The sequence below is a fragment of the Microcaecilia unicolor genome, chromosome 4 (genome assembly GCF_901765095.1).
Source record: "Microcaecilia unicolor chromosome 4, aMicUni1.1, whole genome shotgun sequence".
In the NCBI taxonomy this organism is placed as follows: Eukaryota; Metazoa; Chordata; class Amphibia; order Gymnophiona; family Siphonopidae; genus Microcaecilia; species Microcaecilia unicolor.
In genome coordinates, this window is record NC_044034.1 from 343,742,605 (window position 1) to 343,886,783 (window position 144,179).

At 46.6% G+C, this 144,179-nt stretch overlaps 2 protein-coding genes across 2 annotated transcripts; both read left to right on the forward strand.

The window, feature by feature from the left end:
* Nucleotides 1-35,358: 35,358 nt before the first annotated feature.
* Nucleotides 35,359-107,018, forward strand: MRPS6 (mitochondrial ribosomal protein S6). The gene is made up of 3 exons (XM_030202173.1): nt 35,359-35,526; nt 85,501-85,640; nt 105,811-107,018. Exons 1-3 carry the CDS (start codon nt 35,482-35,484, stop codon nt 105,992-105,994), a joined length of 369 nt encoding a protein of 122 aa, XP_030058033.1. The 5' UTR covers nt 35,359-35,481; the 3' UTR covers nt 105,995-107,018.
* SLC5A3 (solute carrier family 5 member 3) lies at nt 54,541-57,400 on the forward strand. The gene has a single exon (XM_030202172.1). The coding sequence runs from the start codon at nt 54,796-54,798 to the stop codon at nt 56,944-56,946; it is 2,151 nt and encodes a 716-aa protein (XP_030058032.1). The 5' UTR covers nt 54,541-54,795; the 3' UTR covers nt 56,947-57,400.
* Nucleotides 107,019-144,179: the final 37,161 nt, after the last annotated feature.

Sequence of the window (144,179 nt, forward strand, 5' to 3'; positions counted from 1 at the left end):
CCTGGCCCTCAATATCCTAGCTCGACAGAACACTAAGCTCATTACCGCCGTCTACCAAAATCGCTTGGCTCTTGACTACCTCTTAGCCCAGGAGGGCGGGGTGTGTGGCAAGTTTAACCTCAGTAATTGCTGCTTACAGATTGATGACCAGAGCCATGTCATCAGGGAGATAACTGACCGGATGGTCAAACTAGCCCACGTCCCCGTCCAGACCTGGAACAGTGCGTGGGATTGGACTTCCTCCCTCACCAGCTGGCTCCCAACCTCCGGGAGCCTGCAAGGCCTCCTCGTCATGGGTGGCCTGTTCTTGCTGTCTTGCCTAATAATACCTTTGTCTCTCCCCTTACGTTTTCAGGTGTCTCCGCTCCACCATGGAAAGCATCGCTGACCGTCGTGCTGCTGCCCAACTTATGGCTCTCCAGATGTACTCCCCCATTCCCCAGTCTGATGAAGCTGACGATGAAGCACCTTGTGGCTGATGTGCACTTTGAACCCCTGATTCACTCAATGGGCCATCACCCTTGTGCCAGCAAAAGACCGGCTACAAAGGGGGGGGGATTCCACTAGGGGCCCTCCGTCTCAACCCCGGCGAAGCAACCACCGGCTGCGCAAGGGCTTAGGGCTCGCTTGCTGCCTCCCTCGCTAACTATCCTTGTCCTTTCTTTCCTTTTCAGGGTTCATGGAGGTGATACTCTCCACCAGAATGGATGTTCAAGTATGAAAAGGGGGGAATGAAGGAGTGGAACGCCGGTACTACCTGAATACTACTGCGCAACAGGACAACCTCATGTTTTGTGCCTACTGATGGACTTTTACTTATGTATTCTACCTCTGCTTTTGGCTGTTTGGCCACACCTTATTACTGCACTGGACATTTGTGCCTTATCCAGTTTTACTGTTTACTAACAAGACAAGTTTGCTGTTTACTAATGTACAGACAGAATGCAGGGCTATTAGATATAGCTTGTAACAGTAGTTTGCAAGGCCTATACAAGACCAGCTTGCACGTAGCAACGCCATCTGAATAGGCGACCTTGGAGGGTGCTGACACCCCCCTGCATTCCTGAGCCGCACCTTATCTCCTGTGCTAGAAAGGAGCATTGTGTGTGTACAGAATAAGCTGCTAAGTTTCGTTTTTCTTGCCAGTATCATTTCAGTGTTATGACGTGTGTACGTACTGGGACTACAATTTTGTACTGTAAGAACTACAAATGTTTACTGCGCATGACAGGTATGACGTGTAAGGGGCCAAATGCGCAGGCCCAGTAGGGAAGTATAAATGTAAGCGTCAGATGATTTATGACACACAGTGTCCCGAGGCTACTCGGTGCTGTTCACTTGCTAGCAATAAAGTTGCCTTGTTTGGAACCAAAATTTGCCTTTCGTCTCCTGATTTCCCACCTGTTTCACCCGTGCCCGGCCCTCAGCGACTCGGCGGCCATGCCTCACACCGAACCTGCATCACAGAGGGGTTGCGGGACAGCTGCCTCGCTGACGGTACGTCGATGCTGAAAACCCCATCTCCCCATGCCCCAAAACCTTGCTAGCGCCCATTTCATCTCTCCAAGAAACGGGCGTTTTTTACTAGTGTCTGAATAATGCTCATTGTGCATATCCTGAAAACCCAGCCTTGGCTGCAGCTTTCACTTAGAACCCCTGTTTGAACACAAAGGGAAAAAAAAATTTCCTAAGCCAGTGCTTTTTCTGACAAGCGAACGGAGCCTGCAGGATCCAGTCACATCCCTGCAATTCAATTTTCTTTGTGTGAAGTGAAGTAAGAAACAGGAGAATAAAATATAATGGAAAATTCCACATGCTGATCTCAGCTGAGTGGGAAACATGATTCCAGTTTAAGCTTGCTCGCTGTGCTATTCAGTCATACAGGATGAAGGAGCAGACCCAGAATTCCTAAGCAGAGTAAGCAGCTACCTAAAGGTGCCATGGTGGCTCTCCATCCCAAGCACCGCCAGAGCAGTCATTCCATCAGACTGCCCCCCCCCCTCTTTAAATATGCATGGGTTCATGGATAAAATCTGTGCTAGCCACCCATGGGCATATAAGGAAGTGGATGTGATGAGATAGAAACATAACAGTAGATAAGGGCCAAATGGCCCATCCAGTCTACCCATCCTCAGTAACCACTAACTCCTCCCTTTCCTAAGGGATTCCACGTGCCTGTCCCATGCTTTCTTAAATTCTGACACAGTCCCCATCAGATGGTTTATTGTTTTATTAGATACTAGTAAATAAGGCCCGTTTCTGACACAAATGAAACGGGCGCTAGCAAGGTTTTCCTGGGAGTGTGTATGTTTGAGAGAGTGTGTGTGAGAGTGACTGTGTGAGAGAGCGAGTGAATGTGCGAGTGTGTGTGTGTGACAGAGAGAGAGAGTGAGTCGGTGCGAGTGTGTGTGTGAGACAGAGAGTGTGTGTGTGAGACAGAGAGTGTGTGCGAGTGCGTATGTGAGAAACAGTGACTGTGTGAGAGAGTGTGTTTCACACAGATACACTGTGTGTGAGAGAGAGTGTGAGATAGTAAGTGTGCAATACACAGACTGTGAGTCCGAAAGAGTGTATGAGAGCGAGTGTGTGAGAGAGAGAAAGACACTGACCGTGAGAGAGTGTGTGTGACAGAGAAAGTGTGTGTGTGACAGAGATACCTCCCCCTCCCTCTGTGGTCTCAGGACCCCCTCCCCCCTCTCAGGTCTGAGGACCCCCTCCTGTGGTCTCAGGACTCCCTGCCTCTCCCCCCCTCTGCGTGGTTGCAAGCACCGTGCGAGTGTGTGTGACTGAGAGTGAGACTGTGTGCGAGTGTGTGTGCATGAGAGAGAGAGTGTGTGTGATTGTCCTCTCTCCCCTGCCCCCCCTCCAGCCACCCAGCGATTCTCCTCTCTCCCCTGGCCCCCCTCCAGCCAGTGATTCTCATCTCCCCTGCCCCCCTCCAGCAACCCAGCTATTCCCCTGCCTCCCCTCCAGCCACCCAGCGATTCTGCTGTCTCCCCTGCCTCCCCTCCAGCCACCCAGCGATTGTCCTGTTTCCCCTGCCCTCCCTCCAGCCATCCTGCGATTCTCCTGTATCCCCTGCCCCCCTCGAGTCATGCAGCGATTCTCCTCTCTCCCCTGCCCCCTCCATCCTTCCAGCGATTCTGCTCTCTCCCCTGCCCCCTTCCAGCCACCCAGCGATTCTGCTCTCTCCCCTGCCCCTCCTTCAGCCACCCAGTGATTCTGCTCTCTCCCCCTGCCCACCCCTGCAGCCACCCAGCGATTCTGCTGTCTCCCCTGCCCCCCTGCAGCCACCCAGCAAATCTGCTCTCTTCCCTGCCCCCCCCTGAAGCTACCCAGCGATTCTGCTCTGCCCCCTGCCCCCCCTGCAGCCACCCAGTGATTCTGCTCTCTCCCCTGCCCCTCCTGTAGCCACCCAGCTTTAAGCACCTCCTCCTCTCGCCTCTCACGTTGCTGCGCTCCTCCGGGGTCTTACTCCAGGGGCAGTGACGTGGAGGCGAGATGAGGAGCGGCTGCAGAGCCGACAGCCAATGCCTGATGGCTGTCTACGGTGCCGCGTTTCAGGTTTGAAAACATTTATGGCTTTTTTCTTTTTGTAGCGGCCGCTGCTGCTCAACAGCAGAAGCAGCAGCGGCTGGACAGTGTTACCAGTGGCAGCTGTGGGTGGCAAGGGGGTTTGATGCGCAGGGTGGAGGGGAGGGTCGCTGGACATGGGTGGCTGCAGGGGGGGCAGGGGGAGAGGAGGGTCACTGGACATGGATGGCTGGAGGGGGGCAGGGGAGAGGGAGGTGGGGAGGGGGTCCTGAGACCAGAGAAGTGGGGGTGGGGAGGGGGCCCTGCGAGAGGGGGGGCACACACTCCCTGTCACATACACTCTCTCTGACACACTCTCTGTCTATCACACTCTATCTCTCTGTCACACACACATAGTCTCACACACAGAGACACTCTGTCTCTCACACACTCTCTCACACAAACACACACACACACACTCCATCTCTCACACACACTCTCTCTCTCAAACATACACACTCCGAGGAAAACCTTGCTAGCGCCTGTTTCATTTCTGTGAGAAACAGGCCTTTTTTTACTAGTAAATAAATAATAAAGGGCCCTTTTACTAAAGCTTAGCGCACACTAATGGAATTAGCAAGTGCTAAAGACTAAGAAGCTCATTTAGGATTCTGAGTTCACTAGGGACAGAGAAAGTATCTGCATATCCTATATAATAATTTGCACCTCCAACGTTCCATGTCTGGCTGCCTGGGTTCGTAACATCTCCTGATGTCAGCCAGCCTCCAGCGTTCCATTCCCCCTCACTGTCCTGCCCTCGCGTCAAGACGTAATGACGTCAGAGGGCGGAACAGTGAGAGGGAAGGGAACGCTGGAGGCGAGCTGACGTCAGGAGGGATGTTACAAACGGAATGGAAGCCAACGCCAGCCAACCAGAGAACGTTCAGGTACAAATCGAGGGGAGGAGAGAATCGCGGGACATCAAGGGGAGGAAGGGAGGAAGGGAAGGGGAGAGGAGGGGAGGACAGAGGAGAATTGATGGACATGGATGGGATGGGAGGACAGTAGAGGAGAGAATCGCGGGACACGGATGGGAGGGCAGGGAAGAGGAGAATCGCTGGACATGGAGGGGAGGTGAGGGAAGAATTGCTGGACATGGAGGGGAGGGCAGGGGAGAGAGAGAAAAAAAAAAAGCTTACATGACAGCCTTCCTAGGGCCTGTTTCATTGTTGAGGAAACGGACATGGTTTCACTAGTAATAAATATAACTGCTTTGATTGTACTACAGAAAGATGGTATATCAAATCCATTTAACTATTTTATACCTATGGGCTTCCTAGCATTCAGGGCTAGATTCTGTATATCACTCCTCGATTTCCGCATGAAAATCAAAGCATATTCTATAAAGTACACTTTAATTTAGGCATATGTTATAGAACACGCTGAGTGCTGCTCTGCGCAACTAAATTTAGCCACTGACAATTATGCGAACTAAAACCTGGTGTAAATTCCAACATGTAAATTAGGTGCAGAGCGGGTGTATTCTACAGCAACGCACATAGATTTTAGAAACGCCCACAACCTGCCCATTTCACTCCATAATCACTTTTCGACTATGCGGTTTAGAATTTACACACACCACGTTACCAGGGCCACCAAGAGGGGGGGCAGGGGGGACAAATTTCCCTGGCGCCGCAGTCCCTAGTCTCACCCACCCACCCTCGGCTCCGTCGACAGCCCCTCTCCATCCGCGACCGGGCCCCCTGCATTCAAATCGGCAGCGCCTCACCTCCGTGTGAAAGCGCAGTGGCAGATCGCCTCCCTTCGGGCCTTCCCACCCTGTGTCCCACCCTCATCCAGAGGCGTATCTGAAATGCGGCAGTAGGGGGCCCAAGGCCAGGGTGAGGGGGCACATTATAGCCCCCCCCACCATCGCCGTCATCCCCCCCGTTGTCATCGTCGTCGCCGCCGTCACCTACCTTTGCTGGCGGGGGACCCAAACCCCCGCCAGCCGAGGTCTGCTTCCTCTTGCCACTGCCTTTAAAAATATTCCTTCGGCTGGCGGGGGACCCCAACCCCCGCCAGCCAAGCCGAGGTCTTTTAAAGTTCTTTTTCGTCCTCCGGAGTCCAAAGCTGCTCCTTTCGGAGTCTGACGTCGCTGCACATTGTACGTGCAGGATGTCTCCTGCATGTACAACGTGCAGCGACATCAGACTCCGAAAGGAGCAGCTTTGAACAGCACAGACTCCGGAGGATGAAAAAGACCTTTAAAAGACCTCGGCTCAGCTGGTGGGGGTTGGGGGGGTTGGGATCCCCCGCCAGCCGAAGGAATATTTTTAAAGGCAGTGGCAGGAGGAAGCGGACCTCAGCTGGCGGGGGTTGGGGTCCCCCGCCAGCAAAGGTAGGTGACGGCGGCAGGGGGGTCCAGGGCAAAATCTGCGGGGGCCCAGGCCCCCGTGGCCCCACGCAGATACGTCCCTGCCCTCATCTGATGTGGCTTCCTGTTTCCGCAAGGGCGGGACACAGGGAGGGAAGGCTCGAAGGGAGGAGATCTGCTGCTGTGCTTTCACACGGAGGTGAGGCACCGCCGATTTAAATGCAGGGGGCCCGGTGGGGACAGAGGGGGGCTGTCGACAGGGCTGGGGGTGGGCGGGTGGAGACTGGGGACTGCGGTGCTGGCGGCCTAAGTAGCGATTAGGGGGGGCCCAGGGGTGGCCTTGCCCCGGGCCCGGCTCAGTCTCTCTGCGACCCTGCACGTTACAGAATACGCTTAGTGGATTGTGCGTGTAAAATTTTAATGCCAATTAGTGCTGATAATCGCTTGTTAAAATCCAATTAACAGCATTGATTAGCTAGCTAATCAATTAAGTCAGTGGTGTTCCTAGGGTAGCTGACACCTGGGGTGGATCGCCGATGCGCCCCCCCCCCACCGGCGAAATGACAGACACCCCCCCAGGTGCATCTTTACCTGCTGGGGGGGTGCCACGCGTCTGTCGGCAACACTCGTTCCCTGCTCCCTCTGCCCCGGAACGGGTTACTTCCTGTTCCGGGGCGGAGGGAGCAGGGAACGAGCGTTGCCGACAGACGCGCGGCACTGCCCCCCAGTGGAAAAACGATGGACACCTCCCCCCGGCGAAATGAGCCCCCCCCGGGTGCATCTTTACCTGCTGGGGGGGTGCCGCACGCCTGTCGGCTTCGCTCGTTCCCTGCTCCCTCTGCCCCGGAACAGGAAGTAACCCGTTCCGGGGCAGAGGGAGCAGGGAATGAGCGTTGCCGACAGACGCGCGGCACCCCCCCAGCGGCGTGCACCCGGGGCAGACTGCCCCCACCGCCCCCCTTGGTACGCCACTGAATTAAGTTGCACACATTGTATAGAATACATTTCGATTTCCACGCAGAAATTAAGGTTCCATATATAGAATCCCAGGGTTAGCACATGCTAATTCCGTTAGCGTTCACTGAGCTCTGGTAAAAAAAAAGTGTAGTAAGTTCTATTCAGAGCTTAGCATTGGGTTTGGTGCACATTTTTCTGTATAGAGTCTACTCATGATGCAGGAAGTGGTTTTGTGCAGAAAAATGTTGTGTGTAAAAAATCTGTGTCTGCGTTAATCCACAGTAAATGAAATGGTCTGCAACGTTTACTAAAGCTAGCACACGGTTCATTTAAATCCTCCGTTATGGAAGGTATTAGCTATTACCCATCAATGTAGGGAAGTGTGCACAATCCTTGAGAACTTAACACACAGGGGTAAGTTTACTAAGGCGCGGTAGCGTTTCTAACGCGCCTTTAAAGTTAAGGCATGTTAAACTCTAATGCACCTATACATTTCTATTGGCGCATTAGCGTTTTACGCTTGTAAACCATTTACGAGCGTTAAAAACGCTAACGCGCCTATAGCGCACCTTTAGTAAACATAGACGATCATTTTTTGAACACTGGAAATGTAACTCCCGGTTTCAGACGGAATAAAGTGCTAGATTAACGTACCAGCTTCGTGCGTCAGCACGATTTCCCTGTCATTCTTCCTGCTCACTCACGTCTCCTGCATGAGGTAGGTGAGCAAGATGGACCCCTCCCAACCCCAAATATATAAAAAAAAGTATATAGTGGTTGAATGGAGACCTCCCAACCTCCAATACCTGAAAAAAATGTAGCGGGCTACATGACCCCACCCTTCCAACTCCCCCCCTCCCCCCCCCCCCCCCCCCCCCCCGATATTAAATGAAGTGCCTGCCAAGCCCAACAGGAGGAGGGGAGGGTGGAAGCTGATTAATAAGTGACCCTTATAGCCAGAGCTCTTTTCTGTTGGAACTGGATTTAGAGAAGGGTCTAAGGGTGGTTGTTTGACAAGGCTTTTGGGGTGGGAGGGAATTGTGGATTACCGTGATGGTTTAGATGTAAAGTGGACGTGGCTGCTGTATTCTATGTACTGGGTTTTGTTGTATTGTATCTCACTTCAAACTTTTGGTGAGTAATCAAATGGAATAAATAAATATGGCTATTCTGAAAATCAGACCTGTGTGATTAGACCTCTGCTGTGCAGGGCAGCAGTGTAGTCCCTGTGCTGCCAATATCCACAGGCACCTGTTCCCCTTCCACAGAGGTGCACAGTGTCCTGCTAGGCTTTGGATGTTGACATTTGAATAGCATGACTTCAGCAAGCGGCGGGTGAAGTTCCAGCCCACAGTGCACCTTGCTTTCATGAGTTAATAACTTGCTCGTAGTCAGATGAAAGAAAGAGATGACCCAGTTCCACACCTCTTCTGAGTCACTGGGAACAAGTAGTCATTGCTCGCATCATTACTTAACGCCACGTCTTCAGTGGGGTTTATTATTATTTATTTTTAGCTGATTCCCGGAAGCAGAAGGAGAAAACAAAATGATTTGCTAAAAACCACACAGGATGTAATATTTACAACTCATATCCCAAGACCTTCTGAACCATAGTCCAGTACTCCAGGCATGTGGCTGCTGGCCGCTCCCTCCTCTGCTACTGCTGACTGTTTCCCGTTTAATATACAGTGAAACCTTGTGCATCCTTGGCCCCTGGCACTCACCTCTGATGATAAAATGACATTAGCTGATGGATACAAAGTACAGTTCATCACAATTAGCGAAAATCTCACTAATAAAATTGTTGTACTGTCAGCCATAAATGTTTCATGGACCCATGGATAGTCCTGGTTGCATGCTCAGGGAAGTTTCTTGGACAGCAATGACTGCTATACACAACATACATAGAGAGGGTAATTTTACATAAGTACATAAGTAATGCCACACTGGGAAAAGACCAAGGGTCCATCGAGCCCAGCATCCTGTCCACAACAGCGGCCAATCCAGGCCAAGGGCACCTGGCAAGCTTCCCAAACGTACAAACATAAGTACAAAACTATTTATCTGGGGAAACTGGAGTGTCAAGTTTTAAAGCTTCCATGGGGTACGTGCTTTCAGTCAGATAGTGAAGAGGAATTCTCAGGGATAATTCTAGGCTGTTGGAGTAAAACCATGCACATACATTTGAGTTTCAAAAGCATGGGTGTGGGTTGGTTGGGTGACAAGTGCTGTGCATTGCCATGTGGTCCATGGTTTGGTCCCCAAATCGACTCTCAGATCAGCTGCAGGAGAGGAAGTGAGGGCTCAGCTGTAGGTGGCCCCTACCATTGGCCGACCCTGGGCATTTTGCCTGGCTCACTCAATGGTAGCTATGCTCCTGACCCTGGTTCAGGATTGTTGCTGATGGGTAGAAGTACAGTGGAGAACAGAAGGCAGCTACAAACAGGCCCATGCGAGGAAAGGTCCTGCAGCTGCTGATAGTGTCATGATACATTTCAAAACAGTTAGGATATTCAGAGGGAGGGAGAGAGGGGAAGGAGAACTATGCCAGCAGGGCAGAATAGATATGAGGAAGCAATACACTTTTCTCCCCTGCCGACATGCCATATATTTAAGCCAGTTCGGCCCAGTGCCGGACTGGCTGAGTGTGAAGCAGTACTTCTGAGTATCCTGTGGAGAGCAGCCTCCCTACGCCTCACACAGTTTTTTGTGTCACTCACAGCCAGGAGCAGAGCAAAGCTGAATGTCACAGCATGCTCAGAAGTGCTGCTTCCCATGTCTGCAGCCCTTCCAACCCTGTGACGTCCAGATACGGGTTTTAAGTGTATTTATTTATTTATTTGTTACATTTCTATCCCACATTTTCCCACCTATTTGCAGGCTCAATGTGGCTTACATAATACCTTAGAGGCAATCGCCATTTTCAGTAGTGAAACAAATACAGAGAGTTGTAGTAGACGAATAAGGTTCATGTGTTATAGGCACATTGGGGAATCGTAGAGGGGAAGAGTTGCGTAGAGTCTGTTACGAGCTTTGGTTTCATTGTGTTGCGAGGTTTAGGCACTTAGGTTGGGTCGGATGGGTATGCCTTTTTGAACAGATTGGTTTTTAGTGCTTTCCAGAAGTTCAGGTGGTCGTACATGGTTTTCACGGCTTTTGGTAATGCATTCCACATTTGTATGCTTATGTAGGAGAAGCTGGATGCGTAGGTTGATTTGTATTTGAGTCCTTTGCAGCTTGGGTAGTGGAGGTTGAGGTATGTTCATGTTGATCTGATTGTGTTTCTTATTGGTAGGTCTATGAGGTCTGTCATGTATCCCGGGGCTGCGCCGCAGATGATTTTGTGGACCAAGGTGCAGATTTTGAAAAGCGATACGTTCTTTGATTGGTAGCCAGTGTAGTTTTTCTCTGAGTGGTTTGGTGCTTTCGAATCGTGCTTTGCCAAATATAAGCTTGGCTGCTGTATTTTGAGTGGTCTGAAGTTTTTCTTCTTTGCATCCCGCGTAGATTCCATTGCAGTAATCTGCATGGCTTAGTACCATTGATTGTATCATGCTGCGAAATGTTTCCTTCAGGAAGAAAGGTTTCACGCGTTTGAGTTTCCACATTGCATTGAACATTTTCTTAGTTGTAGATTTAACTTGGCTCTCAAGTGTAAGGTTTCGGTCGATAGTGACGCCAAGCATTTTCAGGCTGTCTGCAATAGGGAGGGTGTGGTCTGGAGTGTTTATAGTTGTGGGTTTGTACGTGTTGTATTGGGATGAGAGGATGAGGCAGTGTGTTTTATCTGTGTTGAGTTTTAGTTGAAATGCGTTTGCCCATGGTTGATAAGGGAGAAAATGCCATTATTTCAGGTCATTTACTTGGATTTCCAAACAAACGGGCAGGCTGGTGGGTGGGACTAGTGATGTCCTATCCTAGTCCCCTCCCCCCTTACCTTACTCTACTGCCCTGGTGGCCTAGTGACCTCTTGAGGGCAGGAAAGAGCCCCCCTCTTTCTTGCCCGGAGCACCTGCCCTGCAAACTGTTCCTCTTGCTGACAATCCCGGCACCAATTCAAAATGGCCGCCAAGAGTTGAAGCGGACATTTTGAAGCAGTGCCGGGACCGTAAGCAAGGGGAACAGTATGCAGGCTTTCCGGGCAGGAAAGAGGGGGCTCTTTCCTGCCCCAAAGAGGTCACTAGGCCACCAGGGCAGTAGAGTAAGGTAAGGGGAGGGGAGGATAGGACACCCTTAGGGGGGTGTGACGGGGGCGTGTGTGTGTGTGTGTCGGGTTCTCGAGGGCCTTTGCATTCTGTCAGGTCCTCGAGGCAGGACTCGAGTTCGTGAGCCCTTGGGCCACTGCCGAGGAGTGGCAGTGGCAGGCAAGACCACCTTGGAACTGGATACACAGAAAAGCAGGACTGGAACTCTGGACTGGAGTAGTACTAAGGCAGGCAACTAGAACAAACGAAACAGGAACAGCTTCACCTGCACTTAGCCACCGTTCCTCCGGAGTTGAGCTCCGGAGTGCGGGTGGCCAGCAGGACTTGCAGGATAAGGCAGGAACTGAAGATCCAGAGGACCCACCCTGGGTCTGGGATACACGAGGGAGGCAGGGCACGGAACTAGACTAGGACTGGAAGCTGCATGCAGCCACTAAGCCAGAAACACAAGACAGACGAAGGAGACAAGATGTACACACAGGCTAGGCAGATGGGGTTCAGGATATACACTCAGGATATAACCCCTAGTTAGGCAGGGACAGGATTCAGGATATACACTCAGGATATACACCCTAGCTAGGCAGAAACAGGTCTCAGGATATACACTCAGGATACATGCCTTAGCTAGGCAGAAACAGGACTTCGGGTATAGAAGCAAGCTTGGCAGAAACAGGACTCGGAATAGACACAAGCTGGGCAGAACCAGGGGTCAGGACCTACATACAAGCTTGGCACACAGAGAGTATCAGAGTTCAGGCTATAGTCAGGGACAGGCAGCAGGTAGAGAATATCTGGTTTCAGGCAATAGTCAGAGACAGGCAGCAAACAGAGAAGAATAAACCAGGGACTAACCGAGTCTATGGGCTGGCGGCAGACAGAGGAATAACCAGGGAACAGGGTCAAGGCTGAAACTACAGACAAACACAGACAGAGAGAAAATGGTGGAAGCTTCAGACACCAAACACAGAGCAAGCACTAGAAGGACTAACAGTCCACAAACACAAGTAGCAGGGCGGAGCCCCCCACGGAAGGACTGGTAGTCCACAGACACAAATAGCAGGGCAGAGCCCCCTACGGAAGGACTGGCAGTCCACAGACACAAGTAGCAGATGGGCACGAGCCCCAGAGAAAGGCTAAGTAGCAGCGCAGCAGTGCACTCACTAACCTGACGGCCTTTAGGCATAGAACACATACCATGCAAAGGCCCTGAATGCCAGCACAGCACTTCCTTATGAAGGCCCTCACTGATGAGATCACAGGCACAGCACTAAGGCAGAAAGCACCGTGAAACACAGAGAGGCTTCCCACACCCAGGTGCAGTGTAGTGAAGCAATTGGAAGCAGCCAGCACACAGAGAGAGAGCTAACTCAGGCAACACCCACAGGTGCAGTATAGTGAAGCAATTAGAGTCATGCTGCTGGAAGCAGCCAGCACAGAGAGCCAGAGCTAGCTCAGAAAGGACAGACAGAAGAGACAGGAGCCAGCTAAGAAGCTGACCCCCCGAAACAAGGTAAGTCTGAGGGTGGTCACGACCACAGACGTGACAGTGTGTGAAAGGGGTGGGGTGATATGTGACAGGGAGAGGGGTGGGGGTGGGGTGCGAAAGGGGGGCATGGGCAGGGCATGGGTGGGGCAGGGCATGTGTCCTGGTTTTGGGGGGGGCACAAATATGGTAACCCTAAACTGGACTGAACCACCCAAGGGATCAGACACCACCCTCTAGCCTGGGGTTTCCAAGGAAGGGGTCAGAGCAATAGAAGCACTCATCCCCATGAACATACCACGGCCCTGTACCCCGGTCAAAGGAACCATACTCCCCCACTTGATTCAGGTGTGGGGGGAAAAGGTCATATAACAAGAGACTGCCAAGATATAGCAGGAAAAAAAAAATGATATGGATATGAATTTGATAGCCACTCATGTCTGCAGTTTTGTGGAAGCTGCCCCTCCAGGAAACAGAAATTGTGTATTACAAGTGGACCTAGAAGGACACCCATATCAAACACTAGTAGACTCTGGCAGTGTCAAGACTCTTGTCCGGAGAGTACTCAATCGGTTACAACTGAACTACGAGGGAACTATGATCCTGGCCAGAAACAGAACGAAGCCTTGCGCCGGAAGAAGAAGACCTCGGCTGGTGGGGGTTAGGGTCCCCCGCCAGCAAAGGTAGGCGACGGCGGCAGTGGGGGAGGGTTGGCAGCGGGAGGGGGGATCGAGAGAGTTGGCGGGGGGGGTCAAAGTTGGTGGTGGTGGTGGCGGGGGGGGGGGGGGGGTTGGCGGCGCCAGGGGGGGGCTAAAATGTGCCCCCTTACCTCGGGCTCTGGACCCCCCTCCCGCCGAAGTCTGGCTACGCCCCTGCTGTGTACATGTTTGTTTGGGATTTTGTGTAATTGTCTTTTTTGCATTTTCAGAATTAACTTCGTCAGCCCCTGTAGCACACGTGGTGATTATGCCGGAACACCAATGGGTCCCACAACTTGGTGTCAGGCTTCACTGCCTTTTGGATTAAGACTTCTGCTTGTTCAGCCAACCATGGATATTTTAGATTAAGTGAGATTTAAATAATTTGTTCTTTCTGATTCTTAATAAACATCATATTAAAAAAAAAAAAGAATTCAACAGTGATGTGAAATTTTGGCTTCATTAATGTTTGACTGCGTGCGTGGGAAAACACAGTGTTTGTGTACAGAGAATTTTATGTATGGACTAGAAATGCCGTTTTTGAACACGTTGTAAAAAGCAATTGATTTGCCATTGCACCCAAAGGGTAAATGATTATAAATACTGACAAAGTTTGGCCCATGAGAAGGTCCCATACCCTGGTGTGGTATATACTGATACTCTTTGTCACATCAGAATATCTACATCTATATATTTTTTTTCAAATAATATTCTTGTGACAATTACATCTAAGTAACTAATAAATCCATAGTATATCACTAAAAAATAATTTTTGCAGTATTGCTGGATTGGTGGAGAAGAAAATTCTTAGCAGCCACCTATGAACAGCAAAAAAAAATTACCTACTTTATTTCTCTTATAACGGAGGTATTTATTTCTCACTGGCACCCTGGCTGAAATGTTTGCAGAAAGTAGACATTATGACTTGGGACATCAAGAGCTTTTTTCTGCCAAAAAAACTTATTGTGAATGTCTGTTTACTTGTGGATTTCTGCATAAAGGGACAAATTGTGGAGATATAGACACATAATAGCTACAGATAATGAGAGAGTTTAGCCTTTCTCTTTCTTACCAGTGCTTCAGTGTGATAAAATGTTAGAGCGAGATAGCAATGAGCCTCCACTGTAAAACCGAGTTGATTACACTGCAAGGACTGGCGTAAACAAAGCAGTGGAATTTTCCATCGCTTTGGATTTCTTATGCATGAGCAGATGTTGGAGAGCAGCACTGAAGTTACTTACATTGAATTTTCTGACATATAGGGCTAGATTCTATATACGGCACCTGAAAATTCTGCATGGAAAAAAAATATGCCTAGGCGTATTCTATATAGTTCGCTGAAATTTTATAGAATAGGCTTAACATAGTAACATAGTAGATGACGGCAGAAAAAGACCTGCACGGTCCATCTAGTCTGCCCACGATAAACTCATATGTGTATACCTTACCTTGATTTGTACCTGTCTTTTTCAGGGCACAGACCGTATAAGTCTGACCAGCAGTATTTCCCGCCTCCCAACCACCAGTCCCGCCTCCCATCACCGGCTCTGGCACAGACCCCGTATAAGTCTGCCCTCCCCTATCCTAGCCTCTCAACCACCAACCCCTCTTCACCCCGCCACCCAATTTCAGCTAAGCTTCTGTGGATCCATTCCTTCTGCACAGGATTCCTTTATGCCTATCCCACGCATGTTTGAATTCCGTTAAGTTTTCATGTGGTATATAGAATACACTGAGCACCTCTTCATGCGACAAAATGCTGACACATAAATTAGGCACAGAGCGGGTGTACTCTATAACAGCGTGCATAGATTTTAGAAACGCCCACGCCCTACTCATGGCCCTGCCCCCTTTTTAACTATACGACTTAGAATTTAGGCACACCACATTACCAAAAACACTTAGCGAGTTGTGCGCATAAATCTTATTGCCAATTAGTGCCGATAATTGCTTTAACATCCAATTAAGAGCACTAATTAGCTAGTTAATTAAGTTACACGCATTGTTATAGAATACACTTTGATTTCTGCGCAGAAATTAAGGTGCGATATAGAGAATCCTGAGGATAGCCTTTATTTATTTTTGATGTTACATATTTTTTTTATGTTTGAAGGGAGGGTAATATGTGTTCTGGTGGGTGATAAACATTAGTAAAGGGATCTTTAAATCATTAAGAATACTTTGCACTTAAATAAATCTGCCACCAGAATCAAAGAGACCAAAATCAATTGTTAGAAATTTCAGAACAGAATTAACAATTTAAACTAACAGAATAATGTACGGGAAAACCGCTGTCAGTTGAATACCACTCAAGGGTATTAGGATGAGCAATAAAGTAAAAATACCCTTCATCCCAAATATGAAACAAAGACTCAAAAGCTAATTTTAGAGGTTAAGAGCTCAATGTTATAACCCTGTTCCCCCCCCCCCCCCACCCAGTGATTTATAAGATGACTAGCCGTTGAGCCCGTTAAAACGGGCTGGTGGGTCGCCGCCCCCCCTCCCCCCGAATTTGCCGCCCCCGCCGCCCCTCCACCCGGCCCGTCTCTTTGCTATTCAACTTACATCTCCGCAGCAGGCAGAGATCAGCTGAGCTCCCGTCGGCCTTCCTTCCCTGCCTGTCTCCCGCCCTCATGTGACGTAACGTCAGCGAGGGCGGGACACAGGCAGGGAAGGAAGGCCAACGGCAGCTCAGCTGATCTCTGCCTGCTGCGGAGATGTAAGTTGAATAGCGAAGAGACGGCCGAGTGGAGAGGTGGCGGCAGCGGCGACTCCGGGGGGGGGTACCAGTGGCGGCGACCTCGGGGGGGGGGGGTAGCGCTGGCGACCTCGACGGTTCCCTCCCCTTCGCGCAGTTTTCCTCTCTGTCCCGCCCCCCCGTCATCACGTATTGAAGCGGGGGCGGGACAGACAGGGAAGTCTCTTCTGCGCATTTGCGAGTGAGTACGGTCACTCGCCGTTTATATGTTTGATAGAGTGGAGGAAAATCATAGCATTTTCCATTTCTGCGTATGAATTTTGAATAGTTCCTTCAAGTGAGGGCCAGTTTATAGAAACTTTCCTTCTCGTTGGAGCGTTTAGTCTCCAAAGTATCTCACCCTTAAATTTTTTAGAATGATCATCCAGCGTTTTGCCTGTTAGGATTTCCATCCAAGCCAAACTTCCTCCTCCTTCAATGATTTGTGTGTTGCACCTTGATGCTGAAGCAATAAAGCAAAGGGGAATTTCCAGTGATATGAAATGCCTCTAGCTTCAGAGGATAACACTTTTTTTTTTCCTTTTCTGAAGAGTATACTGAAAGAGATCGGCAAATATTTGAACTTCTGATCCTTTAAAGGAAATTCCATTCATTTTGTGAACATTAAGTCATCAGCTGATATTTGTCTTCAAAATAGAGAAAACATGTCACTATTGGAGCTGGTTTTGTGGTTTCTGAATTAGGGTGTTGGTACATTTGGCGGGGCATAATCAAACGGGGGGGCGCCCACGTTTTCCTGAGGATGTCCTCGCAGGACATCCCGGCGAAGGGGCGGGGAAACCCGCATTATTGAAACAAGATGGGCGTCCATCTTTTGTTTCGATAATACGGTCGGGGACGCCCAAATCTCAACGTTTAGATTAACCTTAGAGATGGTCGTCCCTGGTTTTCGGCGATAATGGAAACCGAGGACGCCCATCTCAGAAACGACCAAATCCAAGCTTTGGTCGTGGGAGGAGCCAGCATTCGTAGTGCACTGGTCCCCCTGACATGCCAGGACGCAAACCGGGCACCCTAGGGGGCACTGCAGTGGACTTCAGAAATTGCTCCCAGGTGCATAGCTCCCTTACATTGTGTGCTGAGCCCCCCAAGACCCACTCCCCACAACGGTACACCACTACCATAGCCCTAAGGGGTGAAGGGGGGCACCTACATGTGGGTACAGTGGGTTTGTGGTGGGTTTTGGAGGGCTCACATTTACCACCACAAGTGTAACAGGTAGGGGGGAGATGGGCCTGGGTCCACCTGCCTGAAGTGTACTGCAGTACCCACTAAAACTGCTCCAGGGATCTGCATACTGCTGTCAGGGAGCTGGGTATGACATTTGAGGCTGGCAAAAAATATTGTTAAAGTTTTTTTTTAGGGTGGGAGGGGGTTAATGACCACTGGGGGTCTAAGGGGAGGTCATCCCCGATTCCCTCCGGTGGTCATCTGGTCAGTTCGGGCACCTTTTTGAGGCTTGGTTGTAACAAAAAATGGACCAAGTAAAGTCGGCCAAGTGCTTGTCAGGGATGCCCTTCTTTTTTCCATTATCAGCCAAGGACACCCATGTGTTAAGCACGCCCCAGTCCCACCTTTGCTATGCTTCCGACACGCCCTTGGAAACTTTAGTTGTCCCCACGACGGAAAACAGTTGAGGACGCCCAAAATCGGCTTTCGATTATGCTGATTAGTGCGACCCTGGGAGAAGGACGCCCATCTCCCGATTTGTGTCGAAAGATGGGTGCCCTTCCCTTTTGAAAATAAGCCTGTTAGGGGTCCTTTTACTAAGCTGTGGTAAAAGGGAGCCTGTGGTAGCATCAGCGCATGTTTTTCACGCGTGCTAAGGCCCCCTTTTACCACAGTGGGTAAAGGTCTGGCCATTTCTGGGGACAAGAAATGGTGCGCGGTAAGTGAACCATTAACCACACAGCCATTTTGAGGGGGAGCACTTATCACCACCCACTGGGGGGGTGGTAAGGGCTCCCACGCTAACCCAGCAGTAACCGTGCAGCGCCAATTACCGCTGGGTGAGCACCGGCGCCACTAAAATATAAAATATTTTTGTAGCGCTGGAAATGGCACATGCTGGAGGTGGGAACTACCGCCGGGCTCCTGTAGTAACCCAGCAGTAGTTCCGAATTGGCGCGTGGCAAGCCCATTGCTGCATGCCAACCCTTTAGTAAAAGGGCCCCTTGGTGTACTCTCTCTAATCTTATTTGTATATCTTTATATTCTGGGGCATATATCCTATATAATAATTCTCACCTCCATCGTTCTGACTTGCTGCCTGGGACCGTGGCTCATTCCGAGTTGGTCTGCTAGGCTCCATAGATCAGGCTGACATCACCGTAGCCATTATGATGTCAACTTCAGAAACTGGGGGGGGGGGGACATGCCTAACAGCTGATCCATATCCAGAGGAGGGTCGCTGGACATGGGTGGCTGGAGGGGGGGGCAGGGGAGAGAGGAGGGTCGCTGGACATGGGTGGCTGCAGGGGGAGAAGAGGGTCACTGGACATGGGTGGCGGCAGGGGAGCCGAGGAAAACCTTGCTAGCGCCCGTTTCATTTGTGTCAGAAATGGGCCTTTTTTACTAGTATATTATAAAGGTCTTGAACAATTTGGGATGCATCTTCTGATGAACCTTGAGAGGGAAGTCCCATTATTCAAATGTTAGTTAGATCTTCTTTGTCTGTTTTCCAAGTCATTCTGGGTCCCTCTACAAAGCAGCAGGAAGACCAATGCAGTGCTTACCACTCGCTAAAAAGGAACTGCCGCTGGGCTACTGTAGGAGCCCGGCGGTAGTTCCCAAACTATGTATGGCGCTAAAAATTGCATGTGCAAATTTGGGTGTGAGCCCAATTTGTGCGTGCGATTTAATTGCATGACAAGCCGATTACTGATGATTCAATTGGGCATCAGTGTTAATCTGCAACAATTAAAATTTACACTTGTATCTTTTAGTCGCTATTCTATAAAGATGCACGTCAGTGGCGTTCCTAGCCTGTTCGCCACCCGGGGTGGGTCGCCGCTGCGCCACCCCCTGGTGTTTCATCCCCCTGAAGCGCATCACCTCCAAATAAAGGGGTGTGCGGAGCAGGCGCGCAGCTGTCGGCTCTGCCGGTCTCCTGCCCCGGAACAGGAAGTAACGTTAGAGAGGGCAGGGGACCGGTCTCCTGCCCCGGAACAGGAAGTAACGTTAGAGGGGGCAGGGGACCGGCAGAACCGCTCCCACGACCCAACCTTTGGTATGCTACTGGCGCACGTAAAAAGTTCTGCTTGGATCCAAAAAAAGGGGCGTGTCATTGGGAGGAGCATGGGCAGGTCAGGAGCATTCCTGGAATTTGCGCAGTGTTACAGAATCAGGCAGATCTGGGCTTAATTTAGGCAAAGGGATTTATACCAGGTTTCAGTTGGTATAAATCCTCACACCCACAATTGGGCTTGGAACCCGGTGCCAAATGTTATTCTAAAAACGGTACCCAATTTGGAGCATTGTTTATAGAATAGTGTTTAGCCCTCTTCCTTTTTTTTTTTTGGTGCCATATACAGAATTTAGTCCTTTATGAATTTTGTGTTTCAGGCTTGCTACTACATTTATTTGTTCGCCTGTATTTATTTAGTTTTGTGTTTTATTTTTTGTTACATTTGTACCCTGCGCTTTGTTAGACAGTCATACAAAGCCTGTTGTTCTGCTTTGATATCTGCCATGGCTGTATCTACTTTCTGATCGTATGACTTTAATCTGATTTAGTATTCTCTAAGCAGGGCGGCTTAACCTACGGACCAGATGAGGCTCTGACCCAGGGCACCAGAGATAAAGGATGCCAAATGCCTGAGCCCAGAGCTTACCTGGCGGCGTTGCAAGTGAAGGGAAACAAGAAGAGCCGGCAAACCCCTTCCTCTTTCTGTCTCAGACCACCTTCCCCGTATACCTCTAAAGGCAGTCTCCGTCCCCCAAACACAAAGAGGGGCATAATTGAACGAAAACGTCTATCTCCATGGGTGTTTATCTCCGAGAACGGGTCCGTGAAGGGGCGGATCGAACCGTATTTAAAAAAAAAATAGACGTCCATGTTTTATTCGACAATTTGTGAGCTGGGCGTTTTTGTTTTTCAGCGATAATGGAAAATGAAAGCGCCCAGCTCAAAAACGAATAAATCCAAGGCATTTGTTCGTGGGAGGGGCCAGGAGTCATAGTGCACTGGTCCCCCTCACATGCCAGGACACCAACCGGGCACCCTAGGGGGCACTTTTACAAAAACAAAAAAAAGGTAAAAGAGCCCCCAGGTGCATAGCACCCTTCCCTTGTGTGTTGAGCCCCCCAAATCCCCCTCAAAACCCACTGCCCACAAGTCTACACCATTACTATAGCCCTAAGGGGTGAAGGGGGGCACCTACATGTGGGTAAAGTGGGTTTGGGGGGGTTGGACGACTAAGCATTAAGCAGCACAATTGTAACAGGTAGGGGGGGATGGGCCTGGGTCCACCTGCCTGAAGTCCACTGCACCCCCTAACAACTGCTCCAGGGACCTGCATACTGCTGCCAGGGAGGTGGGTATGACATTTGAGGGTGAAAATAAAAAGTTGTGAAACATCATTTTTTGTGGTGGTGGTGGTGGGGGGGGGGGGGGTTAGTGACCACTGGGGGAGTCAGGGGAGGTCATCCCCCATTCCTTCCGGTGGTCATCTGGTCATTTAGGGCACTTTTTGGGGCCTTATTCATGAAAAAACAGGGTCCAGGAAAAGTGTCCTAAATTCTAGCTAAAAACGTATACTTTTTTTCCATTATCGGTGAAATGCGCCCATCTCTGTTCGGCCGATAACCACGCCCCAGTTCCGCTGTCGCCCCCGTCAACTTTGTACGCTTCCGCAATGGAGTGCAGTTGAAAACGTCCAAGTTCAGCTTTCGATTATACCGCGTTATTCGTTTTTGGGAGATAAACGCCTATCTCCCGATTTAGGTCACAATATAGGGTTTTTGTCTTTCAATTATAAGCTGGATAGTCATCCAAAGCCTGTTGTTCTGCTTTGATATCTGCCATGGCTGTATCTACTTTCTGATCATATGACTTTAATCTGATTTAGTATCTCCTAAGCAGGGCGGCTTAACCTATGGACCAGATGAGGCTCTGACCCAGGACACCAAAGGGTGCCAAATGCCTGAGCCCAGAGCTTACCTGGTGGCGTTGCGAGTGAAGGGAAACAAGAAGACCCGGCAACCCCCTTCCTCTTTCTGTCTCAGACCACCTTCCCCGTATACCTCTAAAGGCAGTCCCCGTCCCTCAAACACTAAAGTGTTTCACCTAAAGTTACCCACAACAGCGCCCCGGCGTCTTCCTTCTGCTGCACCCCAGCCCCTCCTTTGACATAACTTCCTGTTTCTACTGGAACGATGCAGGGCTGTTGCAGATAGACCCCCAATGGGGGCACGCCAAAAGTTGACTCAGGGTGCCACGGTCTCTTGAGCCAGCCCTGTCTCTAAGAAGTCTGATTTTGAAATAGCAGTGCCATTTGTTAATTTAGAATCTTCTGAGAGCTCTATATCAATTTTCTGTGGTTTTATATTAGTAGATGTAACAGATTCTGAAGTATTTGAAATATTTTTGGCAAGTTTTGGCAGCGCTTTGGCACAGATGGGGTTAGAAGCCATCTCATAATTCTGCATGCAGGATTAATTTTGTTCTTTAATTTGCAATTCAGAGCTTGATCTTCTCCAGGTGGCAATCTTAGAATTTATATTATTATAAAAGGAGCTTATTTTATTTTTATTCAAAAAGCAGTAGCAATTATGAGATTCAACTGAGCAGATAATTTTCTTTCTGTCTCTGTGTAAAATACTTAACACAGTTTCTTTTGATCTCTCTACCTTTATATTCAAGGAATAGTGATATTTCAGGACTGACAGAAAATTCAAGCACTGTTAGTTGTACATGAAAATCAGCTTTAAAATACTCTATTTTTTTAAAGGATCGAGACAATATTTATTCTGAAGCATAGCACCTCTTTGATTATAAACAGCCAAGATGGCGTCTGGAGCGTGTTTGCTTTCAATATAAGCCGTGCCAACAATCACTTCAGCATAGTTCCAGCAGGTCGAAGCATCTTGAATTTTTAAGTTTAGTGCGTTATTTCTTTGCTACTCCGTATTCTTCACAGAAACATAACTGTTTCAACAGAAAACAACTGCCGATTTATGAGCACAGAAATTCAGCAGTTCTCAACCTTGCACTTTCACTGCAGCCATATGCAATCATTTGTGGAACTTATGCATCTATTTGTCTCTGCTCTTACTTCCAAACTTACTCTATAAAATCCAGCCATCGCTGTTCACTACCATATATAATGAGTCTGATCTTGAGCATATTTACCCATATTATGATCATCTTCATTTGTGTGCTTATGGAACTCTAAACTATGGGGGGTTAACACTTTTGTGTGGTCAAAACTACCCAAAATCATCTTAACTTCAGGAAATTACTCAAGACCAGCTTATTCAAGAAAGCCTACTCCCAGGATCCAACATAAATCCTAAAGTCCTCCAAAGCAATACATTAATGGACTATTTTGGACTCTTTTTCCTTTCCCTTTTCCCTCCTTTCATCTTGTTCTTCTACACTCTCTGTTTACCACAATATATTGTAATTGATTAATAATCGGGTTGGCGATTGCCTTCTCGGTTTAATGTGAGCCACATTGAGCCTGCAAACATGTGGGAAAATGTGGGGTATAAATGTGACAAATAAATATGTTGTGGCTGGTATGAACAGAAAGTTACCAAACATTAGGGATCACGCACAAAACAGAGACCCTCAACAAATATGAAACAAGGGACCATACATCAGTAATAGAGATATGAAGGCAAAAAATGAACTGGAAACCTCAAGAAGACAGAAGATAGTAGAGAAATGGAAACTGAAGTGCAAGATATCAGAAGTACACATTTCCCAAAGCTGACATATTCATATTAATATTGTTTTTCTATCTTTGTTGTCTGAGCATTTTATTTTTCTATTTACTTTGGTCTTTTCTGCTTTTCTCTGGTTTTCCCTCTCTTTCCATGGTCTCCTTTTCATTTGACATTTCTTCTCTCTCCAAGTCCACAATTCATCTTCCTTTTGTGTCCCTAACCGTCCTATTAATTTTCACTTCTTTTTCCTCCCTGATCCTGTCTAGCCCTAATCAGTTTGTACCTGTATCCTTTTACCTTCACTTATTTGTTTATTAACGTCATTATGGTTTTAATCTTCTTCTTTATCCTTCTATTCTTGTGAAATCTAACACTAACTTATCATCACCGTGGAAACCAAACTGTGGAGTACCACAAGGAACAATAATGTGTAAAAAGTGGGAGTACGACCAAGGATACCAGAAACTGGAGGATGTTCTTAAATAAAAAACTTTATTGAAGGTTTGAAGACTCGACACAACGTCGTGTTTCGGCCGTCAGGCCTGCATCAGGAGTCTGCTGTGCAGAGTGCTGCAGAGCAATGATGATGGAAATCCTCTGAAGATCTTACAGCAGTCTCTTGCACGGAGAATTACTAAATAGCAATGAGGTTGGTTCTTCAAAAAGGTCCGTCAGAAGCGCTGCACGCACTATTGGTAATGCATTACCAATAGTGCGTGCAGCGCTTCTGACGGACCTTTTTTTCAAATAGACTTTTTTTCAAATAGTCTTTCTAAAGACTACCACGTAATTTTTGAAGAACCAACCTCATTGCTATTTAGTAATTCTCCGTGCAAGAGACTGCTGTAAGATCTTCAGAGGATTTCCATCATCATTGCTCTGCAGCACTCTGCACAGCAGACTCCTGATGCAGGCCTGACGGCCGAAACACGACGTTGTGTCGAGTCTTCAAACCTTCAATAAAGTTTTTATTTAAGAACATCCTCCAGTTTCTGGTATCCTTGGTCGTACTCCCACTTTTTACACATTATTGTTTTTACCGTGGGGTGCTTGAGTTTTCCGCTTGCTGGCGGATCTTCTCTCATATGTACCACAAGGAACACTATTATCACCGATCCTCATGATGACCCCACTAGCCAAGGCCCTATCCACTCAAGGCCTCAACCCATTCATTTATGCAGATGACGTCACAATATATATCCCATACAAACAAGATCTGTCAGAAATCAACAACGAAATCAAGCTCAGCTTGAACATCATGAACTCATGGGCAAATGCATTCCAATTAAAACTCAACACAGAAAAAACACACTGTCTCATCATCTCCTCCCAACACAACACATACAAACCCAAAAACCTAAGCATCCCAGGTCACACCCTCCCCATCTCAGACAACCTAAAAATTCTCAGAGTAACAATCGACCGACACCTCACTCTAGAGAACCAAGCGAAATCTACCATAAAGAAAATGTTTCACTCAATGTGGAAACTCAAACGCGTGAAACCATTCTTCCCGAGGGCTATATTTCGCAACCTGATACAATCAATGGTACTAAGCCACACAGATTACTGCAATGGAATTTATGCGGGATGCAAAGAACAAATTAAAAAGAAACTTCAGACCGCCCAGAACACAGCAGCCAGGCTTATATTTGGAAAAACACATTATGATAGTGCCAAACCCCTCCGAGAAAAATTGCACTGGCTCCCAAAGAACGCATTGCTTTTAAGGTCTGCACCATGGTTCATAAAATTTTATATGGCGAAGCCCCAGGATACATGACAGACCTCATAGACCTACCAACCAGAAACACAACAAGATCAGCACGAACTTACCTAAATCTCCACTACCCAAGTACTAAAGGACTCAAATACAAATCAACTTATGCATCCAGCTTTTCTTACTTAAGCACACGACTATGGAACGCTCTGCCAAAGATAATAAAAACAACGAACGACCACCTAAGTTTCCGGAAAGAACTAAAAACAAACCTGTTCAAAAAGGCATACCCCACCAACCCAACATAAAAACCTAAGTTCCTGCGCCACTGCAAAACCAAAGACTGTAATGGACGTACCTTAACCCTCATCCCCCCTCCCTAACTTCCCCAATGTATCTACCAAACACGAACCTTCTTTTACCACAATAACACCTGTATTTGTTCATACCACAACTGGTGAACGCTGTTGCGGTACCATGTAAGCCACATTGATACTGCAAATAGGTGGGAAAATATGGGATACAAATGAAACAAACAAACAAACAAATAAATAAATAAAATTTGCACCTGGGTTAATTAACCATATATGTTAATTCTGATTTATTAAGCCAATGTTATAGTATTACATGCAGTAGCGTAGGAAGGGGGGGGCGGTGGGGTGGTCCGCCCCGGGTGCACGCCACTGGGGGGTGTCGGCGCCTCGCTGGTTCCTTGCTCTCTCTGCCCCGGAACAGGTTACTTCCTGTTCCGGGGCAGAGAGAGCAAGGAACCAGCGAGGCGCCGACACCCCCCCCAGCAGCGTGCACTTGGCGGATTGGCCCTCCCACCCACCCCTCACCGCCTTCCAGGTATGTTCTCTCGGGTGGGGCGGGGGGCTGTTGCGCTATGGAGGGGGGAGGGTGCGTCACGCTGCACCCGGGAGGGGTGTGCAGTGGCGACCCGCCCCGGGTGTCAGCTGCCCTCGCGACGCCACTGATTATATGTTGTACTTTTTACAATCTGTTTGTGTATTTTTATAATGTATCTTTCATTTTGTTTTTTACAATGTAAGCCACATTGAACCTGAGTCACTCTTGGGCTAATGCAGGGTATAAATGTCATAAATAAACAAATAAATACATACAATATTCAGCATCTCCCCTCTGTATCCTTGTCTCTATTCTCCCCCCATGTTCAGGATCATCTTTCTGTGTCCCTTCCCTCTTCCTGTACTTAGAATCACCCATCTGTCTCCATCTCTCTGAGTTTAGCATCGCTCTTCTGTGCCCTCTTCTCCATTCTCCAGCATTGCCCCTGTGTCCATAGTCCCTCCCTATTCAGCACTGTCCCTCCTTGTCCCTGTCCCTATGCTCCCTCCATGCCCACATCGCTTCTCTTTATCACTCTTCGTGTCCAGCTTCTCCCCTCTATTTTCCCTTTCTCCCATGACCAGAATCTCTCTGTCTCTTCCCTGCCCTTCCCATCATTGCCTGGCATCTCTCCCGCCCTCCCTCCATGAGTCCAGCTTCTCCCCTCCCCCCCCTCGATCCTCCAAACTTGCTGCCAGAGACAGGACATAAGTTTGGAGGACCATGGGGTGAAGGAGGGCAGGAGTGGGGGGATGGGAAGGCAGAAAGATTTTCTACCAGAGGGGAGGGGAGCAGGAGCAGGGAAAGAATGTGGGTGAAGGCTCTTTGATATGTGAGCTCAAGAAGGGGGCCAAATGCATTTGTCACTTGCCTAATATGTGTGACATGTCTACTAAGGAGAAATGTCTCATACATCTGTCCCTACTGGATTCAGGGACAGGTGGTTGCCATAGACACTTTAACCAGGGTCTCTGGTCTGAAATCAGGGACAATCCTGGAAAATCAGGGATGTCTGGTAACCTTATAATTTTTATTTATTTATTTTAGTACATTTATACCCCACATTTTCCCACAAAAGCGGGTACAATGCGGCTTACAAAATTACAAAAAGTCACATATCAATAAGGGTAATAACTGTATTAAACAGGTTCAATCAGGAGGAAGAAGGTGTGGACTGAACGATGTAGCTGGGATATGCCTTCTCAAACAAAAATGTTTTTAAAGATTTCTTGAAAATTTGATTGTCGGCAATCTCTTTTAAGGACCTTGGGTAGACTGTTCCAAGACTTTGGGCTGACATGGGTGATTTACTGATTTAAAATAATGTAATGTGCTACTTCTCACTCTTTTTTGCCTACTTTGCTCCTCGTTAATAAGAGGAGAAATCCAGAAGGAAAAGGGGAGAGGGGGTGCTGGGGTGTCACTCACCATTTTATGGTATGCCACATTGTAGACTTGTTTTACACTTGCAGGAAACTAAAGGGGTCTTTTACAAAGACGTGGTAGAGTTTTTAGTGTGCGCTAAACGCTAGAGACGCTCATAAATATATATTGGCATTTCTAGTGTTCAGAGCACGCTAAAAACGCTAGTGTGCCTTTGAAAAAGACCCCCAAAGTGCAATCAACAAGATGATGCATGGGCAAAGGAAGGAACACGCCAACGCATGAAAGGCAAGTCTAGGGTGGTCTTGGACAGATTCTTTTACTTTGTTGGTTATGAAAGGGTGCATGCGATGCCTCCTTCATTCCCTCGGTGAGTAACTTAAGCTATGAAAAGTACTGAGAAAGGCTTATTGCATAGTCATATTATTCACTCAGTATCCGCTGGCTCCTCTCCTGCTTTAGGTAAAGTATGCATGCAGAACAAACATAGTTTCATTTGGAAAATGTAGTGGAAAATTCCACTCTGTGCAAGCCAAGTATCTGAAAGTAGATGCATTTCCCAATGGCACAGTATGTTCTGTATCATCACAGACCCTCATCAGCTTCATAAGAGCTTGCCTTTGTCTAGACCAGACTCCCTATAAACTGCCAGACAGGTAGCACACAACTTCTAACAGTCTATAAAATGAAGGGAATAATAATTCACGGCTGCCAAACCTCCAGGTTTCTCAAGGAACGCCTTAGGCCAGTCCTGGCTTTTTGAACTCATAATTTAATTTGGTGCGAATGGGAGCAGCAGGATTACAAATAAATGGAATGATTTAACTCTCCAGTAATCTGGTTACTTGGTAGTTTTGTAAAAAAACAAAAAACAAAAAATCAATGATTTCAAGGTATACAAGCGTAAACATCACTGAAAGAATTAGCTCGGGACTGCTAGCATGAGATAATATGATAAAACTCTAGTGACATCGGTGGGACCCGCAAAGTGGCATTATAGCAGTGGTGGGCAACCCAGTTGGGTTTTCAGGATTTCTTCAATGAATATTCATGAGATCTATTTGCATGCACTGCCTCCATTGTATGCAAATAAATCTCGTGCATATTCATTGGGGAAATCCTGAAAATCCGCCCGGGTTGCGGTCCTCCAGGACACAAATTGTTTCAGCACACATCTGTGCAAGTGCTAGAATGCTAGTCTGTGCATAAAACATTTGCAGTGTTGATATTTCTGCACAGACTAGCATTCTAGCACATGTGCAGATGTAGGCTGATACAATTCTGTCTGCTCAGAATTGTGCACAGCAGGGGCGTAGCCAGACTTCGGCGGGAGGGGGGTCCAGAGCCCGAGGGGGCACATTTTAGCCCCCCCTGGTGCTGCCACCACCACCCCTGCCATTGTCACCGCCGCCACCACCAACAACTTTGCCCCCCCTGCTGACGACCCTCTCGACCCACCCTCCCACCGCTAACCCGCCGTTGCCTACCTTTGCTGGTGGGGGACCCCAACCCCCGCCAGCCGAGGTCCTCTTCTTCTCGCAAAAGGCTTCCTTCTGTTTCTGACGTCCTGCACGTTGCGAGAAGAAGAGGGCCTCGGCTGGCGGGGGTTGGGGTCCCCCGCCAGCAAAGGCAGGCAACGGCGACGGCGGGAGGGGGGGTCGAGAGGATCGTTGGCACGGAGGTTCAGGGCCAAATCTATGGGGCCCAAGCCCCCCCTGGCCCCACGTAGCTACACCACTGGTGCACAGCTGTAGGCACTCTTAGCGCAGAACTGTCACCTCCCCAGCTGTCTTTTTTTTTTAACCCATGCTCTTCATGACAGGTCTCATATGCTTGCAGGAAAAAGAAGAGCAGGCATTAAACTCTCAGAGGCGACTGCTCACAGATTCACAATCACATCACACTCTTTGTCCACTCAGAACACTGGCTCCCAAATCCTTCTGCTTGTCTTGAAATCTAGATCCTCATCTGCCCCAGCTTATCTGCACACCCCCTTGCGCTGCCTTCGCTCTGCAGACAACCTGCTTACTTATCCACCCCCTCACAGATTCGATTATCCCCCACCCGTGATTCAGTTTTTAGCTATTTGGGTCCCAAGTTGTGGAACAATCTTCTTTCCCACATCAGGAACCAACCCTCCCTTCCTACCTTCAAACCAGGGGTGTAGCCAGACTTCGGCGAGAGGGGGGTCCAGAGCCCGAGGTGAGGGGGCACATTTTAGCCCCCCCCCCGGCTGTGCTGACACCCCCCCCCCCCCCGCTGCCATTGCCGACACCCCTCCTGCCATTGCTGACACCCCCCGCTGCCGCCAGCACCATCAACAACAAATTTGATCCCACCCTGCCGACGACCCTCTCGAACCCCCCCCCCCCCGCCGTCACCATCACCTACCTTTGTTGGTGGGGGACCCCAACCCCCGCCAGCCGAGGTCCTCTTCTTCCTCTGTTCTATTTCTGAGTCTGACGTCCTGCATGTACAACGTACAGGACGTCAGACTCACAGAAACAGAACGAAGCCTTGCGATCTGCAGGGCTTTGTTCTGTTTCTGTGAGTCTGACGTCCTGCATGTTGTACGTGCAGGACGTCAGACTCAGAAACAAAATGAAGGAAGAAGACTTTGGCTGGCGGGGGTTGGGGGTCCCCCACCAGCAAAGGTAGCAGACGGCGACGGCGGGTTGGCGGAGGGGGGGGGGGGGGTTGAAAGGGTCGTCAGCAGGGGGTCCAGGGCCAAATCTACGGGGGGGGGGGGGCCAGGCCCCCGTGGCCCCATAGTAGCTACGCCCCTGCTTCAGACAAGCTGTAAATACCAACCTCTTTGTTCTCTCCTTCCCCAACTCCTCTTGGGTCCCATTTTCTCTGGATTTTTATGAGTGAACCGCATTCTCCAGGATTCTATATATGGCACTTTAATTTCTGTACAGAAATCAAAGCATATTCTATAACAATGTGTGTAACTTAACCAGCTAATCAGTGCTGTTAATTGGATGTTAACAAGCAATTATCATCACTAATTGGCATTAGGATTTACGCGCACAACTTGCTAGGTGCATTCTGTAACGTGGTGCGCATAAATTCTAAGTTGCATAGTTGAAAAGGGGGCATGGCCATGGGCGGGGTCTGAGCGTTTCTAAACTCTATGCACATTGTTATAGAATACACCCGCTCTGTGCCTAATTTAGGCGTCGGGATTTAGGCCAAGTAAAACGTGGCATAAATGGCCGTGACTATATTTGGTCGCGTGGGGAGGTGCTTGGCCTACTCTTTATACCGCGCAGAAATTTAAGCCTATTCTATAAAATGTAGGCGTACTTTACAGACGCCTAGGTGTGTTTTCAGGTGCTATATATAGAATCTAGCCTTTGCGTAGGCCATAGTGGTATATCAAATCTGTTCAATAAAAGAGCCACGCCTTCTACGCCTCCTCAGACATGGCGTTAAAGCTCCCGTGCTCAGTCTTTAATGGGGAAATTCTACTACTACTACTTATCATTTCTATAGCGCCACTAGACGTATGCAGCGCTGTACACTGGACATGAGGAGACAGTCCCTGCTCAACAGAGCTTACAATCTAATCAGGATAGACAAACAGGACAAGTAAGGGATAAGGACAAAGAGTAGTAAGATTCCAGAATCCCAAAGAGTAGCAAGATTCCGGAATCCCAAAGAGTATCAAGATTCTGGAATCCCAAAAACTACTACTACTTATCATTTCTATAGCGCCACTAGACGTATGCAGCGCTGTACACTGGACATGAGGAGACAGTCCCTACTTGACAGAGCTTACAATCTAATCAGGATTCCAGAATCCCCAAGAGTAGCAAGATTCCGGAATCCCAAAAACTACTACTACTTATCTTTTCTATAGTGCTACTAGACGTATGCAGCGCTGTACACTGGACATGAGGAGACAATCCTTGCTCAACAGAGCTTATAATCTAATTAGGAAAGACAAACAGGACAAATAAGGGATAAGTGAATTACTAAGATAGGAATGATAAAACATGAAAAAAATTGTATAAGCTCTCTCCTAAGCGATGTGACACTTAATTGCATCAAAAGCACCGTTAATTGATGGTTTTTTTGTGCATTGATGCACTAAGTGCTATAGTAACTTCGAGGTGGGTGTAAATATGGGTAGACCATGGGCAGAGCACCAAGTTACATGTAACTTATAAAATACTCTCAGTTACAGCCAGCACCTCCCACTGGCATATGTGAAACGTTGCGCCTAAGTTTTGGCACACCAATGTGGATTTGCACTAGTATTCTGTAACGAGTTAGGCATGCCTACGTGCTGTTATATAACTGGTGCTAAGCGTGTCTCATTGCAGCCTCTAAATTGAGGCAATAGTTTATATGCGGAGGTTTTCAACCCAGTACTTGTGGCACATCCAGTCAGTTGAGGTTTTCAGCATATCCCTATTGAATTCCATGAATTACCTAATGAGTTATAAATATGTAAACTGAATACTTCTTGTTAATCTAATACTTCAAGTCGCAGTCCACCCTCTCAAACATCCTTTATAATAATTTGCACCTCCATCGTTCCATGTCTGGCTGCCTGGGTTTGTAACATCTCCTGACGTCAGCCAGCCTCCAGCGTTCCATTCCCCCTCACTGTCCCGCCCTCGCGTCAAGACGTAATGACATCAGAGGGTGGAACAGTGAGAGGGAAGGGAACGCTGGAGGCGAGCTGACGTCAGGAAGGATCTAACGAACGGAACAGAAGCCAGCGCCAGCCAGCCAGAGAACGTTCAGGTACAAATCGAGGGGAGGCAAGAATCGCTGGAGATCGAGGGGAGGGTGGAAGGGAAGGGGAGGGGAGGGCACGGCAGAGGAGAATTGATGGACATGGATGGGATGGGAGGACAGTAGAGGAGAGAATCGTGGGACACGGATGGGAGGGCAGGGAAGAGGAGAATTGCTGGACATGGAGGGGAGGGGAGGGAAGAATTGCTGGACATGGAGGGGAGGGCAGGGGAGAGAGAAAAAACAAGCTTACATGACAGCCTTCCTAGGGACCATTTCATTGTTGAGGAAACGGCATGGTTCCACTAGTACTAATAAAAATGATTTTTTATTGTAATTTTCTTTACTATTATTACCTCTATTTTATTTATTTATTTGCTGCATTTGTATCCCACATTTTCCCACCTATTTGCAGGCTCAATGTGGCTTACATTATATAGCAACGGCATCACCATTAACAGAGTAAGAGGTTCAGGATATTGTTACAATTAACGTACAAGAATAACAGGTAGGTAGGGTAAATAAAATGATAATACATAACATACAAGTGAGAGTAGGAAAAAAATGTAATGTTCAATAATGATAATATGATAAAATAATCAAATCAGAAGGGATCAATATTGGTTGGTTCTGGTATAGATTAGGAAACAAGTCATTAAGGAGGATTCTTTTTGTAAGTCTCTTTGAACAGGTACGTCTTTAGTAACTTCCGGAATGTTGTCAAGTTGTGCGTAGTTTTTATAGTATTTGGTAGTTTATTCCATAATTGTGTGCATAACTTGTGCATCAAAGCGCTTCCTGCTTATCCTTCGTGTTACTAATCAACATTTCATTCATACACTCATTCATACCAATGACTGAACCCTTCCCCACCTACTTCAACCCCTAGTGTTACAAAGTTGTTAAGCACATCTTCATTAACACTTCATCTGTTGCAATACTGCAAATCTAAGATCTTCCACTGTGTGTTCCCCTGTATTCACTTCTAAAGCCTCCCAATTCTAGTGGGTAGAATCCCTGATGTACGTCTCACTTGCATCTTACCTTTTGTAGCACACTCTCAGCAAGTCACTCAAATCATACGTAAACACTGGGAAATATTAGGCATTCATACTGCTTTTGAGGAACCATCGCGGTTCTCGTATAAACGAGGACAAAAATTTTGGGGAAAAATGAAAGCAACAATAGACGTGTAAGAGATACGGAACAACGGGGCCATTATAGGTGTAAAGGGTGTAGATATTGCGCATATGCTATGGAGATTCAGAGTATAGAGATCCCTAATCAGAAGGGTCTGAGACAGTATCAGTTATTGTCTTATACAGATTGTGAGTCAGCTTTCGTAATAAATGCCATAAAGGGCCCTTGTAATCTACTCTACATCAGTCAAACTGTTAAAAAGGTGAAACACAGAATAGCCCAACACCTCAGCAACATCAGACTATTGAAAATAGATACGTCATTAGTGAAACATTGGCTTAGTAAACAACACACAATGGACGATCTTAGATTTGCAGTATTTTAACAGATGGACTTGAGTAGGGCAGGCAATGTATATTGCAGAGAATGATGCAGGTGGAACAGCGAGTAATACATGATTGGTGAACAGTGACCCCTACAGGACTGAATAAAGAAGTAGAGTGGGGAAACCTAATATGCCATTAACGTAACGCTAACTGCGTGTGTGGAGCTGCAGTAAGGTAATGACGTCACTTCCTGCATTCAGTGGAGGGGACCATCACGGCAGAAGCCACAGAATAGTGTACAAACATTAAGGTGAGCACAATTTACAAGATATTTAACGTTTAAGTGTGTATGTATGGGACCAGGGGGAGTAATAGCTTCTGTGTCTTATTGCTGTGTTTAGAGTCGGAGCCCCTGACGATGCCTTGTGCGAAACGCGTAGGGCTTGGACACAGTCATAAGGAATCCTTAGCGGGAAAAGACAAGCCATAGAAAGCTGTTCACAAACAGCGTTCGTCAAGACTTTGGTTTGGACCTCGTTACAAAGAGAAGGCGGAGCAGCGAATGCACCACTTAAAGAACTGTTACGGAAAAGTTCAGTCGATAAGCGGCATCTAAAATTGCAGTGGGGGCACACTGCGACATTTTGACAAGAATTTTGGACTGAAAACAGACAGTTGTTTGTTTAAGAACGAAGATGTACTTAACAACTTTGTAACACTAGGGGTTGAAGTAGGTGTGGAAGGGTTCAGTCAACTTTGGTATGAATGAGTGTATGAATGAAATGTTGAAGGATAAGCAGGAAGCGCTTTGATGCACAAGTTATGATAGAGGTAATAATGGTAAAGAAAATTACAATAAAAATCATTTATATTAGTATTTTTGAGAGAGTGGACTGCTACTTGAAGTATTAGATTATATTGAATTCCATGGGGCTATCCTGAAAACCCCAACTGGCTGAGTGTGCTCCGAGGACTGGGTTGAAACCCCCTGGTTTATAGAATTACCTCCAAAGTCTTCTGTCTGCTTCGGGGGCGGAGGGGGGGGGGGATAGCTACCAGGCTTGTTGCCACTGATTATAAAACACTGTGTGTATCATGTGATATGTGTCTAACCAGAAGCGGAGCCAGGTTGACGGCGCGGGGGAGCGAGAGGTGCCCGAGAGCAGACTTCCGCCAGTGCCAGAGCACACTTTCAATGCAACACATTGAAACAAAATAGGCGCCAGAGCTGGCAAAACTCCGTTTGGGGGAGCGTCCGCTCCCCTGGCACCCCCCCTGGCTACGCCACTGTGTCTATCCTAAAGCTTTGCGCAGGGGTTCTGCGCAGGGCTTGAGGGGGTACTTGGGGGTACTGAGTACCAGCACCTTTTCCATTGCTAAAATTGACCCATGTTCCCAAAGTTTTAATGAAAAAGCTCAGGCTCTACACACCAATTCTGTCTTGTCATAAATTCTGTGACTGGTTGCCGGGGGCCTGGCTATTGTGGGGGTGGGTCCCTCGGTGATCACCCCACCCCTGAAGGGTGGCCTGTCATTTTTCACTAGAAAAAAATGCACCCCTCATATGAATCTTGCACCTACAAAATTGTGCACAGCCACCTAATGTGAACATCTGCGCAAGCTTTCTGCATTGGTCCCTGAATCAATAAACCCAGGTAAACAAGTTCTGTCCTCGACACTTTAACAGAACAGTTTATGTTTACTTCTGCCTTGAGGGCGTTCTATATTTTGCTGCAAAACACAGGACTTCAAGTTGCAGAAAACTTTGGGTGACCTAACATAAATAAGCGATAGCCAGAAGCATATGCATCAGATATATTCTACAGGGCTGACCCTACCACCAGCGGTCTGCCTAGAGCAGTATGCTTTCGGGCAGCAGTGATAGGAGCAAAAAAGCCTTTTAAACGTCACTGTCACCATTCTAGAGCACGAGCACACTCAAGACCTGCCAAATCCTGTCCCAACAGATCACAGTATGCATGCGCTGGTACTTACGCTGAATAATGTGCCAACAGTGGCTTTTAAAAGGCTTTTGTTGACTGTGCTAGTGCTGAAGTGCAGCCTCCCCCCCCCCCGATACTCTTTGAGCAGCCCCGATATTGTCGTATAGTAAAATTCATCATTTGCACAGGTCTATCAATCATGCATATTTGGCCAGTTAACTTAGTTAAGAAGCCTTGCTGAACGGGCCGCAGGAAGCTCCAAGCCGGCTTTCATATGATCTCAGCACCCAAAACGTCAAGAGCCCTAGGCTCCGAGGGGAGGCGTGGCCACCTCGCTTCTTCTCAGTGCGCCTGTGCGACTCCGCCTCCACGCCTCCTTTAAACTCTCGGCGTTGGGGTGCCTTTGCCTTGCCACTTGCCAGTTCAATCAGAGATAGACTGTTGGTTTCCTGGAGACGCGTCAGAGAGACGGAGCTCAGTAGCAGAGAGATGCCACGATACGAGCTCGCGCTGATCCTGAAGGCCATGCAACGGGTGAGCGGCCCATCTCGCGCGAGTCTATGCACAGCTTGGGCTGCGGGTTTCCAGGAATACAGGGGCACGTCATCTTCCCCATAATGAGGCCAAGTAGAGCTAAGCGTGCAGGGGGCGGGCACCTACCCGATTGTCACTCTGCCCGGAGCCTAGGTGCCAACGTTTGAAAACGATCGGGGGCGCCGAGCACAATACAAACTGCTCCTCCCGGGACGTAATGAAAGAATTTGCTCAGCATCTACTGTACCTACAAAAGTTGGCTCCTAGGTCCCCGAGCGCTCCCTGCAGGCAGTCCTTGGGTATAGCACTCATCCTAGCACGGAGCTCCTAGTGCTCTGTGCACCTTTGTATAGAACCCTGTGGGGTAGCTCTGCACTGGGCATGTTGCAGGTTGGGATTCCTGAGTAGGCTGTATGAACCGATTCCTAGCCAGGTGCCCGGCACGTTTAACTCCTTAGTGTATTGGTACCAGGCAGGATCCTTTTGTTCGTAGGTAGAGCAATTCATAGCAATGGACCTGGTATTTCTGATTTGCATGCTTGTTCCCTCCCCGCTCAAGTCAGCTTTCAGTATATAGCAGATTGTCCTTAAAATCTCTCCTTTTTATAAGTATTGCAACGCAAACACTTTCTTTTTATTATTATTAGCATTTGTATAGCGCTACCAGACGCACGCAGCGCTGAACACCTGATACAAAGAGACAGCCCCTGCTCAAAAGAGCTTACAATCTAAATAATATATGTAAACAAACGAGTTTTACAAGGCACGGACGGTACCCGTGAAAGGCATCCGAAGCTGTTCTAACAGCAGGCATCATGGAGACTGTCTGTGATGCATATTCTGGAGATTAGTGGAAGGACAGCTCAGCTGCCTTCCCTTTGGCTATGCTCACCTGCAGCCGACTGAACGATTTTACACAGTGTTCACTAGGGCGTTAGATAAAATAACTGCCAGGGAGAGAACCAGTTTAAGAATTGCGGCCTGAACTCGAATCGTTTAAATGGGCTATAAATCCATTGAAAGGGCATTTTATTGTTTATTTTACCCAAAGAAGGCAATCTGGGTATGACTGGAAAGTAAAATGCTGGGTTTTTTTTTTGTTTTTGTTTTATCTTATGCCAGTTCTTCAAAAAATATATTTCAGCTTTTAACGATTATTTGCCTCAACAATGCTTTACACAGTGATATATTTAAATGATGGTAGATTAAGACTTGCATGGCCCATCTAGTCTTCCCAGAAAGGTGGCTAGGGTTGTATGTACCTGTCAGGTTACCTCCCCGTTTGTTTTTTTTAGTTGTAACTGCAGTTCTGTGCAGGTTACCTCCCCCCACCCCTTTTTTTTACATTTATTCTATCCTCTTGCCTTATTTATTCATTGCGCTTGTATCCCACATTTTCCCACCTATTTGCAGGCTCAGTGTGGCTTAGTACCATGCTGGCGATCGCCAGTTCCGGTATGACAAATACATAGTGATATCATGGTAGAGATCATGTGTGACAGACACATTATGGAATCAAAAAGGAGGAAGAGTTATGTCCATTTTGAGTATTAGAGTCCTGGTGTTGCAAGGCTCAGGCATTATAAAGAACCTTGTGTATTTAAAGTTAGACGTTGAGTGATAGTATGTGTGTGTGATTTATCTTGATGTGAAGGAAAACAAAACGCCTCCCTTCACAGTTTATGCATTTAAATGTTGAGTTTATTCTGGAATACTGCCAGAACTGTGTTTGGTTTTGGATATAGCATTAGCTAAACTTAGACTGGTATAGTAGTGGAGTGAGGTTTGCTAAAATGGGAGAAGGTGGCTCATGACAGATCCATTTATTTATATATATATATATAGAATCTTCCTTTTGGTGGCATCCCTATGGGTAAGGAGGTCCACTCAATACTAGGGCTGTGTCCTTTGTTTCATCTTTTAACAGCATCTGGTTTCTATGGGGAGAACAGACCTTCCCCCCCCCCCCCCACCCCCATCCTGAAGCGTTAGTCTCAGACCTCATAGAAAGACTGACAGTGTTCTAAAAATAAACTTATTTACTGTAAATTTCAACACAAGAGGCTTGGCACATGGTTCACTTTGTCCTTGTTTTAACTTGTATATCTTGCATATTTTTAAAAATGTGTATGTTCCAGTTATAACCTGCAGTGCTCATTGGGAACTTTGACAAAGGGTTTCTCCACCCCCCCCACCCCCCCCCCCCCCCACTTGAAGACAAACCCAGAAATGAGAGAATTTGCAGAGATGCCAAGTTATCTAGTTCCAGGCTGGAGATTTTGGGACAGTTCTGGTTTTGAACTTGCATCCCAAAGCAGTATGGGATTTGAAGTGCCTGATCCTGCTCATTGAAATCAGTGCACCAGGATGAGGTGGTCAGAAACCAAGGACTGTCCCAAAACCTCCAGCCCGGAGCTGGTTGTGTTGTCATCTCTGGATTTGCTCACTCAGCATGGGGGAACTGTTCAGAAAATAACTGGTAAAAGTTAATTGATTTTTCGTTCTTTCAAAAAAGTACAGAGACCAGGGGATACTCAATAAAATTTTATTGAAGTACTTTTAAAAACAAATAGGAGGAAATAGTTTTTCACTCAAAGAATAGTTAAGCTCTGGAGCTCGTTGCCGGAAGATGTGATAATAGTGGTTAGAGTATCTGGGTTTAAAAAGGGTTCGGACGAGGTCCTGGAGGGAAAAGTCCATAGTCTGTTTTGAGACAGACCTGAGGAAGCCACTGCTTGCCCTGGATTGGTAGCATGGAATGTTGCCACTGTTTGGGTTTCTTGTGATCTGGATTGCCCACTGTTGGAAGCAGGATACTGAGATGTACCATTGGTCTGACCCAGGATAGCTGTTCTTATGTAACGGAAATAAAGTTGCAATGTTGCCCCCTGACATAGTAGGCTTGGCAACCCACTACATAAACTGCTAAACTCCATAAGTAAGGAGACAAGAGCTTGCATTCTTCCTGTCCAAGCTTCAGCACTAAGGGCCAGATGCACTAAACCTAACGAGCCCACAACTTGCGTTTTAAACTGGTTCCAGCCAGTTTAAAACGCAAGTAGTTTACCCGGGGCATGCACTAAGGGCATTTTCCCTGCCACGGTAGCAGGCAATGAAAACGGAATGCAAATTATTCATAAGCTATTATAATGAGCTGCACTACCGTTGTAGCCCATTATAATGAGATGCACTACCGCTTTTCCGATTCCCTTACCGTAGGAACCCTAACGGGAGGTCTGCATCTCTCGTTAGGGCTCCTGTGAGGGAATCGGAAAGGAAAAGGACCCCCCAAAAAAGGTAAAAAAGAAAAAAAAAAAGCAGGGAGCGCATGTGAGGGGCGTCCTTTATGGAAGTACTCTCCCTGCACTTGTGAGAGACGTCATTTTTTTTTTTTTCGCCATTTTTCGCTCTGCCGTTTTTTCCCCCCTTCTATTTTGTCTTCGCCATGCCACTTACCCCTCCACAGCAAAATTTTCTATTTTCCTGGTTGCCGGAGAATCAGGACGTCCCTTTCAATTATGCACCTCTTCCTGGTCTCTTCAGCCAATCAGAGCGTGTTTTGCTGACAACAGCCAGCTAAATCCGCTTTGATTGGCTGAAGAGACCAGGAAGAGGAGGTGCATAATCGAAAGGGACGTCCTGATTCTCCGACTGGCAACCGAGGAAAATAGTGAATGCAACTGAGCTACAACGAGCATCTCATTTGCATTCCCTATCGTTGATGCATTCCTGTTCCCTACCGATTCGCTATGGAATCGGTAGGGAACGGGAATTACCGATGACTTTAGTGCATCTGGCTCTAAATCTTCTGGAATCTCTTTTGGTCACTACCTGAAACCCTGAGCTGCATTATTCAGGAAACTTCAGTGACAAAGGGGGAATTTGGATTTAGCTTGAACCTTTTTTAGTAGCTCAAGGTGAGTTCCTTTCAGGTTCAGTAGGTATTCCCCGGTGGTTTATGACTTTAAGATTAACTGAGGCAAGGGAGAGTTTAAGTGACTTGTCCATGATCACAGTGGGATTTGCACCCTGGCTTTGCTGGTTCTCAGCCCACTGCTCTAACCATTAGATTCCTCCACTTTTCCAACTCTTTTGTTCTCAAGTGGGCAGAGCGTAGTGCTTACATAAGTATTGCCATACTGGGACAGACCAAAGGTCCATCAAGCCCAGCATCCTGTTTCCAATAGTGGCCAATCCAGGTCACAAATACCTGGCAAGATCCCCAAAAAGTACAAAACATTTTGTAGCTTATCCCAGAAATAGTGCCTAGGGTCTCTGGCGCCCCCCTGCAGACTATCAGTTGGCACGCACCCCCCCCCCCCCCGGACTTTTAAATTTACCACGTGTGCGCAGCGTCAGTGAAAGCGCTGCCTGTCTGACGTCTCTCCACCAGCCCAGCCTTCCCTTCGCTTGTTGGTTCCCTCTGTGTCCCGCCTTCTTCTGACATCATTTCCTTGAGGGAACGAGCGAAGGGAAGGCTGGGCTGGTGGAGAGACGTCAGACAGGCGGCGCTTTCACTGATGCTGCGCACACATCGGAGGCGGAGTGAGGTAAATTTAAAGCGCCGGGGATAGAGGGGAGCGGAGGAGTAAGATTTTTTTTTTTAAAATACAGCGCGACGGCGCGGCGCCCTTGAAGGCAGGCACCCCCCTGCAGCGCTTACCATACTTACCGTGTTGGCACGGCCCTGCCCAGCCGCTTTAGCCTTTCCTCATAGGGTCTGCTCTGTAGGCACCTTAAGTGTATTGGGGTTCCCAATGCATCCTTGGGACGCATCTGGCCAGTCAGGTTTTCAGGATATCATCGATGCAAATCTCTCTCGTGCATATTCATGCACTGCACAAACAGACACATACTTATACATGTACCTTGATCAGGTGATCCTGCATGGTCAGTAGGAGAGGGACACAGGCAGATGCAGCAACCAAACGTAAAAAAATCAAAATCGTTAGTCCCTAACGATTTTTAAAAAAACGAAGAATGCACCAAAAAAAAAAAGTCACACATGCTCAGATCGGTATTGAAACGTACAATGTATCAAAGAATCACAATACACATGGGTAATCGGCCCCTAAATCATGCGCAGAGCAGCCAAGCATTTTGCTGGCTGCTCTGCGCATGCTGCAAACGTCAAAACAAACAAACAAAAAAGCCACAACACATACACGTGGCTACCCGGTCAGCAAAATCCAAAAACAAAGGATCAGGAGGGGGCAAGGGCGCTCGTCCGGAGCGTCCTGTATGGATGGCCTTGCCCCCCCCCCCCCCGCTGCTCCCCACTTTCTGCCGCTTCCCCCCCCCACACGAAAAAGCGAAATTGTAGCAGCCCCGGTCCCCCTCCCTTCCTGTTCTTGTGTTTTGCAAAGCTAACTCCGCCTCCCGTCATTCTTCCGCCCCCGTGCCCCGCCCCCGCTGCCCCCCTGAGGTCGACTACGCCGCTCCCCCCCTCCACCGAGACCCCCCCCTCCCTATTACCGACCCAAGCAGCGCCTCTCACCTCTTTCTGAAGCGCTGCACGGGCAGGAAGATCTGTTGTGTTGGTCGCAGAGTCTCCATGACGTCTCTTCTTCCCTGGCCTAGGCCCACCTCCTTCTGACGGGAGGCGGAGTTAGTTTTGCAAAACACAAGAACAGGAAGGGAGGGGGACCGGGGCTGCTACAATTTCACTTTTTCGTGGTGGGTGGGAAAGCGGTGGAAAGTGGGGAGCAGCGGGGGGGGTGCGCGGGGCGGAGGAATGATGGGAGGCGGAGTTAGCTTTTGCAAAACAGAAGAACAGGAAGGGAGGGGGACCGGGGCTGCTAGAATTTCGCTTTCTCGTGTGTGGGGGGGGGGGGGAGTGGCGGATAGTGGGGAGCAGCGGGGGGGGGGGGGGCATGGCCGTCCATACAGGACGCTCCTGATGAGCGCCCTTGCCCCCTCCCGATCCTTTTTATTTTTTTTATTTGATGTGTTTTCTGATGTCCTTTGGACCAATCACAGCGCTTTTAGCTCTGCTAATGCGCTTTGATTGGCTCAAAGTTTATGATTTTTCCTAGCACAGAGCTGTCCTAACGAGAGGTCCAGACCTCTCGTTAGATTTCCTGCCTTTTTCCTGCGTAAAGGCAATTGGAAAAGGTTAGTGCATCTCGTTTCAATGGGGTTTTTGCATTAATTGCTCATCTCCATTCCGTTTTCGTTAGCTGCTGGCTTCCTCGGTAAAAGCCCTTTGATGCATGCAACGGATCAAATTTTCCTGGTTGGAGGGTCATTAAAGGCTCATTAAGCTTTAGTGCATCTGCCTCACAGTGTGTTTAGATCTAGAGGAGCTAGCAACTTCTGTTTCCTTTGTAAGTAATTGATGGGGGTCTGTTAGCACATCGTCTCCCAACCCTGCCCTATAGGCAAACCTAGTCAGTTGGATTCTCAGGATTACTGCAACAAATATATATGAGATTTGCATGCGCTAGCATTCCAGTGCATGAAAATCTGTAATAGGCATGCGTGAGAGGAGTGTGTGTCTGGTTAGGTGTGCCTGACAGGGTTGTTAAGTTGTTTTTTTTATTTATTTTAATTTATAATTTGACTAACTCGGGAGCCCCTGATGTGCCATTTTGGCATTTACAGTTTTGATAATAACACTCAGCGTCACAAAATCTCTCGGGAGGGTTTGCATATCCTCTCTATTATCAGAGGAGAACTAGGGGTGGAGAAAAGTAAATCAACTTGCAGACAGGGCTGATGATAGACACGGGGGCCCCAAAGCCTGGCAGCAGACTGCGCTGCTTTCGGTTTTGGGCAAGTATGAGGCCCCTTCTGTCATGGGGGCCCAGGGCAAGTGTCCTGCTTGCAAAAGTGATCCTGCCTTTGTAAGAGGCTTGAAGTTTCACTGCAGTGACATCTGTCAGACATGCTTGGTTCTAAATGAAACTGTTTGTGCTTGCATTGGTGCAGTAGCAAAGATCTAACGCACCAGGAGCCGCTAATGAAATGGTGTGAGCTAAATCTAAATAAAATAAAGCAAGCATTTTGAAGAAAGAGGACTGGTCCGTCTTGCTGAGCTAATTTCCTGTGGACTGCTGTGGAGCTTGGTCCTTCGAATATACACTTTAGTGCTCAACAAACATCAGTAGGTCTGACAATGGCCCTTTAGTGCTGTGGCCTTCAACCCAAACCTAGCCAGTCTATTTTTCAGGGTATTCATGCATATTCGTTCTGAATATGTTGAAAACCAGAGTGGCAAGGTGGGCCTTGATGGCACACACTAAGCCAGGGTTTCTCATCTCCTCAAATATTGTGTTCAATTCTGGTCACCGCATCTCAAAAAAGATATAGTGGAATTAGAAAAGGTACAGAGAAGTGTGACGAAAATGATAAAGGGGATGGGACGACTTCCCTATGAGGAAAGGCTGAAGTGGCTAGGGCTCTTCAGCTTAGAGAAAAGACGGCTGAGGGGAGATATGATAGAGGTCTATAAAATAATGAGTGGAATGGAACGGGTAGACGTGAATCGTTTACTCTTTTTCCAAAAATACTAGGACTAGGGGGATGCGATGAAGCTGCCAAGTAGTAAATTTAATACGAATCGGAGAAACGTTTTCTTCACTCAATGTGTAATTAAACTCTGGAATTCGTTGCTAGAGAATGTGGTAAAGACTATTAGCTTAGCGGGGTTTAAAAAAGGTCTGGACGGCTTCCTAAAGGAAAAGTCCATAGACCATTACTAAAATGACTTGGGGAAAATCCACTGCTTATTTCTGGGAAAAGCAGCATAAAATGTATTGAAGTCTTTCGGGATCTTGCCAGGTATTTGTGACCTGGATTGGCTACTGTTGTAGACAGGATGCTGGGCTTGATGGACCTTTGGTCTGTCCCAGTGTGGCAATGCTTATATACTTATGTCTCCAATTCAAAACTCAACATACCTAGCAAACCTCTTCATCTCAGCACAGCACCTTTCAAAACAAAATGATGCGTGCTGAATTAACTCATTAAAATGGAAAGTAGCTTAAGCCTGCGGTGGTGGTTGTCATTGCCATCTGCAGGGAACACTATTAAGAGATGGTAATTCTTATTTAGAATTACAGCTTGGGAGAATTGGGCGCACAGTGTTTTTTGGAATGTAGAATTTTCCTGTTGAGGGTTATGCAGGTCAAAAAAAAAATGAGGTAATTTAAATTTTAGTCTGAACAACATGAGGCTCGTAGTCACAGTGGTCCTCTGTTGAAAATAAAAATATTTCTTGAGCCCAGTTGGACAAACAAATTATTCATAAGCTCATAGGATTTAACAGAATGTCCCTCATGTATGTCGAGCACTGCCTCGTAAAGCTGAGAGCTTATAGTTTGAAAGAACATGACATTGCTTTAAGCTGTTAAAGTTAATATTTACTCATGCAAAATGAATGCAAAAATAAACCAGGGCTGTATTGAAATTATTTTTACTGGAACCTTGTACAGGTTTTCTGGTACTGCGTCTTTTATTTAAAAGATGTCTGCCACCCCCTAATCAAAAATGGAAGTCCTAAGCAATGTACAGTTTAGCAAAATAAAGACCTAATCAAATAAAAACAGACACATGATAATCAATGAAATCATTACTCTCCTAAACCATAAGGGCCTTTAGAGAAGTTATGGAGGCCTTGGCTGAAAGTTAGAAATATATTCGCAGGTGGATACGATAGTGGTAAAGTATAAAAGTTCTTAACCAGGTACAATTATGCCATCTGGGATGCATCCACATTTAACATGCAAGAATCCCCAAAACAAGAAGCACTACCGGGAGACTTAGAAACATGAAAAAACGAAGGCAGATAAGACCATATGGCCTATCCAGTAGTGGCGTGTTCACGGACGGAGGGGGCCACTCCAAATCTTGTTAAATGGTGCGCAGGGATGCCAGAGCTCCACCAGCGGAAGAAATTCCTCGCTGAGTCTCTCCCTTCCTCCTTGCGCTGCTGCACTAATCTGGAAGTTGGTTGGGTGCCTCCAGCTGCTGACGTGCTTAGTTTGACAAGAACTCAGCATGCTCGGGAAGGCCTAGAGTTGATGGCTGGAGGCACCCCACCGACTTCTGGGTTAATGTACCAACGTGAGCAGGAGGAGAGCGACTTGGCATTCTTTGGATAGTGGAGCTTTAGCATCCCTGTCAGCAAAGGTATCATTTTTTAATGTACTGGGGGAGGGGGAAGCAATATGTTGCTGCCTCAGTCCACCTTTGGGCCCTCCCCTCCCCCCCAAAACAAAATGTAGGCCTGGCTACGCCTTTGCTATCCAGTCGGCCCATCCGTAACATCTACTCTCCCTTGCACTCCTATAGATCTCCTGTGTATTTGTCCAAAACTTTCTTGAATTCAGATATAGTTTTTGTCTCTGCCACCTTCCCCGGGAATCCGTTCCACACATTTTTCTCCTTTTGCGTGAAGATGTTACTTCTGAGTCTGGCCCCCTTCACCTTCATCCTATGCCCCCTCATTGCAGAGTTTTTTCCTTTCAGTTGAAAGAGGCTTGCCTCTTGTGCCTTTATGCCACGTAGGTATTTAAACGTCTTTATTATATCTCCCATCTCCCGCCTGTCTCTCATGTCTCTTAATCAAATTTACTGTATATTGACCTAGTGTTTGACAAACAGCTACATTTCCAGCATAGCAGATCCTCACCTTCAAGCCTAGTTCTCCCAGTCTAATTTTGGCGGACGCTCCTGAAAATAGAATATAGTCACCACCCTCTCTAGGAGACTGCAAGAGGGATTTGTGGTTTTGTTTTGGAAGTTTAAGCCCCAAGGAGTCTGTTGTGAATTTTATAGTAAGATTCTGAACATACTTTATATTTCTTTTTTTTTTTTTTTTTTTTAGATGTTATCGATGTTCGTATTCCAATTTGTCTCTGGTAAAAATGATTACTGTATGTAGCCTTAAATATATTAGTGTGGTTAGCTCCATAGTTTGAAATGCTTATTAAAGAATTGTAATACTTTTGCCTCCTAGGAGAATTTTGGAACTAGATATGCACCTCGGAACTCTCTCTTTTCCCAGTATGTGTTGCAACCTCCCTCCCAGGAATCTCTGTGCCTTAAATGGATATATGAGAGCAAGTGATGCCATGCAAGAAGCCTACCCAGGATTAGATTTAGTACTGCTATGGTGACCTCTGTGAACTGACCATAGTGCGATTATAAGTAGTTTTAAGGGGAGATGCTATGTTCCATTGTGACCCTAGGAGATTAGGGTTGTGGTTGACCCTTATAGGGGGGGAAATAAGAATTAGTGAAGGCCACTCTTACAGACCCATTGAGAGATGGATGCACAGGAGTCACTGAGGGTTATGTATGGAAGCTTCCGGGACGAGCGTGATCAGAAATAAAAAGGGTTGGGGGGGGGGGGGGGGGAGAAGGCAGGAGGATGTCCACATCTGGCATAAATGGCAAATTTAGCACTCTTGTAGCAGTGATGGGGTACAAAATGGTAGTATTCCATTGAAAAAAAACGAGACATTTAGAAAGGAGGCAGTGAGCACTGGAGAAAAGAAAATTAAACAGAGGGTGAGGGACAGGCAGGTGATCAAAATGACAGGGGGAGAAAGGTATGGCCCTGTCTTTTGATAGAGGGAAAGAGAGCATCAAGGTTTTGGAGGGATGGAGAAAAGTGAGAAGTAGAAGACTGATGGAAGAGGGAGAGGCACTAAAATTTATGGAGGAGGTGAAAGATGAGTTTCTGAAGGGGAAACGGAAGAGAAGAATGGAAATGTTAAAAAGGAAGGGAAGACAAGGGGGGGCAAGAAATGGATTGTTGTGAAAAGACAAAAATGGATGAAGAATTGAAGACTTGATTAGAGGGGGATTATAGGAGTAGAAAAAATATTTCTTAAAATATGTTGACTCGGGGCTGCACAAAATTCATCTTGTGAACTTGAGAGAGCTGCATAATAGTCTCTACCACTGATTTTCTTTTTCACATTTTTTTTGCGTGGCTCAGTGGAAAAGTATTGTTAAAACTCGTTCATTAAAATTCTTTGCATTTCTATGAAATGTTTTATTGCCTAGCATTCCATACTTAAGACTTGGCTTGCACACTGAACTGGAAAAAATAGTGACAGCTAAGTTGACACTTTTAAAAAGACTGGATTTTATTTCTCGAGCCACTTGCATTGAAGGATTTGACTTTTCTATTTTTGCCTTAAAAATGGTCTTGGTCCCCCCCCCCCCCCCCCCCCCCGACATGGGCACAGTTGAAGGACGAGTAAGGTAATGTGTTAATAGCATTGGCTCAGTTTACTTGTTTGCATGGCTGTTTCAATAAACTCGTAAGTGAACCGAAACGGGCATTATTACGTCTATATGGAATAAGGAGCAGACTATGGGGGATGCAGAGGGACGAAGGGCTTCATTTGCTTAAGAATGGAGGTCCATGTGTGGAAAACAGTAGCTCAGTGGTAGGGCTGTCCCTGAGTACAAAGCCAAATATGCTTTAAAATTTTCTGAAAAATGTATTTACTATTTGCATTTTTTTTTTTTTTTTTTTTTTAGTTTTTACAGATCAAGTAAGAAACTAGTGACTATGGCAGGTGCAAAGGTTTGGATACCTTTTCAGTCGGTGTTTTGCAATACCTCTTTTGGCAGAAGTACTGGCGTCCAAGTGTTTCTTGTAATTAGCCACAAGTCTTTTTTTCTATTCTTGCTTTTGGAATTCTTTTCCATGGTATCTTGGACTCTTCTAGCTCAGGTATTCTTAGCTCTCTTGCATAAGTTGTATGTTTTCAGTTCTTCCACAGATTTCAATAATTAATTTTTGGGACTATGAAGAAAGCCCTCTTCAAAAGCTTCTCTCTATTTCTGTAAGTACTTCATGCTTGACTTTGAGGTATTTTTGATCATTAGCTACAATTTACACCTCTTTCAGCTCCAATTCCTTAACTCACTAATGGGCCGATGATCAGAAGCAAATGCATGCTAAACAGGGCTCTCAGCGCAAGTAGAATGCAAATGCATGCTACACATATTCCTCTCGAATGATCAGCGAGAAGTGCGACAAACATTGGCGTGCTGTCCGTGGCAAACCCTATGCCAGCTCAGAGCTGATGTTAGGGTTTGCAGACCATTGGGGAGGAATGGTGAGCCCTGTTGAGCATGCATTTGCATGCTAGCAGGCCCCCCCATCCCCCCAATGCAGCCCCTCTTCAGGAGCAGGAACCCCAAGCCAGTGTCACAGGGGCTGGAGATCCAGCGGAATTTCAGTCCCCCCGACGCCCCCCCTCCCCCAACCTGGTGGTCTAGCGGCCCTCTTCCCCGCTCCCGTACCTTTGTTGGAGGAGGGAGGTAGTTCACTCCCTCTTATTCCAGCAACACCACCTTGAAAATGGCGACGCCCTGCCCAGTGCATCCTGGAATGCGCTGGGCAAGGCTTCCCACCATATAAGACTTAGTAAACAGGGCCCTTAAGGACATTAAATTCTAGGATATATTAGAATTAATTTGAATCCATTCTTCCTTCTACCCACACAATGCGGGGTGAATTTTGTAACAGTTGATATGTTAATTTTTAAGTGCTTCCCCTTTTTTTTTTCTCCAAATATATTGTGTGGTTATGGTGAAAAACAGTAGTGTAACAAAGAGAGAGAACTAAGTAGAAAAAGAGTCCAAGCAGAAAAAACAGCACAAAGGGCCTTTAAAAACGAAGGGAACACAGTTCTTTCATTAAAAAAAGTCCTTTAATAATGAACTTTGATTGAAGAAAGACCAGACACGGGCCGTGTTTCGGTGCTACCGCACCTACGTCAGGGGTCACACCAATGACAAGAGAGGTTTCTACAGACAAAATTCAAACGTCTGATGTTTTCAAAAGTTGTCTATGATATATTCCTCCGAATGTCATACAATATGGTATCAATTGTCAATTGATACTCACACTGATGGTGTGCGTGAGCTCCACATTGTATGACATTCGGAGGAATATATCATAGACAACTTTTGAAAACATCAGACGTTTGAATTTTGTCTGTAGAAACCTCTCTTGTCATTGGTGTGACCCCTGACGTAGGTGCGGTAGCACCGAAACACGGCCCGTGTCTGGTCTTTCTTCAATCAAAGTTCATTATTAAAGGACTTTTTTTAATGAAAGAACTGTGTTCCCTTTATTTTTAAAGGCCCTTTGTGCTGTTTTTTTTCTGTATGGTGAAAAACAGGTCCATTTTTTGTGTCGTCAATCCAGAGCACTTTGTTATAAAAAGAACAGGTTTGTCAAGATTTCTTTTACGTACTTGACCTTTACGTTGAGATTATAGAAAAAGTTTCATTCTGATAACTCTCCCATGCAGATCGTTGTTATCCACTAGTTCATAGTAGTATAGCCTACACAACTACTCCAGTGTCGGCCGAAGTTTTCAGCGGTTCATTTGCAGATCTGGCTGGTTTTCAACCAGTTGTATCAGATTTGACTTTGTGGTTTTCAGTACTTGCTGTGACTTCAGCAGCACCATGGACCTTTAATTCTCTTCCTACCTCTCCCTTCGCACCTTTAGTGTTCACTCTGGTGGATCCTCTTCTACTTCTATCCCTCTGCCTGTCGGCGTACCTCAGGGTTCTGTTCTTGGTCCCCTCCTCTTTTCTATCTACACTTCTTCCCTTGGTTCATTAATCTCATCCCATGGCTTTTCCTACTATCTCTATGCTGATTACTCCCAAATCTACCTTTCTACCCCTGATATCTCACCTTGCATCCAAACCAAAGTTTCAGCGTGCTTGTCTGACATTGCTATCTGGATGTCTCAACGCCACCTGAAATTAAACATGACCAAAACCGAACTTCTCATTTTTCCCCCCAAACCCACCTCCCCACTCACCCCGTTTTCTATTTCTGTTGATGGCTCTCTCATTCTCCCTGTCTCCTCGGCTCGAAACCTTGGGGTCATCTTTGACTCTTCTCTCTCCTTCTCTGCTCACATCCAGCAGACCGCCAAGACCTGTCGTTTCTTTCTTTACAACATCCGTAAAATTCGCCCCTTTCTTTCTGAGCACTCTACCAAAACCCTCATCCACACCCTTGTCACCTCTCGTTTAGACTACTGCAATCTGCTTCTTGCTGGCCTCCCACTTAGTCACCTCTCCCCCCTCCAATCAGTTCAAAACTCTGCTGCCCGTCTCATCTTCCGCCAGGGTCGCTTTACTCATACTACCCCTCTCCTCAAGTCGCTTCACTGGCTCCCTATCCGTTTTCGCATCCTGTTCAAACTTCTTCTACTAACCTATAAATGTACTCACTCTGCTGCTCCCCAGTATCTCTCCACACTCGTCCTTTCCTACACCCCTTCCTGTGCACTCCGCTCCGTGGATAAATCCTTCTTATCTGTTCCCTTCTCCACTACTGCCAACTCCAGACTTCGCGCCTTCTGTCTCGCTGCACCCTACGCCTGGAATAAACTTCCTGAGCCCCTACGTCTTGCCCCTTCCTTGGCCACCTTTAAATCTAGACTGAAAGCCCACCTCTTTAACATTGCTTTTGACTCGTAACCACTTGTAACCACCTGCCTCCACCTACCCTCCTCCTTCCTGTACACAATAATTGATTTGATTTGCTTACTTTATTTTTTGTCTATTAGATTGTAAGCTCTTTGAGCAGGGACTGTCTTTCTTCTATGTTTGTGCAGCGCTGCGTATGCCTTGTAGCGCTATAGAAATGCTAAATAGTAGTAGTAGTAGTAGTAGTAGTAATTTTGTAAGTGCAAGCTGGAAGAGTTTTTAAAGATGTATAATTTTTTTTTCCCAAATGCTCAAACAGCTGCTTAGAGAAGGTATTTATTTAGGTAGACTCGATATACTGCCTTAGGCTGATGGGTAGATCTAGGTGGTGTATAATAAAAAATTTTAAATAAGGAAAGAAGAAAAGAACTCTAATAATTTTGACAGGAAAGAATACACATTCATTCAATTAAAGGCTAGAATATAAAAGTAGGGAGGATTAGTAAGAAGGGAAAGTAGACAGAACAGTCACAAGCTGAGAGGTTAGAAGAAGCAGAGTAGTGTTCACCTGTGGCATTTTCACCTACTAATTCAAGGTTTAATACATCGCTAAGGGCCTCCTTCGGTGCGGTAATACCAACAAAGGTCATTTACTTTGAATGGGCTCCATTAGCATTGCCACACGGGAACTGCTTGCATGGCTCGATAAGAGGCCCTGAACCTTTTGGGTCATATTAACAACATCAAGTAACAATGAACCCACTGGAAGTGTGTCCAGACTTTATTTGCACCTGCCTCACTTATGTTGAATCTAAGATCAGCAAATAGTAACTTTATGTATTAAACCTGCAGAAAGATGAACCGTATGTGTCCGTCTAGAGGTCGAGGGCAGTTTGGGGACTAAAAATGGCCAAAAATGGTGTGACCGTGTATAAGTTGATACAGGGTCCCACGTTGCTCCCTCCAGGTCCAGCTCCACCTCTCCCCACCCCCCTTCCCATAGCCCACAGATTTCAACAGGGTTAGAACAGACTTAAAGTCAGAAGGAAACAGCTAAATCATCAGATTTCAGTACATGAGTAGCTATACTGGGTCAGACCAATGGTCCATCTAGCCCACGTTCCTGCTTCCAGCAGTGGCCAATTCAGGTCACAAGTACCTGGCAGAAACTCGGGTTACTAGCACCATTCCATGCTACCAATCCCAAGACAAGCAGTTGCTTCTTCCCCACTGTCCATCTCAATAACGGGCTATAGACTTTTCCTCCAGAAACTTGTCCAAATACACTTTTTTTTTTTTAACCCCAGTTAAATGCTAACCACCTTTACCACATCCTTAGGCAACGAGTTCCAGAGCTTAACTATTCTTTGAGCGAAAAAATATTTCCTATTTTGTTTTAAAAGTATTTCCATGCAATTTTAATTGTGTCCCCTGGTCTTTGTACTTTCTGAATAAGTGAAAAATTGATTCACTTCCACCTGCTCCACACCACACAGGATTTTGTAGACCTCGATCATATCCCCCCCCCCCCCCCCCCCCCCCGTCAACCGTCTTTTCCAATTTGAAGAGCCCTAACCTTGTATGGGAGCAGTTCATCCCCTTTTTCATTTTGGTCGATCTTCTTTGAATCTCTTCTAATTCCACTATATATTTTTTTGAGATACAGGACCAGAATTGAACACAACACTGGAGCGATACAGAGGCATTATAATATTTTTGTTATTATTTTGCTTTCATCTCCTAATAATTCCTAGCATCCTGTTTGCTTTTTTGGCTGCCGCCACACACTGGGCGGAAGATTTCAGCGTATTGTCTACAATGATACCTAGGTCTTTTTCTTGAGTGCTGACTCCTAAAGTGGACCCTAGCATCAGATAACTATGATTCAGATTACTCTTCCCAATGTGCATCACTTTGCATTTGTCTACATTAAATTTCATCTGCCATTTGGATGCTCAGTCTTCCAGTTTCCTAAGGCCTTCCTGCAATTTTTCACATTCCATATGTGTTTTGACAACTTTTGAATAGATTCGTGTCATCTGCAGGTTTAATCACTTCGCTCGTCGTCCCAATTTCCAGATCATTTATAAATTTGTGAAATAGCACCGGCCCCAGTACAGATCCCTGCGGCACTCCACTATTCACCCTATGGCCATTTAAGCCTACCCTCTGTTTTTTGTCCAATAACTGATTCTTAATCCACAGAAGGACATTGCCTCCTATCCCATGACTCCTTAATTTTCTCAGGAGTCTCTCATGAGGTCCTTTGTCAAAAGGATAAATCGTTCACTAAAGCAAAATATATTTTCACAAACCACTCGCCTTTCCTATCCAAGGAGAATGTTTCATTCAGGAATCAGCATTTCTCAGCACCCACACACCAGTGGCGTAGCCACGGGATCCAGGGCCCCCCAGTATGGATCCAGGGCCCCTGGTTTTGCTGGCAGGAGTCCCCCACCCCCTGCCAGCTGAAGCGTTTCTCCCGTGCTGCTCTCCTTACATCGTCTGCCCTGCTTCCCTCTCGTCACGTGCATGTTCGTTTTTAGTGAAACCGAGCTTGCGCGATACCCATGCTCAATTTAATTTAAAATTGAGCATGCACAACGTGAGGGCAAGCGATGCAAAGAGAGCATCGCAGGAGAAACGCTTCAGCAGGTGGGGGTTGGGGACCCCCACCAGCCAAGATATGTTGTTGGTTTGGGGGAGGCCAGCAGGCCAAAATTTGCCCCCTCATTTTGGGCTCTGGACCTCCCCACTTCGAGGTCTGGCTACACCCCCGCCACACACACACCTGTTTTTCTTTTACCAAAAAAAAAAAAAAAGCAGTTGGTTCCACTCACCAACTCTTTCCACACATCTCTGCTAAACTTCTTTGAACCTACTGCTTGAATCAACCAATCAAATGGCTTTTAGCTGTCACCTGATAACTGTCACGCACAGTTCATGCAATCATGCCCTCCTCTCATTGTACGTGCTCAGCACAAACTTTCAACCAGACAGAACATTTACGGATTTTAAACAGTCACTACTATTTTATTTTTTTTATCACTCCTCAGCAAAGTTGCCAGGTGGGCGGGTTTTTGCCAGCGGCTGTGGGAAAATTTTGTCGGCCGTGGGATGCGGTTTTTTGGGCGGTTTTCCCGTCGCCGCTGTGCGAGTTTGGCGTTTTTTTCCGGGGCTTCTATTGGTCTAATTCGGTCCGATAGAAGCTTTTCCAGGGATTCTATTGGTCCAAATTGGACCAATAGAAGCCTTTCAGGGGCGGGGTTGACGTCAGGGATGACGCGGGAGGCGGGGATAGTGACGCGGGGGCAGGGTTCGGTGAAGCGGGAGACGGGGATTGGCTACGGGCGGTTTTTGGGCGGGTTTACGGCTTGTTTGGGGCTGGGAAACAAATTTTTCACAGCTGGCAACCCTGCTCCCCAGTCTCACTTGCACATCTCCTCCAAAGCTGTTGTATATACAGTATTTAACGTTTGTACCATGTAGAAATTGTCACTTCAGTATTTGGAGATATATTATTGAAATGTACAGTTTGACTGGGGTATCAAAACCTGTGCATACAACTGTATAACATATTGTTACCCAAGGCCTCTTTTTAGCTGTTCCATGCTTACCTTAATTATGGGTTTATTAGCTGCTATATTGAAATCTCATATAAAGTTTGCTGCTTTTTTATTCAATAGGAACCTGTTTCACCCTTTAGAGAGGGGGCTTGAAAGCTCTTTGGTTTCTTGTCAGTTCCTTGTTGCCTGCTGCTTCTAGATTTGCTTATGACAAGGCTTTGTATTTCCCTCCCATCCGAACTGCCAGTGTGCCACTTGTTACCTCACCTCATTGGCCATATGAAATGTTCAAACATATCACTGAAGGAGCTGTAGGTAACTTAAGTACGTAAGTATTGCCATACTGGGACAGGACAGATTGAAGGTCCGTCAAGCCCAGCATCCTGTTTCCAACAGTGGCCAATCCAGGTTACAAGTACCTGGCAAGATCCCAAAACAGTACGATTTTCCAAGTCCATCTTAATAATGGCTTCTGGACTTTTCGTTTGGAAAGCTATCCAAACTTTTTAAAACCCCGCTAAGCTAACCGCTTTTACCACGTTCTCTGGCAACGAATTCCAGAGTTTAATTACTAACCCCATCTCCCTCCTGTCCACCATCTCTCCCTGAGAGTGTCACAAGACAGTCTTGTGACATTTGGTGGGGGGAGGGGGTGGCCAGGTATTTAATATGGCACTCCTGTGCCATAGTGTCTTTATGCAGTGTACATGCAGCTTTGTTTTTCCTGCTTAGTGCTTCTGTTGTCACTCAAGCAGGAAAATTGTCTTTACCTTCTTGACCCCCTCCTCATATTTTCTGGTATCCAGAAGTACTGTTATACTAATGTTGGTTTCTCTGAAAGGAAGTATTCACAATGTGTAAGATCAATGTTGCAAGTAAACCAAAGGAAGTATTTTTTTTTCCATATCTTCAGGTTGTCCATGTAGAAATGAATTTTTGAGTGTCATTTCTTCCCAAATGAATTCCCATTTCTAATCCTATCTTTTATGTTTTGTCTTTGCTGCCTTGCAGGGTTGATTACAGTAGGCTTCCCTAGACTTAGCAGAAGTTAAGAGTTTTCTTCAGACACCAAAGTTAAATGCTGATGGTCTTGTGGAATATTGCTTTAAACATACCCTGCAAGGCTTCGTTGCTCAAGTTGAGGAACATAATCTCGTACCACATACTACAGCAGCCATTGTCAAGACAGCAGACCAAAGACTGCAAAATTTGCTTATTGTAGAATTTGCATAAGGACTTTCATTCTACATCTGAAGGTTATTTTTGGTTTCCAAAGATGAGGGCTGCAATGGAAGCAGCAGACATCGCCATTGTGGCATTATATTTTGTACTTGTGTTGTGCATTGGATTTTTTGCTATGTGGAAGTCCAACAGGAGTACTGTAAGTGGTTACTTTTTGGCTGGGCGCTCAATGACCTGGGCAGTTATTGGTGCTTCATTGTTTGTAAGCAACATTGGTAGTGAACACTTCATTGGACTTGCTGGATCTGGCGCAGCGAGTGGATTTGCTGTAGGCGCCTGGGAATTCAATGCCCTCCTGCTGTTGCAGCTCCTAGGATGGATCTTCATCCCGGTCTATATACGGTCAGGAGTGTACACCATGCCTGAATACTTATCCAAACGTTTTGGAGGACATAGAATTCAAGTTTATTTTGCAGTGCTTTCTCTGATATTGTATGTCTTCACCAAAATCTCAGTAGACCTTTATTCTGGGGCATTGTTTATTCAAGAATCTCTGGGATGGAATCTCTACTTGTCTGTCATCCTGTTAATCGGAATGACTGCATTGCTTACTGTCACTGGTGGCCTAGTGGCTGTCATATATACAGACACAATCCAGGCTTTGCTCATGGTGGTTGGTGCTCTCAGCCTTATGACTATAAGCTTTATAGAGATCGGTGGGTTTGAAGAAATGAAAAGAAGGTACATGTTGGCAACACCAAACATTACATCAATCTTGTTGACCTATAACTTCACTAATTCCAATTCATGCCATGTCCATCCAAAGCCAGATGCACTGAAAATGTTGCGGGAGCCAACGGACGAAGATATCCCTTGGCCTGGATTTATCTTGGGGCAGACCCCAGCCTCTGTGTGGTATTGGTGTGCGGACCAAGTTATCGTTCAGAGGGTACTGGCAGCTAAAAATATTGCTCATGCCAAAGGGGCCACTTTAATGGCTGGTGTATTAAAGCTCTTACCTATGTTCATCATAGTTATTCCAGGAATGATTTCAAGAATTCTTTTTGCGGATGACATCGCATGCATCAATCCCGAGCACTGTCTGCAAGTCTGTGGCAGCAGAGCTGGATGCTCTAATATCGCTTATCCACGTTTGGTGATGAGGATCCTACCAGTTGGCCTGCGAGGGCTGATGATGGCTGTGATGATTGCTGCTCTCATGAGTGATTTGGACTCGATATTCAACAGCGCCAGCACCATTTTCACTCTTGACATCTACAAGTTCATCCGAAAGAGTGCAACATCTCGCGAACTCATGCTTGTAGGAAGAGTCTTTGTTGTGGTCATGGTATTCATAAGCATTGCTTGGGTGCCGATAATTATAGAAATGCAAGGAGGCCAAATGTACCTTTACATCCAAGAAGTTGCAGACTATTTGACTCCACCAGTGGCTGCTCTGTTTCTGTTGGGCATATTTTGGAAGCGTTGCAATGAGCAAGGGGCCTTTTGTGGGGGCATGGTGGGGTTCGTCCTAGGAGCTCTGCGCCTGATTCTGGCGTTTGTTTACCGTGCCCCGGAGTGTAATCAACCAGACGACAGGCCAAGCTTCATCAAGAAAGTCCATTACATGTACATAGGTACTGCTTTATTTTGGATTACGGGGATTGTTGCAGTCATCGTAAGCCTCCTTACAGCACCACCTAAAAAGGAACAGATTAGAACAACCACCTTCTGGGCACTGACAAGTAAAACTATAAAGCAAAGCATCCCTGCAGAGAAGGATCTGTACGAAGGATCTAAAAAGAAAAACCTTAACTCTAGTGAAACTGAACAAATGATACCAAATGGAAACTGTGATCAACAAACGGGGCACATCCATGTGGAGGACTACACGATCTTGCTGTCTGTGAGAAATAATCCAGTAAGCCCTTCAAGCACAAGCACCTCAGAAGCAGAGACACCTGTGGATTGTTACACAAACGGACAAGCAGTTCTTATGGGGCGAGCCCAGAGGGAGGAGGAGGAGAAGATCGGCGATCGGGGCAAATGCATCACATGTTTGGATTGGTTTTGTGGCTATAAAAGTGAACATGTGGACAAGAGAGAAGCTGGGGATGTTGTGGAGGATGAAATGTTGTGTTTGCAGATGCTGGAAGAGCCTCCAGCCACGAAACGGATACTCAATATCAGCCTGGCATGCATTTGCTCGGTTGGCATATTCATGTTTGTCTATTTCTCTCTCTGAGTAAAAGTGAGTTGGAGATTTGGCATTCTTATGTTAAAATGGTGACTGCTAGATTTGTTTAGGTACTGTTAGTCATACGTCCATTGTTCTTTGTCTTATTGCCAAACCATTTTGCTGTGAACCACAGACATGGAAAAATTTTGCAGGGGGGTGTTCAATTCTCATTTGCTGTATCATCTCGCTGTCTAGTGCCTCCCCACCAAATGAGCAACTTAACAGCCGTTAACTTCCATTCAGTAGGAATACGTTTGCAAGTTATTGTCCATTGTATCACCAAGTTCCAGTGCATTGCTGGTGACTAGTTGAGGTAATCCTTAAGGCATTGCATCTTTTACGCACAGAAATAGTCCTTTTATAAAACTGCCTGAAGTACGTTCGCCTAAACTTATGTACATCCAGTCTGTATATGCATAAGCTTTACCAAACAGAGTGGCGCTGTTCTCACGGGCGGGGATAAGGAAGGGGTTAATACTTGTGCATATTTTTATAAAATACGCACTTGAAATAAACCAGTAAATTTTTGTGTATACCAAAGGGCAGGTGTTTAAAATGCGCACGGATACTTTCCATGGGTTAATTTTTCAAAGGGAAAGTATGAACATGGTGTGGCAGTGACCTGCTAACAGAATTACCCCCTCGAGAGGATAATTCTATAAGGAGCCGCCTAGTTTTTAAGGTCACAGGAACGTGGGTAAATGGTCATGTTCTAGTCATTTGTGTGACCGCCGACTGGCGGGGGAAAAAAGTGTGTGTCGTGGTTTGATGACACGGGCGTAGGCATGGCTGGAGTTCCTGCAGAGCACACATGCACATAAATGATAGCCAGAAATCACGTAAATGATAGTATTGCTAACATCTGGGCATAAGAACTTACTCCAGTTATAGGACTGGTGTACATGATCATGGCCTAAAATGTGTGTATTCTGTAAAGAAAAGTAGGCCCCGGTATATCTTACCTAAACCACGTTGGTTGCACCACAGAAAAATGGTAGATCAAATGTATTATCCTTTTCTTTATAGAATAAGCTTGAAATAGGCACCTGCTTACTCTCTCTTCCTAGACCCCCCCCTGTTGTAGAATGACCTTCTTAATGTGCAGCAATGTTTAAACTAAACACATAGAATATCCTGTCAGGATATTAGAAATATTATTGGACGTTCACTACCATACTCTACGGATAATTGAAGGCAGCAAGAAAGACATTTGTGATTTATGAAATCCTGATTCATACACATATATTTATCTATTTATCTTTAATATTTTATAAATTTGGGAAGTATAGTATTCCAGGAATATGGTCAGCCTGTATCATTTTATTAATTTATGTGCAAATATGAAAATCTGCATTGTATGTCTTTTTCTATGAAGAAGAATCAACTTTATTGGTGAGAGCAAAACAAATGTCTTTATTCTTTTAATCAGTGCACAAAGCGTAATCTATAGTCTCACTCACTCACATTCTGTACGTATCCCAGAACTACCCTATATAGTATAGAGACGAGGAAAGGAAAAACAATTGCAGGCTCTAAATCCAGCCAGTAGGTGTTGACTGGGACACTCTGCTCCTAAGGGCTGTGAGTGTTGCCTGTGTAGCAGTAGCCAGGGCCGCTGAGAGACTGGGCCAGGCCTGGGACAAGGCCGCCCCCGAGGCCTGCCCCCCTCCACCCACCACCGGGCCGGGCCCTCTGCACGCCACTGACCTTAAGTGCCTCATCGTCTCCTTCGAAAGCGCAGCGGCAGACCTCTCCTTCCTTCTGTGTCCCGCCCTCGCGGAAGTTATGTCAGGGAGGGCGGGACACGGAAGGAAGGAGTGGTCTTCCGCTGCTTGCTGCGCTTTCGAGTGCTTAAGGTCAGTATCAGGGAGCGTCGGAGGGCGGGCAGCCCGGACTGCAGCGGCGGCGCCAGGCCCCCCCGGAGGCCCTGGGGAATTTTGTCCCCCCTGTCTCCCCCTCTTGGCGGCCCTGGCAGTAGCATCTTATGCCCCAACTGACTTGGTAAGTATAAGACCCTCTTCAGGGAGTCAAACACAGGGCCCTCCGTCAGTGCAATACACAGCACTTCCGCTGAATCACCAGACCGATCCCAGTGTTTATAACTGGGAAGCAATTTCCCTCCAGTGGTGCTTAGCTCACTTTGATAATGCAGGCTGATTCTCTCCTGTCTTCTGTCTTAAGTACAGGCTCTAGTAGCCTTAGCCCCATTGGCAAATGCCAATACTTTGACCCTCCAAAGATTACAATTCTGCCTGTATGGTGTAAGTAACCACTTGAGGTCCATACGAAAGACAAATGCCAGTCGTGTAGCTAGAATTTCTAGTGCTCAATCTCTTAGGACCCCTTTTACCAAGCTGCAGCAAAAGGGGGCCTGCGCTGGCATTGGCGGGTGTTTTGATACGCACCGAGGCCCCCTTTTACCACAGCGGGTAAAGGTAGGTCTTTTTTTTTCCCCCCCAGGAAATGGCTGCTCGGCAAGTGAAGCATTTGCCGCATGGCCTTTTCGGAGGGGAGTCCTTACTGCCACTCATTGAGGTGGTGTTAAGGGCTCCCACGCTAACCTGGTGGTAATCGGGATTACTGCCGGGTACACACTGGCACTACAAAAATATGCTTATTTTTCTAGCACCAGTGTGTACCCAGCAGTAATCCCGCGGGAGCCCTTATCACCACCTCCAATGATGCGCAAGATATGATGCGCTGGGAGTGGGAACTACTGCCGGGCTGCTGCGGTAGCCTGGCGGTACTTCCCTTTCAGCGAGCGGTTAGCCCGCGTTAGGCTTACTGCTGCTTTGTAAAAAGGGCCCTAGATAAGGTATCACCTGGCAGGTAGTCTTGGAACTGTTGAACCCCCAGACGCTATGTGTAATGTGTTTTTTGATGGTCTGGAGGGGGGGGATGTTGCTTTCCCTTACCAGGTACAAAATACTTTTTTGTTTGTGGTAATAATAGCTCATTGCAGAGAGATCTATAGAGTGACCAAAGGCATTTTGTTTCTTGATTGGATGGCAGTCAAGATCATCAAACAAAAATAAGGTGGTGATTATTGAACTAAATTTAATGCATTGCCTCATTTTTGTTTTGTCCTTTGTTTCCTTGCAATCAAATGGGTTAGTTAGCATGGAGCCGCATTACTTGATGCACTGGAAAAATTACAAACCAAAACCTGCGTGTTATATTTAATATGTCTGGTTGTTACTGCAAAATATCTTGTAATCTTTGTTCTGTAAAGCAGTATACATGTGTAGTAATGAGACTGCTGGGAGGGCGGAGTTTATGCCTGGCAATTGTGGTGCTGGAGCCCTGGGCCAGCTACAGAGTACCTGGCACTGTCTGGGCTCATGCATTAGTATCTGCCAGGAGAGTCTAAATATCAACCCTGGATTTGAGCAGTCGGTTGCCCCCGTTACTTGAACTATTTTATTTCAGGACATGCCTGGCCAAAAAGTCAAGGCAACTTACAATATATAAACTATACATAATCAAAATTCAAAACAAATCATAAAACATAATAAACACCTTTCCATCCTGACTTGGTAAAATAAATTCAAATTCACTCATCACTAAAACATTTTTATCTTTTTGAAGGAATGATAACACGGAATCCTTCTTGAATCCAGAGGAATGTCATTCCATAACTTTGGACACGCATTCAAAAATACGTTTGTACTGTTTTCAAATGGCAGCTTGTACGGATAGCGTTGGAGGTGGCTTATTTGCTAGTCTATTCCTCGGCATATTTGTTACCTAGTTCTTAAACTGGACCAAAAAAAATAAATCTGACTCAATTCATACACCAGTATTCTAAATTTCAAGGACAGTGAATGTGGGACCACTAACAAAAATAACAAAAACAAATAAACCCCAAAACTAATTGCACAGTTGAAAACTGGCATAATTTCTCCATCTAAAACTAATTTTTTTTTATGTTTAGCTGATAACTTCTGAAGCTATTTCTCTACCGCCCCCACCCAATTGTTGCTTATATCTCTGTGTTGAGTATTATATTGCTGGGGAAATCACATCGTTCTATCCAAGCATGTCTGGGCACTTATAATCCCACCAAGGTGATCTGTGTCAATTGAAAAAGTTAAGCATGGGTCATTATATTTAATTCTTTGATCTGTTTCCCTATAATTCTCCTGAACCCCTACGTAAGTAACATAACATAGTAAATGACTGCAGATAAAGAACAGACCAAAGGTACATCAAGCCCAGCATCCTGTTTTCAACGTGGTCAATCCAGGTCACACATAACCTGGCAAGATCCCAAAAAAAGAACAAAATATTTTATGCTGCTTATCCCAGAAATAGTGTATTTTCCCCAAGTCCAGTTTAATAATGTTCTATGGAATTTAACTTTCAGAAGCCGGCCAAACCCTTTTTAAACTCTGCTAAGCTAACCGCCTTTACCACATTTTCTGGCAATTGAATTCCAGAGTTTAATTACATGTTGAGTGAAGAAAAATTTTCTCCGATTCGTTTTAATACTAGGACTAGGGGGCATGCAAGGCATGACTTTAATTTTTTTTCAAACATTTTTAGGAGACGCGCAACATGTTTTTGTGACTCCTCTCACTTGCCAGCACCAGCAGTAGGACGAAACTATATAAACTCCTGCTTCAACTTCTAGCTGGTGCTAAATCATGCATACCTTACTAGTCCTTCTTTAAATCCTATGTGCTCAATGTTCTCCACGTTTCCAGTAACTTGGGTTCTGAAGATCCATTTTTAGAAGCTACAAGATACACGGAATGTGTTAATTTTTGAGGATAAATTTTATCAAAGGCCACCTAGTTTATAAAGACACCTAGGTGCCTATGTGGTTTTATAAGAATTCTAGCCCCAAAATCCTTCAAGATGGTGCCTAAATTGAAGGTGTGAACTTTGCACCTGCCCAGAAGCAGTTGTGAAATATATGTATAAAGTTGCTTTGACCAAACTCCTCCCCTGAGCTCGTTTACTATAGAAATGCAGGGCCTACTTGCATTGTGTGCACTTCCAGGCACAGCTTAAATTTTGTAAGAGGCCTTTTACATAGGAAAAAAGGTTCATAAAATTACCCTCTTTGTGTCCGATTCTGCTTGTTCAAAATAGCGCAGATAAGCAGTTTTGGAAGCCAGTTTTGTTGTACTGTCTTTGGATTAAAGGCTTTATATTGTACTTCTTAAAAATAATTTGGACTGAAAGCACAGAATTCCAAATTCACCTTTACAGTGTATTGCTTCAGAAACCTGTGGGCAGCTTCTGTTATGGGTGGTGGCATAGCAATACGTCTGGTCCCTAGTTTACATAGACTGAACTATTGAGAAAGAAGCATGTTAGCTTTCAGTTAACTATTATGTAAGTGATGTATTAAGAAGAGAAATACTTTAATAGAAAGGAAGGATGGATGAAGGGCTCAAAATGAATGAGCTTAGAAATATTTATTTATTGTATTTGTATCCCACCTCTTTGCAGGCTCAGTGTGGCTTACAATTCATCATGGGTACTGGAAAATAGAAGTGAATATACATTAGGTTTACAGAGGGTTTGTGTTACATGGTGGTGAATTATATAATGGTGTTAAAGCAAAAGACATTATAAGACAGTTCTAAAAGTTTTACAGATTATACAGTTACACATGTTGATCTTTGTGATATATCTTGTCGAAGAGAGAAGTTTTCAGTAGTTTGCGGAAATTGGTCAATTCATAGACCGTTTTCAGGTTACATGGCAGCGCATTCCAGAGCTGCGTGCTCGTATAGGAAAAGGTAGATGCATGCATTGATTTGTATTTCAAACCCTTACACTTGGGAGGATGAAGAATGAGGGGTGTGCGGGAAGATTTTTTTGCATTCCTGGGTGGTAGTTCTATTAGATCTGACATGTAGGCTGGGGCGTTACCATGGATGATTTTATGGACTAAAGTGCAAAGTTTGAACGTGATGCGTTCTTTTAGTGGGAGCCAGTGTAGTTTTTCTCGTAGAGGTTTCGCGCTTTCGTATTTTGGTGTGCCGAATATAAGTCTAGCTGCCATGTTCTGGGCTGTCTGGAGTTTAAGTATTTGCTCTTTACAGCCAGCGTAAAGTGAGTTACAATAGTCCAGAAGACTGAGTACCAATGATTGTACCAGATTGCGGAAGACAGTTCTTGGGAAAAAATGGTCTAACTCTTTTTAGTTTCCACATTGAATGAAACATCTTTTTAGTTACATTAGTTGCATGGTTCTCAAGTGTTATACAGTTCTTCACAGAAAGGGTTAACAACCTTTTTTTTTTTTATTGGACTAATTTAACTCAAACACTTGTCAAAAAAACCCATCCCTGCCATCTGGTCAATGATGGAACTGTGTTTATACAATTCTTTATAGAAAGGGTTAACAACCTTTTTTTTAATTGGACTATAAAAGCTTATTAAAGAAAAATCCCTGCCATCTGGTCAATGAAGAAACTGGATTTAAATAATACAAACTTGTCTAGGTTTTAGGCTGGTGCTTCTCAAATTTTTATCCAATATGACCCCATTTTAACATCTAAATTCATTTGACCCCAGATGAACACAAAATAGCATACCTCCCGTTCCCCATTTGCTTCCTCCTCCCTACACTTTTAATCCAGTAGTTCCCAAACCTGGTCTTGGATGCACCCTAGCCAGCCAGGGTTTTGAGAATACCCACAATGAATATTTGTAAGAGATTTGCATTCAAATATCTCTCATGAATATTCATTGTGGATATCCTGAAAACCTGACTAGCTGTGGTGCCTCCAGGACTAGGTTTGGGAATCACTGTTCTATGTAGTAACATAGTAGGTGACGGCAGATACCTGTATGGTCCATCCAGTTTGACCAACAAGATAAAACTTATAAGGTATGATATAAGTAATGCCATACTGGTACAGACCAAAGTTCCATCAAGCCCAGCATCCTGTTTCTAACAGTGGCCAATCCAGGTCACAACTACCTGGCAAGATCCCAAAAAAGTACAAAACATTTTATGCTGCTTATCCCAGAAATAAGCAGTGGATTTTCCTCAAGTCCATTTTAATAACGGTCTATGGACTTTTCTTTTAGGAAGCCGTCCAAACCTTTTTTTAAACCCCTCTAAGCTAACCGCCTTTACCACATTCTCTGGCAACGAATTCGAGTTTAATTACATGCTGAGTGAAAACCTTTTTCTACGATTTGTTTTAAATTTGCTATTTTGTAGCTTCATTGAGTGCCCCCTACTCCTAGTATTTTTTGAAAGAGTAAACAGACGCTTCACGTCTATTCTTTCCACTCCACTCCATTATTTTATAGACCTCTTATCATATCTCCCCTCAGCCTTCTCTTCTCCAAGCTGAAGAGCCCTAGCCACTTTAGCCTTTCATCATAGGGAAGTCGTCCCATCTCATTTATCATTTTTGTCACCCTTCTCTGCACCTTTTCTAAATTTTTTTACATGTGGATGCTTGATTTTGATTGGTCCTTGCCATTTTCAGGGCACAGACTGTAGAAGTCTGCCCTGCACCAGCCTTGTTCTCCAGTTACGGAAGCTGAATCTATCCATCTACAATCAGGGCACAGCCCATAGAAGTCTGCCCAGCACTGTCTTCACTTGCCCAATGACTTGTTCTGCCATCTAATCACTGCTAAGCGTGTTTGGTTCCATGCCTTCTATACAGGATGCCTTTGTGTTTATCTCCCACATTTTTGAATTCTGTTTTCATCTCCATCACCTTCCGTGGGAGAGCATTCCAGGTATCTACCACCCTCTCTTTTTACATCCTTAGCAAGATGCAACTCAATACGGGGTCATATTGAATAAAAGTTTGAGAAGCACCAGTTCTAAGCTTCGGTAGTGGTGGTGACAAAAACAGCAGCAGTTAGCACAGAGCTGTGTGCGATCGATCGTGGCCCCGGTACTCTGCATGAGTTTCCACTCCAATAGGAAAGGAGGAGGGGACAGGGCCTGTGAAAGCTCATTGACTCACCGCCTACTGAGCATAGACCACAGTGGAGATCCTGAGGGAGAGACAGCTGTCCTGTTTCTGTGACCCTGTCTGGGAACCTACTGTCTTAGGCTCGCTGCTTGTTATTAACATCTCCGCCTCCTTTCACTGAGCTGTAATAACATATATGTACGGAGTAGAGAGTTGCACGGGGACAGAAATCTTATCCATCCCCGCCCGTTCCTGTTGGAATTTAACCCATCCCCACCCATCACCGCAAGAATTTAATGGTACATAAAAGAAAATGCCAGTCACTTCTCTTAGCCTCTGGATTTGAGCCACCTCACTGCAGGCAAGGAAGGAATGGACTTTGGACCTTTGACTTGTCTCTGATTCACTGACACGGTGTGCTAAGAGGTCGTCACATGCACGCACCAGTAGGTTAGGTGACATCTGATGCTCGTGCCTGTGTTAGAGCTGAGGTCTGTGCATAGTAAGTGATGGCAAATAAAGGCCTGAACGGTCCATCCAGTCTTCCCAATAGTCACACTCATTATCAATTCATGATTAAATTAATGAGTGTAATGTTATATACTTGATTACGGTCTTTCTTTGGTGTTTCTGGGATGTAGACCATAGAAGTCTATCTGGCTCTTGTTGTGTTCCAACTGCTGGAGTTGCCGTCAAAGCCCACTCCGGTCTATTTGTTTTCTCATTTGTGGGACACAACCATAAGTCTGTCCAGCACTGTCCTCGTGTTGCAGCCAATGGAGTTGCTGTCTAAGCCCTTTCCAGCCCATCCTAAACCAGATTGCCATATATGGGACACAAACAATACAAGTCTGCCTGGTATCGGCCTAGTTCTTCAGCGTCACTCGACACATCCACATACATGCAGCCATTTTAAGTTTAGGTTTTTTTATAAATCCATTTCTAATTAGAGATCCTCTGTGTTCATCCCATGCCTTTTTGAATTCCATCTTCATTTGTGTCTCTACCACCTCCTTAATGGAAGACTTTCCGCATTTGTGCTGTTAAAGCAAGGAGGAGGAGATAGCACTCAAAGAACTTGGTACTTGGTAGATGAGAGGTGTGATGCAGGTGCAGCTTACACTTCCACAGGAACCCCGCAGGAACTGCTTCCATCCCCTCGGGAACCCCACAAACCCTGTTCCCGTGCAGGTCTCTAGTACAGAGTCAAAAAGCTGAGTTTGCAGTTACCTTGGGTTTAAACAGTACATTTGTTAATTCCCTGACTTAGTGAAGGGAGAAAAGCTTGTCAAAGATACGTTACGTTAGTCCCATAAAAAGGTGTCATCTACAGCCTGGTTGTTGACCCTTATTTCCACATAATCAACTGGACTAAAGTGGCAGTAGCAAGTCTCTGCTCACAGAAAAGGTAGCGGAGGCAGTCACATCAGTAACAGAAGTCAAAGAAGTACCATGTAGGGCAGAGCTTACCAAATGGGGGTCACAGAACCTGCTTTTAGGGTCACAATCTAGGTGAGCTCTCCATTGGTTCATCATTATTCTGTATTGGGTCACACAATTTTATTTGACCGCAATCATGGGGTCATGGGCGGAAGCACCGGTATGGATTGAAAACACCCAGGGCAAAGCTTGCAATCAGATGCATTAGAAGAACCAGTCTGAAAGACTCGTGTCAGCCTGATGCACAGGCTGCCCTTCAAATGCGGGAGACTTGGGTGTGTTGGTTCAGGAACCAGGCTGATGGATGCACATGTATCTCTCTCGCATATTAATTTGAGACGGTGATTCTCAACTCCTTGGGACACACCGAGCCGATTAAGTTTTCAGAATATCCACAATAAATGTGCATGAGGTAGATTTGCATGTACAGCCTCCACCCTTTCATGCATATTCATTTCAGATATCTTGGAAATATGACTGGCTGTATCCTGAAAACCTTTGGGTGGGTTGAAGATGTTATCTGCCACTACTACTGCTTATCATTTCTATAGTGCTACTAGACATACGCAGCACTGTTAGGGTTACCATATTATTTTGTCCTCTGAAAAAGATGGCACATGTCCCGCTCCACCCGTTTCGCATCCTCGCCCCCCCCCCCCCCCCGTCACCTCCCCTCCCCTTACTTACTATCTACTGCCCTGGTGGTCCAGTGACCTCTTTTGGGCAGGAAAGAGCCCCATCTTTCCTGCCCAGAGCTCTGTCCTTGCCCTGCATCCTGTTGCTGTGACGGTCTTGGGATTCAAAATGGCCGCCGAGAGTTGAAGTCTCGCGAGGCCGCTTCAACTCTCGGTGGCCATTTTGAATCCTGAGACCGTCACAGCAACAGAATGCAGGGCAAGGCAGCGCTCCAGGCCGGAAAGAGGGGGCTCTTTCCTGCCCTGGAGAGGTCACTAGACTACCAGGGCAGTAGATAGTAAGTGAGGGGAGGCTAGGATAGGCCCGCCGCCTGCCCGTTTGTCCAGAAATCCGGACAAACTGGCGGACTGAGAAAACCCGTCCAGACATGTCCTCAAAAAGAGGACATGTCCGGGTAAATCCGGACATATGGTAACCCTAAGCACTGTACATTTGAACATGAAGAGACAATCCCTGCTGACAGAGCTTATAATCTAATCAGGACAGACAAGGGATAAGGGGATTACTTAAGGTGGGAATGATAAAACAAAACATGGGTACTGAACAAGGGGTAGATGCATCAAACAAACGTAAAAAAATCAGAAACGTTAAAACCTTTACCGAATCTCAAATAACGAAGCATGCTCCAAAAACACAGCCCCAAAAAGTTTGGTGCGGTATTGCAACCCCTGATTCCCGAAACTTTCGCAAACGCTGCCGTAGCAGCGTACGGAACGCATGCGCACTGGTCTATTCGGAAAGCGTGTGTTGTAGGCGTGGCTGTCGCACGCCTGTGATGTCATAGGCGTGCGTCGATACTGAAAAAGAAGTCGCTGCACAGTTTTGTTTTATGGTTCCTGCCGAGTACTAGCGGAGCTGATTTCACGCAGCTTTTCCTCAGATACAGATTTTCAATCTGTAAGTGTGAAATGTTGTTAGCAAAAATTCAGCTGTTCATCCCATTTAGCAGTGTTTAACGTCTTTTCCTCATGGTGTTTTGTTTTAGGTGTTCTTTGTGTGCCACCTTCCTTCTTGCACGTGTTAATATTTTGGTAAGAAGTTCACATGAGCGTATGGTTCTTTACCAATGTGATTTTTATGTCATCCTATTGCTGTTAGGTACTCCGTGTGTGTGGTGTTTGGCTACCTTTCTGTTTTCACCTTTCTGGTTTCCAGTTCTCATTTCTATCGGTGTGGCAGGGTGGTGGCGGATTGATATGTTGATATGCCTCAGCGCTATGTTATGAAGCATACAGCATACAAGCACTATATCAGCAACCTTCTCTGGGGAATATTGAAGGGATCCACCGGAAATGTGCAGACAGCGAAACCTGCTCTTCAGTACTCCAAAAGTACGCTCGATCGTACATCTTGTCGAGATGTGTGACTCGTTGTACCGCTTCTCAGCATCAGAACGGGGGATCGGTATAGGTGTCAGTAGCCATGTTTTGGATCCATAACCTGCATCCCCTGCATGGAGACAACAATAAATTGTAATCATGGTAAAAGTTTTTTCTTCTGCATATTTGTTGATGTGCCCTAATATGTCCTAGTGAAAGAGGTCATTTTAGTTTTGCAAAGTGCACTCAGCAGAATCACGGCTATAGCGCAAGTAGTAGAGACACTGCCATGCTACCTTGAAAATGCAACCACCCTGAACCGCTGACGTGTGTATTATGAATAACGGGCACTTACCAAGAAGCCATCCTTGGGCAATCCGCCCCTCTGCAAACTTCCTCCCCAGCGCACTGTTCGACAAAATGTAGGAGTCATGACAGCTGCCAGGATAACGTGTGGCAACATCCAGGATCTTAAGGCTAGCATCGCACACCGCCTGCACATTCAACGAGTATCCCATCTTGCGGTTGCGGTATTGCATCTCTTGATCGGCCGGGGGGGGGTGAAGGCAACATGTGTGCAGTCAATAGCTCCCAGGACGTTAGGCATACCAGCGATCTTGAAAAATCCGGTCTTGATCTTCCTATGCTCCTCTACCCCCATTGGGAAAGCAATGTGCTTACGGACGCACTTTTTAAGTGCGCGCAGAACCTGAAACATATATGTGAAAGGTGTGTATTTGGCAATGCAGTAATGGAAAAAAAAACATTTTTTGGGAGGTAGGAGGTGGGAAAGGGAACACATTGGTGGTGTGCAGTGGCTGGGGGACTGGGAATTCCCAAAAAAAGAGTTGTACCTGTGTAAGATGTCGCGAAACAGTGGACTGGTCAACGCCACTGTTCCCCCCTAATACATGCTGGAATGTCCCTGTTGCAAGAAACTGCAGAACAGTCAGCAGCTTGACTATGCCAGGTACTGCGTGAGATCTTGCAGTGGTAGGATCAATATCCTCTCTAATTTCCTGATATAGCTCATAAATGGCTGTTCTTGATAGGCGGTAGTCATCAATGATTTTCCTGTCCGATATCTGATCTAGCACCAGCCGTGTTCGAAACACACGTGGCCTTGGGAGCCGGCGAGGGAACAGTGGGGGAAGCTGTTCAACATCGGGTCCCCTTTGATCCTGTCCCTGCCTGTCAGTGACGTGATCATAAACCATGTCGGGGCAAAAGTCCAACTGTGCCAGGAAAAAACCACCATCCATTTCGTTATTGCAGCGGCACAACAAACAACCCAAAAGAGGATCCGCCGTTCGTTTCCGTCGTGCACTGTGTGTACGTCACACATATGCGCCGCTGTGTACGTCAAACATATGCGCCGCAAAGCAACCCTGTCTCGCGTGTAACACAGAGCACATTTGTGACGTCGCACTTGTACGCGGCCAACTGCAAACAACAAATCCCCAGCTACATAATTCTTACCAAGGAAGCGGAGCACACTGCCGTTTCATTCACCGTATGTCTGTCAAGAACCCCCAACACAATCATTATGGTATGCATGACACAGAGGACATAGTTTAAAACACATAGCTTTTATATAACAGCAGATAATATAAATTGTGAACAGAATGTATAAACTAAACAGTGGTAGATTTACAAGGGGTAGAACAAGGAAAAAGACGCGGAGGACAGACCTCAAGGACGCTGCACAAGGGAGGACAGGTACAGGACAACCCGGGAGAGGTCTTCCAATGCCTGCCCTCCCATGTGCAGGGTCTGTGCCAATTCTTCCAGCTCGTGGGGGGGAAGGTTGATCAGGGCGAGCGGGATATGGGGAGATGTGGCCCGATCTTGCACAGTGGGGAGAGTGGTGGAGGTGCTTCGGTCGCGGGTGGGAGTGGGGAAGGTACATGTCCCACGGGTTACAGTCGGAGGAGGGGGCATGGGAGAGACACTGCGGTTCATAGTTTGGGGTGGTGGGGGGGTGGTCGGTAGTGACTGGAGATCACTGTTGTCCTCCCCTGTGAGGTCCACAATGGCACCTGTTACAAAAGACAATGGAAGAACTGTCAGAAAACATCACCACGAACTGCTGTAAAACAGAAACACACAGTGATATGCAATAATAGCCAACATTATTATTATGAACCTTAATAGAGCGCTTACAGGTGCACGCGGCGGCAGAGACATCAGCAAAAAATTTGACAAGTATAACGAGGCTAGAGATGAGTCATGCCGCAGACTTTGGTAACTCACCCTGTTCGTGCATCTGGAACATCTCAAGGACAGGGGTGACTTCCTCTGCGGAGGTGGATGGGACGGCATGGCTTAGGGAAAGAGAGAGGGAGGTCAGATGGGGAGCGTGAAAGGAGGTACTAGGAGGGCTGGTGGGACTATGCGGCGGAGGGGGGGAAGCGGGGGAAACAGGGGGGCTGGTGGGACTATGCGGCGGAGGGGGGGAAGCGGGGGAAACAGGAGGGCTGGTGGGACTTTGCGCCTGGGGTGGGGTGACAGGGGGACTGGAATGTAGACGGGGAGGAGGAGAGGAAAGGTGGGAAGGGCCATACCTGGGAGCAGGGAGGCGCAAGACAATGGACTGGCGGGATCTCTTAGGGGGGGCTGGAGACCTGAGGAGGGGCCGGGACGGCAATGGGCATAAGGCAGGAGGTGGGGACCAGGGGTAGGAGCGGAAGGGCGGGGAGGTGCGACAGCAGCCAGGGACCCTCCAACAATGTCATCCTCCTGCTCCTCGTCCTCAGAAGATGACAATTCTGCACGGAAAAACATTGTCTATCACATAAAAGCACAAGGCCACTATCAAACCTGTAATGTGGCAGACTCATGTCAAATGAACCAATACCTGGGCTGTTGTCAAGGTTTGCCTTCACCTCTTGTAGCCATTCCGGGTGGTCCTTGCGCAACGCCCGCGCACGTTTTTTTAGCTCCTCAACCTGTAAACCCAAAAAAAGGGAAATCAGATGTACATTAAAAACTGGAAATAGGCATGCACTGTCGATGTCAGTAACTGGACCACCTTTGTTTTTTCATGCACATGCAAAAATCAGTTATATGTAATGAGTGGTGTTCATAGGGGGGGGCAGACAACAGGGACGGATCTCCGATGCGCCCTGCCCCCAACGGTGTGCCCCCCCGGCCCCCCACGAACGGACAACCTCTGTGAATAGGATGACCGCCCCCACCCCCTTGGTACGACACTGTGCGTAGAGCCCTATATACTGCCAACTTACAGATCTGGGAAAGGAGGAACGCTTATTAAAGAGGCGTTGCAGAGTCTCCCAGCCCTTGTCCATCCTCCCGATATTCCTCCTTCTCCCTGCGCGGGGGAAAAGACGCTTTTCATTTATGATAAAAAGTTGAGCGAGCCAGAGGACATCCAGGTCTGCAAAGTTAGGCTTTCTCCCTCTGGCTGCCATAACTGCTGCACGTAAATTTACTGCGTATGTCATGCACGCGCTATATGAACGTGGTTATGACACGTTTTCTATAAGCTTTATTAAAAGCAAAACAATACGGGTGCAACGTGTTTTTGTCCAATCACAGCGCGTCTCGCGTATCGTCTACGCTGCAATTGGTTCTTTTTTGTGTTTCACATTACAGTTCTTTAGCCGGAGAGCCCTAACGACAGGTACAGACCTGTCGTTACATTTCTCGGCGTTGTCTTTCGTTAAACCAATCGGAAAAGGTTAGTGCATGTCATTTGAAAAGGGTTTCTACACTGATTGCTCATCTGCATTCCATTTTCGTTAGCTGCTACGGTCGTCGAAAAATGGGCTTTAGTACATGAAACGGTTGGCGATTTCTTTGCAAAATGGTCGGTAAAGGGTTGTTAAAGTTTTGTGCATCTGGCCCCAAGTGAATAACAGTTAGGAGTTAAAAGCATCACCAAAAAGGTGGGCTTTTAGCCAAGATTTGAAGATGGCCAGAACTGGAGCTTGATGTACTGGCTCAGGAAGTCTTTTCCAGGGGTATGATATGCAGCAAGATAAAAGGAACAGTCTGGAGTTAGCAGTGGAGGAGAAAGACACAGATAAGAGAGATTTACCTAATGAACGGAGTTTCCGGGGAAGAGTGTAGGATGATTCCCTTTTCTATTGTGTGTATAAAGCAGCTCTCAAGCCATGGCTGAACATGCATCTCAAGAGTTTTTATTAAATTTAGATTTGTATTTTTAAATGCAAGTAAATCTGGGTATGTGTTGCTATTTAAGGTCCATTTCTGGTGCTCTTTTTGGGTTTCCAGCTGAATCTGAACTGGCTCCTACAGGCTCCATGAGACTTCATAACTGGTTTCCCCATGGAATCTGCTTTCCCTTCCCCGTCTTGCTCAGTTTTCAATGTGACCATCTCCGGACTTGGTTCCAGAAGTTGCTGTGGTCTGTGGATCCTGGGATGCGTGTCCAAGACTCAACTGGGACTAGATTGTGCAGGTGTTCAAATATTTAGACAAAACTTGAATGCCAAGAAATTTTCTGCCCAGTGTGCCGTGGTAGCCAAAAAGCAAATAGGATGCTAGGCATTAAATGATGATAAAGTGGTGGAACTCCTTTCATATGAGGAAAAGCTAAACAAGTTAGGGCTCTTTAGCTTGGAAAAGAGACAGCTGAGGAGAGAGATGATTTGAGGTCTACAAAATCCTGAATGGTGTAGGATAAGCAGAATAAAATGTATTGTACTGTTTTGAGATCTTGCCAGGTACTTGTAACCTGGATTGGCCACTGTTGGAAATAGGATGCTGGGCTTGATGGACCTTCGGTCTGTCCCGGTATGGTAACGAGTAGAAGTGAATATTTTTTTCCAACCTTTTCAAGTTACGAAAGGGGACACTCAATGAGATTGCATAGAAATATTTTTCACGCAAGGAATAGTTACGCTGTGGAACTCATTGCCAGAGGATGTGGTAACAGTGGTTAGCATATCTGGGTTTTAAAAAAAGGTTTGGACGAGTTCCTGAAGGAAAAGTCCATAGACTATTGAGATGGATGTGGGAAAGCCACTGCTTATCCCTGGGATCAGGAGTATGAATCTTGCTACTATTTGGGATTCTGAGGTACTTGTGACCTGAATTGGCCACTGCTGGAAGCAGGATTCTGGGCTAGGTGGACCTTCAGTCTGTCTTAGTATGGCTATTCTTATGTTCTTAAAAAAAAAATCTCTCTCTTTGATTTTTTTTTAATTTTTCTACTTTTTTCCCTTCACTTCCTGCTTATTTTTATTGTCCTTTCTTCTAGCACAGGGGTTCTTTACCAATGGGGGTGCAGGAAGTAGTCAAGTGGGGTGGGGAGAAGGGTCTTGAAATCTGAGATAACTTATTGAAACTTTCTAGACAGTGCAGGCATGACATGTTAGCTGTTGGGCAGTAGTGGACATGTGGTTTAGGAAGGAGGCATGAGAATATCATTGATCACTTACAGGGGTGCAGGAGCCAAAACAAAATTTAAGAACCCTTGCTCTAGCTGCACTGTCAGTTCCCCTTCCTTCCACGGGTTAACCCAGTCCTTGGGACACATCTAGCCAGTTAGGTTTTCAGGATATCCCCAATCAATATGCGCGAGAGATTTACATACAATAGAGGTAGCACATACGTAAATCTCTCATGCGTTGTCACTGCGGTGGACTGAGTGGATTAAAAAAAAAAATAGAGGAAACCTCAGGTAGTTGAAAATGAAAATTCAGAGCACCATGAACTAGTAGGGCTGGTTGGTTATTTATTTATTTATTGATAAAGTTCTGGACGGATTACAGGAATCCATTCATTATGGATAAAAATGACCAAACATAAAAACAATATACTAATCTTTCGCAAAATAATCATGAACGCAAATCTACATGATGTAGCATATGAGACAAAGAATGAGTAAAACGAATTTAAAAGTGTCACACATGAAAGAAATCTAATTTCCATATTCTTCATGGAACAACCATGTTTAGAATTCTTTCTTAAACTGAATAAAAGAAGCTGACTGAGAAAGGGTAATGAGCACATAGTAACATAGTAGATGACGACAGAAAAAGACCTGCATGGTCCATCCAGTCTGCCCAAGATAAACTTATGTGTATACCTTACCGTGATTTGTACCTGTCTTTCTCAGGGCACAGACCGTATAAGTCTGCCCAGCAGTTTTTCCCGCCTCCCATCACCGGCTCTGGCACAGACCATATAAGTCTGCCCTCCCCTATTCTCGCCTCCGAACCACCAACCCCTCTTCCCCCCCCCACCTGCTCTGCCACCCAATTTTGGCTAAGCTTCTGAGGATCCATTCCTTCTGCACAGGATTCCTTTATTCATATCCCACGCATGTTTGAATTCCGTTACCGTTTTCATCTCCACCACCTCCCGCGGGAGGGCATTCCAAGCATCCACCACCCTCTCCGTGAAAAAATACTTCCTGACATCTTTCCTGAGTCTGCCCCCCTTCAATCACATTCCAGTGTTTTGGCAATTTTAAACTTTATACACTTTAAAAACGAGACGGGCCATTTTAAACTTTATACACTGCTCAATAGGCAATCAATGAAACTTTTTTTTTTTTTTTTTTTTTTTTTTTTTTACTGGAATACTGTGAGTGTATCTAAGTACACTGCTAGGACTCTAGCCGTAGCATTTTGAGTCAGAAGCCAGGAGCAGAAAGAAGCTATAGTTGCATATATAATTTGATATCGATAAATACTAGTACTATCTATATCTTGGTACCCCCTCAGAGCATTTTGGTATACGAACAGTCTGCCTCTTCCAACTGTTATCGTAGTTCAAAAAGCTTTTGCAACTCCAGGGAGATGCATGAGGTGCAGTTGATCTGTGGTTGCAGTCTTCTCACTTTCTGTTTCTAGTGGGTTTTATGTGATGCTGGGTATTTTATTAACTGTTCGCAGGTTCGTGCTGTATCTTCACATCCTCCTGAGCAAGGGTTTGTTTTTTTCTACAGTTTTGAAAAGTCAAAATACTTTTGTCTACACGGTGTACTTATTCACTTTGAAGGGAAAGCCTTTGGATTTAATGCAAGAATTTTTCTATCTTATAACATTTGTAAAAATTTTGTTTTCTCCTGATTTTTAAATGTGACAGCTGCTCATTTATGAAGTGCCCATAGTTCAAATTTCATGCAAAGTTCACAAACGTACCAAGTCGACATAACGAGAGGGCTGCCGTTCCCTCCCCCTGCCCCCGCGGACATGCTGAGCTATAACTTCAAAAGCCATTTAAGAATTGGTTCAATTTTATGCTAATGTCAAAGCAGCACAAAGGTTGAATATTTCTGGCATACGGCTCCATCACTGTTGGTCTTCCTAAGTGGTCCTTCCACTCCATATTGTTGAAATCCCCCCCCCCCCCCCATATTTTACAATTTTTATTTATTTATTGTATTTGTACCCCACATTTTTCCACCTTTTTGCAGGCTCAATGTGGCTTACAGAGTATAGATATGATAACGTCGTTACGTGATTTTCATTTTTGGCAAAACATTTGTTTTTACTGCTAATAGGATGACGACCCTTGCTGTTGGCAGAGGGATGGGGCTGGAAGTTTAACACAGCATTTTTCTCCTGAAGGATGCATGCATGAAGATTAAACTTGGAGCCAAAGATGACCATTGGCCTCCATGTTTGGATTATTATTGCAGGTGCCTCATTCTTGCCTTTCATTATCAACTGTGAGGATAGCTGATGGTCATTTTCTCAGCTCCCTGCTAATTCTGAGGGCTGCATTTTAGGAAGGAGGATGACTTGTGACTCAGCCAGCAGGTTCTGCTCCCTCTATTCTAGTTAGGGAAGTTAAAACAGAAGGCCTTGTACAGTTTTTGGCTATGCTGTGGTCTACACTGGAGACATATATTAGGGTGCTCTTGGTTGGATGGGCATATGCTGTGTGGGGGGTCTCATGCTATATCTACAATATTGTAGGTTAGATATTAGAGGATATTTCTCTGGAAACATGCTAGAATATATCTTCGTCTCTCTTTTATTTATTTTATTTATTTTTGGTATTTTTACCTGTCTTCGTAGAATCTTTTTCCTGGAATACTTTTGTTTGTTTGTTCCACTCTCATATGCTAATTTGAGGTGGAGGGCTCTGATGTATTCTGTGTGTTTTATTTCCAGTATCGGCTCAGGATTTCAGCAGGTTTGATGGGTTCTTGCTAATCTTCTTTTTTTTTTTTTTTTTTTAAGCGTTTGTAGTGCCAAGACTTTTTGAGTCCAGTTAAGCAACAGAACAAGTGCCCCAATTACTTGAACATCTGTGCATTTAATGTTCATTAGTCGATGACTCGATTCCTTCATCACTGTAGGTAGTTGGTCATATTCTTTGTACCAGTGCTCTTGAATAAGATTCTCAAAAGTTTGAGCTATTGTAGGCTCATCTATATTTAAAAAAAAAAAAAAAAAAAAAAAAAAGCTTAGCTAAAGTTATTCAAAACATAACTTAAAAACATTCATAGTATAAATATGCCCAAGATGGCAAGTCATGTGATCTTTTTTTTTTTTTTTTCCATAAAGCTTAGAACGGATGTCAACATGGTTTTAGGTTTGAAAGAGTACCAAACCAACATCTGCTCTCTTTCCTTTCTTTAAAGTGTATTTATATTTTCGTTGTGAAATTTTACTTGTATCATGGTCTCTCCTTGAGCAACCTATTAACAAGGGTGGGTACTTTTTTTTTTTTGGCTAATTCATGGACCAGAATCTTGTGGTGGTTTTGTGCTCCAGTTGCCTTCTGCAAAGGTCAATCGAGTGTCAATTGAGCGCATATCCTCGAGATTCAGCCAGGATTCTAGAGAACATTTTTTTTAAACTTTTTGAGTCCATACACAGCAGTGCTTCAGTTAGCCCAGTTATCTTCACCCAGGGAATATTCTATTTTTGTTTGTGTGTACTGTTTGTCTTCTAAATTTGTCTAGCTTTAATTGTTTTTCCATCTTGTGCTACCAGTGGCAGGAGTCCGTTCTATAGAGCTCTTTATGGCATATACCATCACTTGGCTCCCTTTGCACTCTTTACCAAAGTGTGTTTTTAAACTTTTCTAGACATCCAGAAGATGTCTTGGAATGTTTAGAATTTATTTTACCTCTTAAGTAAAATGGGAACTGTGCCGTTTTATGCCAATGAGGAAAAGGTTTACAAGCTTTTGCCAATGGTTAGAGCAGTAGAGTGAGAACCAGGGAACCCAGTATACAAATCTGCTTCTCCCACCAATGTTGTTGCGACTTTCACCTTTTGTTGCCTCAAGTTCACCCTTTGTTGCCTCAAGTACAACTTAGGTAGTTCCTTGCCTCAAGATGTTTGTCTGCAGCTTTGATTACATACTTTGAATTTTACTTGCTTGAGGCTCAGGTAGCCAATAAAAAAAAAAGAAAAAGAAAAAAAAACTTTAGTAGTGACATCAATACAATATTAATCTTAATGAGCTTGCAAACTTATTTACGTAGTCAAATGGTCTTGTCTATCCACAATACTAACTTCTGGATCATGTGACGCATCATGTGACCTTGTGTCGGAGTCCTCTTTTAGGAATCCTTTTGCAAAGGCGTGCTAGTGTTTTTAACGTGCGCTGAAAATAAGCATGCGCTAAACATTAGTCACTCATATATTTCCATGGGCTTCGCTAGCGTTTAACGTACTCCAGTGGCGTTCCTGGGGGGGGGGGGGCGGTGGGTGCGGTTCGCCCCTGGTGCACGCCTGTCTGCTCTGCTCGTTCTGTGCTCCCTCTGCCCCGGAACAGGTTTCGCCGGGGGGGGGGGGGGGGGCGCATCGGTGATCCGCCCCGGGTTTCAGCCGCCCTAAAAACGCCACTGGCGTACCCTAAAACCACTAGCATGCCTTTGTAAAAGGACCCCTTCATGATGTATTATATGGCATGACATTCTGACCTATGGCAAAAGAGCTTTTGCTGTGCTTAATGACCTCGAAATGATGTCGTTCTGTTCTACTGAAATTTTGAGACCTGAACAGTTTTTTGTTTTTTTCCTTTTTACATTTTTATTTTTCTTCCAGGTTATTTGTATAAGTATGATAACTCCAAGATGTGCGCTAAAGGATTTTGATGCACTCGCCGTCCATTTTCCAGGGGCAGGCATGGAAATACTTTTGTGTACCACATTTTAAATACTGTTTCTTATAGGTGTGATCTGTTTCCATTCTGTGACCTCTCAAGTAGACGCTGCTTTGGAATTGTTACACATGATATTTCTGTAAACAAAGAAATACTTTTTATAAAAATGTAAAGCATCTTCTAATTTAAATGTGTGTGTGAATTTTCAGTGGATATCTGTTCAATCGTTTTGTTCTGTAAGCTGTAAATATACCTGAATAAGTTGCTGATTTTGTTTCACTGTGAAGTATGTGGTAGATTTGACATGTTTTAAGACGCTCCTTTCCTCAAAATCGGAGTAGAATTACCACAAGTTATCTCAATTTCTTTTTTAGAAAACGACACAAAGATGGGACACGTATAAACATAATTTGCCCAAGTTTGCTCTGTCAGGAGCAGTGCCATCAATCAGTTAGTAAAGAGAGAAAATATTTTGGGGAGGGGGGTTGAAGACTTGATGCTTGGTGCCGCTGTTCCCAAGGGCAAGCTTAGAGGTTGATCGTTTTTCCCATGTGGTCGGTATTTGTGCGTGCACTTTGGGTCCTGTTTACTAAGTCGCGCTTGTAGGTGTGCTAACCTTTTAGCGTGTTCTAAAACTTTGCGTGTTCTAGAGACACCCATATATTCCTATGGGTGTCTTTAGAGTTAGCGCGTGGAAAACGTTAGCAAGCCTACAGTGCGGCTTAGTAAGCAGGGCCCTTCATTTTGTGGAATGTGCTTGAAACACAGATGTGTTATTTTTGTGAAACTGTTTGTGTGATGACCACTCGGTCAGTGCTTGGTCAAATCACTGTGTTAGGTATGTTTAAAAAAAAAAGAAAAAAGTTGGAGAAAGATCAAGGGTGTTGAACAAAAAACTATTAAAAAAAAAAAATTGTGTACGCTTAGTGTGATTAACTTTGTCTTAAGTACATGTCTTAAAATGTATGTTAAAATAGTTGCTGTGCAAAATTAATAGTCTTCTTGGTGAAGAAAATAAATTTTATCATGAATCTCTTATTTACACTTTGATTTTGTATTTTATGATCTGTGCCCAGCTAGTGTTAGAGACGTATATCTACTAAAATGCTGGCTTGTACATAAATGTGTTTTGGGTTTGTTTGTTTTTTTACTGTTGTATCTATTTTTGTGTCAAATTGGTTCCATATTTCATATATATTAACAAAGTTGGCTTTCTTCTAATAAAATACATGATAAATACTTATGTCTGTTTTTCATGGTCTGTAGAAGGAAAGAAGAAATGGGTGCCCTTGTTAGGCACTTTGACTGTGTACGTTTGCAGATACGTGATTGTTCAACTCGATAGTTCTTGGAGCACATTCTGAATGGGGCAAGAATGTAGACTGAAGCATTTCCTATGGACTTCGTCGCATTTGCATCGCCAGATTTGCTAGGGTGGCTTTGTAAAAAGAGCCCTGAGTGTTCGTTCTGGGCAAGATTTGTGATGGCCCAGTCCAGTTTGTTGATTATCATTCTCTCACTCGCATGGCTCGTGGGTTAAATAGAAATACACCTTAAAATTATGTATTGGAGGATTTTCTTCAAATATGGCCGCCAGCCTGTTGGGATAGACGTGTGTTTGCACTCCATTTTTCTTTACTGAAAATACAAGGTGCTGATTAGCTGTCCCTGCAGATGTGGCCTTCTTAAGGAGCAACAGAAATGAACCATAACGCACTTAAGATAGATCACATGTGTCCAAGGATGTAACTAGAAACAAGGTTAGAGGCAGAGACCACTTCTCTTAGGTGTGGAAATTTAACCAAATCCTTGACCGGATGGGTGGTTGCACCCTAGTTTTAGCAGATCAATAAAATCTGAACACATGCCAAATTGGCAAGGGCAAAAACTGGGTGCTGCAACTTTATTGCAGTCTTCAGATCTGTAAATGATCCCATCGGTAATGGCATCAATGCACACATACCTCACCACAGTAGCATGTGTGGCCATGCCCAAGTTACATTGATTCAGAGAAGCTTAGGTGTGAAAGAATAGACTGTCACATAAACTCATTTACATAAGCTAAAATACCTTTTAGCTTATCTTGTTGGGCAGACTGGATGGAACGTACAAGTCTTTATCTGCCGTCATTTACTATGTATTAGATTGTAAGCTCTTTGAGCAGGGACTGTCTCTCTTTGTTAAATTGTACAGCGCTGCGTAACCCTAGTAGCGCTCTAGAAATGTTAAGTAGTAGTAGTAGTAGTATGTATTGGAGCTCATGGTACGTCTCTTGTAAACCTGATCAGGTACGTTTACTGCCTCACATTTCTATACGCGGTAACAAAAACCATGCATTGCTCCCTCATACATAAACTATAAACCTTTGTATTAAAGTCCAAGGTGGTAATTGCAGCTTTCAACACCCCCCCCCCCCCCCCCCCCCCAAAAAAAAAAAAAAAAAAAGCTTTCTGGAAAACATTAAACTGGTAGATGTGAGGTATTGCTTTTTTCACCTTATTTTTTTTAATGTTCTACCTCACACAAATATTGACTTTGATCAGACACGGGGTACTTCTGCAACCAATGGCACCCCCCCCCCCCCCCAACTTGGTCTACATTGGGTGGCATTCCCAGTGACAACAGGAAGCACTGTAGACAAGGCCTGGCATAGCTAAAGTTCTTCCATTCAGCCTGGCGCAGTTTTAGGTATGCTCAGGGCTTGTTTACTTGCTTTTAACATCTCATCTCCTGCTTAGCTACACGAGGTTGGTGGCTTGAAGCTCGGGCTGTTGTTTTGTAGCCAGGAAAGAGCAGGGGAAACTTTATCCCGTGGGGTTCCAGGAGCATGATCCTCTTTTATGATTTTGCAGGATAGTAATTATTTGATTTGGAAATCTTGTCTTCCTTGGTTGGACGATCTATCAAATATACAGATGCAGAATTCTTTCCCTTCCAGCTTGTGCATGCCTGAAATAGTCACATTTCAAAAAGATTTAATTTACTATCGATGACCTGGGGATGACGACAACTCTGCCTATGCTGAAGCCAAGAAAAAAATGCCGGTGTCTGTCAAAACAAAGCCACAAAGTGGGAGAAATACTAGTAAAAACAGATGCTACCCAGAATAAATTTGAATATTGATCCTGTGAGAGCTCCTGCTGTAACGTATCTTCCGGTGAAAGTCTATTGGTCAACCTGTAGATAGGTTAAGCCGGCCCTGCATGAATCTTATGGACCAGGTGAGGCTGTAGCCAAGGGCGCCAAACACCTGAGCCTGTGGTGGCATTAGCCTTATAGGTTAAGCTGGCCCAGAGCTTACCTGGTGGTGGTGCATGTGCAGGGACAGAGAAGAGCCAGCAACCCCCTTCCTCTTTCGTCTCAGGCCACCTTTTCACATCTATGTCTAAAGGCAGTTCTTCTCTCCCAAGCACAGACTGCGTTTCGCATAACACTACCCGCATTAGCGCCCTAGTGTCTTCCTCATGCTGTGCACCTGTGGAAACAGGAAGTTATGCCCAAAGGGGCTGGGGTGCAGCAGAGGGAGGATGCCGGGCCACTGCTTTGGGTAGCGCTAGGTAAAGCACCATCGATATTCAGGAGAGGGAACTGCATTTAAAGGTGGGGGAGGGGGATAATAGCTTGGGGGGGGGGTACACCAATAGGAGGGTACCATCCTAAAAGTTGGCTCAAGGTGCCATGAGCCGGCCCTGAATTCATTTAAAAAGGGCCAGCCTTGTCCTTCTTGTAGTCCTACCTTTTGTGTTGTAGGGCAAGTAATTCCCATAGATAAGAATGAGGAGTGAGAGCTCGTGGGGGTGGGGGGAAACATATGAATGGATTTGAAGAATGTCTGATGGGCTCTGAACTTGATACTGACCAATTAGGGGAATGGGAGCAAGACTGCCAAATGGTCGCTGGATTGAAGGCCCATGATTGTATGGGGCTGCAGTCCTTGGCCATGGACCCTGGCTTGGGACTGTCCATGAAAGTATATTGGGGAAGGGGGTGAGAGTAAGATGTTACAACCCAGCGGATGCTTTCCTTGATTTAATAAGTGAAGGCTCAAGGTGCCAGGATCTGAGCTGGGCTTTTGAATGAACTAGAGGCCCGAAGGAGCAGGAGGAACTGCTGTGTCAAAAAGAAAACAAGAAATGGAAGGGGCTTCTGAAATAGGAAAAAAAAATAGCAATTACAGAAGAAAATATTTTATAATTGTGCAGGGTTTATTTATTTATTTTTTTGATTTTGCTCACACCTTTTTCAGTAGTAGCTCAAGGTGAGTTACATTCAGGTGCTCTGGATATTTCTCTATCCCAGGAGGGCTCACAATCTAAGTTTGTACCTGAGGCAATGGAGGGTTAAGTGACTTGCCCAAGATCACAAGGAGCAGCAGCGGGATTTGAAGTGGCCTCCTCTGGCTTGCAAGACCAGTGCTCTAGCCACTAGGCCACTCCTCCAATGTATAAGTTGTCTCTAATGCATATTGCTGTTCTGAATGAATTGATCCAGCTGCCATTGCATGTTGATCTGCTTTTCCTAGGGTTACCATGTTTGCGGAGACAAAAAGAGGACAGAAAAAATAAAAATGGTTGCTAACTTTGCTAAAGAAATATTTAATTGTAGTTAATGAACACACATCAAACAGCAGTAGACAATCTACTTTTCAAGAACTTCTGGATTTGAGTTCGACTGAGTCTGAGCCTAAGCATGTTTATTATAAGAGCGCATATCCCATTGGCTGGCTTCTGAGGTACGAGTGAAAGGCTTAGTATGACATATGCTTAAAATTCATGCTGCACAAACAAAATTCCTTTGACAGATTCAACCAGCAGGGGAGCAGAGAGGGGATCAGCAATATGTTTTTCTCCAGACTGACTAATAAGCCAGAGATGGTTTCTTTCATTGTGTGGGTAGGTGTGTTGATCATAGGCACATAAAAGAGAGAGGAAATCTGAAGATGTCCAAAAAGAGGACATAAGGTAACCCTAGCTTTTCCTAAACCTGCTTTCTCTACATCATGTAAGATGGCAGCCTTTGTGAGGCATCTGACCTGAGAATGCAATCAAGATTGAGGCCTTTAATTTAGAAACCTTTCCGTATATAAATGGTGATGCAGAAAGCTGCTCTGTAGATCCACGCAGAGTTTTCAAGGGGGGTTGGGTTGGGCGTGGCTTGGGCAGGCCAAAAATCTGTGTATTCCACATTTTATAATGGGAATATACTTTTATGGGGGAAACAAAATCTGGGTTTCACACTAACTCAAAGGCATGCACACATAAAAAAAAAAAAATGCTGGTTTTGACCAGGAATTTACATGTTTCCTCCTCTAAAATGACAAACAATAAAAATTGTAGCCTTGTACATAATTGGCAGGACTTATGTTTTTTTTTTGTAAAATAGGCAGGTGATACATGGAAGTGGTACGTGTGGAAGCTGCTGCTGAGTTTGTACCACTCACTTTTTCATGTATATTTGTAAAAGGGCAGCTCCTGCTGCACGTCCTGGCTAATAACGTCAACTTCAGCACACCCTTGTACGTATTTTACAGAACTTTTTGTTAAATACTGCCATAGTGTGAGCAGGTTCCAACCTGGATGTCTCAATTCCAATCTCAGCATCCTATATAATAATTTGCACCTCCATCTGGATGCCTGGGTTCGTAACACGCTTCCCATTGGTCTGCCCTTGCGATGATGTCAGAGGGCGGATCAATGAGAGGGAAGGGAACCCAGCACCAGCTGGCGGAGGTGAGTAGAGATTCGCCCCCTCCCCTCTGAGTTTCATGTCTCTCTCCCTCCCCTCGAGTTGCAGGAGGCCCCCCTCCCCTCTGAGTTCCACGCCCCCCCTCTCCTCCAAGTTCCATGGCCCTGCGCCTCCCTCCCTCTCTCTTTTCCCTCCGAGTGCAAGCATTACCTGTCCTCCGGCAGCCCCTCGCCTTCCTGCGTGCCGGCTGTAATTTAAAAATTCTTACCTCGGGTTCAGGCGTCTGCAGTGAAGGCGAGCGGCGCTTCAGACTGCCTTCCCATGTGTCTCAGCTCTGCCTCGGAAGGGCGGGACCAGAGGCAGAGCTGAGACACATGAGAAGGCAGTCTGAAGCGCCGCTCGCCTTCACTGCAGACGCCTGAACCCAAGGTAAGAATTTTTAAATTACAGCCGGCACGCAGGAAGGCGAGGGGCTGCCGGAGGACAGGTCATGCTTGCACTCGGAGGGGACAGAGAGAGCGAGGGGGGGAGGCGCGGGGGTCTGGAACTTGGAGGAGAGGGAGGGGCGTCTTGGAACTCGAAGGGGAGGGGTGCCTGGAATTTGGAGGAGAGGTAGGGGGGCTGGAACTCGGAGGAGAGGGAGGGAGGTAGGGGGACTGGAACTCAGAGGAGAGAGAGGGAGGGACAGGGGCGTAGACTCTTGCTAGCGCCTGTTTCATTTCTTTCGGAAACGGGCCTCTCTTACTAGTTCTATATAAAACTAGACTTTGAGCCCGTAAAAACGGGCTATTATAGGAAGGGGGGGTTGAAAGGCCCGCCCCCACTGCCGAGTTCGCCGCTGCCCCTCCCCCTCCGAGTTCGCGCCCCCCCCACCGAGCCGTCACCACCCACCTTCCACCCGGCCGGGCCCTCGCTCCGCTATTGAAACAGCGAGGGTCCGGGAAGGCAGCACTGAGCTCTGCTGAGCTGCCGACGTCGGCCTTCGTTCTTCTTCTCTGCCTGTTCCGCCCCCCGTCATCACATATTGACGTGGGGGCGGGGCAGAGAAGGTCTCTACTGCGCATTTGCGGCGAGTACGGTCACTCGCCGTTTATATGTTTGATGGACCCTCACCTCTTTGGTGGTGGGTTGTGAAAAGTGCCCTGATAACAGGTAGAAAATAGAACACTCAAAATAAAGCTGTGTCAATTGGCAATATGTAAATTCAGGGCTTAGTTGTATTGTCCAAGAGAACTGTAGAATACCAAAATCTGTGTTTCCTCAGTGGTGTCCTGTGGTGGGTGATGGAAGGGATGAGTCTTTTACTGATCCCTTCAAGTGTATTTTAGGGATATAATTAACAGCATGCCAACTCCATGACCTGTTCTGGTTTACTGCAGTGCCATGCGCCCTGTTGTGTTTTATCATATTTAAAAAAACAACGCCTCCTTTTTGCTTCTCCCATCTTTCCCCAGCCCGAGACAGCCGCCACACTGAAGCGCACAGTGGAGGCCCTCATGAAACACGGTGCAGTGGTGAGGAACTTGGAAAGCTTGGGAGAGAGGTCACTTCCGTACAGAATCTTCAAACACAGTCAGCAGCATACCAGAGGAGGGTATGTTCTCTCTAAACCTGTGGGGCTTTATCCAGTAGTGCATTGAGGTTACCTGATGTATAAGTTGTGATTCCTTCAGTCGATTAGATTTACTGATTTTTGGTGGCTTACATGCATGTATCTGCTTGTTCTCCGAGGACAAGCAGGCTGCTTGTTCTCACGACTGGGTGACGTCCGCGGCAGCCCCCACCAACCGGAAAAAGGCTTCGCGGGACGGTCGGGACGCAGGGCACGCCCACCGCGCATGCGCGGCCGTCTTCCCGCCCGTGCGCGACCGCTCCCGCCAGTTCCTTTTTTTCCGCGACTGGAGAGAGTTGTGCTTTTGCCACTCTCTCTGTTTTCAGCCGCCGGATTTTCTCGATCGCGTTTACGCGGATCGTCGCTTTGCTTCTGGTTACCGTACGGTTTCCCTTTTGTTTCAAAACAAACAAACAAAAAAAAAAAACCTGCGCGTGTGGAGCACGCGCTCCCCTTTTCCCTCGCTTCTAGCGGGGACGCCACGTTGCGGCCTAGTGGTCGCTCGGTCGTTTCTTTTTTCGTGGTGTGATTCCAGCCACCATTGACGACTTTGACTTCGCCGACGCGATTTTTCCGTCGATGTCCTCGAAGGTCCCGAGTGGATTTAAAAAGTGTGGTCGCTGCGGCCGGCCGATCTCGCAGACCGACACCCACGCTTGGTGCCTCCAGTGCCTCGGGCCGGAGCACAATCTCAAGTCGTGTTCTTTGTGTCTAGGTCTCCGGAAACGGACTCAGGTTGCGAGGCAAGTTCTGCGGGACCGTCTTTTTGGAACTTGCGCCGGCCCCTCGACGTCGACCTCGACGGCATCGGTATCGAAGGCCGGTTCTTCGGTACCGGTATCGATGCCCGAGACATCGGCACCGATGGCAGCGACCCCAGGAGAACAGGTCCCGTCAGCCCGCCGGTCCGCCGGCGAGAGTGGGGTAGAGAGACCGCGTGGGCAGTCGGCCCCGGTCACTCCCTCAACTCGTGAGCCACGGGACCGAACCCTGTCGGACCCGGTACCCCGAGACCGAGGGGGATCGACCTCCTCCTCCTCCATGCCCTCCGGCACCGGTGACGTGCACCGGAAAAAAGACAAGAAGCGCCGTCACCGGGAGCCCTCGGTGCACCCTGAAGAGGAGTCGACGCCGAAGCGTCATCGCAGAGAGGAGAGATCTCCGTCGGTGGTGGAGGTACCGACACGTCGGGGTTCCGGCACCTCGGTGCCGTCTCCTGGCCCCCAGCAGCTTCCGGCACCGACACCCTTACCGGCCCCACCGCCTTTCCCGGCAGCGGGCCTGGACGAGTGCCTCAGAGCCATCCTTCCGGGGATCCTGGAAGGGCTGATGCGCCAGGCTGTGCCGGCGCCGGGGGTGCTTGCGCCCTCGGCGCCGATGACTGTGGCGCCGGCGAGCTCTAGCCCGGCGCCGGGGCAGTCGACACCGCCGCCGCTTGCGGTGCCGGTCTCGACAGCCACGCAGGTGGAGTCCCCGTCGACGTCGATGGAGGGAGCTCCGTCCCCGCCGGCGCGGGGGTCCACCGCTCGACGACACCGAGACCTCGGTGCCTCGACGTCGAGCCGGGCCCGGTACCGGACGCAGCTACATGAGCTAATGTCCGATACCGAGGATGAGGACTCGTGGGGGGAAGAGGAGGACCCGAGATATTTCTCCTCAGAGGAGTCTACGGGCCTTCCCTCGGACCCCACGCCGTCACCGGAGAGGAAGCTCTCACCTCCTGAGAGTCTCTCCTTTGCCTCCTTTGTGCGGGATATGTCTATAAGCATTCCCTTTCCCGTGGTCTCTGTGGAAGAGCCGAGGGCCGAGATGCTCGAGGTCCTCGACTATCCATCACCACCTAGAGAGTCCTCCACGGTACCGCTGCACAATGTCCTGAAGGAGACGCTGCTCCGGAACTGGGTGCGACCACTAACTAATCCCACCATTCCCAAGAAAGCAGAGTCCCAGTACAGGATCCACTCTGACCCAGAGCTCATGCGGCCCCAGTTGCCCCATGACTCAGCGGTCGTGGATTCTGCTCTCAAGAGGGCACGGAGTTCGAGGGATACCGCCTCGGCGCCCCCGGGGCGGGAGTCTCGCACTCTGGACTCATTTGGGAGGAAGGCCTACCAATCCTCCATGCTCGTGACCCGCATCCAATCTTACCTGCTCTATATGAGCATCCACATGCGGACCAATGTGCAACAGCTGGCGGACCTGGTCGATAAGCTCCCGCCGGAGCAGTCCAGGCCTTATCAGGAGGTGGTCAGGCAGCTGAAGGCGTGCAGAAAGTTCCTGTCCAGGGGGATTTTTGACACCTGTGACGTGGCATCTCGTGCTGCGGCCCAAGGTATAGTGATGCGCAGGCTCTCATGGCTGCGTGCCTCTGACCTGGACAACCGCACCCAGCAGAGACTGGCTGACGTCCCTTGCCGGGGGGATAACATTTTCGGTGAGAAGGTCGAGCAGATGGTGGACCAACTGCATCAGCGGGAAACCGCTCTCGACAAGCTCTCCCACCGGGCGCCTTCAGCACCCGCCCCCACGGGTGGGCGTTTTTCCCGGGCACGGCAGGCTGCACCCTATTCTTTTGCAAAGCGTAGGTACAACCAGCCGGCCCGAAGGCCTCGTCAGGCACAGGGACAGCCCCAGCGCGCTCGTTCTCGTCAACAGCGTGCGCCTAAGCAGCCCCCTGCGCCACCACAGCAAAAGCCGGGGACGGGCTTTTGACTGGATCCACGGGAACATAGCCGCCCTACAAGTGTCCGTACCGGACGATCTGCCGGTCGGAGGGAGGTTAAAATTTTTTCACCAAAGGTGGCCTCTCATAACCTCCGATCAGTGGGTTCTCCAAATAGTGCGGTGCGGATACGCCCTGAATTTGGCCTCCCTGCCTCTAAATTGTCCTCCGGGAGCTCAGTCTTTCAGCTCCCATCACAAGCAGGTACTTGCAGAGGAACTCTCCGCCCTTCTCAGCGCCAATGCGGTCGAGCCCGTACCACCCGGGCAGGAAGGGCAGGGATTCTATTCCAGGTACTTCCTTGTGGAAAAGAAAACAGGGGGGATGCGTCCCATCCTAGACCTGAGAGGCCTGAACAAATTCCTGGTCAAAGAAAAGTTCAGGATGCTTTCCTTGGGCACCCTTCTGCCAATGATTCAGAAAAACGATTGGCTATGTTCCCTGGATTTAAAGGACGCATATACTCACATACCGATACTGCCAGCTCACAGACAGTATCTCAGATTCCGTCTGGGCGCACGCCACTTTCAGTATTGTGTGCTGCCCTTTGGGCTCGCCTCTGCCCCACGAGTGTTTACCAAGTGCCTCGTGGTGGTAGCGGCCTATCTACGCAAGCTGGGAGTGCACGTGTTCCCATATCTCGACGATTGGCTGGTCAAGAACACCTCGGAGGCAGGAGCCCTCCGGTCCATGCAGTGCACTATCCAACTTCTGGAGCTGCTGGGGTTTGTGATAAATTACCCAAAGTCCCATCTCCAGCCAACTCAGTCTCTGGAATTCATAGGAGCGCTGCTGAATTCCCAGACAGCTCAGGCCTACCTTCCCGAAGCGAGGGCCACCAATCTCTTGACCCTGGCTTCGCAGACCAGAGCGTCTCAGCAGATCACAGCTCGGCAGATGTTGAGACTTCTGGGTCATATGGCCTCCACAGTTCATGTGACTCCCATGGCTCGTCTTCACATGAGATCTGCTCAATGGACCCTAGCTTCCCAGTGGTTCCAGGCCACCGGGAATCTAGAAGATGTCATCCGCCTCCCCACCAGTTGCCGCACTTCACTGCTCTGGTGGACCATCCGGACCAATTTGACCCTGGGACGCCCATTCCAAATTCCGCAGCCCACGAAAGTGCTGACGACGGATGCATCTCGCCTGGGGTGGGGAGCCCATGTCGATGGGCTCCACACTCAGGGTCTGTGGTCCCTCCAGGAAAAGGATCTGCAGATCAACCTCCTGGAGCTCCGAGCGATCTGGAACGCACTGAGGGCTTTCAGAGATCGGCTGTCCTGTCAAATTATCCAAATTCGGACAGACAATCAGGTTGCAATGTATTACGTCAACAAGCAGGGGGGCACCGGATCTCGCCCCCTGTGCCAGGAGGCCGTCGGGATGTGGCGTTGGGCGTGTCGGTTCGGCATGCTCCTCCAAGCCACGTACCTGGCAGGCGTAAACAACAGTCTGGCCGACAGACTGAGCAGAGTCATGCAACCGCACGAGTGGTCGCTCCATGCCAGAGTGGTACGCAAGATCTTCCGAGCGTGGGGCACCCCCTCGGTGGACCTTTTCGCCTCTCAGACCAACCACAAGCTGCCTCTGTTCTGTTCCAGACTTCAGGCACACGGCAGGCTAGCGTCGGATGCCTTTCTCCTCCATTGGGGGACCGGCCTCCTGTATGCTTATCCTCCCATACCTTTGGTGGGGAAGACCTTACTGAAGCTCAAGCAAGACCGCGGCACCATGATTCTGATCGCGCCCTTTTGGCCCCGTCAGATCTGGTTCCCTCTTCTTCTGGAGTTGTCCTCCGAAAAACCGTGGAGATTGGAGTGTTTTCCGACTCTCATTTCGCAGAACGACGGAGCGTTGCTGCACCCCAACCTTCAGTCTCTGGCTCTCACGGCCTGGATGTTGAGGGCGTAGACTTCACTGCGTTGGGTCTGTCTGAGGGTGTCTCCCGGGTCTTGCTTGCCTCTAGGAAGGATTCCACTAAAAAGAGTTACTTTTTCAAGTGGAGGAGGTTTGTCGTGTGGTGTGAGAGCATGGCCCTAGAACCTCGTTCTTGCCCTGCACAGAACCTGCTTGAATACCTTCTGCACTTATCAGAGTCTGGCCTCAAGACCAACTCAGTAAGGAATCACCTTAGTGCGATTAGTGCTTACCATTATCGTGTGGAAGGCAAAGCCATCTCTGGAGAGCCTTTAGTCGTTCGATTCATGAGAGGCTTGCTTTTGTCAAAGCCCCCTATCAAGCCTCCTGCTGTGTCATGGGATCTCAACGTCGTCCTCACCCAGCTGATGAAACCTCCTTTTGAGCCACTGAATACCTGCCATCTGAAGTACTTGACCTGGAAGGTCATTTTCTTGGTGGCAGTTACTTCAGCTCGTAGGGTCAGTGAGCTTCAAGCCCTAGTAGCTCATGCTCCATATACCAAATTTCATCACAACAGAGTAGTGCTCCGCACCCACCCAAAGTTCCTGCCGAAGGTGGTGTCGGAGTTCCATCTTAACCAGTCAATTGTCTTGCCAACATTCTTCCCCAGGCCGCATACCCGCCCTGCTGAACGTCAGTTGCACACATTGGACTGCAAGAGAGCATTGGCCTTCTACTTGGAGCGGACACAGCCCAACAGACAGTCCGCCCAATTGTTTGTTTCTTTCGACCCTAACAGGCTAGGGGTCGCTGTCGGGAAACGCACCATCTCTAATTGGCTAGCAGATTGCATTTCCTTCACTTACGCCCAGGCTGGGCTGACTCTTGAGGGTCATGTCACGGCTCATAGTGTCAGAGCCATGGCAGCGTCAGTGGCCCACTTGAAGTCAGCCACTATTGAAGAGATCTGCAAGGCTGCGACGTGGTCATCTGTCCACACATTCACATCTCATTACTGCCTCCAGCAGGATACCCGACGCGACAGTCGGTTCGGGCAGTCGGTGCTGCAGAATCTGTTTGGGGTGTAAATCCAACTCCACCCTCCAGGACCCGAATTTATTCTGGTCAGGCTGCACTCTCAGTTAGTTGTTCTTCGTAGGTCAATTTCTGTTCTACCCTCGCCGTTGCGAGGTTCAATTGATCTGGGTTCTTGTTTTGAGTGAGCCTGAGAGCTAGGGATACCCCAGTCGTGAGAACAAGCAGCCTGCTTGTCCTCGGAGAAAGGGTATGATACATACCTGTAGCAGTTGTTCTCCGAGGACAGCAGGCTGATTGTTCTCACCTTCCCTCCCTCCTCCCCTTTGGAGTTGTGTGTTTCATATTTTTTGCTAGTCATTCAACTGGCGGGAGCGGTCGCGCACGGGCGGGAAGACGGCCGCGCATGCGCGGTGGGCGTGCCCTGCGTGCCGACCGTCCCGCGAAGCTTATTTCCGGTTGGTGGGGGCTGCCGCGGACGTCACCCAGTCGTGAGAACAATCAGCCTGCTGTCCTCGGAGAACAACTGCTACAGGTATGTATCATACCCTTTTTCTGCCGTCATCTACTATGTTACCTCTTCCCTTTGTCAGCCCTCCCCTAAAATAAAGAATGCTGCTGGAGCCAGTCATGAGTTCTGCTATTAGGAATAACATGGCAACAGCAGGCTGTGAGTGAATGCAGGGATCAGTGAAAGCACCCCATTTCCTTACCCTATCAGGCCCTGTTCCAGTATAAAGTTGACACTGGCCCCTGTTCTGAAGCAGAAAAACTGAGACCAGCTATAGTGTTGCAGGAATTACCACTATTGTTAGCAGAATCTGTGGTACTTCAGGAGTCAAACACCACACACCAGAATGAGAGAGAAATCTTCTTTATTTGCCAGCAAACAAAGTAGGACATCAGTGCTAGCTCTCTCCTTCTCTTCAGCTCTCTGTGTCTTGTGTCTCCTGTCTTGGTTCCTTCTCTTCTAACGTAAGCTGCTTCTGTTCTCATTTATATATTGTCCTAAACCCCTCTAGCCCCCCTTTCTCACCAGATGGTAAAGAATAGATTGATTACCCTGTCTTGAACTAATTATCTCTACACATTTACTCAAAAATATCAGTTACATAGGTTTGAGATATTTCCTAAACTGACCTATGACCTGGGGCCTCTCAAACTAGACAATGTGGCACCTATCTTCTGCATTTTATTATTATTAAATTCTCAGATAACGTCATACTAACTGCTAACTGGACTCTGGCATTCATTAAGGGGCCAATCTTGCTTAATGGCACACAGACATGGTTTGTTATTACTTTCAGGAGACCAGTCCTACACTTAGCTATAATCCATCAAGGAGAAGAGTTGACTTTTCCTGACCTCTTTCACCTAGCTAGGACTGTGGATAATTCAAACCAGATGATGACCTCTTAAACTGCAGACAAATCTCACTTGAAAGTCAGACACTGAATTGAAAAGAGATTTTACAGGGAGAAATAAAACTTATTAATTAAACAGAATAAAACATATTTTAAAATAAGCAAAAATCAGAATTCCTGATAAGACAAAATCTAAATTATCTAGAATTATTTAAATCTACTCTATCTCCTTCTAAACAGCATTCAGCCTAATCTTTTAAAACAGCTTGCTTGCTGATCCCCTCGAGATTGTCCACTATGCCTTACTTAGAATGGCATCCAGATGTGGTAAATAATACTTATGAACCAGCCTTAACAATCCATCACTCAAAAAGGGACAAAGAAAGTTTCATTTCTCTCTGACCTTTCTAACCTCTAGTCTAGCAAAAGCTAGACATTTTGAGTAATTAAACCCAGATGGCATTCTACCACTTGCAGGACTGAACCAAACTTAAACAGAATTAACAAATTAATATGATTTCTCTGTCCAAGCTGCCTCAATAGGATGGTGATAACGTCGTAGTAGTTATGTTTGTGAGCTCTAAGTTCCTCACACCTGTGAATTCAGATGTTGCTGACTTATTGATTTTAATGGATCTCGGGGTACCTAAGTGGAAATGAGTATTTAAGATAGCTTCTTCTCTTCAAACTACCATAAGGATCAGACTGCAATATCTAAAGCCAGCCAATCGACCCCAGTGCAGTCGCTTCAAACAGCATTAAAAAAAAAATCTGAAGTATTATTGCATGCAAAAAAAAATAAAGACCAATGTAATGTGTTCCATTTTAATTGCACACTCAGAACAAATTCCCCCACTGCCCCCCATACCTTCCTCACCAGCCAGCACCATTTTAAAGTGCGGTCCTGGCAGGATAGAAGCGACAGGTGATCACTGCCACCTGTAGATCAGATAAGCTAGATAAGGGAAGAGGAAAGACAGAAGAGATTGAGAGGTAATCCGGTAGGGTGCTTTTATCTAAGTTGGGAGCAGGGGCGTATCTGCGTGGGGCCTCAGGGGCCTGGGCCCCCGCAGATTTTGCCCTGGACCCCCCTACCTCCCCCGCTGCCGTTGCTTACTTTTGCTGGCGGGGGACCCCAACCCCCGCCAGCCGCCCCGCGGTGTTTAAAATTCATCTTCGGCCTCCGTGGCTATGCTGCTGTGATAGGCGCTGTTGAAATCCACTTCGGAGTCTGACGTCTCAGCACGTACAACGTACAACGACGTCAGACTCCGAAGTGGATTTCAACAGCGCCTATCACAGCAGCATGGCCACGGAGGCCGAAGATGAATTTTAAACACCGCGGGGCGGCTGGCGGGGGTTTGGGGTCCCCCGCCGGCTGAAGAAGAAGTTTTTACGGCAGCGGCAGGTGGAAGCAGACCTCGGCTGGCGGGGGTTGGGGTCCCCCGCCAGCAAAAGTAAGAACGGCAGCGGGGGAGGGTTGGCGGCGGGAGGGGGGTGGAGAGAGTCATTGGTGGCGGTGGAGGCTCGGCGGCAGCGGCGGGGGGGGCTAAAATGTGCCCTCTGGCTCTGGCCCCCCCTACCGCTGGAGTCCAGATACGCCCCTGGTTGGGAGAAGGATTATTTGGTGGGATGGGAATGCAGAAGGCAATTTTATAACTGGGTGCCTGGTAACAGCATGTTCTATAAAGGAACTTAGGTGCCTGCTTTTCGAGAAACATGGGGGAAAATTTTTATTTTATTTTTTTAAAGAAAAAGACCCCTATAAAGCTACACTGGTTGTTCTGTGATAGTGCAGGAAACTTCTAAGCAGAGGGTCCCTGATTCGGTTTCCAGTTGGACCATACGGATACTGGATCAACTGGGAGCGCTGTGGAAGTAGTATTTGCAGCTCTGAGGGGGAGGTGGTCATGGCTATCGCCCTTAATAATCACCAAGTTTAAATGCCCGCGATACAGGGCTCTGGAAAGCACCCTGTGCATGGCCCCTGGTCTCAGCCCTGTTGGCTGCAATGACCAGATTAGGGAAAAGTGAGAAGCTGGGTATATTAAATAGGGACATGATCCCTGGGTAGTTATGAATAAAAGCACCTGGATCCACAGTTCAGCACTGATTTGCCCCCCTCCCCCATTAGCACACTCCCATTATTGTCTAGAAATAAGAAACATGAATTTAAAATAATGTGACTGGTTGTTATTATTATTATTATTTATTGCATTTGTACCCCACATTTTCCCACCTATTTGCAGGCTCAATGTGGCTTACAGAGTAGTGTTATGATATAATCATTACATGATATTAGATACAATCGATAATTAGCTGAAGGTAGGTGAGGAGTTAGATGGGAGATGTTAGGTAAGGTCGTGTGAGAGGTGTTTTTTTGATGCACCTGAGTAGTTTAGGAGTGATTTGTTTCATTGGAATCTCTTTTGTAGGCTTTGTTGAAGAGATGTGTCTTCAAAGATTTCCGAAAGCTGGTTAGAGGGTTAAAGGGGAAGAGAGAAACGCAGAGCCTCTCAAGGGGCAGACTCTGTTTGAGGCACAGAATTGGCACATGAGACTCTGGTTCTTATGTTCCTTGCCATGGCATCACTTTCCTACCTTCTGTTTCAATGTACTGCTGTTTTCCGGGGACGCTGGCTCCCTCCCCCCCACCCCACCCCCCAATGATGTCAGCTGTGGTTCTCACTTTCAGGCACTCGAGCCTTATAAACATTTTGTGATGCATAACTGTTTTTCCTGATTTTATTTTTTTTAGGTAGACTGTTTTTAGATTTGCTGTTCAGTGTTCAAATACACTATTTTCTTTTCATTAGGATCTCTGTAAAAATTCAGAATGGTGCAGTAGAAATGAAAAGTGGAGACCGTTCATTCCCCAGCAATTCAGCTTTTTCTAGAGAAATTCTGTATTTTATTTTTCTGGTTGATTTATCTTGTTTGTCTTTTTGGGGTTGTTTTGTGGGTTCTCTGCCTGGTGCAGAGAAATAGATAACGGATATCCTGTTCTCAGCACTACTCAGCCTGTCCTCAGTACTAGCACAAACCTCTCCGAAATAGTTGTGGTGTCTCAGCATGGGTTGATGGAATTTTACAAGTGATTCTCCTCTGGTGACATCACACTCCGCTTTGCAGAGAGCTGGATATCACCCCCCCCCCCCCATTCCACACCCTTCTCCACCTTCCAGTGCATTCCACAGCTGAGCTCTGTCTTCCCCCCCCCCCCCCCCCCCCCCCCACATTGGTGATCAGTATGTACCCTACTCCCCCATATACCCTATTCTTAAGAACAGTCCTTCTCATTGTAGCTCCCTAACTGGTGAGACAGGCAGGTGATTAAACTGGCTGGGAGCTGTGGACAATGGAATTTTCTGTTTTTGTCTCTGAGCTGTGTAGAGCATGGGGGGAGCTCAGGAGTAGTTCCCTCCTCCTTCCTTTCCTCCCTCTCACTCTCAGCTCAAGCGCATTGCATCTTGCATGGATGGAAATTTCCACTGCCCTGCACCCACATGTGTCAGCATCACATTCGAGAGAATGGAGAGTGAGTGCTGAGGGAGGAAGCATGAATTTAGCAACCAAATAAAATATAAGGCTTGGCCTTGGGAGGGGAACTTTTATATTTAGAATGAGTTTTTAACACAGGTTCTCTGACTAGTTTGATTCACTGAGTTGGATGTTCAGCCAGCATGATAAAGGCGGAGAGGTACAATGAACTAATTGCCTTGTTTACAGTATAACAGCCAGTACAAATGCAGAGTGGAGCCTCTATAATAACTTAAATGGTTATTAACACAGATTGCAGCCTGTGTCAGAATTAGGCTCTTGGTCCGGAGCCTGCTTTACCGAAAGAAAATGGAAGGTAGATAAGCCAAGGTGCCAGCTCCGTGGGTGCTTGAGCACTCCCAATATTTTATTTATTTAATTTATTAACCGCCTTTATGAAAAGATTCACAATTTGGTTAACAGCGTAACGTAGTACAATAACCAAGAAAACATAAATACAATAAATAACTAAACTCTGTGAGTGTGTCCAGGAAGGTGTGACTGCCGTTGGATTTTAGCACCCCCAATCATTTTGAAAAATTTGGCTCGTGTGAGTAATATACTTGATCATCCAGTGTTTCTTAGGAGAATCCAAGGTATAAACAGAAACAGGAGCTGTAGGTATTTGCACCAAAAGATTGTTGTTCCTATGAGACAGAGGCGTATCTGGACTCTGGCAGTAGGGGGAGCCAGAGGGAGGGGGCACATTTTAGCCCCCTCCCCCCGCCATTGCCAGACCCCCCCCCCCCCCCCGCCACAGACTCTTTCCAGCCCCCTCCCGCTGCCAACCCTCCCCCGCTGCCGTCGCTTACCTTTTGCTGGCGGGGGACCCCAACCCCCCTCCAGCCGAGGTCCTCTCTTCCATTGCAGGCTGCAAGTTGCAAAGCTTCCTGTTCTTCTGAGTCTGACATGTACAACGTGCAGGACATCAGACTCGGTTTCAAATTCTGAGTCTGACGTCCTGCACGTTGTACATGCAGGACGTGACTCAGAAGAACAGGAAGCTTTGCAACTTGCAACCTGCTGCAACGGAAGAGAGGACCTCGGCTGGCGGGGGTTGGGGTCCCCCGCCAGCGAAGATCGGTGACGGATTGGCGGCGGTAGGGGGGTCCAGGCCCCTGTGGCCCCATGCATATACGCCATTGCCAGACCCCCCCCCCCGCCACAGACTCTCTCCAGCCCCCTCCCGCTGCCAACCCTCCCCCGCTGCCATCGCTTACCTTTGCTGGCGGGGGACCCCAACCCCCCGCCAGCCGAGGTCCTCTCTTCCGTTGCAGGTGGTAGGGGGGTCCAGGCCCCTGTGGCCCCATGCATATACGCCCCTGCTATGAGAAGTATTTTTACTGTGATTTGCCGAATGTGGAACCAAGTTATCGGCCTGGAATCATCTTATAGATCCTCCTTCATTAATGGTGGAGCATCTGTCCTGCATATTGCAGGAATGGTATAGAGAAACTCTCTGGCCATCATTTTTTTTTTCATGTGTTTTAGGCTTAACCTACATACTCCTCCTGCTTTGGTCATGGTCGGGCAGCAGGGTTAGCCAAAAGACCAGAAGTGCCACCATGCTCAGCTCAAACTTTACATCTGCACTTAGTCAAAAGGAAGCAGTTATGAAATTATTATTTCCTTTTCAGCAAGCAACCATTCCTCCAGCAGGCCTGACACAGCTGCAGTTAGATGGGCAGACTGGAATACACAGAAAAATGACAAAAGTCGGGGAAATAGGGCTCTGTTTGTATGGGATAATGGATGCCCTCTGTTGTTTTGTGTTTAATTGAAAGCAGCTTGTAAACTGTGGCTGGGTGACGCTGCCTTCTCGCTAGCACGGATACATCACCTTTGCCTACTTTTTCTCCCATTTCAGTGAACTACCTGAACTTTCAGGAACGAGCTCCAGAAATGTGGAGACACTCTTAACATTATTTGTGGCTTTAAGAATTCCCCAGTCCTTTCATCTGGCAACAATATGGGACCTGCAAAAAAAAAACCCAAAACCTTGGAGGCTGGGCCCAGGGGAATCTGGCTCCCCTGCCTCTCCCTCTCTGCGGCCCTGACCCTGGTCTCTCAGGTTCACAGCCTGCTGCCGTTAATTCTAAACTGGACCAGATAGCCTCTTAGCTCCATACCCAATAAACTTACCCTCAACCTTAGCAAATGTACAGGTACCCTGTTTTCGCATTCATATTCCCTACTTTACCCCATTACCATACCAGGTAACTTGCTTTCAATGGTATCCTCAGTAAGGGTCGTATGTGTCATCTTGGATGAATCGCTGACCTTCCGCCCTTGTATTTCCAGGGTCATACGAATTTGTTTTTTTTAAGCTGAAAAATGCTCTATTTTGTCCCCCGCCTATTCACCACTTCCGCACTGTGTACATTATACGTTCTTATGTGCATTCAGGGCTTGACTACTGTAATGCTTTTATTATAGGGAATCTGGAAGAAGAATATTCAACGACTACAACTGGTCCAGAATGCGGCCATATGACTTCTCTCTAGAGCTTTCGGTTCGATCATGTTATCTCTTTGCTTCAGGAAGAGCGTTGACTGGCTGCCAGTTTCGTTCCAAATCTCTTATAAATTGCATCTTTTGGTTCATAAGATTTATCTCTCTGGTCAACCTCCTTACTTATCTCAATAAAGACCTTATTTTCCATCGAGCGTGCTCCATTTCTCACAAGTGCATTTCCTTCAAGTCTCCTCACTTCGTCATATCCACCTTTCTTCTGTGTGTACTCGTATATTTAGTGAAATGGGTCCTCTTATGGAATTCTGCGCTTTAGCCCTTGTCCACGTCTAAAGCTCAACTCAAGGCCTACCTTTTTGTCAAGGCCTTTGATCCCTGCCTCACTCCTGTAGGACTCTTTCTGCCTTTTACTTTCCCCTTTTCTGTTTATATTGTAGTTCCTTTCTCATTCTTCACTATTAGTTATTGATTTTGCAATGTGAACTGCTTTGATAGTTTTTCTCAAAAGCGGTATATCAAGCCTGTTAATAAACTTGAAACTCCTGACCACTAGGCCGCTAATCCACTCCACTTTAAAGTGTGGTCTCTAGAATTGCACTTAAATACTCCAAATGAGGTCTTGTAAGAGATTTGCATGAAAATTGTAACACCACCCGTTTCTTTTTCTAGTTGCTCCTCTCACTATGTACTGTGAAGATGAGGCTTCTCCTCCCGCTCTCCAGCAGGCCTCACTGGCCTCTGGCTCCCGAGCAGGACTCCAGCCAGTCTCTTCCTAGCATCCAGAACACTCCAACCTCAAGATCCTGGGCCCTTTTTTCACTCAGGGTGAGCTTGAGGGAATCCTCTTTCCTCAGCTGCCAGCTCTCCAGTTCCTTTCTCTTCTCCTTTCCAAACTCAGGCAGGTATCAAATGGGTGACTAGCTTCTACACCCCTTTAGGCTCTTCCCCCTAATTCCAGGCAGGACCCAGCCCATAACAACCTTCATCTGTTTCCAACCCAGGACTCTCCCAGGTCCTAGCGACCTCCACCTGGACCTTCCCCTACTGGCTCCCTCTAGTGACTCATCCTAAGCATAAGCATTTCCCCCCATTGCTATGGGAACAGCACCACCTAGTGGCCTACCCAGGCTAGGACAGCCCCTTATTCTTCACAGTACCCAAGCATTCTTCCAGCTTTTGCTGTCACCTTATTCAATCATTTGGACACCTTAAGATCATCAGATATGATCACCTCCAGATCCCATTTCATCTCTTATTTTCTACTGCTGCCATTATTTTTTTTGCAGGTCAGATGCATACCTCTTAATTTTTATTTATTTATTGCCATTAAACCAGACCATTCCTCACATTTTACAGGGTGTCAACCCAGTTGTAGATTTTGGTATCATCTGCAATAGTCCATCTGCATTATTGCTTATGAAAATGTTTGAAAAGAGCTGGACTGAGGACCACAGGTAACGACCCTTTCCATTGAGTGAACTCCATTTATCTTAACCCTTTGTCTCCTATTCAACCCATTTTTAACCCATTCAGTCACTGTAGACCCCATTCCTAAGGGAAACTACGTTATTCATAAGTCTCCTATGCAGAAACATGTCAAAAGCCTTGCTGAAATCCAGGTACACCATATTTAACATCCTCCCCAGATCCAAGTCTCTGGTCACCAAGTTAAAGGAATTGATTTGTTCGTCAAGGCCTCCTTCTAGTAAAACATGCTGCCTTAGATCCTGTAATTCACTGGATTCCAGAAACTGCACCGTTTTAGCAGTGATTCTGTTTACTCGCCACAAAGGACCAGAATAACTGGCCTGTAGTTCAAGCTGCCTCCTTCCAGATTTGTGAAGAGAAATTTTGTGCTCATTTCTGTTCTGCCCGATCTATGCCCGATTCCAAAGACGACCTGGCAAGGTGAGAGAGAAGTTCTGGCTGCTCTGCTAAGTTCCTCTAAAATGCTCTGATGTACTATGTTTGGCCTTGCTGCTTCGTCTACTTCCAGTTTTAGCTTGCTGCTCCGGAACACAGTGTTCTGAAAATCAATTGAGCTTGTTTTAATGCAGGACTTGCATACCTCCCCCAGGAAAATGTCAGAGCCATTGACAAGAAATAACAATAAATGAAAGAGAGGAAAGGTGAGCTCACTCAGGTTTGTCCCCAGACCCCAGCAGTGCATAAAACTCAAAGATCAACAGACACCAGAATAAAGGAAGAAGGGATTGATGTTCAGAACGATTTAATTGGGTAGGAGAGGCTCCTACCCAGTTAAATCACAATTTGCTGGCTAGCCATCCTTGAATTTTCAACACTACTTAAGCCGATAGTGGCACTGAAAATTCAGTGAGATTTCTGTAACACTATCAAGTTAGCGTTGGGGTAGCGCAGCTGTCAGCACTTTTACATTTGCCGACCCCCTGTGGGCTAAATATGGAGGGAAGATGAGAGGGGGAGAAGTTGTGAGATCAGCTTTAAATTTAGCATGAGGCTTGGATCGTAAGTAAGTAGGACTAGAGTTCTATATAGGGTTACCATATTTTGTCCCCCAAAGAGGAGGACACATACCCTGCCCCCTGTCACACCCTCGCTCTGCCCCCTGTCACCCCCTTCCCCTTACCTTACTACTGCCCTGGTGGTCTAGTGATCTCTTCGGGGCAGAAAAGAGCCCCCTCTTTCCTGCCCGGAGCGCTGCCCTCCATGCATCCTTCCTGTTGCTGATCCTCGGCGCCAATTCAAAATGGCCGCCGAGAGTTGAAGTTTTGCGAGGTTGTACCAACACGGTAAGTGAGGTAAGCATGGCAGGAGGGCGCCATCCTCTGTGGGGCGCCCCGCCGCACCATGCTTACCTCGTCCTCTTCTCCCCAGGGCATGTCCGGACAACCGGGCGGGTTTTGCCAGCCCGCTCGTTTGTCCAGAAATCCAGACAAACGGGCAGGGTCGTGCCTAGGGTCTCCGGCGCTCCCCTGCAGTTGGCCCCGCCCCCCCCCAAAACGATCGCTACACTACCCGCCCTCTTCTCCCCAGATCCTTTTCCTTTTTTTGTTTAAATTTACCTCTGTCCGGCGGCAGCTTAGCGTTAGTGAGGAGGTGGCGCTCCCCCGGCCCGACGTGTCAGTCTTCCCTTCGCTCAGTTCCGCCTTCTTCTGACATCAGAAATGACGTCAGAAGAAGGCGGGACACTGAGCGAAGGGAAGACTGACACGTTGGGGTGGGGGAGCACCGCCTCCTTCTCACTAACGCTACGCTGCCGCCGGACAGAGGTAAATTTAAACAAAAAAAAAGGAAAAGGATCTGGGGAGAAGAGGGCGGGTAGTGTAGCGATCGTTTTTGGGGGGGCGGGGCCAACTGCAGGGGGGCGCCGGAGACCCTAGGCACGACCCTGCCCGTTTGTCTGGATTTCTGGACAAACGAGCAGGCTGGCAAAACCCGCCCGGTTGCCCGGACATGCCCTCAAAAAGAGGACATGTCCAGGTAAATCCGGACATATGGTAACCCTAGTTCTATAAAAAATGCTAAACAGTAGTAAGCTGAACACTGCTTATCCTCAAGATGGGTCAAGGCATGAGCAAACAAAGTCAGTAGATTACCGTGTTCAGAATGAAGAGATTAGAGGGAAAATGAGGGATCAGCTAATGAAAGAGAGGATAGCCTGTATGAAAGGTTCAGTGAGTCAAAAGCAAATTCTTAAATCGATCCTGTAGGAAGCGGCAGTCAGGGGGTGTGACTTGTGGGCGCTGCAATACGGGCACCGCCGTATGGGTGCTGACTTTTGGGCACCCAAATGGTGGTGTCTAAAAGTCCATCCCTACTTCTTTCCTCCCTGCCCTGCACTAGCCTCCAAAGTCCAGGGGAGAAGAGGGGGCCTGCACCTTCTTCCTGCAGTGGGGTCTTCAGTGCAGAAGGGATAGCTGCCCTGGGTGGTGCCTGTTAAGGAAGACAGCTGAAGGCTCTGGTTTGAGCTGTCCTTGACAGGGGTGCTGAGGACCCCACAGCAGTTAAGCAGGCACGGGCCCTGGTCTCCCCCAGACTGTGCAGGACAAGGAGGAAAGAAGTAGGGAGAGGACTATTAGAACTTTTAGGTTCCCAAAAGTCCAGCACCAATGTGCATGGTGGTAGCATCCAGAAGACCTGCTTCAGACAGTCAGTGCTTTTCTATCAGCAGAGGGGGTAACATGGTTTATCTTGTAAGGTTTCGAAGGTAGAACTCCCACAGGCTAGTGTCAGGAAGCCACTGGCTGATCCCTGGAGGTACATTTTTTTTTTTTTGTTTCCTTGTTTCTAAAAAGCCAGTCACTTTCATACAGTAGTAGGTCACTAAGCACTGGCACATGGGGATTGTGCTCCAGTATAAATATCTGTAGTCAGCTGAACTCCTTTAATGTTCCCTTGGTCACTGTTTTACAAAAGTTTTTGAGAGCTCTTAAACCATATAGAGCACCCCATGATCCAGCCCCACTCGCACTATTAAAAAGAGTGGTTATATTACTTGTGCCATATATTCATGATTTAGTAACATGTCTTGTACAAGGTATGGTGCCCCAGACTTGGAAACTTGGCTGTTGTTTCTCCTACACTAAAAGATAACGAAGAAAAGCCCTTCAGATATTACAAACTATCGACCCACCCGTAGCTAACTTAACTTTCATATCAAAGTTGACTGAATCTATTATTGTAGATCAATTGTTGAACTTTCTTGAACACACTAACATTTTTCATCCCAATCAGACAGGTTTCTGGAGACAGAGCTGTACAGAAACCACCCTTTTGGGAGTGGTTACCTTTAAAATATCCAATCTAGACCAAGACAAAATTGCTCTGATTTTACTGGATCTTTCTTCAGCTTTTTGATTTAGTGGACCACTCGCTTTTACTTGATATACGCTTCATGATATCTGTATTAACGGTACTGCCTTGAGTTGGTTTTGCTCATGCCTTCGAGAAGGAGTGGCCTAGTGGTTAGGGTGGTGGACTTTGGTCCTGGGCAACTGAGGAGCTGAGTTCAATTCCCGGCACAGGCAGCTCCTTGTGACTCTGGGCAAGTCACTTAACCCTCCATTGCCCCATGTAAGCCGCATTGAGCCTGCCATGAGTGGGATAGCGCGGGGTACAAATGTAACAAAAATAATAAAAAAAAAATCTTGGAAAGTACTGTGGAACGACGCACAATCTGATATATTTGCTTACACGTGTAAGGTTTCATAAGGCTCTATGTTAGCTCCAACCTTAGTTAACATCTTTTTATTACCTTTGGCCACCCTGATTCAAACATTAGGAATTACATCATTTATATATTCTGATAATATCCAGTTGTTATGCATACTAGAACCACCATTACCCCCATTCCATTCAGGATTTAAATATTAAATGTGAACACTATAGTGAAACGGTCATGTACCCACCAGGGGCATAGCCAGAAAACAGATTTTAGGCGGGCCTAGGCAAGAACTAGGTGGGCACCAAGTGTTCTCCCCCACCCCCACCACCAAAAACAAAATCTCAGCTGGCGGGGAAAATGCTTCTTTCCACCTTGGCAGTCTGCAGCAGGCATGCGCTGAAAACTGAGCATGCGCAGGTGCCGGTATCGTGGAGAGTAGCGTTTTCGTTACCATCAGGGGGAAGCCTTCAGCTGGCAGAGCTTGGGATCATCACCAGCTACCACTAAATATGTGCTACTGTTGGGTGGGCCTGAGCCCTAAGTGGGTGGCCCCTGGCCCACCCAGGCCCACCTGTGGCTACGCCACTGGTACACACAAATTAAAGCTCAATGCTGAGAAAACGAAAACTCCTATGTTCTCCCGGAACCCAGACAAATCCTTACCTACTGCTTTGACCATTGGTAAAGAATTTCTAATCTGTATAGAAACATTAAAACTTCTTGGAGTTACATTGATAACGTTTGAATTTCTAACAAATATTTCAATAGTTCTAAAATGTTTTTTTTTTTTCAAATTGAAAAAGATACATTCAGTTAAATCTTGCTTTGATTAAAAAATAAAATCTCCACTCAGTAGTTCTTGGGCATTTAGATTACTGTAATGCTCTATTTCAAGGACTTCAGTTGGTTGATCTTAAATACTTCAGCTGATCCAAAACACTGTAGTGAAGCTGATCTTGGACGCAAAGCATAGAGACCACGTTACTCCTTTGCTTAGATCAGAACGCTGGTTAACAGTGTCGGGCAGAATTCCTTAAGAAATTCTCACCTTAATACATATAATTCATGACACTGGTTTTCTGCTTTTTTTTTTTTTTATTGTCTGATAATACTTTATGGTCCACATACTCTTTACGATCTTGTTATCAAAATCTTTTAGCAATCTCATCTTTCCACCATATTTATTTTGTGGACATGTGTGATTCTATATAGATACGTAGAAACATGATGGCAGATAAGAGCGAAATGGCTCATCCACAGCAACCACTATCTCCTCCTTTCCCTAAGAGATCTAACGTGCCTGTGCCAAGCTTTCTTAAATTCAGACATAGTTCTCGTCTCTACCGGGAGTCGATTCCACGCGTCCACCAACCTTTCCATGAAAAAGTATTTCCTTAGATTACTCCCGAGCCTATAACCTCGTAACTTCATCCTATGCCCTCTCATTCCAGAGTTTCATTTGAAAGAGGCTCACCTCCTGTACATTAATGCCACAGATGTATTTAAATATCTCTATCATATCCCCTCTCCTGCCTTTCTTCCAAAGTATACATATTGAGAGCCTTGTTCCTGTATGTTTTATGAAAGAGACCACTGACCAGTTTTGTAGCCGCCCTCTGAACCGGCTCCATGCTGTTTACATCTTTTCGTAGGTGTGATCTGCAGAATTGTACACTATTCTAAATGGGACCTCACCAGAGACTTATACAAGGGCACTTTTACCTCTTTTCTTGCTGGCCATTCTTCTCCCTGTGGACCTGAACATCCTTCTGGCTTTGACCATCGCCTTCTTCTACCTGTTTGGTCACCTTGAGATCATCAAACACAATCATCCCCAAGTCTCTCTCTTTTTTTTGTACACAGAAGTACTTCACCCCCTATACTAAGGACCTAGGGGAACATCCTGGTTTTGTTGATAAAAATGTTTGCTTTTCTATTAGGTTAGGATAATAATAATGTGGCTGAATAACCAGTTTGCAAATAAACCTAATGTACCTTTTTCTTTTATAGATACTTTTTGTTAGACCTGGATGCCCCGGCAGATATTGTTACGAGTATGATGGACCATATGGATCGTGATATTGATGTGATCAGACCTACATTTATAAGGCAGAGAGTCTACTTGCAATTGGAGGAATGTGCAGGGATGAGCCCGCCTGACTATGAGGCCAAATTACGCAGCAGAAGGAAATAAGTGGCCATAGATCGTGCAACCATTTGAAGTCCCCTGCCAACAATTAAAGCTACACGAACAATTCAGATGTTCAGGGCACCCTCTGTGTGGCTGACAGTTGATGTGTGTGGGGTTGCTTTTTTTTATTTTTATTAGATTCTGGGCTGGGAGTTGGGACGTTGATACCATGGAAAGAAAATCCTCTTGTATATGTAACTGTTAAAATAAAAAAAAACAAAATTACAAAACATTTCCAAGACAACATGACAGATTGTGCTACTTTACCTTAGTTTGCAAAAGCATGAATCCCCTTTTGGATAACATTGATGTTCCTTAGTTGGGTTCTCTACCAACATTCAAAACTATAAGAAATGTACCTGTTGACATGAAATGATTATGTCATAACCACACTCTGTAAGCCACTTTGAGCCTACAAATAGGTGGGAAAAGGTGGGATACAAATGCAATAAATAAATGTTGAATTAAGTCCAAGTAGCTTGCTCACACTGTCAGGAGCAGAATACTGTTTAAGCAAAATTAAATTAGGAAGCTCAGGCTGCTTGTGTTTAGACTATTGGTTTGCAACCCATTTCTTGGACAGGTCCCGCCAGTTGGGTTTTCAGGATCTCTAGATTGAATATCCATATGAAAATTGCATGCACTGCCTCTTTTATAGGGCACCCTAAATATTTGTATGTGTTCTCCAGCATATGCAAATGTATCTTATTCAGATTCATTTTTTTGGATATCCTGACAACTTGATTGCCTTGAGTTCAGAATCCCTAATGACAGTAGTCTGCTTTCTGCACCTATGTGCAGCCTCTGAATTCTGCCTTTTACCTCTTTCCACCGGAAGGTCACTTTTTGGGGTGCCTTGCCTGATGACTGTGCTCATCTGGGTACTTTGTTTAATAAGCTGGAAAACCCTCTGTATGAAATAAATCTGTGGGAAATGAGGGTGATTTTGATGGTAACAGTGGCGTAGCCAGAATGTAATTTTTGGGTGGGCATACATTTCCTCTTCCCTTCTCCACCTGCCCCCCACCACCATCATGAACTTTAAAAGTTAAATACTATAAATCTGAACCTCTCCCCACCCTGACATTCCCATCTGAGCCCCCCTGCATGACCCAGTCCCCACCTGCCTACCAGCTCCATGATCGACGAGCAGACGACCCTTGTCTTCCACCCAGCACCGAGCGATAAAAAAAACAATGGAGAAACGCCTCGCGTCTGCTGTGCGCTGCTGTAAAGCAAGCAGCAAATCGCTTCGTCACGTCGGCCCTTCCTTCACTGTGTCCCGCCCTCGCAGAAATAGGAAGTTACATCAGAGGGCGGGACACAGTGAAGGAAGGGCCGACGCGACGAAGCGATTTGCTGCTTGCTTTACAGCAGCACACAGCAGGCGCGAGGCGTTTCTCCAAGTTTTTTTTTTTTTTTTAAAGGATCAGTGCCGGATGGAAGACGAAGGTCGTCTGCTCGTCTATTATGGAGCTGGTAGGCAGGTGGGGACTGCAGCGCCAACAGGTGCTCCCCACCTGCTGACACCCAGGGCGGGGCAGATGTTGGCTGGGCGGGCCTGGAGGGAAACTGGCTGGGCCTGGGCCCGTCCAGGCCCACCCATGGCTACGCCCCTGGATGGTAATAGTGGTACTGGTGAGCTAATGTAGGATTTATCCCACAGACAAAAAGGCAGTATTTAGCCAGCTGCAAAATAACTTTATAGGTATACAATATCCATCTACATTTATATATTCATCTAGGTTTTGTTTGTCAGCCCACTGAATATAATGCATGTAATTTTATACAGATAAGTTACTATATCCTTTTCTTGCTCTTATTGACCAGAGAGGGTCAGTTGTATTATGTTATGGTTGCTGCAGAAGAATCTGAGGAGATGGGAATAAAAGGTTAATATTCTTTTTGACTGATTCAGGAATAACAGGCAGTCTGTTCTTGGGAGTCCTGTCACTAACAGCTAAGCCTCAGAACAGATGCAGTTAAAGAAACATTTTGTTCCATAAAATGTAGTCTTTTAGCTCCTTTTAAAGGGCAAGTCGGGATTTTTCTCTTGAATTCTATATGTCACTGAAAAAAGTGCTATTCTATAAGCTGCGTCTAAAGTTAGGCACGGTTTATAGAATAGTGCTTACACCCAGGGAGCGTGCTTAACGTTTTAGGCATGGCCATTTGCACCGGCTGAAACGTGGTGCAAGTATAGCTGCCTAAATTGGGCGCAATCCCCCATATTCTATAACAGTGCAAAAATGCTAAGAATGCCCCTATTCCGCCCATGACCATCCCGTTTCTGCGCCCCTGGTTTTTTTCTTTTTTTTTTTTTACTCGCATGTGTAATCCGTTGGGTTAGTCGTGAGCCCTTGGGCCCTGGCCGAGGCCAGCAGGGCGCCGACCCAGGCCAAGGGGAGACCGACCTACCACCGCACACCCCAGCTACACAATACCCCCTAAGCTACCCCTCCCCACAGTCCCTCAGGAAGAAGGGAAATAGGCATACAGGCGGGCCTCGCAGCCGCACCAGAACCCACACACACAGAGCCACTCGTGCGAGCCTCAAGGCTGAACTGGAACCCAATCACACACAGGGAGGGGTGAAAGAACCCAGAGGGCCCCGAGATGCCAGACAGGTGCTGAACACCAGCAATAGGGCAGAGGGGGAAACAAAGGACCAGAGCGGGCCACGCCCATGCAGGGGACTAGCGCAGAACAGGGGACCTAACACAGCAACCCCCCCCCCCCCCACCAGGGTAGGAGCCCCAGGCAGAAGCCAGAGGAACCAGACACAAAAGGAAGGCAGAAAGCCTTTGCCTCAAACCCACTGTAGCCAGAGGCACACGGAACACAAAGGGTTAAGCTTGTAGAGCCAGCAGAGAGAGAGAGTGCCATAAATCAACAAACAATCAGAGAGAACCTTCCCCTCCAGAGAGGGAGTGGGGCCCATCCAACAAACACACTGGCAGAGGCAGGAATACAACACACAGTACACAAAGGGTTAAACTCACTGATCCAGCAAGCCCAGACACTGGGAAGAGAAATCCTTAAAACAAACAAAGGAGAACACTCTCACTCAGCCCAGAGCCCAGGAGGCTGAGCAATGCCCAGCCCCCACGTTTGCTGATTCCAGAGCTACGCACACACACACACAGCAGCAGCTAACCCAGAGGGAAGGAAAAGAATACTCTAAATCAACACAAATCCCTGTCAGAACCTAGAGCACGTTCTGAGAGAAACCTATCAGGCTTTCCTGTTACTACCAAGTAAGTAACGCAAAAGCAGAGAAGCTCTTCAGCTGCAGGCTAAAGTACTATCCCCTGACGTCAGCACAACCCCTGGCAGCCAATCAGAAGAGATGTCCTCCCTCCCCCTCAGCCAAACCGGCAGAATCATAACGGCGTGTAAATTTCAATTAAATCTAATGCCAATAATTGCTTGTTAAAAAGCCAATTGGTGCTAATTAGCTCATTTAATTAAATTGGGCGTGTGCAATTTTTGGTGACACAGAATTAGGGGGACTGTGATGGTAAAGGACCTCACTTCTAAGGGTATCTAGAGTAAAATAAATAAATGATCTGTCTCTCAAATGTACTGTCAGGGCTTGCCATAGTACTTGTGTCCATACCAAAGAGAACTTCCTTCTGCAGTTCATAAGAAGTAATCTATATATATATAAAACTGACCCTCAACGTTCTATTGGCTTCTGACGTCACTGAAGCCAAGGTTCGTATGTTCGAAGCTCTGAAGCCTCGAAAATCACAGTTTCTGGGCCCCGCCCTCGCGTCAAACGTTATGACGAGGGCGGAGGCGGAGCAATTCACCGCCCTTGCGTCAAACGTTATGACGTTGAGGGCGGAGGCGGAGCAATTCACCAACATCGACGACGGGTGGGGGGGGGGGGGGCCACAGGAAAGCCTTGCTAGCGCCCGTTTCATTGGCTCCAGAAACGGCCTTTTTTTACTAGTACGTATATGAAACCCATCCAAATGTGCTTGAAAATTTCTTTATTGGCATCCGGAACAATGAGAAATATTTCTGTATCCTTCTCTCACATTATTTTGGCCTCAAACTGCATTTCTTGGTACTTGAGGATTTTCTGTTTCTCCACATGAGTTAGTTATTTTTGAGTTAGAATGATTTTAGTTTCTCAAATATACAAAGTTAAAAATAGTTTATTATCCCTGAGGAAAACATTAACCTACCAGTTGGTAAGAGGCTGTAATTCTTGCAATGTCTTTGTCTTTTGTAACTTATTGTACCCGGTGGAGAATTTTTAATGTCCGTACAGAAATTCTGACCAACTTTTTAAAGGTGTACAGTTTTAAGTAGATTTGAACCTCAAGTTTGGCAAAAGAACACTTGACACGTCAATGAGAGCTGACTAAAAAATGAATGTGCAAATTTTTTCTGAAAGGAAGATGGTGACAGTCAAGGAGGTTGGATAAAACAGGAGACAAAGAGGGGCATAATTGAAAGCGAACGCCCATCTCTATGGGCGTCTATCTCCAAGAACGGGTATATGAAGGGGCGGGACAAAAATGGGCGTCCATGTTTTTTCTGATAACATGGTTTGTGCCGGGCAAATGCATTGGATTTGTGCGGATTTGAGCTGGGCGGTATCATTTTTCAGCGATAATGGAAACCGAAAGCGACCAGCTCAAGAACGAACAAATCCAAGGCATTAGGTTGTGGGAGGGGCCAGGATTCGTAGTGCAGTGGCCCCCCTCACATGCCAGGACACCAACCGGGCACCCTAGGGGGCACTTGTAACAATTAAAAAAAAAAGTAAAATACCTCCCAAGTCCATAGCTCCCTTCCCTTGGGTGCTGAGCCCCCCAAATCCCCCCCCCAACCCACTGCCCACAACTCTACACCATTACCATAGCACTTATGGCTGAAGGGGGGGGCACCTAGATGTGGGTACAGTGGGTTTTGGGGGCAGTTTGGAGGGCTCCCATTTACCACCACAAGTGTAACAGGTAGGGGGGATGGGCCTGGGTCCACTTGGCTGAAGTCCATTGCACCCACTAACAACTGCTCCAGGGACCTGCATACTGCTGTGATGGCATTTGAGGCTGGCATACAGGCTGGAAAAAAAAGTTGTTTTTTTGTTTGGTGGTTTGTTAGTGACCACTGGGGGAGTCAGGGGTGGTCATCTGGTCATTTAGGGCACTTTTTTGGGACTTGTTCGTGAAAAAAAAGGGTCCAGAAAAAGTGACCCAAATTCGCGCTAAAAACGCCTTTCTTTTTTTTCAATTATCGTCCGAGGACGCCCATCTCGCGTCCTCGGCCGATAAACACGCCCCAGTCCCGCCTTTACCATGCCTCCGACACGCCCCCGTCAACTTTGGCCGTTTCCGCAATGGAGTGCAGTTGAAGACGCCCAAAATCGGCTTTAGATTATACCGATATGGGCGCCCACGGGAGAAAGACGCCCATCTCCCTATTTGGGTCGAAATATGGGCGTCTTTCTCTTTCGAAAATAAGGCGGAAAGTGAGCCTATCTAGTCCACTGTAAGAGCTGAAGCCGGTAGGCGGAGTTTGCCACGGTTTTAGTACACCCAAAACAATAGCAAACGATTATTACACATAAGGGACTACCTGTGCATGGTCCATCTGTAACAAGTCTAACGCTGTTTCAGTTGGATAGGCAGTGCCTTAAAAGGTAGAGGAGAAAAGATTTTTTTTGTATTTTTTACTTATTGCACAGCTATTTAATGTATTTGAAAGCTTCCCATATCTAGATGTTCAATGTTATTTCATGATATTTATATCGCTAAAACAGCTTAAATTATTGTAGCTAGTAGCAAAAGCAATTATAAACTATTGTGTGCTCATTTTTCTACACGTGTGCTTACGGCAGCTTAGAAAAAGGGCCTCTTAGCGAGAGAATGGATTTTCACTAGTATCTCCAAGATAATTTGCTGCTAATGAACAACATTCTGAGATGATGCAGTGCAGGAATCGCTGAGGATTCTGCAGAAAGGTGCTTAAAAACACTAGAATGGACATAGTTACAGAGGAATAAAGCAGGAGCTATACACACTAATGGGACTAAATATTTATTTCAGTAGTTTGTAAACTGTCAGTGGAAGGTGATGATGTGGAGGGGCATTTTCGATATGAAGTCTAAATCAAACTTTTGGACATTTTTTTTTTGTTTTGTTACATTTGTACCCCGCACTTTCCCACTCATGGCAGGCTCAATGCGGCTTACATGGGGCAATGGAGGGTTAAGTGAATTGCCCAGAGTCACAAGGAGCTGCCTGTGCCTGAAGTGGGAATCAAACTCAGTTCCCCAGGACCAAAGTCCACCACCCTAACCACTAGGCCACTCCTCCACTGTTGCTACTATTTGAGATTCTACATGGAATGTTGCTATTCCACCAGTGTGCCCACGCAGGCTTCTGCTTCTGTGAGTCTGACGTCCTGCACATACGTGCAGGACGTCAGACTCACAGAAACAGAAGCCTGCGCAGCCTTCTACATGGAATGTTGCTAGTGGAATAGCAACATTCCATGTAGAATCTCCAATAGTAGCAATATTCCATCTAGAATCTCCATTGGTATCTATTTTATTTTTGTTACTTTTGTACCCCGCGCTTTCCCACTCATGGCAGGCTCAATGCGGCTTATATGGGACAATGGAGGGTTAAGTGACTTGCCCAGAGTCACAAGGAGCTGCCTGTGCTTGAAGTGGGAATTGAACTCAGTTCCTCAGGACCAAAGTCCACCACCCTAACCACTAGGCCACTCCTCCACTGTTGCTACTATTGGAGATTCTACATGGAATGTTGCTATTCCACTAGCAACATTCCATGTAGAAGTCGGCCCTTGCAGATCACCAATGTGGCTGCGCAGGCTTCTGCGAGTCTGACGTCCTGCAAGTACGTGCAGGACGTCAGACTCATAGAAACAGAAGCCTGCGCAGCCTTGTACATGGAATGTTGCTAGTGGAATAGCAACATTCCATGTAGAATCTCCAATTAGTAGCAACATTCCATGTAGAATCCCCAATAGTATCTATTTTATTTTTGTTATATTTGTACCCTGCGCTTTCCCACTCATGGCAGGCTCAATGCGGCTTACATGGGGCAATGGAGGGTTAAGTGACTTGCCCAGAGTCACAAGGAGCTGCCTGTGCCTGAAGTGGGAATCGAACTCAGTTCCTCAGGACCAAAGTCTACCACCCTAACCATGTGGCTGTGCAGGCTTCTGCTTCTGTGAGTCTGACGTCCTGCACGTACGTGCAGGACGTCAGACTCACAGAAACAGAAGCCTGCGCAGCCTTGTACATGGAATGTTGCTAGTGGAATAGCAACATTCCATGTAGAATCTCCAATTAGTAGCAACATTCCATGTAGAATCCCCAATAGTATCTATTTTATTTTTGTTATATTTGTACCCTGCGCTTTCCCACTCATGGCAGGCTCAATGCGGCTTACATGGGGCAATGGAGGGTTAAGTGACTTGCCCAGAGTCACAAGGAGGTACCTGTGCCTGAAGTGGGAATCAAACTCAGTTCCTCAGTTCCCCAGGACCAAAGTCCACCACCCTAACCACTAGGCCACTCCTCCACTGTTGCTACTATTGGAGATTCTACATGGAATGTTGCTATTCCACTAACAACATTCCATGTAGAAGTCGGCCCTTGAGATCACCAATGTGGCCGCGCAGGCTTCTGCTTCTGTGAGTCTGACGTCCTGCACGTACGTGCAGGACGTCAGACTCACAGAAACAGAAGCCTGCGCAGCCTTCTACATGGAATGTTGCTAGTGGAATAGCAACATTCCATGTAGAATCTCTAATAGTATCTATTTTATTTTAGTTACATTTGTACCCTGTGCTTTCCCACTCATGGCAGGCTCAATGTGGCTTACATGGGGCAATGGAGGGTTAAGTGACTTACCCAGAGTCACAAGGAGCTGCCTGTGCCTGAAGTGGGAATCAAACTCAGTTCCTCAGTTTCCCAGGACCAAAGCCCGCCACCCTAAACCACTAGGCCACTCCTCCACTGTTGCTACTATTTGAGATTCTACATGGAATGTTGCTATTCCACTAGCAACATTCCATGTAGCAGTCGGCCCTTGCAGATCACCAATGTGGCTGCGCAGGCTTCTACATGGAATGTTGCTAGCAACATTCCGTGTAGAATCTCCAATAGCAACAACATTCCATCTAGAATTTCCACTAGTAGCAACATTCCATGTAGAATCTCCAATAGTATCTATTTTATTTTTGTTACATTTGTACCCCGCACTACTCATGACAGGCTCAATGCGGCTTACATGGGGCAATGGAGGGTTAAGTGACTTGCCCAGAGTCACAAGGAGGTACCTGTGCCTGGAGTGGGAATCAAACTCAGTTCCCCAGGACCAAAGTCCACCACCCTAACCACTAGGCCACTATTTTCCTAAAAATGTCCAAAGATCAAGTGGCGCACAGAGATGTTTTTCTGGTTCAAAATGGCCATTTCCTTCGATGTGTTGTGCTTGGTGCGTTTTTCTTTTGTGACCATTTTCAAACAAAAAGGTCCAAGGGAAAAAAACACATAAAAAGGCTGGTGTGTACCGTTTCTTTCACATCTTTGAGGGGTGAGAAGGGGGGTCAGTGACCACTGGGGTAGCAAGGGGGCCATGCCTTAATCCCTTCAGTGGTCACCTGGTCATTTAGGGCACCTTTTTGTGACTTAGTCATGATTGACCTAGGTTTAGACCAAAACATCTAAGTTTTAGCCCTGGATGACAAAAAAAACAAACAAACAAACAAAAAAAACCAGTCCAAGTTCTGAGAGGGCCTAAATCCTGCCCCTGACAAGCCCCCTTGTGATTTCGACGCACTACAGATGAACTGCATAGAAAAAGTCTTTAAAATCTGTTTTGAAAATAGTGATTTGGATGGTTTGGCAAAATAAAAGTCTATCTGTGACTTTGTGCTGCTTTTTGGATGTTTTTCTGTTTTGAAAATAAGCCCCAGACTAAATTTGAATAAATCTTAAATAGCAGGTATTTGGGGGGGAAACAGCACTAGGGGGAAAGTCACACCAGTGCTGATCCTAGGTTGGCTGCCACCTGGGGCGGATCGCCAATGCGCACCCCCCCCCCCCCCGGGTGCAGCACGACCCCCCTCCCCGGCGCATCAACCCCCCCCCCCCCCCCCCCCCCCGGGTGCATTTTTAGCTGCTGGGAGCAGCCACGTAGCTCTCGGCTCCACTGGCTCCCTGCTCCCTCTGCCCCGGAACAGGAAGTAACCTGTTCCAGGGCAGAGGGAGCAGGGAACCAGCGGAGCCGACAGGCGCGTGGCTGCTCTCTGCACCCCCCTCCCCAGCAGCGTGCACCCGGGGCAGACCGCCCCCACTGCCCCGCCCTTGGTACGCCGCTGAGTCACACAAGAAGCTTCAAGAAGAGAATAAAATAAATGTATGCTGAATAGCCAGCAGTATTTCTCGACAACTGGAGTTAATTTGCAAGTATGTCACTCATCAGAGATTTTATTTCACAGGTGTATATGAATTGAAGAAAAGTAAAAAATAAGAAAAGAAGTGTTTTAGATATGCTTTTTGAACTAATATTCTTCAGAGAAGAAAGCAATCCCATGGTGGCTCCTTGTGGCCTTGTGCAAGTTACTTGAACCCTCCATGCCTCTGGAAAAGACAAGAGCAAACCACTTCTGTATCCTGCCATGAACGCCATGACAGAGGGGGGTCTTTCATTGTGTGGTTGTCAAGAGTCAACTCTGACTCAAGGGCACATCTGCTGCCTAGAAAATGGCTTTGTAGTTTGGCATTATAAATAGTTTGCTGTTGAACCACTTACTGGCTGAAGTTTCTACAGCTGCAACTCTATAAAGTACACTTCTTGGGGGGGGGGGGGAGACATTACTAAATGAATGTTTGACATTTACTAAATGAATGTTGTAGTATTTAACAGGGGACTGTACTGAAATGGTATCAGAATAGTGAGTAAAAGCCTCATCCTACCTCTGTTTATAGACTAACCATCTTTGCATCTCTAGCTCTCCTCCCAACTTCTGGGGTATCTTTGGCAGAGAGGGTTCCCCTGTATCATTTAAGTACACTGCTGTAGAGATGCCACGTTACCCAACTCCAGACTGGAGATCTTGGGACAGTCCTGGTTTTGAACTTTACATCCCAAAGCAGTGTGGGATTTGTCGTGCCTGATCCTGTCCATTGAAATCAGTGGTGCAAAGCCCATAATGCACCAGGATGAGGAGGTCAGAACCATCCCGAAATCTCCAGCTAGCATATCGTCTTCCTATTTTCTTTCATATTGCCCATGTATATTATAAGCAAGATGGGAAGTAGAATATGTCTGTCTGGAAACACTCTTGTGTTCTTGGGCGTTAACCCAAGAATACAGTGGGGGAAATAAGTATTTGATCCCTTGCTGATTTTGTAAGTTTGCCCACTGACAAAGACATGAGCAGCCCATAATTGAAGGGTAGGTTATTGGTAACAGTGAGAGATAGCACATCACAAATTAAATCCGGAAAATCACATTGTGGAAAGTATATGAATTTATTTGCATTCTGCAGAGGGAAATAAGTATTTGATCCCCCACCAACCAGTAAGAGATCTGGCCCCTACAGACCAGGTAGATGCTCCAAATCAACTCGTTACCTGCATGACAGACAGCTGTCGGCAATGGTCACCTGTATGAAAGACACCTGTCCACAGACTCAGTGAATCAGTCAGACTCTAACCTCTACAAAATGGCCAAGAGCAAGGAGCTGTCTAAGGATGTCAGGGACAAGATCATACACCTGCACAAGGCTGGAATGGGCTACAAAACCATCAGTAAGACGCTGGGCGAGAAGGAGACAACTGTTGGTGCCATAGTAAGAAAATGGAAGAAGTACAAAATGACTGTCAATCGACAAAGATCTGGGGCTCCACGCAAAATCTCACCTCGTGAGGTATCCTTGATCATGAGGAAGGTTAGAAATCAGCCTACAACTACAAGGGGGGAACTTGTCAATGATCTCAAGGCAGCTGGGACCACTGTCACCACGAAAACCATTGGTAACACATTACGACATAACGGATTGCAATCCTGCAGTGCCCGCAAGGTCTCCCTGCTCCGGAAGGCACATGTGACGGCCCGTCTGAAGTTTGCCAGTGAACACCTGGATGATGCCGAGAGTGATTGGGAGAAGGTGCTGTGGTCAGATGAGACAAAAATTGAGCTCTTTGGCATGAACTCAACTCGCCGTGTTTGGAGGAAGAGAAATGCTGCCTATGACCCAAAGAACACCGTCCCCACTGTCAAGCATGGAGGTGGAAATGTTATGTTTTGGGGGTGTTTCTCTGCTAAGGGCACAGGACTACTTCACCGCATCAATGGGAGAATGGATGGGGCCATGTACCGTACAATTCTGAGTGACAACCTCCTTCCCTCCGCCAGGGCCTTAAAAATGGGTCGTGGCTGGGTCTTCCAGCACGACAATGACCCAAAACATACAGCCAAGGCAACAAAGGAGTGGCTCAGGAAGAAGCACATTAGGGTCATGGAGTGGCCTAGCCAGTCACCAGACCTTAATCCCATTGAAAACTTATGGAGGGAGCTGAAGCTGCGAGTTGCCAAGCGACAGCCCAGAACTCTTAATGATTTAGAGATGATCTGCAAAGAGGAGTGGACCAAAATTCCTCCTGACATGTGTGCAAACCTCATCATCAACTACAGAAGACGTCTGACCGCTGTGCTTGCCAACAAGGGTTTTGCCACCAAGTATTAGGTCTTGTTTGCCAGAGGGATTAAATACTTATTTCCCTCTGCAGAATGCAAATAAATTCATATATTTTCCACAATGTGATTTTCCGGATTTAATTTGTGATGTGCTATCTCTCACTGTTACCAATAACCTACCCTTCAATTATGGGCTGCTCATGTCTTTGTCAGTGGGCAAACTTACAAAATCAGCAAGGGATCAAATACTTATTTTCCCCACTGTATATAGAGCCTTTTTGATAATCCAGTTCGTCACGTGTAAATTTATCTCTTTTACCCTTTCTAATGTCATGTTTTTTTAAATCAATGTATGCGCAAAGTTAACATCTGAATTCTTGAGTACAGTTATTATTTCTCCAGGTTCAACATTCAAAGCTTCACTACATTTCAGCAAGTAATATCATCAGATCCAAAGAACATTTATTTAAAATCACGCACCAATGGTCAAAAACAAAAAAAAGGCTGATTATCAGTGTACGTAATTGGTGCTTTGAAAATCCTCAAGCCACGTGGGATACGTTTGACTCTACAATAGTCAATAAGTACCCATATAATGTAACTCATTTCTAATGGCATTCTTCTTAGTCTGGATCAGACGAAACCACTTATCTGTCAATGTTTCATCTGCTGGAGTGGCCTAGTGGTTAGGGTGGTGGACTTTGGTCCTGAGGAACTGAGTTTGATTCCCACTTTAGGCACAGGCAGCTCCTTGTGACTCTGGGCAAGTCACTTAACCCTCCATTGCCCCATGTAAGCCGCATTGAGCCTGCCATGAGTGGGAAAGCGCGGGGTACAAATGTAACAAAAATAAAATAGATACTCTTGGAGATTCTACATGGAATGTTGCTACTACTATTGGAGATTCTACATGGAATGTTGCTACTATTGGAGATTCTACATGGAATGTTGCTATTCCACTATCGTATATAGTATAATACTGATCTATTGGCAAACGTATATATATAGATCTTCAATCAACCAGATTTTTTTCTCAGCAGTTCCAAATATTCTAATTATCTGGTTTAGTTCCCTTTGTATCTTCTTGAGTAATTTATCTGATACACCATTCAATAGATGTTTAATTTTATGCAGGATATCTACACAGTATTTGAAATATTTTATTTTTGAACCTCAGTATTCAAAATCGTTCATCTGATAACTAGAAGACGATTATCCAATTCTTCATTGGTTCTTAATTATTCAAATTATTAAGTCACTGTTTTATATATATTCATTTAAATCAGCACTTATCTTTTATTTTTGTCGGATTCAGGGGATGAAACGTCCGACGTACGTTTCGCCCATAATGGGCTGTCTCAAGGACATTTCCCCCGTGTTTAATTCAGCGTCAGCTAGGCAAAAGTTATCAGCCAGTTATCAGCCAGTTATCTTGGCTGATAACTTTTGCCAATTTTGGGTAGGCCTGGGCCCAAGATGGGTGGGCAGAAGAACTCCGCCTTGTCCCACAAGTGATTTGGTCTCTCCCTCTCTCGCCTGCATGCCATATGATCTTTTAAACATCTTCCTCCCCTAAATACCTTTTAAACAGCAGATTTTCACTGGCAGCCAGCAGAAACTAATACACACTGCTCATGTTGGCCCCCCAGTCTTCCCTCTGATGCAACTTCCTGTTTCCGCATAGGCAGGAATATTTCAGAGGGAAGGCTGTGGGGCCATTGCGAATAGTATGTATCAGTCGCTGCTCGCTGCAGGCGAAGATCTGCTATTTACAAGGTACTGTATGCAGGAGGGACAGTTGTTGGGAGTTTTTGGCTGGTGGGGCTTGAGAATCATCCCTGCCAGCCACATCATAGGTGTGTGCTGCTACTGGGTGGGCCTGAGCCCAAAGTGGATGGGCCCAGGCCCACCCTTGGCTATGCCACTGGAACAAGCAAAGGAGAAACTCCAAACCTCATGGTTATGTGTAAAAGGGGCAAGGACACAAAAAAGAGGAAACCAAAGCTAATCCAACAAATCGGGTCTTTATTGCTTCAAAAGTGATGTAAAAACATAAGTGTTCCATAAACGTCTGAAATATTGTATGGATAAAAATTTCAAAACAGTAAAATGATGTAACCCAACCCTACTATAAATCCTGTAGTATAGCAACCTTTTCTCACATGAGCACGCAGTCTTGGAATACACTGCCATGCAACTTAAGAACAATCAACGAGCAAGCTTCCTTCCGCAGATCATTGAAGACCCATCTTTTCGAAAAGATTTACGGAAAGAACCAAAACACATAAAGTCCACACCTACTGTTCACGAATGCATCACACATTCACCTCGGAACTCTCATTCCTGTAACATCACATCATTCATACCTTCAATCGAGGAAAGATATAGATCATATGTCTTTATGCCTTTTTATCGCCCTCTAAGCTCCCATTGTTTCCTTCCAATGTTTCAATGTTTATACTCCAGTGTTACATTCCTTAACGACACTTCAGTTGTTTCGCATAATTATGCAAAATGTAATCTATAACCAATTGGTAACAAATTGTATTTCCAACATTCAACTCAAATTGTAAGCCACACTGAACCCGCAAAAAGGTGGGAAAATGTGGGATACAAATGCAATAAATAAATAAAATAAAAATAATATATTAAATTAGTTAATAGGACCATCAGAGGTACACTTCCTTGAGAGACACTGCTCCTATATATAGGAAGTGGGTAACACCCAGTCCTTCATCGGTCCATTATGTGGGTTGAAAACCTTTTCTTTCTTTTTTTTTAATATCTTTTCTTTAACTTTTTAACATCTTTTTTTCAAATGTGCTGCAATTTCCACAATTGTTGACCAGCGATTATACATGAGACATATTAAGATTACTTATCTTAGTCAGTTGCTTTAAGCTGTTCTGATAAGGAATTCTTATTCTTTTATATTTGACGAGTTGGGACCCAAAGTGCCGACACGTGTTTCGCCTAGTTGTATCAAGGCAAGTCCCTAAGAAAATAAAATTTCATTTGTTAAGACTACATGAAGTTTGCAATGAAACAAGAAATACTTTGTCCTCTGATAGTCGCATACCTCAGTGTTTTAAATGCTGACTTACCGTCCTGCTGCCGCTACAAAAATGGCCGTGGCGTCTCTTTAAACACTTTATAAAGAGCCCTCCTGTCATGTGATTCAATTAAGCTATAATGCTAATTCGGTCGTCCATTCAATTTCCTTGTAAAGAACATACGGTTCAACAGAATTTATTTATTTTATTTATTTATTTGTTGCATTTGCATCCCACATTTTCCCACCTATTTGCAGGCTCAATGTGGTTGACAATTTTCTGTCATGGCTTTCGCCATTCCAAAGTGTAGATAACAATTGATCTATATAAATAAAATCCCCCCCTCAGATGTTCTGAAGCTCACTCCATCTGTCCTGAACTCCTGTCCTCCTGGTAGGCTAGGCTATTTGGACTACTCACCCTCAGTCTCAGCCACGCCCATCTGGCCCGTAGGCCACGCCCCATCTGCACATAAAAAGCACCCTCAACTAGTGGCGTACCTAGGGTAGTTGACACCCGGGGCCGGTCATTTTTTAACACCCCCCCCCCCCCCAAAAAAAAATCCAGTACTAGGCATGCCGAGAATACAAAACACTCAGGACCTTTAGAGCAATTCTACCATACCATAAAGCAGTCATTTCTACGAGTCACACAAGGAAAAGGAAAGCATCTTAAACACTACAGTGAGCACTAGAACATCAATTCACCTATTGTAAAACGAAACCAGACAGAATAGTACAGATCGTCAATCCTGCACAGTCAATGCCAACTGAAAGCCATGTCTTTTTCACAAACACAGATACACCCTAATCCACTATAGGATAAGTAATCATAAACTTTCTATTTAGACAAAAATTAAACTGAACCCCCAATGTCAGACTCTGCATACAATGCAACACCACAGAAACAGAAACTGTCCCCTAGTACTGTGCAAAATATAAAGACAGCAGATGTAAATTTGAAAAAAACTAACAAGTACCAATCACCACTTTACAAATTAACAAATAGAAATAAAACAAATATAGAAAGTAAAATAATACCATTTTATTGGACTAATACATTTAGCTTTCAGAGGCCAAAACCTCCGTCCTCGGGTCAGTACAGTATAGTGCTGTTACAGTATCTTATCCTGACCTGAGGAAGGGGGTTTTGTTCTCTGAAGGTTAGTCAAAATGTATTAAAATTAGTCCAATAAAAAGATTACCTTGTTCACATGTTCTATTATAAACATTTATTAACACAGCTACAATACTACTTTATCCTAAAGCAAAAAACAAAAATATATATTTTATTTACAGTTTGTTGTCTCTGGTTTCTGCTTTCCTTATCTTCTTTTCACCATCTTCCTTCCATCCAGCATCTGTCTTCGTTCTCTGCCATCCAGTGTCAGCCCTCTCTGCTGTCCCCTCCATCCAATGTCTGCCCTCTCTCCCTGCTCCTTCCATCCACAGCTGCCCTCTATCTCTGCCCCTTCCATTCACTGTCTGCCCTTTCCCTTCCATCCACTCCACTGTCTGCCCTTTCTCTCTGCCCCTTCAATCCACCATTTGCCCTCCCTCTCCCATCCATCCAGGGTCTGCCCTCCCTCTCGCTCCCCCTTCCATCTAGGATGTCCCCTCTCTCTCTGCCCCTTTTTTCAGCCCCCAGTTCCAGCCCCCTTCTCCCCTCTGAACACCCCCACCCCAGTCCTTCTCCCCTCCCCTTTTCCCCTCTGAACACCCCCACCCTAGTCCCCTTCTCCCGTCTGAGACCTCCACCCGTCCCCTTCTCCCCTCCCCTGTCTGAGACCCCCACCCCAGTCCCCTTCTCCCCTCCCCTTTTCCCCTCTGAACACCCCCACCCCAGTCCCCTTCTCCCGTCTGAGATCCCCACCCCAGTCCCCTTCTCCCCTCCCCCTCCCATCTGAGATCCCCACCCGTCCCCTTCTCCCCTCCCCTTTTCCCCTCTGACACCCCCACCCCAGTCCCCTTCTCCCCTCCCCTTCCCTTCTCCCGTCTGAGATCCCCACTCCAGTCCCCTTCTCCCCTCCCCTGTCTGAGACCCCCACTCCAGTCCCCTTCTCCCCTCCCCGTCTCCCATCTGAGATCCCCAACCCAGTCCCCTTCTCCCCTCCCCTTTTCCCCTCTGAACACCCCCACCCCAGTCCCCTCCCCTCCCCTTCTCCCGTCTGAGACCCCCACCCCAGTCCCCTTCTCCCCTCCCCTGTCTGAGACCCCCACCCCAGTCCCCTTCTCCCCTCCCCTTTTCCCCTCTGAACACCCCCACCCCAGTCCCCTCCCCTCCCCTTCCTCCCGTCTGAGACCCCCACCCCAGTCCCCTTCTCCCCTCCCCTGTCTGAGACCCCCACCCCAGTCCCCTTCTCCCCTCCCCTTTTCCCCTCTGAAACACCCCACCCCAGTCCCCTTCTCCCCTCCCCTTCCCTTCTCCCGTCTGAGATCCCCATTCCAGTCCCTTCTCCCCTCCCCTGTCTGAGACCCCCACCCCAGTCCCCTTCTCCCCTCCCCGTCTCCCATCTGAGATCCCCAACCCAGTTCCCCTTCTCCCCTCCCCCTTTTCCCCTCTGAACACCCCCACCCCAGTCCCCTTCTCCCGTCTGAGACCCCCACCCCAGTCCCCTTCTCCCCTCCCCTGTCTGAGACCCCCCACCCCAGTCCCCTTCTCCCCTCCCCTTTTCCCCTCTGAACATCCCCACCCCAGTCCCCTTCTCCCCTCCCCTGTCTGACCCCCACCCCTGTCCCCTTCTCCCCTCCCCGTCTCCCATCTGAGATCCCCAACCCAGTCTCCCCTCCCCGTCTGAGATCCCCACCCCAGTCCCCTTCTCCCCTCCCCTGTCTGAGACCCCCACCCCAGTCCCCTTCTCCCCTCCCCGTCTCCCATCTGAGATCCCCAACCCAGTCCCCTTCTCCCCTCCCCGTCTGAGATCCCCACCCCAGTCCCCTTCTCCCCTTTTCCCCTCTGAACACCCCCACCCCAGTCCCCTTCTCCCCTCCCCATCTCCCGTCTGAGATCCCCACTCCAGTCCCCTTCTCCCCTCCCCCTCCCCTGTCTGAGACCCCCACCCCAGTCCCCTTCTCCCCTCCCCTGTCTGAGATCCCCACCCCAGTCCCCTTCTCTCCTCTCCTTTTTCCCCTCTGAACACCCCCACCCGAGTCCCTTTCGCCCCTCTCCTTCCCCACCTCAGTCCCGTTCTTACTGTCTGAATCGGCGAAGCAGCATCGCAGGCAGCGCCTCGTCTGCCCTGCTTGTAAAAATCAAATCTCCTTCTCCTCGTCTTGACGTTGACTCGGGCCTTCCAATCAATCACTATGTCCCGCCCGCCCTCGCGGAATTTACCTTAGAGGAGGGCGGGACACAGTGATTGATTGGAAGGCTCGAGTCGACGTCAAGACGAGGAGAAGGAGATTTGATTTTTTCACAAGCAGGGCAGGCAAGGCGCTGCCTGCGACGCTGCTTCGCCAATTTTTGTTTAAAGGAGGTGGCGGGAGCGGAGCACCCCGCCACCCACTGGCACCCGGGGCGGACCGCCCCCACTGCCCCCCCCCTTGGTACGCCACTGCCCTCAACGTTCTAAAGCACACTCTGAGGCTTCAACAGTTCGTATGTTCGAAGCTCTGTAACCATTTTTAAGCACACTACATCTCTGCCCCGCCCTGACCTATCAGAGAAGGGAGGAGTGTCACAGCTGCACCGCTCTGACCTATCAAAGGGAACTGAAACAGGAAAAGGGAGGAGCGTCACACCGAATGATGGACCTATCAGAGGGAAGTCAAATAGAAGAAGGGAGGAGCGTCAGAGGCCAAGGGGACGGCCGTATCTACGTTTCATAGGTTTCCTTGCTTTCTTTTCAGTGTATTGCAGCTGCAGCCACTTAGGTAAGTCTAGCAAGCCTGTCAGCTACTGAATACAGAAAGCAAAAGATAGCATGTGGGAACTTGCTCCATTTTGTTCTCTGGAATGCAGTGATTATTATACAAATGGTCTTGCTTTCATTATTTTAGTAGGGGCTGCCTTCATGACTGTCCACAATCCCCCCAGTCCTGACACCTGACAGGGGGGACAGGGAAAGACACTCACTGTCTCACATACGAACTCGCACACACTCATTCTCACATACACAAACGCTCTCTCCCAGACACACTCACACCCACTCTCTGTCACACACACACACTTGCACATTCTCACTCTCACACAGTCACTCTCACAGACACTCTCTCAAACATACACACTCCGCGCAAAACCTTGCTAGCGCCCGTTTCATTTCAGCCAGAAACGGGCCTTTTTTTACTAGTATTATATAAAGAACATGGATGACATAATAAGAATCAGGTAAAAAAAAAGAGAAAACCTTCAATTGGTATTACATATAGAACATGGATAACATAATAACAATAAGCAATCAGGTAGAAGGAGAAAACATTACGAATATTAAATAAGGGATATAGCATTACAGTTCTTATTGTGGGTCATTGTAGTATGCCTTGTTAAAGAGATGAGTCTTCAGGACGTTACGGAAGTTAATTAGGTTGTGAACTATTTTCAAGTCAAGTGGTAGAGCATTCCACAGCTGCAAACTCATGTATGAAAAGCTGGACGCATGTATTAATCTGTATTTTAGACCTTTACAACTGGGGAAGTGAAGATTCAGGAATGTGCGTGCTGATCTTTTAGAGTTCCTGGGTGGCAAGTCAATTAGGTCTAACATGTAGTCCGGGGCATCTCCGTGAATTATTTTATGAACCAGGGTACATACTTTGAACGTAATACGTTCTTTGATAGGGAGCCAGTGTAACTTTTCTCTTAAGGGTTTGGCACTTTCGTTTAACTTACAAATCCAATGTTGTTCTTTGTGAGCATTGAAACTGGGGTGACAAAGGGGAGACATACCTCGGCTGAAAGCAGCAGCAGGACTCAGAAAGACACACAGTTGCAGGAGCAGAAGCAGAGCAGGTAAAATACTTGGGTCGGGCCCTTTTGTCAGGGGCTGATTTATCTGTTTTTGTTGTTGGGGCTATTTGTGTGTTGGGCCTTTTTGTCAGGCCTATTTTGACCAGGTACCCCCATTACTTGGATTTAGCTCATACCTTTTTCTGTAGTGGTTCAAGGTGAATTACATTCAAGTATATTTGGTATTTCCCTATTCCCAGAGGGCTCGCAATCAACCCCAAACACCCAAATTTCCAGGGGCGCTGAGGTGCCATTCTTGGGAAGATGGTCACAGCAAAATGTCTTATTCCCTTCTTGCTTACAATGTGCAGATGTGTTGGTGAACCTATGAAGGTAAGTGTCTTTGGTTAGTTCAGTACAATTACAACTCTTCCAAAACGGAGAGGCAGGTTTGAAAGCTGTCATTTTCAAACATGAAAAGCATGCACACAAAGCAAAAACGTGACGACAAAAGGAAAATTTCTTACAAGGCTAGAGTTAGAAGTGGAATGGAATGCAAAACTGACTTTTTTGGCTGACATTCTGAATGCTATGATTGTCTGCCTACAACACAACAGTTGTTCTGTGCTCTGACACTCACAGCCTGCCTGACACAAGACTTGCTTCTTCCTTCATCAGATTTCCAAAGTAGGGATGGGAACATTCCAGATCCAGAGGCATCCGTGAGTCACGGTTCACTCCTGTTGCTTTACGGGACCAGCAGCATTGTTTTCAATGGGTAGAATTGGGGATTACAAATAGTACAGTGACTCGGGGTGTAAGTTCCAAAATAGGACTGGCCAAAATGTTTCTCTGGAACTGGGTAACTTCGAAGCTCTGGCGCAGTGGGCTGAGAACAAAGGATGTTGGGCAAGTCATTTTCACCCTCTATTTTATTGTCTCTGGTATAAACCAGAGATGCTTAGGGTAGACTACCTCACAGACAGGCAGATGATCAAAAGCAAACGCCGGCGCTAGAGGCTGCTAGCGCCATACTAGCGCCGGCATTTGCTAGCGCCCCATGATGAGCCCTCGAGCACATGAAACAACCTGCTCGAGGGCTCTTTGCGCAAGTAGCAAGCTAATGCATGCTAAACAGGGCTTAGTGCATTCATCTCCAATGATCAGCGGTCAGCACGCCAAAATTTGGGTCGCTGGCCGCGGCAAACCCTATGCCGTGTTAGGGTTTGCAGATCATTGGGGAAGAATGGTGAGCCCTGTCCAGCATGCAGTTGCATGCTGGCAGGCCCCTGTTCTCCCCCAAAGCAAACCTGCCAGCAGGGAGCCGGAGGTCCGGTGGACCTCCGGTCCCCCCGACGATGACCCCCCCCCCAAGGTTCAGGGAGGGCTTGAGATCTGGTGGGTCTCCAGACCCCCCAAACCCCCGGAAAATGGTCCTTGGTGGTCCAGTGGCCGCCGGCCAACCCCCCTCCCTCCCAGCAAGCGACGGGGGAGGCTGGAGGTCCGGCGGCCCTCTGGTCCCCCCGATGATCCCATCCCCCCAGGTTCAGGGAGGGCTGGAGATCCAGTGGGTCTCCTGCTCCCCAAACCCCCAGAAAATGGTCCTTGGTGGTCCAGTGGCCGCTTAAAAAGTGTACGTTAAAAAGAACCCCCTCCCGGCCCCCCTACCTTAGTTGGAGGAGGGAGGTAGCCTGCCTCCCTCCTCTCCCTTGGGTTGATGCCGCCGCAAAATGGCCCACCAGATCTCCAGCCCTCCCTGAACCTGGGGGGATGGGATCGTCGGGGGGGACCGGAGGTCCGCTGGACCTCCAGCCCCCGTTACTCGGGGCAGGGGTAATCAGGGCCTGGTGGTCCCATGGACCTCCAGCCCCTGTGTTTGACAGGTTTGGGCTTTTGTCAGCCCAGACCTGTCAAACAAGTGCGGGAGGATTGTGCTGAGCGCATGCTCGGCACAATTCGCCCGCACTTCTACCCCATGATCAGAGATAATTGTGCTGCTTAAATTTGCATGCATTATCTCTGATCATAGGTCTAATAGCGCCCCGCGCTGTTCCAGCACTAGTTTAGAGCGCTGTTTGGAACAGCGTGGGGCTTTTGATCATCTGCCTGAGAGTGAGATTTAAGGGTGCTATGTCTGAGGTATAAATTTACAAAATGTTATTTGTGAAAAAATCTTCAGAAATGTAAGAAGCAAAAGAAATGATATTTAGCTTTCTTTGGTGCTTCTGAAAGGATATCATTTTCAAAAGCAATTTGCCCCAGTAACTTCCCTTCCCTTAGAATGCGCACACGTAGAATTATACCAGTGGACTTCTTCACTCCAGCTCAGATTTTCAAAGGGAAACTATTTATATGAGACTATCCTCACCAGAGACACAGAAACATACACACATGCATGTACGCTGTCACTCTTCAGACACACACATATGCATATGTACTCACTCTTCAGACACATGCATTCACGCTGTCATTCTTCAGATATACACTCAAATATATATGCATGCTCTAGCACTTCAGAAAGACAAATGCATGTACTCTCACTCTTGAGGCACATACATGCACACTCTCATTCTTTTGACACACAAAGCTTTAGATATACGCATACATGCACCCTCAGTCCTGAGTCACATGCACTTATGCTCTTATTCTTCATACATGCATATAAACACACATGCATGCACTCACTCTTCAAACACACACATGCGTGCATTCTCGCTCTTCAGATATGCACAAATAGTTTTGCTCTTCAAATATACACATGCATGCACTCACTCTTCAAACACACACATGCGTGCATTCTCGCTCTTCAGATATGCACAAATAGTTTTGCTCTTCAAATATACACATGCATGCACTCACTCTTCAAACACACACATGCGTGCATTCTCGCTCTTCAGATATGCACAAATAGTTTTGCTCTTCAAATATTCACATGCATGCACTCACTCTTCAAACACACACATGCGTGCATTCTCACTCTTCAGATATACACAAATAGTTTTGCTCTTCAAATATACACATGCATGCACTATTACTTTTCAGACCCATATGAACACTCTTTTCCGGTGCTGTTCGAGCAGCAGGCTGGGAGCCAGGGAAGCTAGGTTCTCATCCCACTGCTACTCCTTGTGAATTGTGGGCAAGTCATTTAACCCTCCCTTTGCCTCAGGTATAAATTTAGATTGTAAGCCCTTTGGGGACAGGAAATGTTATGCCATGAGTGAATCTCTTCATAGAGATGGTTAATAAATCACAATGACAGAAAATAAAATACAAATAAATATTATACCTGAATATAACTTGCCTTGAAGTACTGAGACAAGGCATGAGCCAGAGCCCATACAGTGAAAAATATAAAGATAGCAGATGTACATTGCAATTCCATCTTACCCCTTCCTTCTTTTGACTAGAGCAACCTTCCAGTCTATGTCGGGGGGGGGGGGGGGGGGTAGGGAGAAGGGAATTGATGGGCTAAACACTGAGAAATGGCTGGACACTTTAGCTATCCTTCTGGTTTTAAGACAATTCACTTATAAATTTATAGAATCCTGAACAATTCAGATAGCTGGCAATCCTACCTCCTTTGTAGGGTTGCCAACCTTTTGAAAAAGAAAAACCTGCCACCTGCCATTACTCATGCCCTTCCCCGTCTTGCCTCCAACAAATAACTGCAGTTGTTGTAATGGAGGAGTAGCCTCCTGGTTAGTGCAGTGAGCTGAGTTCCTGGGGAACTGGGCTCAAGTCCCTGGGCACTTAACTACCCACTTAACTCGGTGGGTAAAACAGCATATCAAACTGAATCGCTTTTCTCCAAAGTTTATTTGCTTAAACAAACAAAACACAGAAACATGCCCAACACTGGCAGTGTTTCGACCACGCAAGTGTTGCTTTTTGTTTGTTTTAGCAAATACATTTTGAAGAAAAGGAATCCTGTTTGATCTGCTATTTTATCCACTACAATGGATCTTGCAGATCATCTGCCCTATTGCTTCTTTGGGTCGTTACCTAACTCTCCATTGCCCCAGATACAAAAAAAAAAGCCTTAGATTCTGAGCCCACTAGGGTCAGAGAAATTGCCTGCATATAATGTGTGTACAGCACTGTGTCCATCTAGTAGTGCTATAGAAATGAGTAGTAGTAGTCTGGAGTGGAGGAGTGGCTTAGTGGTTAGAGGGTCTTGCAGTCCAGAGGTGGCCAGTTCAAATCCCGCTGCTGTTAGGCAAGTCATTTAACCCTCCATTGCCTCAGGTACAAACTTAGATTGTGAGCCCTCCTGGGACAGAGAAATATCCAGAGTACCTGAATGTAACTCACCTTGAGCTACTACTGAAAAAGCTGTGAGCAAAATCTAAATAAATAAATAAATTAGGACCAATAGGCCACATGGAAGCAGGGGCATATCCAGACTTCCGTGGGAGGGAGGTCCAAAGCTCGAGGGGAGAGGGCACATTTTAGCCCTCCCCCCGGTGCCGCTCCCCCCCCCCCCGCTGCCATTGCCGCCCCCCCACGTCTTTTCCGACCGCCTCCCACCGTGAACCCTCCCCCGCCGTCGCCTACCTTTACTTTTGCTGGCGGGGGACCCTACTCCCCGCCAGCCGACGTCCTCTCCGTCCTGCTCTTGTTGCATGCATTGCTGACGTCCTGCACGCTGTACGTTCTGTTCTCTGAGTCTGACGACGCACGTACAACGTGCAGGACGTCAGCAATGCATGCAACAGCAGGAGCAGGATGGAGAGGACGTCGGTTGGCGGGGAGTGGGGTCCCCCGCCAGCAAAAGTGAAGGTAGGTGGCGGCGGGGGCGGGTTCGCCGGGAGGGGGGTCCAGGCTGGAATCTACGGGGGCCCAGGCCCTCTCAGGCCCCACGTAGCTATGCCACTACATGGAAGGGAGAAGAGTACAAAGAGGTACTCTTCAGCCCCCTTGGAGCCATAGTCCCCAACAAATGTATACTCTTTCATACAATATTAAATCCAAACATATGTTCTGCATCCAAATAACCCCAGCTCTTCCCTGAATCATAAGTGTGGAAGGGAACTAGAATAAAACTTACCATACAAAAAAATGTCTGATTCTATTTCATCTCAGTAACAGCAACAGCAATGTAAACCCTGTCAGACAATGTGAAGCAATACAAACTTCTACAAAAAAGTCATCCAGGACTGAGAATAAATCTATCATTCTGACACTAACTTCCAAAACTCACATAACAAGGACCCTCCCTATCTAGGAAAAGGCAGCATTGTAAATACTGCAGTGGGTCCCAGGGCTGGCACCCCACATAGCCCTGCCACTGCCCCACCTAGCCCTGCCTCTGCTGACAAGAATTTTTTAATTTTTGATTTATGAAATTTCAAATAAAGACAAATCAAGCAAAATTTGCACAGAAAAACTGATTTAAGTAAGCACAATGCTATCATAGGAAACCTTGCATTAAACAATGACAATAAAACCAGAAATTATTCAGTTCAAGTCCAATTCTCATAACATAAAGGGAAAAAAAGGAAAAATTATCTAAGGGATTCTTTTACTAAGCTTGGCTAGTGATTCTCACAATGTAACAAAGAGGAAGCCCATAGGAATTGAATGGACTTCTACTCTCTCAAATGAGAAGTCCATTCAATTCCTATGGGCTTCCTCTCATTTGTTACACAGAAACATGATGGCAGATAAAGGCCAAATGGCCCATCCAGTCTGCCTATCCTCCGTAACCCCTAACTCTTCCTTTTCCTAAGCGATGCCACGTGCTTATCCCATGCCTTTTTAAATTGCTACTGAGCCACTAAACTGGATCAGCCTTGAACCATATCTAAAGTCTGCCTAGCATTTGTTTTTTTTTTTATTGCATGTTATAATTTCAGCACAAATATATTTCTTGAAATCGGTTGATTGGCTTATAAGGCAAGTTTCCTTCAAAATTCTCAAGAAATATAAACAGTTTCTCATGAGATAAAAACCATGTGAAATCAGCAGAATAAAATGCTAGACATTCATTCTCTGATCTCTGATGTGCTGAGCAAGGTCAGATGCAGGCAGGCAGGCAGCCCTGCTTCTCTGATAAACAGCTACATCTCTGCAGTCATATGGGCTCATGGAAAAGTACTGAGTGAACCGACCCTCCCCTTTCACGGCACAGGGGAGCCTGCTGCAGTGAGAGAGGAATAGAATAGTTTCTAGCAAAATGATTACACTGCTTTGAAGGATGACAATTTTCTCCCCTCACTGAGAAAGTGCTGCCTTTAAGAAAAAAAAAAAAGAAAACCCCAAAACATTTCCCCCCTTCTTCCATAAGCTGGTGAGTTTTTAGCAGTGTTCTGCCAAGGACTGGTGTCGGTTTTGCAGTCCTGCCTCCCACCCTCACAGAAGTGTACTGTTATAATTTAGTATGTGTGCACTTGTACTGCCTGTTTATAGCTTCCATGCACACTGCAATGGCAATTTTCAAAACCTATTTACCCAATTTACCTAGATAAATAGGCTACCGGAGTATTACAACCCTTTCCCATGGTAAAAAGTACATTTGGGGAAAAGCAACGCATGCGTATTTACGTGTGGGAAAAAGAAGTTGAGTTTGGGGAGAGGGTAGGATGGAGGAGGCAATAACGTACGTGAAGGGCAGTTCTAGAACAGGGAATTCACACTTACAGTGTACTGAATACGGTCAATCGTAGGGATGCCAACTGGATCCGGATTCGCCTGACAGGGTTGATCCAGTACTGGGTTTATTCCACTGCATACAGAGACTTGTAGTTCTAATCACCCCATTGCAGTCCTTAAGAAAGCAAGACTTCAAGTCAGTGGCGTACCAAGGGCGGGGTGGTGGGGGCGGTTTGCCCCGGGTGTCAACGGGTGGGGGGGGTGCTCTGCTGGCGAGTCCCTACCAGCTCCATCCACCCGGCAGCTGTGTGGTGTGGTGTGGTGTGTTGCGGCACCTCGCGTGACTGTGCACTGCTGTAAAAGAAGAAAATCGCCTTGTCGGCCCTTCCCTCACTCTGTCCAGCCCTCGAGGAAATAGAACGATACATCAGAGGGCGGGACACAGTGAGGGAAGGGCCAACAAGGCGATTTTCTTCTTTTACAGCAGTTCAGTCGCGTGAGGTGCCGGGTGGACGGAGCTGGTAGACAGGTGGGGACTGGGTCGGGGTGCCATGTTACGCCGGGGGGGGGGGGGGGTGCGTGCAGCAGCGATCCGCCCCGGGTGGCAGTGAACCACAGAACGCCACTGCTACAAGTCCCTGCATGCAGCAGGGTAAACTTAGGCTTGGATCAACCCTGTCGGGCAAATCTGGATCCAGTTGGCAACCTTAGGTCACCGGCATGCATAAGTGGCAGCAAAACCCCTAAGCAGTATTCTATACGGGGGCTCATTAGTGGCATAGCACATATATGCAAGGGGGGTGTTCACATGGGTGCAGCATGGGCAGGCCTTCCACTTATGTGATGAACTTACAGAACACAGAAAGTTATGCGCACCCTTGCTTAGTGGCATACGTGGCTTGGTTGCCACCCGGAACGGAGCACCCCCCTCCTCCAGGCACATCACCTCCCCTCCCTCCCTCCCTCCAAGCAGTAAGGGGGTGCATTGAGTAGCCACGTGGCTGTCAGCTCTTCCAATCCCCTGTCCCCTCTGATGTCAACTTCCTGTCAGCGGCAGGGGAGTGGCAGAACTGAGAGTCGCATGACTGCTCATTGCACCTCCTTACTACCCACACCCATTGCCCCGTCCTTGATATGCCACTGCCCGTGTTGCATTTGGGCACCTGCAGTTACACCAGGCCTATATGGCTGATGTAACTCCAGACACCTATGTTTCAGGTACACCGATACTGGGTTACATTAGTATTGTATAACAGTGACTTGAGGAGAGGGGTGATATATCGGTTCTGGCGGAATATAAGATGAGTTCTCCCATTCCGTGTAATATGGGGAAAGTTCAAGCCCCATGCCTTCCAGCAGGAAAAATATGAGACAAAATCTTGCATCTCATATCTCTGCATTTTGGAAGCATTCTAACAGTAGTACCCCTTCATACAACTTATGAAGTGATACGTTATACTCTTCCGCATATTACCAAGACTCAATCCCTCTCTTATTTCATCTGGGTGTGCTATACAGTTTTTGGAAACCAGACATGAACTGGAGCCAAACCAATGCTGCATACTCAGGAACATTTTTCTTCAGCGATCACTTCTCCCTGGGGGTCAGTTTAAAAAAGGAATCCCTCAGTCTGACAGGCTCCATCAACTTAATAGAGTTTTCACAACATGCTAATATTTGCTAAGAAACCATGCCCACGATCTTAATCCACACTGCACAGAGTTCAACAGCGTGGCAACCTATTTACTACATTCATAGAGCCTTCAGGATAGTCTTCCTCAGAAAGGCACAGGGACTGCTGCATGCAGCCAGGAGGCAATTTCCGGAGCCTTCAGTTCAACTCAGTTGGGCAACTCAGACCATCAACGGGATGGTGGCTGCTGCCCGGGTAATGTCCTGACACACAAGAGCATAAGCAACAGTAGGCAAGTTTTCCACTATTACAATACTATATATGCTTCTTCTGTACTTAGTTTTTTACACAGGACTGGTGCTAGTGTCTCTGGCGCCCCCCCCCCCCCTGCAAAACTATCAGTTGGCGATTCCCCCCCCCCCCCCACCCGGGGTCCAGCATCTTCTTTCTCTCTACACTCTCTCCACTTCTCCCACACCGCAGCCTTTTTCAGCCCAATGCCTGAAAAAGGTGAAGAACAAAAGTTTTTTGTTTTTTTTTCACTCGACAGCTTTTTAATTTATTTGAAAGCTTCCCATATGTAGATATAAATATCACGAAATAAAATTGAATATCACTAAACCTGCTTACAAAATTATTGTCGCTGGTGCAAACAGCACTAATAAAAGGCTGTATTTTGTGCTTATTTTTCTACACTGTTCTATACAATACAGTAATAGTTGGCCACTTTTCAGAGAGAATATCCTGTTTACTGATGGGTTCATGTTAACTGTTGTTGTAATCTGCCTTGGCAAGTGTGGTGTTATAAAGATTGGAAATAAAACATTTGTACAAAAGAGATGAGGTGAAGATGTGATTCCATGTGTCTCAATGGAAAGGAGAGATTAATTTTGAGCATGTTTTTCAGGGACGTGGTTTTCATAAGTCAACATAATAAAAATAAACATTTTCTTTCATGCAGATCTCTCATTTGTTTTGACATAACTAAATGTAACTAAACGGAGGGGAAGAGTGGCCTAATGGTTAGAGCACCAGTATTGCAATCCAGAGGTGGCCAGTTCAAATCCCACTGCTGCTCCTTGTGATCTTGGGCAAGTCACTTAACCCTCCATCACCTCAGGTACAAACTTAGATTGTGAGCCCTCCTGGGACAGAAAAATATCCAGTGTACCTGAATGTAACTCACCTTGAGCTACTACTGAAAAAGGTGTGAGCAAAATCTAAATAAATAAATGGATTATAATCCCCTAATGCAGTCCATTGGTTTTCTTATATTTTGTCCTTGTGATGACTTATACTGTGCCAAAACCTGTCCTCGACTTATACTGTCAAAACCTGCCCCCCACCACCACCATCACACTAATGCCGCCATCCACCACTCACATACTACAGTCCTACCTTGCAGCCCACCCTGGTGGTGTAGTGGCCTCTGCGGCAGCAGGGGCAGGAAAGAATCCCACTCTTTCCTGCCTGCTGCTGCTACTCCGTCTCAGGCGCTCTCCGCTTTGCTCTTCTGTGCTGCGGGCGCCATCGCCATGTTTTCCCCAAAATGGCTGCCCAGACTTCTGCAGCCATTTTTTAAATACAGAGGGGCCGTCCATGGCACAGAAGAGCAATGCAGAGATGGAGTAGCGGCAGAAGGCAGGAAAGAGTGGGATTCTTTCCTGCCCCCATAGCCGCACAGGCCACCACACCACCAGGGCGGCCTTCAAGGATCAAGGTAGGTCTTGTTAGGCAGTGGCCAGTGGAGCGTAGTGAATGGGGTAAGCATGGCAGTTTCTGGCACCCCTCAAATGTTGACGCCCCCCCCCCCCCCCCGCCATACATACCCTGCTTACCGCGTTCTGTTGGCCCTAATTTTACACTATTGTAAAACTAACCTTTCATAGTTGGGATTGTCAGAAGCTCACGCCTCATCATACAATGCTCCCTGATTCCTCAGGACATTCGGGGGCCCTTTTATGAAAGGTTTGTTGCATGGCAACCCAGAACTACCGTCGGCCCATCTCTCCCCATGCCCAACTTCTCCCCATTTTCCTCTTTGTGTCCAGTATTTCCCTATGTATTCATCAAGTCCAACATGTCCCTTTACAACCCCCCTTGATTCAGCATTTGCCCAGTGTGCACCTTTGACTTCCCTCCCTCCATGTCCAACATGTCTCTTCAGTCTTTCTATGTTTCCCCCATGTTCAGCATCTTCCTTCCCTCCCTTTCTTCCTGCCACCTCATGGTCTGATATAGCTCCCTCCCCTCTGCTCTGGGGTCTAACATCCCTCCATCTCTTCTTCCTCCCTTCCATTGTCCAGCCTCCCTCTCCTCCACTTCTAGGTCTAGGTCCAACACTTTTTCCTCCCCTCTGCCCCCTCGGGTCCATCATCTCTTCGTTCTCTCTGCTCCTGGGTCCAATATCTGATGGGGAGAAATGAAAAAATAGACTTTTACTTCAGCAGATTTAGCCCATACGCAGCAGAGCTTTAGAAGTGTTAACTCCCATTTTTTTATTCTCTCTCTCTCTCTTTCACACAGACTCTTGAATAAAAGATTCAATTACTCTCTCTTCTTTAACTTCCAAACAAAAATGATGTTTACTTACAGTTTCTTCAGATAACTATTTACATCATACTTGCAGTAGACATGGTAAAACTACTGAATACAAAAATTCTGTCAGTTGGTTATCATACAGCTTGAAGAGAGATTGCTAACACCATCTTATGCTGACACAGACTGACTCACTCTCAGAGCAACTAGAGTGACTCAGACACACCCACAAGACATTACACTATATCCAATGACATCATAGCTCATAGAATTGTTGACAGTTAATGCATGCAGCACTTGTCTTTCACATATTCCTACAATATCTCTCCCTGTTTCTTCTCTCCCCCCCACCCATTGTTCAGCATCTCCCTCCCTCCTCTCCATGCCTGGGTTGGGTTATCTACCCCCCCCCCCCTCTCTCTCTCTTAACCTACCCCCATGCCTGGGTTAGGTTATCTATCCCCTTTCTCTCTCTTAACCCATCCCCACGCCCGGGTGTCTCTCCCCCTCAAACCCATCTCCCCACAATCCAGAAGCTCTCCCCAGTGTACCTTTGAATGTATTTTTCTCTTGCCCAGCACCAGCAGCATTTCCATGCTAGGTCTGGTAGCTTCCCTCTGCCATGCCCCGGCAGCCCCGCCCCCTTGGATATAACTTCCTGTTTCCACACTCCCTGCTACCCCAGAGGCTCCTGGCTTCTCATTCCTGCCTGCCTATGTGTTCATTCTGATGTACATGCATAAGCGTGTGTGTACCGACACACAGCTATATAGACAGTCCCTCATGCTATCACCTATTGTAAAATGTACCTGATTAGTAAACTACTAGAACCCAGCTTCTCTGGAAGAATCACTGTGTGCCCTGGAAAAGCCTTCTCAAAGCAGAACTGGCCTGTTTCTAAGGACATCAACTCCTCCTATAGTTACAGGTGTTTATAAATGAACAAACAGATGAGTCTTTCAAAGAGACAAAGTAATTACTCCGATGTTCCAAGTATGAATTTTTAGTGATTTCTGCGTTTTGCCAGCACACTGAAAGGCCAGATGGACATCAGAGGTGATATGTCACAAGAGAGAATCTGCATTTAGTCAAGTATGGTATCACATTGCTTTGCCACTAGAATAACTATTTGAAATTCCTTGGTCAGTTAATTTCTTGAAACAAAACCTGAAATATTTATTTACACAATGGGTCATATTTTATGCACAATAGCCTCTATTGAAATTCTGGTGGTGTGCAACAACGCATGCATAGGAGTTTCATGTCCATGGGACAGAGCCTAGCATTCTCCGGAGCTGGCCCAAATATTTGATTTGGAAGCGTAAGAAAAGACAGCCGTGGGCTGAATAGCTCCAGATGTTCAGTCATTCCCGCGCATGCAGTAATTCTGCAGAATACAGGCCAATTCTTTTCTGTACTATGGATACATATAAAATGATGATGGATAAAGATCTCCAGGTCCGTCCACTCATGTCCTGTTTTTCTTTCTGTTGCAATGCTGCAGAGCTCACATTATTCCTGACATCGATTCAGAATGCAGCAGCAAGACTCATAGAAGGTTGCAAGTGACGTGAGCACATCACACCATTTTTGCAAAAACTCCATTGGCTACCAGTACAATATAGGGCTAAATTTAAAACTCTATGTCTGATCTTCAAGGCCCTGAAAGGAAATGGCCCTCCAGCTTATTTTCGAAAGAGCCCAAATCGGGAGATGGGCACCTTTCTCTCATGGGCTCTCAAATCGGTATAATCGAAAGCCGATTTTGGGCGCCTCCAACTGCAGTCTGTCGCAGGAACGAACAAAGTTGACTGGGGGCATGTCGGAGGCGTGGTGAAGGCGGGACTGGGGCATGTTTATTAGCTGAGGAGAGCTGGGCGCCCTCGGCTGATAATGGAAAAAAGAAGGGCAGCAGTAGCGAGAATTTGGGCCGCTTTTTTTAGACCCTTTTTTTCACGAACAAGTCCCCAAAAAGTGCCCCAACTGCCCAGATGACCACTGGAGGAAATCGGGGATGACCTCCCCTGATTCTCCCAGTGGTCACTAACCCCCTCCCACAAAAAAAAAAAAAAGAACTTTAAAAACTTTTTTTTGCCAGTCTGTATGCCAGCCTCAAGTGTCATACCCAGCTCCATCACAGCAGTATACAGGTCCCTGGAGCAGTTAGTGGGTGCAGTGGACTTCAGGTAGGTGGACCCAGGCCCATCCCCCCCTACCTGTTACACTTGTGCTGGTAAATGGGAGCCCTCCAAATCGCCCCCAAAACCCACTATACCCACATCTAGGTGCCTCCCTTCAGCCATAAGTGCTATGATAATGGTGTAGAGTTGTGGGGAGTGGGTTTTGGGGGGGATTTGGGGGGCTCAGCACCCAAGGGAAGGAAGCTATGGACTTGGGAGGTATTTTAATTTTTTTTTTTACTTTTTACAAGTGCCCCCTAGGGAGCCCGGTTGGTGTCCTGGCATGTGAGGGGGACCAGTGCACTACAAATCCTGGCCCCTCCCATGACCAAATGCCTTGGAGTTGTTCGTTTTTGAGCTGGGTGGCTTCGGTTTCCATTATCGCTGAAAACCGATACCGCCCAGCTCAAATCCGCCCAAATCCAATGTATTTGTCCGGCACCAACCGTATTATCAAAACAGAAGATGGACACCCATCTTTTTCGAAAATACAGTCTGTCCCGCCCCTTCACAGACCCGTCCTCGGAGATAGTCGCCCATGGAGATGGGCATCCGCGTTCGATTATGCCCCTCCCTGTGTATCTAAAGAATAGGATGATCCTCCACACACCGCCAAGGACACTAAGGTCCTCCCAAGAACTGTCTCTAACTACACCCTCTCCAAAAGACATTACACAATGTGATACCTGCAAGCGAGCCTTCTCCGGAGTAACCCCCACACTCTGGAATGCACTGCCTGAAAGGCTCCGTTTAACAGAAGACTATCTCTACTTCAGGAAGCAGGTGAAAGCTTGGCTGTTCAACCAGGCCTTTAATGGAAGAAGCAACTAAGTTGTTAGTCTCACTCACACACACAAGGAGTGACTCGAAGGCCAAATTGCTCACCGGGGTTAGATGAGATGGCCGACTCCAATTTTCAACCATAATGGAAACCGGAGCCAGTCATCTCAAATCCGGCGAAATGTAAGGCATTTGGGCATGGGAGGAGCCAGCATTTCTAGTACACTGGCCCCCCTGACATGCCAGGACACCAACCGTGCACCCTAGGGGGCACTTTAAAAAATTAATAAAAAACAAAACAAAATTAGCTTCCAGGTGCATAGCACCCTTCCCTTGTGTGCTGAGCCCCCCAAATCCCCCCCAAAACCCACTGCCCACAACTCTACACTATTACCATAGCCCTAAGGGGTGAATGGGGGCACCTACATGTGGGTACAGTGGATTTTGGGGGGCTCCCATTTACCAGCACAAGTGTAACAGGTGGGGGGGGGGGATGGGCCTGGGTCCACCTGCCTCAAGTGCACTGCACTCACTACAAACTGCTCTAGGGACCTAAATATTGCTGTCAGGGAGCTGGTATGACATTTGAGGCTGGCATACAGGCTGGCAAAAGATGTCTGATTTTTTGTGTGTGTGTGGGAGGGAGGTGGTGACCACTGGGGGAGTAAGGGGAGGTGATCCCCGCTTCCCTCCGGTGGTCATCTGGTCAGTTGGGGCACTTTTTTGGGACTTGGACCTAAAAAAAAAGGATCCAAATAAAACGGACCAAATTCTCCTGACGACCGGCTTTCTTTTTTCCATTATCGGGCGAAGCCGGCCATCTCAACGCACGCCCCTGTCCCGCCTTCGCTACCATGCCGACACGCCCCCTTTCAACTTTCGCCGGCCCCGCGACGGAACGCAGTTGAAGCTGCCCAAAATCGGCTTTCGATTATGCCGATTTGGGCGGATTCAGGAGATCGCCACCCATCTCCCAATTTGTATTGGAAGATGGGCGGTGATCACTTTCGAAAATCAGCTGGATGGTCTTCATCTGCCATCATTTTCTAGGTCTCTATGTAAAATCAGAGAGAGAAGTGAACCTTGCAGGGCCTCCGCAATCCAACAGTAACTCCACTGAGTGAGAGTTCCCCAAAACTTCTGGCTGATAACAGTTAGACATGTCAGCTATTTTATAAGATATGTAATTGTATGGTATTATTTAAATATATTGTTTTGGTGTTTACAGTTTGAAATAACATTTATTTACTCTTCTATTTATAAAGAGGTAATTTTCAGTACTATGGGCCTCTAGGTAAAAGTTAAATATGTAACTAGTTGTTTAAAGTTATGCATTTTTTCAGTGGTACTTATAAGTACTATTTTGAAAATCACAAATACCTTTAAATGCCCCTGGAGGTCATGGAAGCCATTGTAGAGCTGGAACAGCGATGGGCAGAAGCGAGTAGACATTTCTCCTGCCCTTAGAACACTAGACCACCAGCGATTATTAAGGTAGGCCCAGGGGCCTACAGGGTGTGGTGGTTCCTCTTGGGGGCCCAATGCTTTTTGGGAGAGGGGAGGGGAATTGGAATGGAAGGCTTTCACTGTTCTTTGGAGGGGGGTATGGAGGGAGAGGGGATCAGAACGAAGGAAGGCATTCACTGCTCCTTGGGTGGTGGTGGGGAGGGGGAAGGTCAGGAGGGAGAGGGGATTGGAATGGAGAAAAGGCTTTCACTGCTCCGGGGAGGGGGGAGGGATCTGATCAGCGACCTGGAAGTTATGCAGGTGGCAGCCGATATTCATAACTAAGTAGCGAAAGTTAGGACTGCTTTTTTATGTGATCCTATTTTGTCGCTTAGCTATGTGGACACTGGCACTGAATATGGCCCATGCCCACATCACTGCTGACTCCGCCCCGGTCTGCCAAGGCTCTCCCTGAACTTGACATCAATGGTCTCCAGCAATATTCAGTGGTACTGCCCAGTTAAGTGCTGCTGAATACCTGCAGATAGCCGACAGAGTACAATTTAAGCGGGCAGGATCCTCTCCATCGGCTTAAATTATTTTGAATATTGGACTCACTGCATTTATATGGTTGGTGCCACTTCCAGCAGCATAAATGCTTATAAGTATCGACATGAAGGTGTTTTATTGCTAGTTATTTATTTATTTTATTTTAGGTGTTCTTGGGAATAATTTCCTATCATTAATAAAAGACCTTTTGATTTTAGTCCTTTCTCTCTTTGTTCCGCCATTGCTTTAGGAGCCCTTTTTCTAAGCCACGTAGGTGCGTACGCGTGTCCTATGCACATCAATTGTGAACTACTGCATGACCCCGGCGGTAATTTCATTTTTGACACGCATCCGCTATGTGCGTCAGAAATGTTTTTTAAATTTTCCGGCGTGTGGTGCTAACCAGGCAGTAATCGGCATTTTGTGCGCATTGACGATTACCGCCCGGTTGACGTGTGAGACTCTACCGCTAAGTCAATGGCTTGTGGTAAGGTCTTAGGCCCAAAATGGATGTGCGCCAATTTTCATTTTCCTGCATGTCCATTTCCCGCCACAAAAAAGGCCTTTTTTGCAGGTGTGCTGAACAATGGTCCTGCGAGTACACAACCGCAAAAAGGACCTCTTAGTTTGTTTGTTTGTTTGTTTGTTTGGTTGTTTTTTTTTAAATAAAACAATGCCACTAAATCTTGGTCAACCTTCTGTTTCTTTCTACATTATTTGTATTCTCAACAAAGCAGTGTTTTGTATTTCCCTTATTGTCTTGGTACATTGAAATCTCATTATTAAGGAAAGTGGGCTTCATTTCAACTAGCAGCATTTTGCAGACAATAGATCCTCTGTATGAATGTTCATAAAGTGAAGAATCTTTTTCAGAGGGTCTGTTCTAAATATCCTTTGCCTGGTTATTACTTAATTGCTACATGGATCTTCAACAAAGATATCCATGGAATTTTAGAAGTCAAGTTTAGTTAAAGTAAGACTTAAGCATGCATGTTTTTAATTTGTTTTAAATGAATGCTTGTTTGTAGTATTTCAGAGTACTGAGCTTCAACAGAATGTTTCTTTGTTAAAAGCATGCTCTATAAATTACAGTTGTAATATTATTTACAAAACAGCATGATACAATATATAAAAACATAAGAATTACTACACTGGGTCAGACCAAAAGGAAGCCGATAAGTTGGTTTCCTCTTTCAAATATATGGGAGTTAACATTGACTGAGAACTTTCCATTAAAGAACATATAGCATCTATAGTAAGAGTGTCCTTTTATCATTTACGTCAATTTTGCACCATTCAGTCATTTGTTGATATAACCTCTCAGCGAACTCTCCTTTATGTTCTTACAATCTCGGTCTGCCAAGGCTCTCCCCAAACTTGACATCAATGGTCTCCAGCAATAACTGTCCAGTTAAGTGCTGCTGAATACCTGCTGATAGCCGACAAAGTACAATTTAAGTAGGCAAGATCCTCTCCATCAGCTTAAATTATTTTGAATACCTGCTGGCTGATCTGCAAGCTTCGTTCTGTTTCTGTGACTCAGAAACAGAACGAAGCCTTGCGCCGGAAGAAGAGGACCTCGGCTGGTGGGGGTTGGGGTCCCCCGCCAGCAAAGGTAGCCCACGGTGACGGTGGCGGCGGGGGAGGGTTGTCGGCGGGAGGGGGGGTTGAGAGGGTTGTCGGCAGGGGGGGTCCAGGGCCAAATCTACGGGGTCCAGGCCTCCGTGGCCCCACATAGCTACACCACTGCTTCAGTTTCAGCTTGGGAGGGGAGAGATAGATCTCTTTGCTGAAGCTCTGTGAACAGATATATGCCCTGATCTCCCCAGGTACTTTCTAGGAAGTATGCGTTTAGTTAGTGTTATAATTGATCCATATTTCAGTTACCTGTTATTGTAAGCTAATTGAACTATTTTGTTCCACTGTTCAATATTTTTAAAGAAGAATAAACATAATTGTTTGTTCACCCTGTTTGTCTGGACTGATAAAGAATCCTGGTGGTTTGTGTGTTGGGTCTGTGAGTGCTTTCTGGGAACTGTGGGACCACTGGGAGTGTGGCTCCAGTAACCTAGAAATCATTGGGGATAATTGGATAGCGGGAGAATCACCCAGAGGCAGTTGTGACCCAGTCAGTGGGAGAAGGGTGCTAGTGTAAAGCACATGCGGCAGGTGCAGGCAGACCTGAGCTGTGCTGGGGAGAGACCCTCTAAGTGGCCGCAGGGTAACCCCAGGCAGGTGGCTAGGCGTTTTGTGAAATGGTGCTTTCTACTGCATTGCACCAACTTTATGACATGCTTTTCCAACTATGGCCCGGCTGGAGCTATCATATGTTAAATTTTGTACTGTTCTGAAGACATATTTATTTGAAAGAGCTTTTGGAATAGAGACAGCAGGAGGCATCCGGGCTGTCTAGGTTCATTGATTCATTAAGGTCCCCTTTTACAAAGGCGTGCTAACGTTTTTAGAATGCACTACAAATCAGTGTGCATTAAATGCCAGAGATGCCCTTTATTCCTATGAACGTATTCACTAGGCATATATAAGTTTGTACTACTCCCTTCACCAGTATAATCAGTTATCTCATTATACTCAGCTTCAAGTTCACTTTAATGGTATCATATTCAAAATATCATGGTGTAGTTCAACAGAGACCCTTTAGTAGGACCATCAGACCCGCGTAACTACCTCTATAATGGCTAGTATGAGCCAAGCGTATTTCAGAGGTAGTACCGTAATCCTCATCGATCCTTACTATTTGCTTATATTTTTCAAAACTTTTTTTACTTTCATTAGTTATCATTAAACTTAATATCTATTTAGTTTTAGTACTTA

What these genes read in the sequence shown, in the direction of transcription:
- MRPS6 (XM_030202173.1), top strand. Translation starts at nt 35,482, where the DNA reads ATGCCACGATACGAGCTCGCGCTGATCCTGAAGGCCATGCAACGG. An exon ending in TCCTGAAGGCCATGCAACGG is followed by an intron (nt 35,527 to 85,500) that starts GTGAGCGGCCCA and finishes ATCTTTCCCCAG; the next exon opens with CCCGAGACAGCCGCCACACT. An exon ending in CAGCAGCATACCAGAGGAGG is followed by an intron (nt 85,641 to 105,810) that starts GTATGTTCTCTC and finishes TTTCTTTTATAG; the next exon opens with ATACTTTTTGTTAGACCTGG.
- SLC5A3 (XM_030202172.1), top strand. Translation starts at nt 54,796, where the DNA reads ATGAGGGCTGCAATGGAAGCAGCAGACATCGCCATTGTGGCATTATAT.